General features: G+C 36.0%; 1 long non-coding RNA gene across 1 annotated transcript; it reads right to left on the reverse strand.

Annotated features, from left to right (window-relative positions):
- Positions 1–4,419: 4,419 nt before the first annotated feature.
- LOC135406968 (uncharacterized) lies at positions 4,420–115,060 on the reverse strand. The gene is made up of 4 exons (XR_010426609.1): positions 114,716–115,060; positions 102,439–102,478; positions 56,436–56,487; positions 4,420–4,849 (listed from the first exon to the last, which is right to left on the reverse strand). It is a non-coding gene; the product is annotated as an uncharacterized LOC135406968 (long non-coding RNA).
- Positions 115,061–144,179: the final 29,119 nt, after the last annotated feature.

Genomic DNA, 144,179 nt, shown 5'->3' on the forward strand with positions numbered 1-144,179 from the left:
GGGCATGTTGAGTCACCATTAGAAATTAACTATTTGTTTAAAGCCTTTTACAGACTAATATTAAGCATGCATATGTATATATTTTTATTGGTCAAAGATAACCACTGAGCTCTTATTTTTTTCTGATAAAGTTAGTGAACTCAGATTGTCCTGGGCTTCCTTTTAACCCTATCACATTTTTCTCATCTGGTATAGGAAAAGAATACTAACATTTCTTCATCTAGGCTTATTACAAAAATAATTTACCTTTACCCATGTTTTTTCATTTTCTCTATTAGGTAGCACATTTTTTTTTTGCAAAAGATGTTCTTTTGCTCTTTAAGTCCAATATCTGACAACCTTAAGTCCTTCCCTTTAATGGTAAGCTTAAAATAGAGCCATAATAGAAATTTAAGTGTTCAACCATAAAAGAGACTTTTGTGACTAATTTTTCCTGTCATCTAGTTTGTCACATTATCAGCTCTTTTTCTTTCAGTATTTCTTTGCTAATTTATAACAGGATAAACATATAAATGTGATTTTACCCTTTATTTTTAAGGTACTATTATGAATATTAATAGTAATAAATTATACTTCATTCATAAACTAGGAATAGAAGGAAACAAGAAAAAACACCTTTTATGGTTGAAATTTTTGGATAATGTGATTAAAATTAAAGTGCAGATTTCCAAAGGTCAAAAACTGATGTGATCCTGCACAGTTTTAGAAAAAGGACTCCTTGGCAATTCACTTTGTCTAAGTGCCAGTCAGAGGACTAGAAAGAGCTGATAGTTTTTATTAGTAGTAGTAGTACTAAACTTGTATCTTAAAGCTCAGCTTTTGATTAGGACTCAGCTATGTTTAAATCTAAGTCAGTTCAAATTTTGCTATATGCACATAAACTCTAAAAGTTTTTTAAATTATGAGTTGAAATAGAAAGAAGAAACCATCCAGAGTCATCATCTGATGCATATAACTAGCTCACATAATCACATAATGCTGTTCTAAGTACTCTTCTTTTGCCCTAAATGTGTCCATTACTCTTTAGGGTGTGATAAATGAATCTTTATTTTAATTGGACAGTAAGGTCTTCAAGACAGCAAACATCTTTGCTAATCTGTGCTATTTCAATCAGAACTGTCAGAGTCTTAAAGAATATAAAGAATAAATAATATAAGTGCCATATTTTTTATGACTAATTATTTCTAGCATTTTCAATCAATGTTTTCTTGTTTCTCCAAGGTAACATTATATTTTTTTTAATAAATATTACAGTTTGAATTAGTTTTTACATTGAGAAGTAATATTTACAAATTACTAAACGCTAAACTGTAAACTTCATATTACAAAGTGCTCCTTTATATATAACTTTCATTACAGTACACTCACTACATTCAGATTTATTATTGAAATTCCTTTTGAGGTTTAATAATACTCCATTCGGACAGCTGCTTCAGAATTATAAAATGTTCAGTGATCTCAGTTTCAGTTTAAAAATGTTCATATTCTGGAATCATACTTCTTTATTTTCTCTGGACTGCTGCACCTTTTTATCACTTCTAGACATATAATTTGAATCCTGTATGATTCAACATCTTGGGAATTTTTCAAGGCAATGTATACAGCCAAAGTTCTGGCTTCTCAAAAAAGACATTGAAACTGCTGATTATAACAGTCATGTTACAGTCTAAAGAGAAACAGATTTAAGTGAACAAATTGCAGTACTGCCATTAGCTTTATCGTAATTAGATGTATGTGAAAATGTTAATAAGCAGCAGTTTGGAAAAATACAGGGATACACACGTGTAAATATGTGTATGTAAGTATATGCACATACATGCACATATGCATATAAATATACCTGTGAGAGAGTGTTTATGTGTGTATGTGTATTTACGTATGGTTGCTAAATAACTCAGATTTTCAGGGACCTTGAAAAATCTTGGAACCAGACCTCAAAAGAATAGCACTCTTCACCCTTGGTTTGTTCAAATTTGAGCTGATTACCTGTGATGGGATGGTCCACAAGATTTAGAAGTTATCTGTAGCTATTTTATAGATTTGCTAAACAATCACAATGAGAAGAAAAATGAAACAACTGCTTTCCTTTGCAAAAAGAATATGTTGTTATATTTCCAAAGGCAAAATATGTGAGTTCAAAAGGCTGAAAGCACAAAACAGTCTTTAATACACTCAACATTCTTCAGTTAGCGTATTTATGAACTTAAGCCTCATTGGCACTTAAATCAGAAGCTTCAAAATGCAAAACACAAAAAAATTAGCTAAAAAGATAAGAAAATTAATATTCATAACATTCATACTATTAATATTAATAATTAGTAGTAGTAGCAGCAGCAGCAGCAGTAGTAGTAGTTATGACCATGATGTTTAGGAGCAGAGAAAAGCATAATTATGAGGACAAAACACCATGCTGTAATTGGATATAAATAATATTAATAAAAAAAGAGTCTGCAATAAAATGCAAATATCAGAAGCAAAAACATTTTAATCAAAACATAAAACATCAGACACTAGGGAATTTGGACTGTTGTGGAAGATTCCTTTTACCTTTTGCACATGGGATATACAATATCATATCAGACAAGAATTTTCTCTTGGCTACAAACAGGTCACAATGGTGCATGTTGACCCTTCTAGTCACACCTCATATTGCAGTGAATTCCTACACAGTGTCACTGAAGTGTGGCATAAAACTGTTCTTACTCTCATGAATGGAATGAATTGTGTTCACAGGACATTTCTGACATGAGTTCAAAGGATTTTCTCACAGAAAGGCAGAGGGAATCCTTATTAAAATGGATGAATTTCAATGGCTACCATCTAAAAGTTACTCATCTCTTCTTAGTTATCCAGTCTCCTTTCATAATTAATGGAGACATGAAGATTCCTCCAAAGGGAAAATAATCTTAAGTTTAAAATTGAACAACTATTTTAAGGTAGGTTGAATAATATTATGTATATTCTTCTCTCTTACTGTTGTATTTTGGATTGACTAGAGCTTAATTTATTATATAGTATTACCCCCAACTTCATTTACATGAGGGACAAAAAATTTTTTTTCAAAATTAGATGAGTCTTTGTGGTGGGTTGACCTTGGATGAATGTCAGAAGCCCACCAAAGCTGCTACTCCTCTCCTTTGCTGGACAGATGAAAAAAATATAACAAAAAGCTCATGGGCCATGATAAGTATAGGGAGAGATCACTCACTGATTATCATTATGGACAAAATAGACTTAACTCAGGGAAAATAGTTCCGTTTATTATCAATCAAATCTGAATAGGATAATAGGAAGTAAACCCAAATATTAAAACCACCTTCCCCCTACTCCTCCTTTCTTCCTGGTCTTAACTTTATTCCCGATGACCTCCACAGCGGCGCAGAGGGATGAAGAATGAGGACTGTGGTCACTTCATCACATGTTGTTTCTGCTGCTCCTTCCTCCTCAGAGGGAGTACTCCTCATACTCTTCCCCTGCTCCAACATGCAGTCCCTCCCTCAGGAGACAGTCCTCCAAGAAATTCTCCAATATGACTCCTTCACACAGGTTGCAGTTCCTCACAAACCGCTCCAGTGAGGTCTCTGCCGTGGGGTGAAGTCCATCAGGAATGGACTGCTCCAGTGTGGGTCTCCCAGACAATCTCAAGTTCTACCAGCAAACCTGCTTCAGTGTGGACTCCTCTCTCCATGGGTCCACATGTTCTGCCAGGAGCTTGCCCAGCATAGGCTTCCCACAGGATCAGACTCCTTTGGGCATCCGCCTGCTCTGGAGTGTGGTCCTCCACAGGTCACAGGACTGCTCCCCTGTGGATCTCCATGGGCTGCAGAGGGTCAGCCTGCATCACCATGGTCTTCATCATGGGCTGCAGGGCAATCTCTGCTCTGGCACCTGGAGCACCTTCTCCCTCTCCTTCTTCTCTGATCTCTTTGTCTGTAGAGTTGATTCTCTCACATATTCTCTCTCTTCTCTTGCTGCATTCACTTCTGTGCAATAACTTTTTTCCCCTTCCTAAATATATGATCACAGAGGCATTACTACCATGTCTGAAGGGCTCATCCGTGTCCAGTGGGGGGGTCCATCTTGGAGCTGGCTGTCATTGGCTCTACTGGACAGTGGGAAAGCTTCTAACAGTTGTTCACAACAGCTATCCCTGTAGCTCCCCCAGCACCAAAATCCTGCCATGTAAACAGCCTTTATAGTTGTAGAAATGTGAAGAGATCTCTTCTGTGCTTGAGTTCTGACATTGCTCTGACATTTTCACTAATTGTAATTAATGTTTGATTTAATGATTCAGTTCCTGACCCTCTCTTTTCTTTCATTAGGAGAAAGTATGAGTGGGTGGTTGTTAATATCTTAACATCAAAATATTAACTTTCTGCTGTCAGAGGTGGGACAAATGAGAGTCTGTATGCCTCAGGGTTGATGGTGAGAAGAAAAGCCTTTATTGACTAACTCACTCAAAATGGCTCCTGCCTTCTATAGGGTAAGGTGAGAGCATTCTAGCAAGAGGGTGTAACTGGGGAGGAGTTAGGGAGGAGCATGCAAACTAAGGGGATGTCATAACCATATAGGGAAAGTGCTGCACTGCATCAAATAACAACCAATGGGAAAACAGGACTCATGGCCATGAGGGATAAAGGAAATTACTAGAACTTAAAGTACAGAACATGGGAAATCATACAACAAAATGTGAAACACAACCCAAAATCCAAAATGCATATTCTTAAACAGTTCATTAAGTCCATATCTGCTTAGAGTCAGGAAGAATGCTAAATCCGAGGCTCTCCTTTCAATCTTCATTTTCTCACCTCCAGTATTCTGCCTTTATTCCTTCATTGAATTGTCCCACCTACAGGGGCAGCAATTATTCAAGTCAGCATTGGATTTTAGTGTATTTAAAACAAACTAATCTAAATTCACGATTTTTGAAGGATTTTTAAAATCTTTGACATTGTCAGAATGGTTGCTCATTTTCAGGTATCTCCCATATCACTCCAGTAAACTAATTTTTTGTCAGGATAAAGACATAAAACTTTCAATCAGGTGCACTGTCTGGTTGAACCTTTATATAGGAGAAGGAGGATGGAACACCAACTGGAGAGTCCACTGATAGAAAGTGTAGAAAGAGTTAGAGTATAGACTCCTAGCAGTGATAGCAAGAATACAGTGAATACAGTATGTTTGGACAAGCACGGTGACCTCTTTGTGTAGCCTGAACTCTTTCCTAGGACTTTGTAAAGAACAGTTGCTTAAACCTCAATGTTAAGCATGTTTAATTTTAATAAATTGCTAGCCTTGTGTGTACTCAATATATTTACATACAAATATGTAATTTCATTAATTTAAAATGCACAGCTATGTGGTCCTCTCTGCAATAAAACACCTCACACATTTTATGAATCATTGAGATCTGCCAGTAGGTTTGTAATATAAAATAGAATGGGTTTATGTCAGCAGTCTGCTGGTCCATCACCCAATAAATACATGCCATGGGTAGAGGACATGAGGACATTTCCAGGGATCCTGCCAAACCACTGCTTACTGTAAGATTTTTGAATGCTTGGTACTGCCAAAGACATACTAAAACTAAAGAATGTTGAGTCCAGATAACAACCAGGCTGTGTTCAAGGACAGGAAAACAGACAACCAGACAGAACGAACAGACCATGGACTGGATAGAGAGACAGTGAAGGGCAGAGTGCTTGTTAATAAACGTAATCGATTGGAGTTTTTGCACAGGGTACAAGCTTTCTCAAACTGAGTGATCAGTTGATGGTTGGAGGGTGATAGAAGTCTATGTTGCAATGGTCAATGTAATCTCCAGCTGGAGAGTATGTTCCTGTTCTGTTTGGAGTCTCATATGCCCTGTGAAGTCCCACAGGACACTGAACTTAGTTCAACGAGAGATCTGTGAACTAGAAAAATACCCGTAGATCCTATGTTGTGATGAAAGGTGCACATATCTCAAGTATTCTAGGGTATCTAAAATTGCTCTAAATGTACATTTTTAGGCACTTTATTTGCTTTCCTACATTTATACATCTAAATTTAGTTGTATGTAGTCTGATACTGAGAAATATCATGAGGTATTCATCTAGTATTGACTTCTGGTGGTTTCAATTCATCTGAACTTTTTTTTTTAGCTGTGAAGAATGTCAGGTTGAAATGAACCCAGTCCTAAAATGCTGATTCTCTTTTGCATTTCAGCACTAAAGATGACCACATTTTGACAAACAGAGCATTTAGTCTCAGAGGCTGTAATTACACGAACGCATGTTGGATTGTTTATGGCAGTATACATATCTTTTGCAGACTCTGGAAAACATAAAAATTTCCAGACTGCCCTGAAGGAAATAATGTTCCAACATTGTAGTAGCAATGTAGTTCAGTTCACGACCTCATAGGAAAAAAGATGAACATATTTTAAACCACAACTGATTTCAGTCTCTCACACTCTCATACCCACAAGTCCCAACTCACATTTAAAAAACTTGTGAGTGTTCACGCACTAAGATGCCTATATCCAGGTAGTTTGCACAGGATTGCTTGTATGGAGGATTAAAGGTGTTGAGTGTCAAGCTCTTCCCCACACTTCTTGAGTTCCTCCTGAGGGCATTCTGATTTTAGGTGTGTCTTGTTCTACTCTTTAAGAACTGACAGTGTTTGATGTCTCTATACTGCCCCCCTTCTCTGAGTCATCAGTGGTTAGTCCATGTCTCTCTTTCAGAACCGGTTGTCTTGAGCAATTGCAGGTTTGCTAGGATCTTGCTGATCTGTTCCTGTAAACGTTAGCAACACAGGACATTTTTATAACATTTATCTCACTCTTATTTTACCCCCATGTGTTAATACTCACTCTCTGGAAACACCAATCTAAAATATTTTTACTGCAATTTCCAGAGCTCTAGAAGATTCTCAGACATTGATTTTCTAATGCGCTGTTGCATCCTGGTAACTGATGGCAAAAAATTGAAAGCTACATTTTACGATTCATAGGTTTTTTCCTCAAAAGATTATCAATCTCTTGGTATTTCCCCTCAGCAGTATAGTATGGTAAGCTTTCAACTTTCCTGGCACGGAATTATAAATGAAGATCACAATTCAGTTCCTTCTGTGCAATCGTTTTATCTCTAAATTCTAGGCTGATCAAACCTTCATACTGTCTCTCTCTGTTGATAGGAATCAGCTGAGCTTTATGATAGACCTTTCTACTTTCTCATTCTCCATCGTTCCCTTTACATTATCACTTTTTATCCATGACAAGCTGGATAAAAGTTTGAGAGAAAAGGGAAACAACATTTGCTGTTGATAGGACAGACAAAAATAAATGGGAAAAAGCATTTATTTCACTTGAAGATAGTGTTCTGAATACCCTTTAACTGGCTTCCTGATCATATTTAATAAAGGCTGCTGCATTGGCTAATCAGAACTTGGTTGGTGTAATAACAATGTCACCTAACTGTTACAACCTGCTTCTGAGGCAGGGCAACTGGGGTTCTTCTTCATGGATCCATTGGGGTGGATTAGAGTGAAACTACACTGAATGATCAGTGTATACGTGAGGCAGGTTTATTTTAAAACAATTTGGTTGCAGTGGAAAAAATGTATATATGGATTTTGGTTCTTTTTTATCAAAATATTTTAAAAAAATGAATAAAATACATAAAGAAAAGAAAGAAGAGAAGGACGAGTAGATACTGGGGAGGGACTATATCACCACCTGTGGATCCAGTGACAAAACTTAATTTCTGCAATTTCAATGTCCCTGGTTGGAGTGATGGTTGCAGTCTTGATCCAGTGGGAGCTCATGCAACAAAGAGTTCAATGGATAACATACATTCAGGCCTGCCTGGGAATGTCACGATACCTCCCCTGTGGGTGAGTTTCATACTATCAGCCTTATTAGGAGGAAGAAAATTGGTATAACAAAAAGCATTACCCTACCTACACAAGATCTGCTTCTTGTCAGCCTTTTCCCTTATCTGGGGAAAACTACTTTGTTTAACACATCAGTCCTAGGTCATAAGGGAAACTATAGATCACAGGGCTCAAGCAGCCCATCCAAGCAAACTTTGGTCAATCATAGCTGACATTAGATAAAGATCGTGATCCAATTTCTATATGTAGAAAGAAACTTTTAATTATAAACTGTCAATGCCTGAAGGGCAGACACATCCTGGATCGGCCTTGGCCTGGGATCAGGAGAGGCTCAACTGCAGAGAAGTGACACTGGAGGTAGATGGTGCTTTTGCAGATCTGTATCGGAGACTAGCTGATGTGATGCTGGGCAGTGCCAATAAGCTTGAGGAAGGCAGCAGCCAGAAGCAGTAGGATAAGTCACTAAAGTAGATATCTACTTGCTGACTGTGCGGCTGCAGATGCTCCAGTCATGGTCTGACAGATCTCTGGATTTCTTACCAGAAGGTAAAGGGATACCTCCAGGGTATAAAGGACAGAAGAAGAAAGTCTTTTTCCATAGGGGTTCTGCACAAACAGAGAGGAAGGTGATTCCTTCTAAAAATGACCAAGTGGTCCTTCAAGCAATAACAGGTGTTCCTGGAGCTCTGACCATGCTCCTTATCTCAGAGAGAACTGAGATAGTCCTGGTAGCAAGGACTCTTGGCATTCAATGCCAAGTTGTCTCAAAGACCTCTGTCACACTCCATCTCAGGGCCATTTGCCCTTGGTTAGTTCCTCTGGTGACACTGTCAGCCTCAGCTGCCATATACACTAGTCTGTTTCCTTCTCCAGGCCAAAGCACCTCCTTCGTTGTTCTTCCTGTGATACCAAAGGCAACCAACTGGTGTTCTGCCTTGAGGGACACCACCACCATGTAGTAGAGTGACTACTGTGCACCAGTAAGAGGAGACCTGGGTCCATTCAGAGCCCTTCAGGCTGGAGCCAGTGGCCAGGCAAAGTCTGGTGATGGGTGCTCAGGGTCTCTCTGCCTATGGAAGGGCTGGGGGTACCACTCTGGCCATTCCATGTGAGAGACTGCACTGCTGACCATCTTGCCTCTCTTGGCAGCCCCCAGCAAACAGCCAGAGCTGGCCAGCACCAACACACCCAGTCAGGCTGTCTCCTTCCACACCTCTGCAGCTCCTGAGAGATGCAGCAGGTCAGACCAGACTGGGCCAGACAAAAGGCTAGACCACTCCCAGCTGCAATTCTGGCCAAAAAATCCTTACAGATGGTCCTGAAGGGCCAGTACGTTTTTTATCTCAATTCCTGAGTTTTTTCGCTTTTACCCTTTCGACTCCCACTGGGGAGAGTGAGAAAGTGGCTGTGTATTTTGCTCCAAGCTGTGGTTAAACCATGAGATCTACTTAAACTATGGTGGTTTTTTTTTTTAATGAGAAGATGTACCATTATATTGTTTCTTAAAAGAAGGCACTGTAAGGTTTTTTTTGTAGACTTTCAGATTTTACCAACCTCTTTGTTGAGTAGATTAACTTTCTTAGTCAGCTATCTTGTCAGAATCTTGTGGAGAGAAGATATAGTTTTCTTTGTCTAATTTTGCATTCGCTTGATGTGAATTTTTTGGCACAAATAAACTCTGGAAAAAAAATAAATTTGCCTCTGTGTACACCCCTGTACATATACGAGTATGGGGATGAGTCTTTAGTGCAGGAGTCTTTTGCGCAGAAATCTTTTCAAAAAACCATTATGATATAAGAAGATACAACATCAAAACTGCGTCGGTCACCTAAAATCCCTCTCCTTCAGACCCTTCGATAGGATAGATGCCATGCTTGGCTGATTGCTTACCTTACATCTCCTGTCAAAGAACAAATGGGAATAGATCTTTTCTATAATACAGAGCAAATGTTGCCTCTGGGTACAATGCCATGGCATTTTCTGAAAAGACTTATTTTTTCAAGATGTCAGATTCTCAGTGATTTATTATCTGAAATTTTTATTCCCATGTTCCTTTTCGTTTGGTGGGTTGACCATTATGAGTTGATACATGTTTACTCCCAGTACTGTTTCATTTACTTAAGACAGAGAAACCTGTATTTGATAACAGTAAAAATGAAAACCCTAAGCTACTAATGATGTCAAAAATAATTTATTCATGCCTTGATATTGAAAATATTGGATCTTAACTAATCACAGTTAGCTAAACAGTTTAAAAACTTCAGAAATATAATTTGCAAATATGCAGTGAAGTCTATTGAAAAATAGCTTTGGCACTGTCACATGAATTCTTTATCTGGGGTTCTAGAATGTAACAACTGTGAAAGAATCATAGAATCAAAAGCTACAAAGCAAACCATTTTCCTTGATGTAAGTTCTGGCAATGTGATTTAGTTTACTCCTTTTTTATGAAGCTGATAAGAACTCTTGTGTCTTGGTTGTGTCTGATATGGGCTTGGGAGTAGCAGGTCTGGGAGCAGTGGCAGCTGGAGCCCCAGCAAAGGATGGCACCATGCAAACTGTAGGCACCAGCCCACATAATCTGAAGGAGAGAAAAGGTTTCGTTCCCTCCTTGGCCAGTTTTTTTTCTTCCGCTTCCCACCCAGCGCACCAGGGTGGGGCGATTCATTCTTAAAGACAGTCCCTCCAAAACAATGTTGGAAAATTGGATAAAATACAAAAAAACTTCCTATAGCTGTGACATCTTGACATGCTTGTAAAAATGGAAACAGTAAGTGGGAAATGCAGTGTTATGCAGAACAAAAGGTAGTATCTGTGTTTCTACACAAATATCCAAACAGAAAGCCACAAAAGAAAAAAATTATGAAACTTCACCTGGAAACATCATAGAACTCATTTTGGAGCTATTTAAGCCAGGCATTTCCCTTGTTTCTTCCCAGAACAATGTTGGGACATTTCAGATAAATGTCCAGAAAGTAGTGCGATGGCAGTGAAAAGTAAAAGTATTTATCGAGATAAGGTTTTTGCTTTAAAAATATGAAGAATTATCTATTAGAATAGATGGATATCCCTTTAAATGGATAATTTCCTTTTTCAAATGAGTTTTAGCCAAATTACCTGTTCCCAATAAACTGTGCTTTCTTTGTGAGACTGATCAATAAACCACTACAGTGGAAGAAAGATAGACAAGGACAATATGCTCATGAATCTCAAGGAAACTTGTGGGGAAGGGCTGAGCAGAGCTTTTGAAAATGAGGCTGAAATTATGTCAGCACAAAGGGAACCAGGGTTGGCTTTTAATTGATTTAAGTGGCTACAACCACTGAGTGGATCAACTAGTTATATTAGCTGACCAAATCAAGCAGTTATATCAGCTCAGTGAATCAATCAGCTGTTACTATTTGTCCCCGAGTTAACCAAAAGATTATAAATGTCTTCTTGAGTTAATCAGACCATTATGGTGGGGTTATTATATAAATAACTTAGGCAACTGTGCAGCACAGAAAATGAATAATCAACAAATATTAAAGGAGAACAATGGGCTTGAGCTGATTTAAGCACTTATGTTCTTTTCCACATTTTGGGGATACCCAGCTTTTTCATAGTGAGTATATTATAGAGAATGGTAACGAGAATCTCTTTTATATTGTAAACTAAATTGTATTGCAATTAGTACACTCTGCTATGCACAATTTGTGCCTGTATTGTGATTTATATACAGTGCTTTATTGCTCTGCTAAATCAAAATCTATGTAACATCAAATACCTCAAGCAAGTAAACTTGGTATTAGTCATTAAATTCCCCACATGAGGAATGTCTAAAAGAGTCTGGTGAGAGAGTGTTAGACTCTGACATTTGAGTTGTTGTTATCTTGTCTTTGTGTGTAAAGAGCAACTCTGGATTCTTTTTCGTTTGAAACACATTTATAAAAAGATTATGGACCATGAAATCTCAAATTTTTTCCAGTATTCTGGTAAAGGTCAGATGTAATGCAAAAAAAGAACACAACATTTCTAGGAAATGGAGACAGAGCAAGTGAAAGAAAGTATGGCTATTTAACTTAATAGTTACAACATGCAGCAGAAAAGGAAGGACTCCTGGTTCCAGGATTTCTACTCAGGTATTTGCCTTTTTATTTTAGCTATGGAATGTTTAAAGCATTATCTTTCTGAGGGGACAGGATAGGAAAGATTATGAGAACAACTCTCTGACAAAGAGCTACCAGCATTACCTTTTAAATTCAAAATTTTCATGCTGTTTTCCCAATGAATAACCATAAGGACTTCTGGAGAGAAAAACAGTTCTAGCTCTTTATGTATGAGCCAGGTGCTTCAACTTGGAGAAAGCCTAAGATTTCCAAATAGAATTGTCCTTGAAACCTCTAGTAAGTTTTCAAAGCTTCTTGCTTTCCCTAAATAAGTATAGCAAATTGTCTTTTACTCCTCTGGACTTATAATGCACTTACCAGCATAATGTGGATATCACTTTACAAGGCAGAGAGATACTTAATACAGTGTTCGAGGGCCTACTTAATTTGTTGGATATATATATATTCTGAATCTAGTTTTTTCCGTAATACTAAAGCCCAGCAAGGCCAAAATAATTTAGGAAAATAATACCTTAATCTTCCTTGAAGATTATCTTATAGCCAGGAGAGCTCCTGAGGAACAGTTAAAATACACTGTTTTGAACTGAATATTTTCTTAATACCTCCTCCAATAGTATTGTCTTCATATCTTTTTGATGTAGTATGTAGCATATAGCATATAAACTACTTTTTTTTCAGCTATGTTCTCCTTCATTTTTCTATTCTGAAGCTTATTTTAAATGCAGCACTTGTTCCACATTCGCGGAAGTCCCTGTTGTATAGCCTTCATTGCACTGTAGAAGTCGAGAGGTTCTTTAAATGAGACCCTATGATTTTCTTCCTCTTTTGGGGAATTTCTTTTTGAAACAATATTGTGACAGTCATTTATTCTTGTCATTGTAGGCAGAATAACGAACATGAAAATTATGAGTTCTTAACTGAATAGAGTTGAGAAAACATTATATGAAGGAATTTTAATGTTTTATTAACATTCTAACTTTGAGAAAAGCTGCAAAACCATGCAGTTTTAAAGATTCTGAAAACTGAACATCTACAGGATCTTCCTTTTGAAGATGTAAAGACCACTCTGAATAATAGATGAAAGATGGAGGAGCTTAATAATGCTGGGAGCCTTTCATGTCTGAGTTACTAATTCAAAACTAACTTATAACAATATTGACCTTATAGACCAGTAGGGTATGTAAAGTTCTTGCTTAAAATATGTTATGACCTGAACCTCTTCTTACCTGCTCTTACAAAATCCTAATGCTACTAGCTGTTTCACATTATCAGTCATTAACAATTAATTTCGTGACATTCTTAAAACAGTCAAAAGAATACAATATTAGAAAACATCATATTACATTAATGACCACAGCACATCAATACCAATGACAACAAAAGTAGGGTAAAGTAGGTTAATAATTTTCAGATGTGAATTAAATACTAGACGAAAAGATATTTCTTTGGAAAAAGTTCATTATTACAAAAAGTTGCAAATCCTCTGTAACATGTAACTAACATTGCACTTGAGGAGAGGAAAGTCTTTTAAGTTATTAAATTAAGATCAATAGAACAGAATATTTCAGTTGGAAGGGGCATACAACAGTTATCTAGTTCAACTGCCTGACCTCTTCAAGGCCAATCAAAACTCAAAGCATGTTGTTTAGAACCTTGTCGAAGTGCTTCCTAAACACTGACAGGCTGGGGCATCTACCACCTCTCTAGAAAGCCTGTTCCAGTGTCTGGCCACCCTCCCAGTAAAGAAATGCATCTGTTTTGTCAGTAGTATTTGATGTGAACTTGAGGACCTGCTGTCAGCTAATAAAATGATGATGTTTTATGTGACAGGAAGAAATGTTCCCTTTTTGTCCTTGTCAACTCTGCTAGGTTACTGACAAAGATAATAATGTTTCTATAATGCTAGAAGGGAAGTGACAGACCAGCTGTTGAGCATAAAAACATAGACTTCCGTGCAGCATATGGATAAAACTGTATTATTCCATACCATGATACTTATACCTGAAAATATTCAGATGACACAGTCATTTTGTTACCAGAGTCAATTTAAGTTATTCAACAAAATAAATTAATAAATTTACTTGACTTTAGGTATGAAAAAGTCATGTATTTGTAAAAGTAGATGAAACATAGAAATGTTCTATCTTCTCTAAGCTTTTTCATTAATACGTCATCTTGTTAGATACGTATTGATTATGATTTATTCATCTGATTGTTATTCCAGAGTGAAAGAATATGCTCAAGACATATATGACAAGTTTTACTAATAAAATGCACACTGGAAAATTGTATTGAGTTTCTGTGACCAGGCTCTGGTAGCAGGGGGGCCTACTGGGGTGTCTTCTGTGAAAAGCTGCCAGAAGCTTTCCAGATGTCTGGAAGAGACAATGCCAGCTGGCTCCAGGAAGGACCTGCCGCTGGTCAAGGCCACGTCAATCAGGATGGTTGGTAATGCCTCTGTGATGTTTTTTTTTCCTTCTTAAATATATTATTGCACAGATAAAACTGCTGTCAGAGAAGAGCAGAGTGAGAACATGTGAACAACTCTGCAGACACCAAGGTCAGTGGAAAAGGAGGGGGAGCAGGGGCTCCAGGTGCTGGAACTAAAAGATTCCCCTGCAGCCTGTGGTGAAGACCATAGTGAAGCAGCTGACCCCCTGCAGCCTGTAGAGGTCCACTGGGATGCAGAGATCCACCTGCGGCCTGTGGAGGAGCCCACACTGGAGCAGATGGGTGACCAAAGGAGGCTGTGATTCTGTAGAAGTCCCATGCTGACCTGCAGACTCACAGAGAGAGAAATCCATGCTGGAGAAGGTTTCCTGTGGGGGACCCACACTGGGGCAAACTGTGCCTGAAGGACTGTATGCCATGGAAAAGTGACCCATGTTGCAGTTTGGGAAGAACTGTTGCCTGTGGGATGGATTCATATTGGAGAAGTTCATGAAGGACTGTCTCCCATGGGAGGATTCCTCTCTCAAAGCAGTGTCAGAAACAACCTGTGATGAACTAACTGTAATCCCCATTCCCTGTCTCCCTGTGCCATGGAGGAGCTAGAACCTGCGAATGAGGGAAGGGTGGCTGGCAGGTGTTTGTAAGGTTTGCTTTACTTCCCATTATCCTGCTCTGATTCTGTTAGTAATAAATTTAATTAATATCCCCACTTCAAGTCTTTTTTGCCTGTGACTGTAATCGGTGGGTGATCTCCCAGATCCTTATCTCAATCCATGAACCCTTTGTTATATTTTCTCTCCTCTGTCTGGTTGCAGAGGGGAGTGACAGAGTGGCTTTGGTGGGTACCTGGAGTCCATGCAGGGTCAACCCACTACAACAATACTCAACAAGAGATATTTTTTACTCAGAATTTCTAAAGGTACTTCTGATCAGACTAGCTCACAATGACCACTTCCCAAAGACAAGTTATTGGAAACTGACCTGTGTGTGGGAGATCTATTTTAGGCTGTCACATAACCACAACATTGGCAATTTATCTAACAATATTCCTTGTTTAGGGAGTGTGCTGACTCACATTGAACAGTTGTGAAGAGGAGAAAAACTTTGTTCAGGTTTGGCTCAGGAGAGCACTGACAGGGTATGTAGTAAAAATGTAGCCAGACCACCATTTCTGTGTGTTTTTTTTCTTGAGAGTTAATGGACAGCATGCTTTCTTCCTGTAATAGTATTTCATCCTTAAATGGTAGGTTAAGTTAGGAGGCATAAATTTTCCATTCCCCTTAAAGAAATTGGAGTGCTGCATAGACAAAATAACTCAGAATTAATTCATGTGGAGTTTGACATTCTAACTAGTTGAGAAGCTGATTTTCCTTAAAGGACAGACCTGGGAGTCCTCTTCTCTGAAAACTTAATATTTTGCACTAAAGCAGGTAGGGTGAATCTCTCAGTATGGAAGAAGGGAAACAAGTTCCTCTGTCCCCTAGTTCAGATGTAGACGATGATATTCAATATCACTAACAGAACAGGATGCACAAAGAACTATATATGACAAAGGATCTTCTTAGATAATTCTGAAGAATAGAAAAAACTAAGAAGAAAACATGGAGAAAAAAATGGAAGAGAGGAAGAATCTATTCTAATTGTCTCCAAGGCTATACGAAAGCTTTCTATATAATTACAGGAATAATGTAATTATATAGAAATTATATAGAAATATAATAATATATAATAATGCAAGCAACAGGATAACTAAATTAAATAGCCCTTTATATCACTAATTTGCTCTCAGAAATATTCAATCTTTGCTTCCTACTTTAAAATTTTGGTGTCTAAGCAAAATATTGTCTTGAACAAAACTGCTATTCACATTAATATCTGCTAAATACTTCTATTTCGAGTTTAACTGGAACCTATAGAATTTGCTCATGAATAGGCTTTTGCCTTTCAAAATCATATGAGTGTAGTTGTTTCAGATAAACTTACTTACTTTATAGTAAAGTATGGGTGCATATCTAATAATAATAATTAAGTCCACAGTCTCAGAATGCTTTGAATGTTGTCTTCTCATACATTATTTACTGATTAATTAATTAGATTATATTATTGTGAGAGGACATGGTCCATGAGAATTTTACTCTATACATTAATAATGAAAACAATTAGGCTTATTTTGCTTGAATGAATCTCACATTATTGAATCAAGTAGTTGGTTTTTTTATATAAACTGAAGTTGAATAGAATTTAGGCATCAGCTCTTTAAGCCACTGTTATAGTAAAAATTCAGATTTTTCTTGTGAATACATACCACATAAATACTGACGAATAACAAAGCATACTGCAAATTTTCTATTTAGGTTTCATCTAAATTTTTATATTTGTAGGAGAAAACACAGAAAAGGTACAAGGAAAGAATTTGTAATATAGACAATAGCTACTCATAGTGTTTATTCATGCACAGAGATTTTATTTTTTTCAAGACTGTAGTGTCAGAACATTATGTGGTGTGAAAGTATTTCCCTTTTATTGAAGCTATGGTATTAATTGGTATTAATAAACAAATGAGGCAGAAAATCTTTTGAATGAGCCTGAAGTACAGAAACTGATTAATAAATCCACCGTAAAATCTGACACAGGAATTGGAGTCAAAGCAATAGACATAGTAATTGTAAGGAGTGTTGTAGGGTGAAACACCCTAAAACTTCTCAGAGATCTCACAGCTACCCCTTTCCTGTAGAAGTTCAGTTCCATGTCACTGAAGCATATATCAGTTTTCATTCCCATTTCTTTTAATTTCTTGCTCTTGATCTTAAGTGTTCCTAAAACCTACGATAAAGGGCTAGACATCTTCCTCAGAAGGCCATTCAGTTGATTCTGTGTTCTGTAAAAAGTGAAACCTTGAATAAAATTATAGTATTGTTACTCAAACACAGAGGGCTCTCAATGAGAGAAAAATCCCCATCAATTTACTTAGACCTTTTATGTGTTTGTGCACATTTAAGATAGCAACAGCTAAAGTAAGTTAAGAATTTAGAGAAAATGTGGAGTGAAATGTAATTGAATAGGCTCTAGATTTTTTGGAAGATATTGGACAGTTGTAACATTTAAATAATTTAGTTAAGTTTAGTTACTTTGGCACAAGTATAGCTTTTTAACAAATTTATAAAGGATTTCTGTAGCAAGTGCTCACTAAGTAGGTGAGCCTTTCCAAAGTGACAACTGTGGGAAAAAAATAGCTTCCTGAGGTAATCAGATTGATTAAGTCAAAGTATGTATGGATTCAGTCTTGTGAGAAGCCACAGTACTTTGGAGAAGTCAGTGTACAGTTTGTACTGTATAAAAAGTGTCAGAATTTCATACCAAGTAACCAAAAAAAAGAAGTACAGAAAGGGTAATTGATGCTGGGGGGAAATATATCCAGCATAAAGAAAGTTTCCTGTACATTTAGCTTCATAATTTCATACTTGAGATGCCAGTACATCATGGATAACAAAAGGTAAAATGATGCTGAGTCCAAGTGAAATGGAAAACCATTTGGACATAAACTCTAGCTCCTTTTTTTTCCCTATATAATGAAGAGCAATTGAAATTAGAAATATGTCTAATGGTGCAGAAATAATTTGCATGCCTCCAAAGATAATATGCAATGAACTCTGAGCTTGTCTACTTTATTTCTGACTCAATTTAGGAGACTTCACAAATGGTATCCTATATTTGAAGTTCCCAGCAAATATGAATGTATATTATGATTTAATGTGATAAGGGTGGTTAGGCTGATCTTGATAGTATCTATCAGTAAAATAAGCTGTATAATTTTAACTGGTGGCATTAATATATGGCAGCAGGTTATACATATCTTAAAAAAATACTGTCCTAGTAATTTTCAGTCAATAAATAGAAGTACAGTAAGATCAATATTTTGCCTATTGTTAGAAAGCAAAAGATCAATTACCAGTTAATTATTTACAATTTGTATTTTACTCATTAAACATCTATCTGGATTTGCAGAAACTAGTCAGTGGTGATGCCTAAAGAAAATTCAGGGAGAAAAAAACCTGAGGCAAATTAGTTTTAGAGGTGAGATAAAGAAAGGATTTTAATTTGTGCCTCTGAGGCATGAGATTACAAGACGTGCGCATCCCCCCCTCTGTACAGATGTTACAATTTATAATATTGTCTGTCCAATCCTAGATGTTTCCATCCTGTGGCTTTTGCCCTGATCCACTCCCATCACACTCCCTGGGAATTGGGGCTGGGGGTTTTTCGGGATCACTTCTTCATCATCTTTATCTTCTTCAGGGTACAGGGGGCATATATTCACCCAGTTCTTGACTGTACTTTTGTGATTCAGGCCAAGATACAAGTGTTCTCTAAACAAAATGGGCCTACTCTGACAAGAGACTAAACATTTTTGCTGGAATTCAGGGGATATGGAAATGGGCTAATAAGGATTGAGGAATGTGTAAACTACTGTGCTAAAGGGTGAGGGATACAGCTATTTCTAAAATCTATTTCTACTGTATAACTAACTAAAAAGCTTATAAAAATTAGAAAAATCAAAAAACCAGATGGACCTTAAGGCATCAGTGGGAAAAATGCAGGCTTAAACTATGGCTCTGATGGAACGTGTCAGGGAATATTTAATCTCGTTGAGCTGTTTATGTTGACTTTCAGCTGACATTAACAACAATGGCAGTGATATTAGGTCAATGACTTCCTCTTTTAAAAATGTAATCTGTTAAAATATTGAAAAATATTAATAATAAATATATTGCAAAATAAACTTTGGACTCATGTAGACTCGCATGTTCAATGTAAGAATAAAACAGACTATTTCCACAGAATGGCATAAAAAGATAATTTGCTGTTTTTTGATTCAATATTAAAAAGGACAGTTGGGGATTAAATATCGTGAGAAGACAATGGGGATTAAGTATCTGGAGAAGGAAAAGGCTTTGGAAAGGAAAGACAGAAAAGCTTCACACCTTTTAAGATACTTAGACATTATCATGTAAATAAATGTGGGGGGATGTTTCTTGCTTTTAATTTTGGTATTCTTGAATACTTGACTTGTCTTTTTTTTTTTTTTTTTTTTTTTAATGGACAGTAAGTATTCAGGTAAAACACATCGGACCGAAAACTTCAAAGGTTAAAGTTCCAATGAATAAACAGTAAATCATCTTGACTTCAGAGATGGGAAACCAGGCTGTTAAAATAGGACAAAATTTAGCTATCTTTAAAGGAATTAAAATCAAGGAAAAATACAAATTTCTCAGGTGAAATACAAGACAAAGTCTTGGAAAAATTTGAGATATTTGTTTCTGCGAACTTACAGACCGTATTTATCAATAAATTCAAAAGAATTATATTCAAGAAGAAAATTACCAATGAATTATACAGAGCCTCTGAGTGTATTTGTTTCTTTGTTTTTGTGTTGGCTTTTTCCTGCCTGAAGAACTGATTGTGACATTTTGGAGTGAACATGGTTGCTAATACATTTTTAGACAATTGAATGCAAAAATCTATCCTGCTAACATAATTGGAACCCTTTAAAACACTTTCATTCATGTTTCTCTTTGCTTCATAATTATCACCCTTTCTTGCTTTTTTCTTTTTTTTTCTTTTCCAGTTCAACTAATGATTACATCATGCTATCTCCACTGTTCTTTGGCTTTTTATAATGAATGATCTATTGTAGTTCCTTTCTCTGGGGAAGTCATTATTAAAATCAAGTATGATTAATCTTTGATTTTTCACTTTATTTTCTATAAAATCTCTCAGTTTTTACTTTGTCCATCCTCCAATATTTATTGACAATCTCATACAGTACTGAATGTGCCATGTAGCATCACTGCTGAGAGCAACATTTGCCCCTAAAACTTCGGTTGTCTGCTTAGACACTTCTCCAATACAAAATCTAAATTCCAGCTAAATATCACCGGGTTCCTATACAGTTTGCTGCCTAATGGTATTGCAGACAGCTGCATTGTAGCCGTTTGCGTTTTGATTTGCTTTAGAATGTCTTACAGTATTTGCATGTGTGTGATGACATCAACACCTATTTAATTTCATTTATATGCACATTTTATTGAGTTTCTTCATATTTTCTTTCTAAGGAATCATAGGTAGAGTCACTTACACCTGCAGTTTTGAGAGTACACACCGTTCCTCAACAGTGATTTTCTCTCAGGGTGTGAGAACCGCTGGTGAAGACAGCAGCAGCAACTAAATTTATTTTTCAGCAGTTCTCATTTTGTAATGAAACTTTGGTGCTTTTTTACATCATCATTCATGTAGGTAATTGTAGGTACCTGCCACAGGAGTCAGATGCAAATGACCTCTCACACTTCATACTCTCTCTGTCAACAGGCTACAGTGGATCGATGAGGCCAGGCTGGGTGTACCAAAACTAAAGGACACCACCTTGCCTTTTTAAATCCCACTCTTCCACTCTCCTTGGTTGTGCAAGATTGAGAAAACAAAGATGACATGATTAGTACTGACTTGCCAACATCTAGCCTCTAATTTCTTCAATTCGTGGGCAGCTAAATAAAAGTAATTTAGAATAACACTTTACAAAGATAAAGTGCTGAGTAAAATGCGTGTGGCCCATATAACAAGGTAATACAAGAATATATTCTCTGATTTAGTGTGGGTCTCAGACTACACTCAGATTAGTATCCAGGCATCAGACTTGCTGTCACAATGAAACACTAATAGACTGTATTCTCATAGTTGTAAGAAGATAAAGTAAGTAGATACTTTAAAATATTTAGGGAAATGACTCCTTCCTATTCAGAAAATAATTTTAGATTGTTAGTACACTTGAGCAGCAGAATAGCTTTGTTTCTTAGATATAGATTTGTAACCTCTATTAATGGATTTGCAGCATAGTTGCAACAGTACTTAAAAATTTTCCTAGTAAGACTATTTTTCTGCAAGGACAAATTCTAAATAATTCAATATATCACTATGTATGCTATGTACAACACCTGCCATTCCGTTGCATAATCTTTATTTGCCTAAGTCAAAAGAGAAAGCTAAACTGTGAGTTGAAAAAGAGCAGGATTTGTTACAATGATATTGTATCCAGGAAGCAAAGCAATACCCTTTCAGATATAATGGTTACATTACCCCTATGTCTAGTGTAATAGAAGGCATACAGAGAAAATTCAGACTGATAAAGAAGTGTAGCAACATATATAGGATGCAGTATATTCCCTGATCTAGTTAATTTCACTTTCTAAATGTTGAAAACAAAGATATACAAAAGCAAAACCGCTTACTAGACTAATTCTTAGAAATATATATGGTTTTACTATATGAGCGGTTCTTCATTCAACATAAGTTGAATTTCAGAAATCATTTTAATACTTATAACAAAAAGGCATACAAATGTCTCAGACTGTATAATTTAGTGTCCTGGTGTATAAAAACTTGCAACAGGCTTTCTTGGCAAATTAATGAGAATGAAACAATGAATGCGAAGGAGAAATACTGTCAGCTTTTTGCTATGACTCAAATGTTTGCATATGGGTAAGTAACACTGCTGTTATCCAGCATGTGAAGACTAGAGAATCCTTACTGCAATAAGAGGATCACAGTATGAAACAAGTCAGTTTCAAAATTCCCTGAAAAAGAACTGTTATTTTCTTTACTGCTTAAATATATCCTAGAAGATAACTATCTAGAAATATGGGTGAGGCTCTTTGATAGTAAAAAGATAAACAATTACTCTGAAAAAAGCCAGAGCAAGACAAAATTAATAGTGCCTTTAAATAAAAGTATTAATGTTATGCTAATATTTTGTGCAAGAGTGTATTATTCCTAAAATAATTTTCAAAGTAAAACCAGTTAATATTTTAAAAGAGTGGGAAAATTAGGTTATGTCCTAGTAGGAAGCTTTTATTGTAAAAAAGATTATAAGAATGATTCCGTTACAGTATAAATTACTTGTTTCCTCGGTAAAAATGCAAATATTCATATTTATGTCACATGGCTGGGCTTTCACTTGATCACAAGACAAGTCAGAGCAATTAACCCAGCAAACAGGCAGCATGTAAATACAGCAACTGAGGTTTATATTAACATTTTGTGAAGTCTTAAAAAGACAGTCTTGTTTTCTGCTTTTTAACCATGAAAGAGAATGCAGTAGCTATTCTACATCCTATTTTTGCATAAGAAAATCTTCCTCAGTTTAGCATAGATGGAGATGCTTTTTTTTTTTAAATCTATGGAATTTTTGTTAGTTTAATTTTGGTGGGTGTTTTCCTTTGTTTAAAGAAATGCTCCACAACTATATGAAAAATGAAAGAACTTTTGTAACTGCATATGAAGACTAACATCAAAATCTTTGCAGAAATTTAATAATTCTGTCTATTGCATGTATCTTTCCATATATTTATTTTTCTGTGATTTAGAGTTGGCTAATATTATCCACCAGAAATTAAAGAGGAATTTTAAAAGCACTGGACATTTTAACTAATTCTTTAAAAGTCCTCATTGCAACAGCAAGACTGTGTGAATGTATTTGCATTTGATGTCTCCCTCAGTGCAAAGATATTACTCTTTTTTAGCTGATCACCTAAATTGTCACACCAAAGGTGTACCATGCTGTCATTCCAAGGTTCATAACCACTACATGCCGGTGAAATAACAGATTTGATAATTTGCTATCTTCAACTCGAAAACACATCAAGAATATATTTCATAAATGGTCCATATCAATGTACTAATAAGCTCATTTAAGACAATCTTCTCCCACCAAAACATATATAAATAAATAAACATGTTTTTTCACAGTATTTCATATTTGTCAGACAACAAACATATAATTCTTCCAAGATAAATATTACAAATGTATCGAGTATTACCTGCCAATTTAATCATGGTTACTGCTCTTAAGCTTCAAAACACATAGAAGGAAGATAATTTTGATTACTGTTTTAGGTGAAATATCAAACATCTGGAGAAGATTTAAGAATTTTTTACCATTTTTAAAGTATTCAGAGGTTTTCAGAGATGACTGTGGAATATTTATGAAACAACATACTTAGTGAAATAAGGGTGAAGCAAGCCAAAGTATTTATTTTTCCCTAAGGAGCTGAATGCAAAAGTTTAAACAGATATTAAAAGTAATAAAGCTGCAAAGTGCAAAATAATGCACTTGATGAAAAACTTGACATAAAATATCCAGATATACTCACTGTTCATTAGTAGGCTCATTAGGGGGGACATACATTGCATGGGGCCCTATCTTAAGGATCCTTGCAGCTACTGAGTTGTATCTCCTTTTTGGAAACTATGACATTTATAAAGTATCTAAAAGGAATATTTTGAACTGTAATTCAATATATATCTTCCAAGAAACTAGAAAAACTGTTCCTTGGATTTATTGCTAAGGTCATCTGTTATTCCAGTTTCCCTCTCCACAATCCTAAGAGATTCTCACAAATGAGAACAGTTTTCAAATTATACATTATGACATTCACTCTGGATTAGACTTAAAAAAAAAAAAAACAACAGCAGAAAACTACTGTGAGACTTTTTTCTTAATAGAGGAAGGTTTTACTTCTTATGGCACTGCAGACTGGGTATAAAGTTTTCTGATTTTGTGACCTATTTTCATGTTTTACAACTAAAAAATTATGTGTGTGATTGTGTCTGTGTGCAGGTATGAAGAAGAGAAAAGGAAATCCAGGAAATTACTGAAGGCTCGTGAGGTTTTTCCCACAGATAGAAAAAAAGATAAATATAACTCATCCAGAAAGCAGTTTTAAAAAGAAGACCAGAATTTTATATGAAGGATACTAAGGAGGACAAGGGAATTGTTATTGTCTTGAAGATTTAATGGGGCAAATAGATAAATTGAGGAAGTATATGGCAAACACAAATGAGGCTGATCTCTTAATTTTTAGCCTGAAATATTCATATTTAAAAATGTGACATTTTTTGTATTTTTTTTCCTAGCAGTCTTGCACTGAAATGATCTTCTGTAATTAACTTTAAAAAAAAAAAAAAAGGATCTTTTGATTTCGTAGAGAAGATACTTCAAAATGTTTCAGACAAATGGGTACTGATTAATTCCATGCAACAACTCTAGTGGAGGTCTGTAAGTAGGATTGAGCTCTTTCAACCAGTAGACTGCCCTGTCTACACCATGTAGGTGTTTTACTTTATATAAATTAGGTTTGCCTATATTTGCATAATGACATTGCACATGAAGAACTGCATAAATGATTTTATCCTCTGGTTATTAATGCAGCTTTTGCTTTTGATATTGAAACTAAGACAGAATTATGCTAAAAGGATGATAACCTAAACAAAGCACAACTGAAAGTGGCATCTTTATAGTGGTAAAATTAAAAACTCTCTTCACTGTGTGGCATTATGGTTTATGTTGCAATAAGCCTGTGAGGCATAAAGTTATTTTTTCCATATGAGATGGAAATCACAGTCTCCTATGGCTGAATAAAGACTGAAGACTTTTATCCTACTCCATCTTTTTTGTAAGATAACATATCAAAGTGCCTGCCAAGAAAATGATTCTACAACTGATCTCTAGCAGAAGATGATGGTTTATATGCCATATAATGATGTGGTTATATGCCCTGCAGTACAGATTTGGGGCTTTCAGTGAATGGGTCTGTGATAACCTTAAGAGACAACCAGTTTCCATAAAAAAACTGGTACATCGTATCACTAGAGCCAATCTTTTTTATTACTGAAGTCTATTCCTTCCCTTTCCTTCCCTTCCCTTCCCCTCAGGAAGTGGGAGAGACAGCAGGAGAGAGCCAGAACAGATTAGTGCTCAGGTAGCATTGATAGAAGAAGCTGTCTCTAAAGTTCCAGAAACTGCTAGATATCTTGCCACCTTGTATTTTCAGAAGGAAATGACTGCATATTTGCCACTTAATTTAATTGCAACACTCTTAGAATGAAGAATTATTTCTTCTTTTTCTATGTAATGCTCTTGCTTCCTTACTCTTTTTCCATAGTCTTAATCTATAGGAAGAAGGATTTTTTTAATACTTTTGTTCACTAGTGTTCTGATTCCTTCTGCTTCCTTATATTCAATATTCTGATTTCACCAGTTTCTTTTTTTTTATCTACATGTACATTAACCCACAACAGTAACAGTCACAAGAGAGTAGGGGTAGAGAGGACTGACTCCAACCTGTCGAGGCCAGCCTCGCCCCTGGATAGAGATCCTTGCTCCTGCCGTGGCCATGTTGACACAGAGCATGGGGAAGAGAAGTAAGGGAGGGGAAACTAAGGACCTGATAAATCACTGAGATCCACAATTCACTAGTTAACTAAGAAAAAAAAGACATGTCCAGAGGATGATTCAACCCAATACATATTCCTGCTAAAGATTGCCCTGGCTGATCAGTAGACACGATGTTTAAGCTGCAAAAAATTAAAATGTTTGATGATCCTGGCATAAATGGCTTCAGCAAGTAACACTTTATTGTGAGTTGACCCTGACTGAATGCCAGGCACCCACCAAAGCTGCTCTATCATTCCTCTGCACAACTGGACAGGGGAGAGAAAATTCTGTCATGGGTAAAACAGACTTAAATTAGGGATATTAATTGAATTTATTACTTAAAAAATCAGAACAGGATAATGATAAGTAAAATAAATTTTAAAAACATCTTCCCCCCACCCCTCCCTCATTCCCAAGCTCTACCTCCTCCCCTCCAGTGGCACAAGGAGATGGGCAGTGGGGGTTACGGTCAGTTCATCACAGGTTGTTTCTGCCACTGCTCAGGGAGACCCCTCCAGTGTGGGGTCCCTCCAGTCAGAGACAGTTCTCCATGAACTTCTCCAACGTAAGTCCATCCCTTGGGCAACAGTTCTCTACAACCTGCTGCAACGTGGGTCACTATTCCACAGGGTGCAGTCCTTCAGGCACAGTCAGCTCAAACATGAGTCCCCCACAGGGTCACAAGTCCTACCAGGAAACCTGCTCCAGTGTGGGCTCCTCTCTGAAGGTCTACAGGTCCTTGCCTGAAGCCTGCTCCAGCATGGGCCTCCCACAGGTTCACAGCCCTCTCTTGGGCATCCACCTGTTCCGGTGTGGGTCTCCTCCACAGGCTGCAGCTGGATCTCTGCATCCACATGGCCCTCCATGGGCTACAGGGGCACAGCTGCTTCACCACAGTCTGCACTACGGGCTGCAGGGGAACCTCAGCTCCTGTGCCTGGAGCTCAAAATATACCTTCCAAGGAGAACTGTCACAGTAACACTTGAATCACATCTGTCTTTTTACTAGGTAGTTGGTTTGTGGTTTTGGTAGAAGGAAGCTGGCTGGAGAGGAAGTTGGTTAAAGTCTTGAGAGGACATAGAAGACGTATTTGTGGACATATCTTCTTTGGTCCTACAAATTAGGAAGGCTCCAACATCCATACTTCACAGCCTGGAGAAACTCAGTCAATAAGCAACGGCACTGAGATTGGATAAAATATGAGCAACACAGGTATTGGAGGAGGAGGGAAATGATAGGGAGTCCGGGTTCTTAACAAAAGTGCTTGTCCAGTACTGCTTAAGCTCTCCTTTTAGCCATCCCAGCAGGCTAGGCAAGGTGATAAAAAAATAATAATTGAACTAAAGAAACAACTGCAACATCAAACAAAACATCTAAGTCATTTTGTCAGCTCTCATTTGACCTTTTTTCATAGTTGGATTTTTAATAGACTAAGAGACAGAACTAAAGTAATGTGCTGTCCTTTCAGCCACATAGCATAGATTTCATGACCCTAAAGAGCTCAGATATGTATCTAACACTCAGATGTAAATCATAGAATCACAGAATCATAGAATCAACTGAGTTGGAAAAGACCTCTGAGATCATCAATTCCAACCCTTGATCCAAGACTGCCGTGGTTACTAGACCATGGCACAAAGTGCCACATCCAGTCTCATCTTAAAAACCTCCAGGGGCTGTGAATCCACCACCTCCCTGGGCAGCCCATTCCAATGTCTGATTACTCTCTCTGTAAAATATTTCTTCCCAATATCCAGCCTCCTAAACCTAAACGTCCCCTGGTAAAGCTTGAGACCGTGTCCTCTTGTCCTACTGCTGGTTGCCTGGGAGAAGAGATCCACCCCCACCTGGCTACAACCTCCTTTCAGGGAGTTGTAGAGAGTGATGAGGTCTCCCCTGAGCCTCCTCTTCTCCAGGCTAAATGATCCTAGTTCCCTCAGCCTTTCCTCATACGACTTGTGCTCAAGTCCCTTCTCCAACCTCGTTGCTCTTCTCTGGACCTGCTTCAGCACCTGAATATTGTTCTTGAACTGAGGGGCCCAGAACTGGACACAGTACTCCAGGTGTGGCCTCACCAGCACTGAGCACACAGGAAGAATCACTTCCCTGGTCCTGCTGATACAGGCCAGGATATATCCTGCCGTTACTGTTCCTGAGAGAGGCTAGGATGCCATTGGCCTTCTTGGCCACCTGGGCACGCTGCTGGCTCATGTTCGGCTTCCTGTCAATCCAAACTCCCAGGTCCCTTTCTGCCTGGCTGCTCTCCAGCCACTCTGTGCCCAGCCTGTAGTGCTGCCTGGGGTTGTTGTGGTCAAAGTGCAGGACCCGGCACTTGGCCTTGTTGAACCTCATCCCGTTGGAATCAGACCATCTCTCCAGCCTATCCAGGTACCTCTGCAGAGCCCTCCTGCCTTCCAGCAGATCAACACTCCCCCCCAGCTTGGTGTTATCTGCAAATTTGCTAATGGTACACTCAATCCCCTCATCTAGATCACCAGTAACAATATTAAACAGGACTGGGCCCAACACTGATCCCTGGGGGACAAGATTAGTGACTCTCTCTTCTTTCCTTGTCCTTTTAACTTGATTTTTTTTTTAATAATTGCCATACAGCTTTATCTATTTTTTTTTTTTAGCAGTTAAAACATCTTGTTTAAAACCAAAAGGAAACTTAAGCTAATTTCATTTTTATGAGGGTCTACTAACTCACAAACAGATATGTAGAATATTTATTCTGAGGAATTTATTTTTAATTCTGCAATTTTTTGCATGTATACATGCATGAATAGGTCTATTAGCATGAATGGGATTGTTAACATTACTAAATTTAAATATTTTTTTGAAAAGTAGGATCTTTCTTGCACTGATAACACAGTTGTAATGGGTTGACTTTTTGATGTTTTAGGCCTTCCTTAGCAAAAGGATCAGAAATCTAAGAAATTATTCCACATCATCCTTTAGCATAATATTGCATATAAATAAGGCACAGATAAGAGAGCTTGCTCTCTTCTCTCTTCTGGTGGCTGAAGGCAACAGGTCTTTCTGCAGATGGTCTTCGCCTGTATAGGCCAGGACCTGCCTGCTCCAACCTGCCGTTGTCTCCAGTTCCCTTTGGGAGACATGGAGGAGTTGGTTGGTGCTTCACAGGGTTCTGCTGTCTCGTTCAGGGAAGCATTTAATTAATTTTTTGTATTTATTTGCTAGCTCTCTTATTAATGGGAATATTTGAAGGATATTTGTTTTTAGGTTTTTTTTATCCCTATTTCCCCCTCCCTTTTCCCCTTTTTTCCCCTCAAGAGCTCCCTACTGTGTGTACAATATATTCAAATTGTATATATAATTGTAAATATATGTTAATATATATTTTTGATATAATTCCGTTTCATTCGGACTTCTTTCAGTTTTTCTGTGGTTTGTTTTTTTTTCCCTTGCTTGAGAGAGTGGGAGGGGGGAGGAGACAGCTTGGACTCGGCAAGAGAGCCAGGCCAAACTGACACACACACAGCAGTAAAGACCACAGTGCACATGCAGGAACACTGGAGTTAAAAACTGTGATACAGTGGCATAATACCCCAGGAATACTTATCTCTTCTATGAAGATTATACTGTGTACATAGCTATATGACCTGGCTGTCTCTCTTTGGGGATCATATTCAGATGATTTGTACAAATACTTTAAAAAGCCTTAGAAATTTGATGTCTGGTAGAGAAATGCAACCTGGTAAGCCCTAGAGTCATCACAGAACAAGACAGAAAGATATTCTGAATAACTATTTCTGAATAATAAAACAGCCCAAACGAAGGCAAGGATAATGCATGTTTTACTCTTTTCGGACAAGCAGAATACAATTATAACCAGAAAAAAATTACTGATGTTTTCCTTCCTCAGCTCCATATCTGAATTGCAAAATTTTTATGTGAAAAATTTTATTATTTGGGGGTGGGGTTTTGTGTTTTGTTTTGGTTTTTTTCTTTTTTCTGGGTGTTTAAAATGCCTCCTCTCCCCCCACCCCTCCCCACCCTTAAACATTTGCATCTGTTTCTCTTTAGGAGAAAACCTAATGGAAATTTATTTGATTGTATGTGCTTGCAGACATCTGCTTATCTCCATAACTATTCAATTGACAGGAGAGCAGTACTAGTTTAAGTTGATCTCAATATTTTTCTTAAAAACATGTTGGGTTTTTGGGCTTTTAGTTTGGGTTGGGTGTTTTAGTTACTGCAAGACCTTCAAAATGTAACTCAGTGTACTTGTCAGAGCTCACTGAGGTTTTCAGTGGACTGGTTGCAGTACTTGAGACTTATCCAACTTACATACTTTTATACACAGCCTCCTTTTCAATAGAAATCAGGGTGCAGATTTGTTAAGATGCAATTACTGAGAGATGCCTCTACCTGAATTAAAGTGCAAATGAGACCATACACCAAAGTCAATAGTAGGGATTTTATTTAACAGTAAACATGAGATAGAGAGAGAGAGAAAATAGGGAAGCAGGATGGGGCTGGGGGGACAGAAAGAGAGTGAGAGACAGACAGATTAAGTAGAAAGATATCACCACCCATGGATCTGAATAGCATCTCAGTAGTCCTCTTTACCCTGGTTTCTCAGTTTTAGGGGACCTGAGGTCACTCAAAACTTCTCACCATTTATACAATTTAGCAAACAAAGGAATGAACGCTCATTGGCTACACAATTCTCTTATTCTATTGGTTAAATGATTCCTTCACTCCTAGTGCCAATTAGTCCCATGCTCAGTCCTTCTCTTTGTTGGAGTCAGAGGGTTTCTTGTCTTGAGTTGGTGGGTTGTGGTTTCCCTCTGCCAGATCCAGTCGTAGCTGATTTTCAGTACAGCTGCTGAGTTGGCTTTCCTTGTGAATACATTCTTCTTCCTCAGCCTTGTTTACCTTCTCTTAGGCTCTGAGGTAACACTTGGACAATAGCACCACGTTTCTCTTATCTCAAGTGGCTTGTCCGGTGGCTTAACTCACAGTGCAAGTTTCAGGAATCCATGCAGTCATACTCAGGGAGGGAGCGGGAGGGGGGGCTTCTGTGGTCACAGACAAGCAGTTGCTTCTTTATGCAGTTTGCCACAGTGGGCAAAGTCCTTTGGTGGTGTAGCGGTTTGGTTTTTTTAGGCCTTCCTGGTAACCAGGTTGGAACTAGGGAAGTGACCATTCCCAGTATTCTATCCTGGTTTTATAAATAAGAAGGAAAGAGGAGGGTCTTTTTTCTTCTCTTCTGGTGTTCTTGGAGAAAAGCAGCTCCCTTTGGCTCCTCCAGCCGTGGGGCTGTGAGGCTTGTGGTTTGTTGAAAGGCCGCTGCCTTCTTTCCAAGTTCAGAGAGAGATGAGGTGATTGTGGAGTGGACTGGGACATTTCTGTTCTCACAAGGAAAGTATTGAGATTTTGTTTGTTAGTTCTTTATTAATTGAGTATATCTGGGGTTTTTTTCCTGTTTTTGAGTGTTGGGGGTTTCTTCTTTTGTGTATATAGTCTTTGTAATTGTATATAAAGGTTATATAAGTGTAAATATATTTATATATTACTTTAGCTCTTATTTCGGTTCTCTTGGTTTTGATTCTTTTTTCCCCTCTTTCCTTGGTTTTCGGGGGGGAGACTTTTGTGTGGTGCTGGGGACTTGGCAGGGAGCCAGCTCCAAACCGCAACAGGTGGTCATAACAGTGTTTGAGGCAACAGTGATCTTTAAGTCCCTTACAAGATTTTGGCCCATTTGTGTCTCACTTCAAATCTGAAGCCAGTATGAAGTTAGTGTGGGGAGATGAGAAGCAATTTTGGCTCTCTGAGTTAGGTCATAGCTTTATTCAAACGGGAAGCCCTTGCGACACTGAGTAAACTCAGATAGTGTTTCTAATGAGAACAGAAAAACAGTTGAAAATGTGCAATTGACAATTGATACTTGTAATAGTGTTCCTCCTCTTTTGTCAAGGAATGAATATGCTTGTCTATATAGACCACAAGCACAACTCTAGTTTGAACAGCCCAGACAAAACCACAGAGAGTTAAACCTTGAACTAAAATATTATTATCTGTAAAATAATGAAGGACAAATGTTAGGAAAATGAAAATCAATACCAGTGTCAGACCCAGAAATACTATTCCTTTTAGGACACATTCATAAGAGAAACTAGGGGGCATCTTTCATCTTTAATTGCGTCTCAGAATAGATACTAGGCTCTTGCAGCATTGCCTCTGGATGATAGTATAGCAATCTTGATTGTTGTTTATCATTTTTTTTTATTATCACTAGGAAATATTTTCTGTTAGATCTTTTTTGGAGCAAGAGATTTCATATATTGCTGAATTCCCTTGCTCCAAATCTGTGTACACTACCATCTAAATTAAGTTTTACTATAAACTTTATAATTAACGAATTAAAGTACAAGTAGAAGACTCTTGGCTTACTGAACTGGAAATAGCACTATGGCTGCTTTAATCAACCAGCTGGACCCATGCAAACGTCAGTCCTACAGGGATGTGCAACATGGACACTGTGTTCCACATATTCCCTCTTATACAAGAAGTTGACAGGAAAGGAAAAGTTGAAACCTCTTCTACTTTGTTTCTGAGTCAGAAACTGAGAAATAGACTGAATTATTTCCTTCACTGTGTTTTTTGTGTCCCTGTCCTTTCTAACCCTAAATTATGGAGGAAGAAAGAAAATCCCGACTGAACAAGAATTCCTTACAGTTCATATGCTATCTTGTGTTCAATTAAAATGTTGTAGTAAATTCATAGTAATCTGAGGTGTATTTAAACATTCCTTGAATTTTGACCCCTTGCTTATGTAGCACCTTGCCTGAATAACAACTGGGATTATTTATGGAGCACCATATCAGTACAGAAGGGTTTCTCTCAAAGTCTACAGAATAGCAGCATGATTTTCCCCATTATAGAATGTATTTTCTCTCTAATTGGGGAATAATGGACAGTCTTTCATAAACAGTAATTATTTCCCCTTGAGCAATCAGAGCAAATGCACACAGATTACTACATGCAAGACATAGACTATTCAAAGCAGTTAAGTACACATTGCTGTGACTTCCAGCTGGCCATGAATTTGTTGTAATTATCAAAACACCCAAGGTTCTTTTTTGTAGGCTCTGTTTTGGCTTCCAGTTTCCATAAATGCTTTGCAAAAATTAGAAATGGCAACAGAATAAAATCTTGCTTGTGTAAAATTTTTGGGCCGACAGAAATACAATTGTTTTACAGTTTACACAGTTTAAAATTTCCATAACAATTCAACTCAACTTTTTTTCTACATGCTTCTTCAAGCCATTTTTTTTATGAATGGAACACACCACATATGCTCCAATAATGATGTTATCTACTAAAACCACTATACTATCACACAGCTGTTAATCACAGATACACAAGTTTTGTAGTGGGGCTGCAATTCACGTAGACCTTTCCTCTGGATTGCCTACTTCTCTGTCTTAAGTAATCACGTAAGGTAAAAAGGCTTCTAATTTCATGATTTATAAAATGAAACAAAACAAATCCCCCCTCCCTCACAGAGACAGAAACATCCTAAGGACTTCTGAAGGATTTTTTAACGTGACAATTTAGATATAGTCAAGATAGACTGTCGTATGAAGGGCATGCTGAAAATTCCAAAGGACCCTTACAAAATGACACCTCTCCTCCTTCTCTTAAACTGGCAACTTTTAGGATCTCTAGAGGAGATGGCCAACAGTCTTTAATAGGCCTCCATGTGCACCTCATTTAAAACACTTCTTCTGTGCCTCCAGAAAACTGAATGTCTGTTTTCCAGCTGGGTTATTCAGTTGTTCCCAGAGTTTGCTATTTCTCACTCTAGAGGTTTCTACATGATTTTGACCAAACAGCAGAAGGCAGCCTTCCTCTCTATGGCCTGATGAATTCTTTTAATAGAACATGCCAAAGAAACAGTGGACAAATGAACAAAAAAGATGTACCAGTCTTCACAAATCAAAAAGTGAAATTTGTAGAACATGATATTCTTAAAAAGGTCTCTTGAAAAGCTATCTATTCATCAAACACATTTATTATTTCCACTAAATAACTTTATAAATCAAAAAATTCAATCAGAAATCATTATTGCCTCTATTTTTGTTACATAGCATATTCTAAAAATAAATATAAACCTAATAAGAGCATAGAATACTTTCTTCTTTTATGAATTCTGGACTTCAGCTGACATATTTGCTGAGTTTAGCAAACATTCCACAATTAAGTTAATATATTTCCCCTAGCACACTTCTGTTCCTATATTATGGCCAAGCTTGTGTCTTATTACTTTGAAAAATTTAACTCAATTTGTTAACCATTTTGTATGAATGTGGACTGAAGACCTCAAACCTTATGCATTATCATTTTAAATATCCATTAAATGTTTTAAAAATCTCTGAAACTAAATAACCTCTACACAGGAAGGAAAATCCAGCTAGATTTTTTTACTAGAAGGGCAATGAAACTCTTTGGGTTTTTTAACGGTAGATCATTAAAGAGCATACATGCATAAGATTTTTTTCTTTTTTCCTCCTTTTTATTTTTTTTTTCTTTTTTTAAAATTCTGCCAGGATATGCTGTATTTTAATAATGCATAAATTATTCTTTCTATACACTACAGAAAAGGCAACTTTTTGACACTCGTTTCGCTCTAAATTAACAGGACTGAAGATACTAGAATGTCTAATAAAAATTCAGCATCTACATTCAATGTCATATTCCTTACATGCTAATGTGGAGGTCAAGGTGGGTGGATAAAACATTTAATACTTTTAGCTGAAGAAAGTTCTATTATGCATTAAGTAGTCAGCAGAGCCTTATTAGGAACAGTGCTTGAAAAATTTCAAAGAGGCTTTGGACTTGCATAAAGTTAAGATAGTAGGGAAGAGATTATTTTAAAGACACAGATATATTTCTTGTGTAATTCTATCCTCATCTCCCCTGACTTTGAAAATAAACTAACCCTTAGGATTAGTGAAGGTTCAAATCCAGGACTGGAATTTAGCTTTTTATAAGAAAGTTTTGTGCACTGCATTGTATTTTATGCTACTGATTTTTTCTCTTTCTTCACTACCCCAATCATTAGCATCATCATCATGGCTAGGCTTTGCGAACGAAGATTTGGGAAAGGCTCTATCCACATTTGTTACAAGCATACTGGTGGCTAATAAGGCCTATACGAGATAGACATGTCCAATTGCAAAAGGCACAGCAGAAAGACTCCTTAGGTGGTATATTCTGCGAGACACGATTCTTTCTGCATTGTCTTTTCTTCTCAAGAGTGATCCCGCATGCTTTCTCAAAAGCATCAGCAGCATTATAGATGGTGTGTCTCCAGGGCTCCCGATTGGAGGCCAGAGTAGACAAGTTATGGTGATCAATATGGCCAAGGTTGAGATGTTGTTTCAGGGAGTCCTTGTATCTTTTCTTTGGGGCTCCTCTCTTGCGGCAGCCAGTGGCAAGTTCACCATAGAGCAAGATCTTAGGGAGGTGGTGGTCCTTCATCCTTGAGACGTGCCCTGCCCATCGCAGCTGTGTTCTCATTAACATGGCCTCAGTACTTGTGACTGCTGCTTGTTCTAGAACAGATGTATTGGTCACATAATCTGACCAGTGGATGTTTAGGATTGTGTGGAGGCAGCGTTGATGGAAGCGTTCTAGGAGATGAGATGCAGGTGGTAGCGGTAGATAACACATGATTCAGATCCATATAAGAGAGTAGACAGCACAATGGCTCTGTAAACACTGATCTTTGTACTTTTCTTCAGGTGTTTATTTTGCCAAACTCTTTTATGAAGCTTTCCGAAGGAACTATATGCCTTTGCTAACCTGTTGTCTATCTCTCTGTCGATCTTACCATCCAAGGAAATGTTTGAAACACTGATCTAAGTTTTTATGGATATATCGATAACAACTGCAATTGATACAGAAATGAGTATTTGACCAAAGTAATAACAAAAAGGAAATTAGAATGCACACAAAAGTCAAAGAATTTTTGTCATTTTGGTTGTGTCCTTCTCAATAGTCAATGCACCGCTGCTTCACGAACACTTCATGAAAGTGTTGCCTGACCCATGAAATTGCTTTTCTACTTAAGCATATGTTAACAAACATTGATTTATTGTGTCCTCCCTACGCTAAATGGGTCAGTGATAATGCATTATGGATTAAATCCTGGGGTCTGGAGGTGGGGGAGTGGTGGTGGTGTCTGCTTTTTTTCTTTTCTTTCTTTTTTTTTAACGTAATGATTATATTAATTCAAGGTTTTGCTGTTTATATTAAGGTGTGATATAATTTTGGTATAAATAACATGATCATTTTTCATATTACCTAAAAAGCATGATGGATTTTTAATAGTGTATGTGGAGATAAAAAAATCCTATATATCTAGTAAAAATGACATGAATTAAGGAATTAATTGTAGAGATAGGGTTACTAGGTTCATAAACTGTAGGTCAGCTTTGCTTACAAAGTTATTTCCTTGATATCATATGAAAAAATTTTGAATTCTATAATAAGTTGTACATTATTCATAGTCTAAATAAATGAACTGGGATTGTTAGCAACTGTAGTGAATTTCTGTGGCTTACTTTTGGCTGTAGGGGTGGCTTCTGTTAAAAGCTGCTAGAAGCTTCCCCTATCTGGTGGAGCCAGTGCCAGCTGGCTCCAGGACTTGCTTCCTGCCGTTGGCCAAGGCCGAGCCAATTAGGAATGATAGTAACACACCTGTGGAAACATATTTAAGAATGGAAAGTTATTGCACAGATGAAATTTCCAGCCAGGGAAGAGCGAAGTGAGAACATGTGAACAACAATGCAGACACCAAGGTCAGTGCAGAAGAAGGGGCAGGAGGTGTTCCGGATGCCAGAGCTGAGGCCCCTGCAGTCAGTGGTGAAGACCATGGTGGAGCAGCTTTGCCCCTGCAGCCCATGGAGGATGATAGGGGCACAGAGACCCACCTGTATCCTGTGGTGGAGCCCACGATAGAGTGGGTGGATACTCAGAGGAGACTGTGATTCTGTGGGAGGCCCATGCTGGAGTAGGGTCCTGCCAGGGACCTGCAGCCCACGGAGACAGGAGCCCACACTGGAGCAGGTTTTCCTTGGTAGGACTTGTGGCCCCTGTGGGGGACCCATGCTGGTACTGCTCATTTGTGAAGCACTGAACCATGTGGAGAAGTGACCCACGGGACAGCAGTTTTGAGGAGAACTGTTGCCTGTGGGATGGACTTATGCCAAAGAGGTCCGTGGAGGACTGTCTCCCATGGGAGGGATCCCACAGGAGCAGGGTAAAGACTTCTCTCTGAGCAGCAGCAGAAACAAAAACTGACCATAACCCCTTTTCTCTGCCTCCCTGCAGGGGGGAAGGTGTTTTTAACATTATTTTCTTCTCACTCTTTTACTCTGATCCTCTTAGTAATAAATTTAATTAATATCCCCAGTGTGAGTCTGTTTTGCCTGTGATGGTGATCAGTAAGTGACTTCTCCCAGCTCTTAACTCATGAATCCTTCGGTGGTTTTTTTTTCTCTGCTCTATCCAGTTGCGGAGGAGAGGGAGAGAACGGCTTTAGTGGGTACCTGGAGTCCAACCAGGATCAACCCACTACAGCAACTCAAGGACTTAAGAAAGAAAGCAACGTATAATAGTCTTTTATTATAACTGATCCCAGATTTCCACTGACTGTAACAAGAACTTGGACATCTAATCACCAATATTGTCATCTAAATGCAAGTATATTAAAATTTAGCTAGATTCCGTTTCAAAGTTTGATGTTGAATTCCATTACAACTATATTTTTTGATGGTCACTGGCGAAGAAATTACAACCTGGTTTCCAATCCCATACCCTGTTGTACTGGATTTGGACTGGATAGAATTAATTTTCTTCATAGTAGATTGTATGGTGAAATGTTTTGGATTGTGATGAAAACAGTGAAAATAACACACCTATGTTGTAGTTTTTGCTGAGCAGTGCTTACACAGAATCAAAGACTTTTCTGTTTCTCACTGTAACCTCTCAGCAAGGAGGCTGGTGGTGCATATATACCTGGGCGATGACACAGTCAGGACAGCTGACTTCAGTTAGCCAAGAGGATATTCCATACAATCTGGCATCATGCTTAGCACATAACGCTAAGTAGGATATTCAGAGAGATGTCATATATCTTTCCAGGTCACTATGACCTATGATGGAACTCTGCTTCCCTGGAGATGTCTGAACATCTGCCTGCCAATGGGAAGTAATGAATGAATTCCTTGTTTTACTTGTCTCTACTGCTTTGCTTTTCCTCTTGAATTGTCTTTATCTCAATCCATGAGTTTTCTCAGTTTAACTCTTCCAGTTCTCTCCTGCATCCCACCTGGGGACAGCAAGTGAGCAGCTGTGTGGTGCTTAGTTGCCGCCTGGGGTTACTCTGTCACTGGTCACCACAGAGAGGAGATCAGCGTCTGCCTCTCCTCTTCCCCTCATGAGGAAGTTGTAGACTACAATGAGGTCTCTCCTCAGTCTCCTCCAGGCTGAACAGACCGAGTGACCTCAACAGCAACTCACACGGCTTCCCCTCAAGGCCCTTCACCATCTTCATCACCCTCCTTTGGACACTCTCTTACAGCTTAATCTCTTTCTTATATTGAAGTGCCCAAAACTGCATACAATATTCAAGGTGAGGCTGCACCAGTGCAGAGCAGAGAGGGACAATCACCTCCCTCGACTGACTGGTGATGGTTTGCTCTTCCAAAGGATGTGTTCTTTGATCTTATCAGGTACAGAGGTGAGACTGAATCGTCATTATTTCCCAGGGTGGTCCCTATTACCATTTTAAAAATTGTGTACAATATTTCCTTTTTCCAGTCGCTAGGGAATTCCACTGACTGCTACAACTTTTCAGATACAATGGTGAGAGATATAATGTCACAGCCAATTCCTTCAGGACCCAGAAATGCATCTCACTGTGTTATGTTGAGGTTCCTCATGTGGTCTTAAGGTCTTGCCCCAGTCCCTGCCTTGAATTTCAGGGCCTTGAAAGATGTGGTAAGAGAGATTACCTCTGAAAATTCATGTAAAGTAATTGTTGTGGACCACTGCTTTCTCCATGTTGGTGGTCACTAGTTCTCCTGTCTTATTTATCGAGGGGATAAATATTTTTTTACCTTCCTTTTCTGACCAATGTGTCTGTAGAAGCCCTTCTTAATATTATTCACACCCCTTGCCAAATTCATCTCCAGTTGTGCCTCAACTTTCCTCACTCTATGCCTACATAGCATTTCTATATTCTTCTCAGGATATATTGCCTGTGCAATATGTCCTGATTCCATTGCCTGTGCACTTCCTTCCTACACTTTATTTTGACCAGGAGGTTGGGTAATCTGTTTATTTTATGAAGGGGTGTCAGTTTCACCATATCTAAAACAAAGGGTAGACTCTGCCTACAAAAATTTTAAACCCAGTGTAACCCTAACTGAAAACACATGTTCCTTGCTTTTGCTCAAAATATAAGCTTCATTAGGTAGAGTTAGCCTGTGTTGAGATAAGGATATCCTGTCAGACCTTTGAGTTAACTTCACCTGGCAACCAAGCACCACACAGCCACTCACTCTCTCTCCTCAGGTGGAATGGGAGAAAAAGTTGGAAGAGTAAAAGTGAAAAAAATCATGGGCTGAGATAAAGGCAGTTTAATAGGTAAAGCAAAAACAGCAGAGACAAACAAATCAAAACAATTAATTCATTCACAGCTTCCCATTGGCAGGCAGGTGTTCAGCTACCTCCAGGAAAGCAGGGCTCTGCCACGGTTACCAGTTACTTGGGTAGACAAAGAGCATCACTCTGAATTTTGCCATTTTTTGTTTCCCCCAGCTTTATATGCTGAGCATGATGCAATATGGTATAGAATATCTCTTCAGTCAATTGGGTCATCTGTCCTGGCTGGATCCCTTCTCAAATTCTTGTACACCCTCAGCCTACTCGCTCCTGGGGTGAGGTGAAGGATAGAAATGGCCTTCACTCTGTGTAAGCGCTGCTCAGCAAGATCCCTGTATTATCAACCCTGTTTTCAGTGCAAATCCCAAACACGGCACACACAGTCATGCTCTTCTCTGGTTTCCCTTGCCTGATTTCTTATGAGGGTCTAGAGCTCTGGCACTCTCAGAAAAAAAGGTCTTAAAAGAGCTGTCATCATTCTATTGATTCTAAGTTGTTAGACTCTTTACTAAAAATATATTAGCACTTTCCTTTAATCCTACATATATTTATACAGTTATAGTACTTTTCAAGAGCTATATTATATTCTGACTACTGGCTGCAGGCTATAAGCAACAGCATGTGATCTTTGTTTCTTTTCAGGCAAAATCATAGATGAGTTGTTTATTGTGCAGTTACAAGGCTGTGACATTTGTTTTTTAAAAGTTTTGAAGTTACTTGTAATGTCTATGTGTATTAACAGCATTGTGCAAGGAGAAAAAATAGCTGAGAACTCTAAAAAAAACATTGAGGCATTCTTAAGCAACTTTTGTAGTAAGAAGGTTTTCAGAGAGGACTTCCACAATCATCAAAACCTTCAGAAAATACATCCAAATTTAACTATGCTTGTATTAAGTGCTACTAAAAATGAGTCTTTCATATTCTCTCTCTTTAGGCGTGCAGGAGGTAGAATTGGAAAGACGGTAGTAATTCTACCAGTTGTCTACTTTTATAAGTACATTCACTGCTAAAAGACACTGACCACTGCTGAGGTCAGCCACTGCTCAAGTTGCGATTATGTTTTGAAAATCCTCCTGAACTGAGGTTGGTTGTGGTGACAGCATGAAAAGGATTCCTCTCAAAAATAAGACAGCTATGTGCAGGTGGCTCTAGCAGATAGTCCAAACCTTTCAAGCATGCATAAGCCTTTTGAACTCATGGCCTGAGTGGAAACTGCCTCAAGTGTTATGTTACTCTTGTGTAAATCTCCTTTGAGTCAAAGACAGAGGATTCAGCCTAGCTCTTTTAATTTTTCTGTATTGCAATAGCACCCACAACTATAAAAAGGGACTCTTTACCAAATTCATTAATTAACAGGCAGCTTACAAGTCCAAGAAGAATAGAGGTTAATGATTTTAATGCTTTTCTTTTTCTTCTTCTTTTTTTTTTTTAATGAATATTTTTATATAGCAAATCCCTTTAAAATTTTACAAGAGTTACTTACCCACCTGAGGGGTAATAATGGACTTAAGATGCCCATTTGTACTTATCTAAATTAAAAAGAAAAAGCAAACAAAACATATTTCAGAAGCAAAAGCAAATAAAAACTGTTTTTAACCAAATTTAGCATCTATTTTACATAATGGAAAGTGGAGTCAGCTGCTATGCATGGAATTAAGCATCTCAAAGTTGGGTATGTAATACAAACTTATTATGTAGGCTTTCTTAATAGCCAGTGAAATACCACAGGCATTTCTAGGATATGTTTGATTCTGAATTGCAAAATATGCTGAAGGGAAATATGGTGAATCCTCTCTGGAAATAATTGTCCCTTTACACTTGGGAGATCTCAAATGATTAGTTTAGATCAAATGTTAGGTAGTTAACATTAGGTCAGATGAATTTTGTCCTAAGTTTTTAATCCAAACCCACAAAAATTACCAGTTAAAATAAGCTTTAAATGTTAGAATCTCCAGAGCCTCTTTGAGCCTTTGATGCTGATATACCAGGACCTTCTTTAGCAACATTTTAATATCTTGCATCTAAATATAACAGTATTTACTGTTGTCTCCTGAAATACCATTTTCAAACTGCTTTTGCAAAATGGTTTGGAGTTTCCAGGAACTGCCTATGCCTAACAATCAAATTGGTTCCATGCCTTACCACTTCAGCAACAGTGGCCACCTTTGACTTGCTGCCAAGAGGTGTGTGCTTTTCATAAACATTACTGGGTGTTATGCTAATGGCTAGCTGTGAACAGACACTGAACTACCTTTCAGGGTGCCTTGAAATAACTCTGAAAGATATGCTAAAGTGTATTCATATTATACAAACTTTAATAGTTTGATGTTTAAGACAGGACAGAATTATTGGTAAAAGTCATAGAGGTCACCTTGCAAGCTGTTTTTCAAGTAAATGTTTAGGAAAAAAAATGTTGAACTTTAGAGCCTCCTCAGACTATTACCACTGTAAATATAAAGAATCAAAGTAATGGATCAATGATACCTAATTAAGCATATAAGGCCAAGTCTACTATTAAAAATCGGTAAAAAAATGGAATATAAAGTTATTTTTTTCTCCACATAACATAACTGCTGCACAAATGTTATCACACAGGAAAGAAAAAAAACCCAGTAACAATAAAAAATGTATTATTTACGAGGAAAAGTAATTCCTTCATTTAAATTAATTTAAATTGCAAAAAAATTGTTAACAAGAAAAAACATCAATCTATAAAATAAAGTTTTATGTAAAAAAATATAAATAACTACTATAAATAAAGGGCAGAAGTATTCCTGGTTCATTAAATGTGGAGATTTTCTCCTGTACAAAGTTTCTTACCTTATTAATTGTAGATTTAATTTTTGCTACTGCAGAGATCCTACAAGAGTGTTAACATACCCTGTAAGTCATGCTTAAATTTTTAGTCTGAAATTTCCTAGCATTAACATATCTGAATAAGACTATATCTGTGATTTAAGACTAAGATACCTTCATTAGGCTCAACTATAAAATACACTAGGCACGTAAATTAGGAACTTAGCCTAAGACTTCCTCCTGTTTGCCTTATAAACCAGTTTGCACACAAATTTCAGTTCACCACACCTGGCCTATTGAAATGTGCAGTATTTCGCCAACAAGAATTATCCAGTTGAACACCTTACCAAAAATATACTGAAGAATGTATTCAAATCAAGATTAAATATTTCTCCATAATTTCCATTGAGAATTATATGAATGATGAAGGAAAACTGAAACTCTGTGGGAAGATTTGGTGGAAGTTATATGTTACATCGACTCTTCCTAAATTTAATATCAAGAAATCAGTAGGTTTCAGAGAGCAATTCTAAATCCACCTAATCTGTACATTATCTCCAAGAAAATTCCACTTTTGCCATGCTGAAAACTTTCGCAGATTGGTTGTGGAAAATTGCTTAGTGGAACTTTGTGGTTGCAAGAAAGAGACCCTCCCTCCTAGTCACAATTTTTTATACAGTAATGATTTCTGCCAGCAGAAGATAAATGTTCAGACCTGTGATGGAGTCCGTAATAGTAAGAGAACTGACAATTAGTGGATAAAACTTTAGATGTTGAGCTAATCACCCAATCAATTATGTTTTTTAAAATTTTTGTTAGTTCTACTAATTTTATTTTGAAGGAGCCATATTCTTATTGAATATACTTCAGGTCTTCTTTAGAATATTGAGTGGCAGTTCAGTATAATGCACAAGAATAATGTTTGGGGTATTTTTCTATTGCAGTGCTTGAAATGAATTTCAACATGATTCTTTAAGAATTATATATAAATATTAAAATAAAACAATCTGAGAACCTTGCAGACAAATAATGGTTAATGATCTGTGAATGTCCTTTGTAAAGAAGTTAAGGTTTATGGTTTGTAACATAAAAAAGTGCATCCATTAGAAAATTAAAATGCAAGAGTCTAGATTTATGAAATCGAGAATATGACCTGTCAGGGAAAGAATTACATACACTTGAATGAGTGAGTGGGGTATCTGTTACCACATAGGTACTGGATGGATATATAGTGATATTACTGGTTACTGAAGTTTTGTCACAGATTTTCCATGAAGGTAGCTTTGATACTTCTTCAGTTTGTTTACAGAATACACTCTAACCTTATTTCTATATGTATTGTATATTGCTTAAATGTTAATCAGAATGATATATCCCATGAAATAAGAGCTTCAAATCGTCCAGCATAAGTAGGTGAAAGAACTGTTACACTACTGTAATTTTAATTGTCTCTATGATTTCCTTCTCACCATGATAATATTTAAAGGACTTTTCAGACTTACTAATGTCCAGACAACAAAATTTACTGACATTTTTGACATGAAATTCTAAAGCACTTTCCACAGTGGAAATTCAATTAAAATATACAAAATCAAGATAAGTTGTTCTAAGTATCTTCAGCTTTTTTCTTCAGTTATAAGCTCATATCTATACATGATACCTGAGCATATAGATATCTTGATATTTAAAAAAAAAAAAAACAAACCACCTTACTATGCAATTTATTTACTAATCAACCTTTTCTACTCTAAGATGGAAACTTCAAAAGAAGATGAAGTATTATCTTTGTGTGCTAATGATTGGTTCAGGGAAAAAGAGGTTTTTTGTTTTTCTGAATCTTTCAGAATAGAGGATTGAGTAACACCAGAACAGTTCTCAGAGTATCTGTTTCTGTTGTGTGGTCCAGCTCGGGGGGGTGAGAGGAGAGGAAGTCCTTCAGCTCAGTCAGATTCTTTCCTTTGTCTACTTTGTATTATAAAAGATAGATTTATTTTTTTCTCTTTTTTAAAAAAGAGCCTTAATTCCACCAAATTTTAGACTCTTAGTGTGACCATTAGTGAATTAAGTAAAATGGTTTTTATTCTTCCCACTCTATTTGGTTTGGGGTGTCATTCATAGTAACATAAGGGTTTTATTTTTTGTCTTTCTCTCCACTGGAAATTAGAATACAAATCCAAATCAACAACAATCATATCATCATACTAAAGTACTGATATTATGGAAATAATATGTGAGGCAAAAACCTAATTGAATGAAAGTTGACTATACTTCATGCAACTTCATCGAGGGAAACATCTCTGTTAGTATGCATGTCACAAAAACTTGAAGGAAAATAATAATTAGAACCATTAATATAGAAAATAATAATTAGAATCATTAATATAGAAAATATGTATTTTCAAAGATAACATGAGCCTTCTTATATCATGTGATACACAATAAACACTTTTTAAGACTGTTGGCAGCTTTAAGCTCCGGACTTTTAATGGAAACATGAAAAAATTTATTGTGCTCTCAAATAGAAGCAAGGTTCCATTATGCTAATGAAAAAAGAGAAAAAAATGTTACTTCAATTTCCACTTTCTGTTGGTTGTTGGTTGTTTTTGTTTTCCGTAAACCAGATAGTGTACAGATTCCTCAAAGAGGTATTCCTTTTCTATTTCCCTGACACTTTGTCTTATAGCTATTCTTTTACATGGACTGTTCTCTTTTCAGATAGTAATCTTTTCCTTGCTCAACTTGAGAGAGATAAACCCTAGGCAATGTTAAAAGGCATTGCTTCATCTTTCCACATTTCATTCTGGATCTAGAAATGAAACTCCTTCATTAAGCTAATGGTGAATCCTTAGTGTGGAATACATATCAATTTCTTACAACAGCAACAACAACAAAAAATTTTAATCCTTATAAAAGCAGTAATAAATAAAATTTTCACAAAATTTGATTATTTGTTCCTAGCATAGATTGTGATCCTTGGAAGCCTATTCAACCTAAGGCGACTGAAGGCCCATACTAAGATCTTAAATCATCATGTCCAGGAGCTACTTTATTGTCACCCACACAGCAGTAGCTCTGCAGCGTTTAACATCCTGCTTTGCAGAGGCTACTGAGCTTTTTGGGCTGGAAGTCAGCTTAAAGAAGACAGAAGTCCTCTATCAACCTGCACCTCAGAAAGTCTTCCATCATCCCCGTATCACCATTGGCCATTCAGAGCTCAAATCAGTCCAGCAGTTTAATTACCTAGGTAGCCTCATCTCCTCGGATGGTAAGATTGATGGAGAGATAGACAACACGTTAGCAAAGGCATATAGTGCTTTTGGAAAACTCCATAAAAGAGTTTGGCGAAATAAACACCTGAAGAAAAGTACAAAAATCAGTGTTTACAGAGCCATAGTGCTGTCTACTCTCTTATATGGATCTGAATCATGGGTCATCTACTGCCACCACCTGCGTCTCCTAGAACGCTTCCATCAACGCTGTCTCCGTTCAATCCTAAACACCCACTGGTCAGATTATGTGCCTAATACATCTGTTCTAGAATAGGGAGCAGTTTCGAGTATTGAGGCCATGTTGCTCAGAACACAGCTGAGTTGGGCAGGACACGTCTCAAGGATGAGGGACCACCGCCTCCCTATGGTGAACTCGCCACCGGCTGCCATATGAGAGGAGCCCCGAAGAAAAGATCCAAGGACTCCCTGAAACAACATCTCAGCCTTGGCCGTATTGATCAACATCACTGGTCTACTCTGGCCTCCAATCGGGAGGCCTGGAGACACACCATCTATAACGCTGCTGATGCTTTTGAGAACGCACGCAGAATCACTCTCCAGGAGAAAAGACAACACAGAAAGAATCGTGTCTTGCAGATACCATCTAAGGAGTCCTTCTGCTGTGCCTTTTGCAACCAGACTTATCTATCTTGTATTGGCCCTTTTAGCCACGAGTACGCTTGTAACAAATGTGGGTAGAGCCCTTCATTTGCGAAGCTTAGCCATGATGAGGAGATTATGATCCTGCACACACTTACCCTAAGATGCTATAAATGTATCTCTATGTTTAGATAGCACTAATTATAGGCAAAAATACTTAGTTTTGTATGAAAAAAGTTTATTGAATTCAATTAAACACTTACTGCCACCCCTTTTTCTAGGGATTCAGTCATAGAACTTGTTCTGATTGCCACTGCTGAAAGCGGAGTTTCAGTGTATTGAAATAGAGAGTCCTGCTGGGAACACAGAAGTAATATAAAAATAAGTGCTTCCACCTCAATCTTCTTACCAGAGGCAATGAACTCTGCAAGCCTCTATCCAGAAACCATTTTCCCTATTTCTTTCTTGATGCTACATCAGCCTTCTCCACTTTTCCCAGTACAACCCTCCTTCTGTGTGCAGTGTTTGAAGTTGTGTTTATCCTGCCTGCAGAATGTCTTTGTGGATGGTAGAAGTTGCCCAAAGTACAAAGGAATTTCTTATGGGCTTATACACATAGGGATAACTGAGAACAACGATAGTCTATGCTAAGCATTAGTATATTCCCCAATCCCAATAATTAATCCAATGAATCTTTGCCAGTTTGGCAGTCATTGCTCAGGTAGTAGAAATACAGTATCTTCTTGAAATGTTGAAATGGAGATAATCTCTGATGATGCTGCTCTGAAATAATTCCCTCCTTCATTAGAATTCTATGCATTTTCACTTGTCTTTTTTTTTTAAATCTTGAATTTTTACTTCAACAATCCTACCTTCACTAGATTTTTTTTTGTCTTGCATTGTCTATGCATTTTCTCAGAATTTAGCAACTTCCTCAGAATTTATAGGAATCTAGTATCCTTCAGGAGGTCCTTTCTGAGTATTTCCCATAAGCACGGATTTATAGGACAAAGTAGTACTTAAAAATACACATAATTTTGATACATTGGGGCAAAAAATAAATAATTTCCTTCTTTCATTTCCTCCCTTTGCAAAAAAATAGCGATGAAGCCATACCTTTTCAACATAGCAGGAGTATGTTAATTATATTTTCATTCTTTTAGCAAGCTAAGCATAACTTGTTTGCTTGGAGTGCATTTTAATAAACTGCTTAGTAAAATTACTGAAGGAAATGAAGACGGGAAGCAATATTAGAAAAAATGTGATGTCAGCAATATAATAGCATCTGATATTTATCTACTCTTGCAAAGATGTGCTGGTATTGAAATAGCAAAATTGTTCTCCGGTGTATCTTTAAAAAGAGTGGGGTGTACCAAAACCCAAACTACAAAAGCATGAGGCAGGGTGATTCTCCACCAGCTGCAGTATATCTGGAAGACTAGTTGACCTTTATTTCATGAACCAACGGCCAATGAAATTACTGAGAACATTGCTACTCCTAGCAAACAGGAACCTATGATAACATCAGTTCTTGTATAGGGGCCAAATGCATGATTCTTTTAAGCAGTATGCTTTAAAACAAAAGCATTGAAAAACCTAAGTTTAAAAAAAAAAAGTAAACAGTAGGAGTATATCTCTTGAGAAAAAATAATTTCAATTAAAATATTTTTAACACTTCAAATCATCAGAACACGTGAGTTAATCACTTTAAACTTATTCATGAGCTTTAACTTGTTCTGTAAAATTTGTAGGTTTGGATCTAAGCTTCATAGGGACAGAGCTGCTTTCTGTGCCTTCAACACACAGCTGTGAACAAAACCCACAAACTGCTATTTACTTCTTTGATAAGATCCCTATGATCTTATGAAATTTGTCAATATTAACTGAAAGTATACATTCTACTTGCTCTTCACAAAATATTGAAAGTAAGTTTGCTACTGCTATTTCTATTTTGCAATTAGCCCATGGTACCTGTAAGGCCGAAGTTATAAATATGTTGTTGCTCTATGTTGAAAACTGACATCGTCAAGTTTCAGGTTGGGTGTGGGGGGGTAAATCCTAGACCTACAGAAATCAGTGAAACTCTGCTATGTCTTATCATGGAATGAGGCCTGATTTCTCCCACAAGTTCTGTTGAGAGTTTGCAAGTTCTTTCTTTTATTTTTTTTTTCTTCCTTTTTAAAATACAACTTTATGAGTGTTATCATGAGGAGAAAACAAGCCAGAGAGAAAGGCTGTAATCCCTCTTAAATGAAACATTCTAAGTCTAAATATTACAAACTCAAATGAAACTGACTAAGTAAAAAATAAGTAACCAATATAGAAATAAACTCACAAACACAGAAAACTTTACATTTTTTTATTAAAAAAAATAATCTGTAAGATGTCCAGATTTTAGATAGCAATTGAGAGATCATTATCTTGACTAAAGGTGTAACAGCAGTTGTCCAGTAAAGTTCAAAATTAACAAGAGTTAAAAAAATCAGTTCAGTACAAACATAATTTATATAAATGTTAACTTTTGGTAAGAGATTACAAAACTACAACTAACTACTAACTTGCAGCTAAGATATCTTCTAAGCCATTGTTGTTGTCTTCCAACTAATCACGAAAACTATCAAACAAAAACAGATTACTTTGCAATAATTTGATTTAAGAAAACCCAAACAAAACCCAATACATTTCACATTTCCTGCTTCAGACCATAGCAGCAATTTGCAGTACTACAGAGTACTGTAATGCAATTTATTAGATATTTGGTTTTATTTTATTCTCTATTTATGGAGATCAGACTCTTCAAAGAATCTACTGCATGTCAAACTCCCTGTACTAGTTTTTGCTTTTCTTTTATTCATCTGCATTGCATTTATTGTTTAAAAGACTTTGTGTATAAATATCTGTAATACCATGCTTTAGTTTAAATTACATGTTTAAATTACATAACTTCGCTTACTAATTTGTTTTTATATATTTTGCATTTCTTTGTATTTGTAATAGGGCTCTTTTAACAAATCAAATTAAGTGAGCAGTATTCACTTTTCCCATTTCTTGTACAGCAAATATTTTACAAGCAGTTCATAAACAGTTCATTTAGTTATCTTTGAAGATAATAATATGTTCCATAATTAGCACAGTAGATCTTCAATTAAATGGTTTTCAATTATTATAAATTATGGGTTTGTTCTTAAATATTCAATTAAATTGCATTCACTATGATTAGTGTGTCTTATCTTTTTCTAAATAAAAAAAATTCTGGAGAGAGGTTTAATTAGTAAGAATTCAGAAAACAATTAGATGTCAAATTTAGTTGGCAGAAAAACTTCGAAATGGGGAAATAAATTCAAAGAAATTACAAAGAATAAATTCAAAGAAATTACAAATTGCAAAACCTCCAAGGTTGTTCTGAAATTTGGAAATTTAGACATACTTTTAGAAAGGGATTTTTCTTTTCTGTCAAAACGCTGTCTTAACTTTCCCTTTGGGGCAACATCATCAACAAATCAGGACAGCAGAGGACAAAGTTTCAACATAGGAAGATTAATGAATGGCTGTGGGCAAACATGCTAGTTGGAACTGGAGCTTTATACCCTATGAACATTTCAAGGAGACAGAAAATGTATTAGAAAATTTGTTTTAACAATTCTGTTTCCAGATTGTATGAAAATTTGGAAAATACCTCTTCTCCTAATGCAATTAGGTGATAAAATAAAAAAAAAGTACTGGCTACTATAACTAGAATGTTACACAAGTAAGTAATAACCTGGAGTCTTCCTCCTTCAGTCTGTCTGTCTGCTCACACTTCTATCCACTCTGTGTTGCACCAACATATTCTCAGTCCTGACTGTCATATTGTCTATTTTTTGTGCAATTATTACTGAGTTCTCCTCAGTATGTAATATCATACAGTGCTGCAAAGAGAGGGGATTTTCAAGATGAGTCTGACAAAGAGCAGTATAAGAACTTTTCATTTCAGCAAAGTATATTTGATCAAAAGGAAATTTTGGTATTCCCTGTCCCTTACAGCACGTTTGGAAACAAAACAAAACAACTGTAAAACTTAAAAAATATTTTTGTAACCTCAGTTAAGCTGGCAGGCAGACTTTTTTGCATGTAAATATTTCAATTCCTACTGATATCAAAGCAAAAAAAAGTTAAAGATTGAGCTTTCATATCAAATTTGAGCTTGAAACCCCAATAGTTTCAGACTTTTATGGCAAAAGAGACTATTTTTATACTTTAGTGTTTTGTGCGTCATGGGGCAATGCAATTCCTTCAACCACACTGTAAATTTAATTTAGGCTAATACCATATGTGTTCATTGGTTCTAAATACATTCATTTAGGTCACTCCAAAAAGCTTCATTTTATTGCAAGAAGCTAGAAAAAAAGGGGTGCCTGCTACCTTAAATTTAGAAAATCTAATAGGAGCTCACAAAGCTGATGTCTTCCTTTAAGTGCTTTTGGCACTTGCTGTTGTTATGGGAATGGCTCAGGAGTCTCTCTGGCAAGAATAGATGCAGCAGATAAAATTGCTTTCAATCCCCTGATTTGTTTAAACCTTTAGGTCCATTGCATAATCATGTTTTAAACCTATTAAAACAAATGGGTAACAAATGTCTTTTAATGTTTTGCAGAAGGGGAAAGATTGACACACTGGGAATGTACATACTTCTTTTTCTTTGCACAGTATTTTTTTTTAAATGTAGACTAAAATCTCAGCCCTTCAGAATACAAGAATAACAAATTAGATATAGTAAACTTTAACTGTTCTTATTTTATGATAATTCCCTTTTTGAAAACCGTATTGCAAAAACATTCCAGATTTAATATAAATAAAAAGAACGTTAATGAAGCAAGTCATATGATTAACAGAACTGGCTCTGTCTTCCTTGGCTTAATGTGAGCGGTGGCAATGAAATAAATCCATTCCCATCTGTTAATGAGAATTTCAGTATGCTTAACAAAGCCTCAAAATTCAGCAGTAAGATAAACCAAACATGAAAATAGTTCTGTTTACCTAAACTTTGCTTTTAGATAAGATAATGGAAAAACAGGAGAACTGCAGCCAAACCAACAATATAATACTCCCTCTCTGAACAATTTCTAGCACTGGTATGCACTCTGTGTTCCTCCCCAAATGACGAAAGCTGGATGCAGAAGGAGTAGAGGAAGTTGTTAACTCTTTTCCTATAGATGTAGATCACAAACACTGAATTTATGAAGGTATGAAGGAAATGGGTAGTTCTGTTTAGTGATTTTAGTTTATTCCTTCAACAGCTAAACTGAAAGTTTCACCTATATTTCCTCTGATTCTTATGAGACGTGATTGTCCTCAGCTTCTGATTTTATTCTCAGAAATCAGAAAGATTTACCATGTCATAGGAGAATATTCCTGCTTTCATTTTGGAGTGCGATAACATGCTTTTAACTCTCTTCTCTTTAAAACTGAGAAACATTGTTTTAAGATGGAAATTACTGGAAGATTATTCAACATCCATAGGGTGCCGTAGATGTAAAAAAAGGTTGAGCCTTCATGATAAGTTACTCCACTACAGTCATTTCTTTTGCTTATGTAAATGCAGTATTCTGGTAGAATTTTTCTATTATGAGCACTAACTAAAAGTATTGAATCATCATGGAGGTACACAGGGGTTGAGGAAAATCATTGTTTCAATATTCCCATGTTAAGCTCCTGGGAATAAGTGTTTACTGAAGAAAATCTGAAATGCAGGTATGGAGGTACATGTTTCACTATCTATTTAGATTGTATCAAAATGCTTGAAAATCTGTATGTTCAGAATGTTGAATATTCAAACCATTAAAAGTATTTCAAATTAATGAAGAAAGGAAAAAGAAAAGAAATTGAAAGTTTTGAGAAACTCTTCAACTTTTTTAGCAAGGTCTAATAAAATGTTGTATACTTTTCTTCTTACATATGTATACTTGCAGAGGAGAAAAAATAAACAAAACAAATCTTAGAAGATGAATGAGAATGGCCTTTTGGGTTCTGGTACAGCCCTTCTGGAAACCATACATTGACTCCAGTCCAAATGTCATCAGCATCTGTTGCCATCTGTGAATCAGGGATAGATCCCAGAACTTTTTCAAGTTGATGTAATAATTCTGGTTTGAAGTGAAACTACTGGCAAACTCAGGAAAGACAGCAAACCCGATGTGGAGGCTAGCACATATCACCCTTACCATCAGGACAGAGTTGAGTTCCTTGCACTATGATAATATGCTATTTAATGATAATAAAACAAGTGTAACTGCACTGGGCCTGCTGTTGATGGGTTCTCAATAGACCTGCTCAGAGGAAGCATTTGGACACAGGGTTTATCAGTAGTCCTAGGTTATATCCAGTTTAAGGAGTCTAGGAGTTTTCATGCTTGGCAACTGTGTCAAGATATTTTTTTTAAATATTTTTTTCTTAGAAATGATAGTTCTTTATCAAATTTACTTAGAGTCCTAGTTAATTTAATAAGCAACATTAAATTGTGTATTTTTAAAACCATAACATGCATAATATCTGTCACAGGGAGCTTTCTAATCTATTAAAAACATAAAAAAGCAAGTTTTTCTGTAAAAACAGAGTATAACATAACACTGAAGGAAGATTAACCTGGACAAAACAGAAAACAGTGGGAAAATACATTGTATTCCTTTGTATTAGTGAATGACAGAACTAACATATTTGTGTTAGTTAAAATTTATTTATTTTTGTGTCAAATAATTTGGATCTCTTTTCCAATTATGAAAATGAGGGGTTTGTTTGTTTGTTTTTGGTTTGCTATGGGTTTTTTTTGGTTTGGTTTGTTTTTTTTGTTTTGGTTTGGAGGTTTTTTTGGTGGATTTAAACTTCATAATACATGTTTTAGGGTTCCACAGTTCAGAGATATTTAGATACTGTGAGTTTTTAGAAAACTCCACCAGCTTAAGCACTTCATTAAAGTTGTTTTCAGCCAAGGTTTTACAAAGTGATTTGTGTTTATGAAGTCTTCTGTTTCGGTGCTCAACTTTGCACAGCTTTTGACCAGGCCCATTAAGACATGTTCAATAATCAGACACCTGGGCTTTCTTCAACAGCTTAAATACAAGCATCAATTAACTTCTGAGATGATCACATGCAAACAGTAGTATTTAGAAAAACTGGACCTTATTTTTTTTTATTTTTCAAGACTAAAAGCACAAGTTATTTGGGTTAACATTAGTTTATAGATGAGTAAATATGTTATTGACATCAAAATCAAAATATGATAGGTGGATCATGAAGTGTTAAGATGGACTGATTACCATCATACTACATTTAAAGAATACAAATTCTAAAATTTCCTAGAACTTCCAGGGTTAATGTATCACTTCCTGGATGAAGGGAAAATGGGATAGTCAGGATGACCTCATTGTGTTTGAGACTCCAGCATGCACAGGTGGCAAGTTCAGCAGTATGGAGAACATATATTCACATAATTAAACTTTAAAACAGAAGATCAGATCTGGGTTTTTTCCCTTATTTGTTACATACTACTGAATTTTGGGTAAACTTATTAAACTACATTTTTTTCTATCTATTACTTTTATTTGGATGGTTTTGGTGAGTAAAACCATGATAAGTGGTCTTTTTATTCAAATAAATGTATGTTTTAATAGATGTAAATACCAGTATAGGAAACCTGAATATTAAGCTGAGGTTTTATTGCTTTCGTCTGAACACTGACATCACAAGTTGTTTTCTTATCCTGCAGTTGCATCTGAATGGTCCTTGTAACTTTAAAAGAAACAAATTAAAAAGACATAGTAATAAGTGTTCCATAATAAAAGACAAGATAGTAAAAAGTGATTCGAAAGGGACAATACATTCATGTATGTATGTATTTTATGTACATACATACATAAAAGTAATGGAATCATTTAGATTGGAAAAGACCTATACGATCACTGAGTTTACGTACACACATTCACACATGGATCTATTACTATGACTCAGATTTCTCTGAGCTCTGAGAAGTAACAATATACATGACAACAAATGTGTTAATAGTCTTTTAAACCATAAGCAGAAACGCATCCTCCAGTTTTAAGACAGTGCATCCTAATGCTATTTTAAACCATGCGGTTCAGGTTAAATGACAAAATGTACTTTGATAGATGATCCACAGAAGGCATGTATTAACAAGGTGAAGAAAAAAAACCAAAAAATCCCAAACTACAATGGGAAAATCAATTAACCACTGTATAAGGATTACAAAATTTAACCATGGGGAGAATACATCTAGTGGGTTGCCTGTAAATTATGTGCAGAAAACTAACTCTCACAACCAAGCTGCTCAAGCACTTTTCTTCAGAATCTGGTATGTAAGATCAACCACTCTGGTTTTCTGTATCGATACAAAGCTTAGTATTTATTATCATTAAAGAAAAATTACATATTTTACTCTTTGTATTTAGTCTGATGGGCTGCCCTTAAGGCTTGATTTCACTTTGGATACACTAGAACTTTAACCATGCCATTCCCATGGCTCCAAGCTCTTTCCCTGCTTCCTTTGTCATGTACTGATCACAGCACGCTGCAGCTCTCATCTGATCCATGTGTCTGGACTCACTGGGTGCTGTCCCCTTGGCCCAGCCCAGCAACCCTGGGACTGTTTGACCCTGCCTCCCCTCACTGGGCCTGTTCCTGACCTCAGCACATGCCCATCCTCAAGGAGATGCCCAATGCCTGGGTTGGGTGTCCTGGTGCCCCTGGTGGCCCTGCTTCTGGATGAGGCAGTGGGATGGGCCCTGCCTGCCCCTTCTGTCCTGATGGGCCCAATGCAAGACCCTATGGTTTCCAGCAGCGTGGTCACATGAAGCCACAGCCCCACATTCTGCCCAGGCATTGTCTTCCTTTGTAATCTGGTCAAGTTTTTTATGATTTGAAAGCAACCACCAACTCTGGAGGACACAGTCACAGCCTGTCACTGAGCTGGACCAAATAACAAATAAAGACATAATAACAGTGCCTAAACCACAGCTGCTATTCCTGATGTAATTTTTTCCTATTTTCTTCAGTAAGTATAGGTGATCACAAAACCAGAAGTAGGTAAAGCAAAAGATTCAAAGAAAAATAAAAATTAGAACAGGCATACGGCTTCAGGTTGACTATAGTGACAGAATAATGTACTCTGGGATGAATCAGGTCCTTAGAAAGAGAAATTATTTATCAATATTTAAGTTAAAATTAATATTTAAATGGGAATTTATAAATAAAATTCAATAAATAGTAAAAATTTTTAACAAAGTCAGCACTTTGGTCATAGTAATTCACCACTTATATGGTATAGTTTACAATATACACGTAATAATAAACCAATATTTAACAATAAAGTCTGTGCAGTAATCATTTTAAAAAAACAAAACTAATGGAAGTGTTTCATGTGTGACACAAACCTTTGCTGGTTATTCTACATTGCTTTTTTCATTTATCTTCAAAAAAAAACCCCAAACCAAAACAAAACTGACAACATTTTAATTAAAAAACAAACAAACAATAAACCTAACCAACTTTCTATAGCATCTCTCTGGTTTAGTTCACCTGAGATCTATTTTTTTTTTAATTTGCGATCAAGTAAAATACCATTTCATTGCAAAACTCGATGTCTTATAAAAAAGTAGAACTGTATTCCAGTAAATGCTCCAGATTAAACAAAATAAGAGACTCATGCTCGTAGTTGCATGTGTCCTTTATGTTTAGCTCCATCCATTTTTTTCCAGCACAACAATATTATTGTGTTGCATTTTAAAGCCTTGTAAATTATGCACAATCAACAAAGCTATTATGTGACACTGCAGAATGTACAACTAATGAAAATGTAATCATCAGACCTTATCATTTTAGCTGAAGTTTTAATTTAATAATAGTTTCATATTCCCAAGACCTTTTTTATCATGCCAATTTCCATTATCTAATCCAAAATAATTGTGTTGATTCTCCTAAATTATACTAATAGCATTCTGACCTACAGTTTCATAAGGTTTTTAAGGTTATGTACATTAACATGTACATGCTGTAGTTTTCCTCATTAACAAAGGTTTTGAGAATTTATAATTTACCCTTGCAGATGTTCACTTCTGTGACCAGCCCACAGATTCAATTGCTTTCTTAGCTCCATAACATAAAGACTGCATCAAGAACACTGGATTTTCTTCTACTTTTTTCACTTCAGATAGTTGCTCATTTACAATATGATTTTCATTCTCTTTATGCCCCAGTTCTAAAGCTCAATTCAGTTTCAAACTCAAGGCTTTTTTTTACAATCATTAAATCAATGGCAAGGATCTATAATTATTAGGAAAATATTTCATAAATATTGAAAGACTTTACCTTAACTTCAGAAGTGACTTGCTGACAGAATCTCCTCTTCATTCAACTCCCACTACCTGCTGGAGCAGGAAGAGAGATGGAAGGGAGTGGTCAGTAAGAAAGGTTGAATGAAGTTTGGTCTGAAGACAGAGAGCACTCTGGTTTGAGACCCTTCACCCTCCATATATGTCTTGAATATTCAGAAATGTGAACATCTCAGCTCTCTTGATACTACTTTCCATTCTAACTTGAAAACTCCCTAAGCAGACAGCAACCAAGCCCCACACAGCTGCTCACTCACTCCCTCACCAGCAGGATCAGGGAGAGAATTGGAAGGGTAAAAGGCAAAAAACTTGTGGGTTGAGATAGAAACAGTTTGATAGCTAAAGCCAAAACTATGCACAAAAGCAAAGAAAAACAAGAAATGAATTCTCTGCTTCCCATGGGCAGGCAGGTATTCAGCCATCTCCAGGAGACCAGGGCCCCATGAGGCTTAACAGTTATTTAGGAAGAAAAATGCCATCACTCCAAACATTCCCCACTTCTTCCTTCTTCCTTCCAGCTTTATATACTGAGCATGATGTCATATGGTACGGAATATCCCCTTGATCTCTTTGGGTCCCTCTCATGCTGTGTCTCCTCCCAACTTTCCATGCACACCCAACTTCCTTGCCATCATGGCAGTAGGAGGAGCAGAAAAGGCTTTGACTCTGTGTAAGCACTGCTCAGCAATTAAAAAAAAAAATCTCTATTCTTGATCATTACCATGATCGACACAAAGGTAAAACATAGCCCCATACCAGCCACTAGGAATAAAATTAACTCCAGCCAAAACCTGCACAAAAGGAAATGCACAGCCAGTGGTAGCAGGGACAGGAGACCTAGAAGGGATACAGGGATACTGAAAACTAAGGCACAGATGGAACGGGACTTGGCAAGGGATGTGAAAAATAGCAAGACAGGATTCTATGAGTACATAGGTCAAAAAAGAAAGGCCAAGGAGAGTGTACACTCTTTAATCAATAAGAAGGGATAACTTGTGACAACAGATACAGAGAAGGCTGAGGTGCTCAATGAGTTCTTCACCTCGGTCTTCACCAGCAGTCAAACTTTCCACGTATGTCAAGTCCTTGAACTTCCAGGTGGAGGTTGGGGGAGCAGAGTCCCTCCCATCATAAGCAAAGAGCAAGCTTGAGACCACTTGATGAAATTGAATATCCACAAGTCTATGGGGCCTGATGACATGCATTCCAGGGTCCTGCAGGAACTGGCTAATGTTGAGAAGTCATTCTATCTGAAAAGTCATGGCCATGAGAAGTCCACAGTGAATGGAAAAAGAGAAACATCACTCCCATTTTTAAAAAGGGGAGAAAGGAAGATCTGGGGAATTACTTCTGGGATGAAGTTGTTGGCAAGGGAAGTCCAAATGATATCATCTACCTAGATTTCTGTAAGGCCTTTGACACGGTCCCTCATGACAACCTTATCTTTAAATCAGAGAAACACGGATTTGAAGGGTGGACTTCTCAGTGGATAAGGAGTTGGTTAGATGCATACAACCAGTGTTGTGGTCAATGGTTCTATGGCCAGGTGGAGGTCAGTGATGAGTGGTGTCTCTCAGGACTTTGTCTTGGGATCTATGTCCTTTAGTATCTCTATCAATGACATAGGGAGATTGAGCACACCTTCGTCAAGTTTGCAGATGACACCAAGCTGAGTGGTGCAGTTGGCACAACAGAAGCACAGGATGCCATCCAGGGGGACCTGGACAAGCTCAACAAGTGGGCCCATGAGAACTTCAGGAAGTTCAACAAGTCCAAGTGCAGGGTGCTGCACCTGTGTCAGGGCGATCCCAGACATGAGTACATTGAGAGCAATCCTGTGGGGAAGGACTTGGGTGTTCTCATGGATGAAAAGCTGGACATGAGCCAACAGTGTGCTCTCGTAGCTCAGAAGGCCAAGTGGATCCTGGGCTGCATCAAAAGAGGGGAGGCCAGCAGGTTGAGGAAAGTGATTCTCCCCCTCTATTCTGCCTTTGTGAGACCACACCTGGACACCACACTGTTTGCAGGTGTGGAGTCCTAAGCACAATAAAAATGTGGACCTATTAGAGCAGTTCCAGAGGAGGGCCACAAAGATGATATGTAGGCTGGAGCACATCTCCTGCAGAGACAGAATTAGAGAGCTAGGATTGTTCAGTCTGGAGAAAAAACTCCATTGCAGCCTTCCAGTACTTAAAGGGGACTTATAAAAAAGAGGGAGAGCAACTTTTTACATGGGCATATAGTGATGGGACAAAAGGGAAGGGTTTTAAACTTATATTTAGATTAGATGTTAGGAAGAAGTTCTTTATTCAAAGGGTAGTGAGGCCCTGCCCAGAGAAGTTGTGGATGCCCCATCCCTGGAATTGTTCAAGGTCAGGTTGCACGGGGCCCTGGGCAACCTGATCTAGTGGGTGGCATCCCTGTTTGAAGGATGTCTGTAGGAATATTCCTTGCTAGTGACCCATTTTTTCTGTTCACCAAGCAAGTTGCCAAAAAGTATTATGATGTGTTTCAGCTTACATCTATAAAATGAGATTCTTTTCAGTGTAGTCAACTACATCTCCAGACCAGTTTATTCACAAAAATGCATTAATTCAGTGACAGCATGGACATGAATTTTAAGAACAGATAAAAATGCCTTGCAGAAATGGGCAACAGTGAATGCACTTTTCAGTACTGGGGTCATAAAAAGAGTTCAGATAGCACCGGTGCACAACTCTTTCAAAAAAAAAAAATTATTTTCCATGACCAAGAGCTAAATAAGTTTATTTCTTTAATATTATATCAATAATTGCATTAATATTATATATTTTGTAATCATTGTTCTGCCTTTCACATGATACATTCATAAAATGGGGTAAGTTACACAAAACGAAGGGAACAATAAGATAAAAATAAAAAAAAAACCTGCCTCAGTTGCCTGTTTGCTTGCATTTCAAATTATTCAGAGGCATAAAAGGCTAGAAATCATATAATAGAAAGCATTTCTATGTTTGTTCTATTTACATTATTTTGCTCATCTAGTACTGCATTGTTTTGCTGAATAATTCAGCTGTTCATATCTTTTCTTCTTGACAGTTCTAGCTGACCTCAAGTTCAAGAGAAGGAGAAATTAAGTATATGATGTTCAGACACAGTTTCACTTAGTTTTTTTGTTTCCTCTTGTCCAGAATTCTAGAGAGCAATCTACATATATTTATATATACTAGAACAGGTCTAGACTGTAAACCAGGGAATGACAGCAAATTTTACTACTCTGGGCATAATCCTTTCTCACATTAAAAGGTGCAATTCAGCAGACACATCTAGGGTGAATTTCGCCAGTAGATTTTGCAGACTTCTCTTTAAATTTCTTTAGAAACAAGTCATCGTGCCATAGCTATGTGATCAAATAAACTGTTTCTAAAGGAATTGATTGTGCATAGTTTTTTCTCAAATTCTCTTTCTACAAGTGCTTTTGCTGCCCACACAGACATTGGTAGTGATCTATACAAAATGCTTTTGTCAATGGCAAGCATGATAGACATTATCAGACTTAGGCACTATTTTTATGAACACAAATTTATGTAGAGCAGAATACATAATTGTATATTCCTTCCTACCAAACAGAATAAACACTCAGTTCTATAGAATGATCTAAGAAAATAATAGCCGAATTTTTAAAATTATAAAACCTAAAGAAATAGATAAATAGGGAAGAATAAACCAAAAAAAAACAAAACTCAACAACCAGAAAAAAAAAGAACTAGGTGAAAGTTTTGATTATGACGTGCAAAGATTCCCAGAACTTATCTGAGCTCAGCAGGTAAGTCCTACAGGATGTAAGGTAAGTTCTTAAGGTAACACAAGAAAATACAAACAAAGTGTATTATATCTGGCACAGATACTAAATGCCTCTGCTCCTGTTATGCACCTCCACCACTGCTTGCCTATGTGTGATTCCCCTGCAGCCTGTGGAGAAGACTACACTAGAGCAGACAACCACATTGCAGCCTGTATACTTCCCCATGATGGAGTAGGTAGATATTTCCTGAAGGGACTCTTTCCTGCAGAGTCCATGATGGAGCAGATTGCCCTGACAAGCACTGCAGCACATGTGGAGGAAGGAGCTGCAGGGATGGACTGTTATGGCTTGACCACCCTCCACCCCCCCATTTCTTTCTGCTGCTTGGAATGGGGAAAGATAGAGGACTTAGGAATGAAGGAATAAAGTTGAGCCTGAGAAAAAGGAAGGATGGAGAGGCAGTATTTCAGTTTATTCATTTTCCCTGATTCCAGTCTGTTTTTATTGTGATAGTAATTGGTTAGTGATCTCCTTTATCTTTATCTCTTTGTCTTTATCTAGACCCATGAGCTTTTACCTCTTATTTTCTCACCTGTTTCCTGTCAGGGAGGGGGAATAAGAGAGTAAGTAAGTGAAGGTCTGGCACCTGGCCAACCCACCACAGCAGCGTATCAAATTTTGTGCCAGTAGAAGTCATAGCAATAACCAAGTGTCTGTAGAACTCTTAATTAAAGAGTAACTCTACCTCTATTATTTTGGAAATGGTTAATTTCCTAAAATGACTTTCTCATATTCTGATTCCCTGTTATTTTCCTGAGCTTTCTCTATATTTTGCTACTTCAGTTAAAGAAGTTGTCCATGTAAAGGCTAGTGTTCTCTTTGCAATATAAACTAGGTTTTGGAAGAGACTGTAACTCTTTCAGTGGATCAAAGCAGACCACAGAATTATTTAACAGATAGGGCAGTGAGGCCACACAGAGATACACAAAGTACAGTCAGCACACAGAGTCCCCCTGGCAAGCAAAGAGTCAGACAATATTCAAAATATTTAAGAATTTTATAAAAATACTGAAGTCTTCTACAGCTAAATTAACTGGAACAAAAACTAACTGATGGATAGAAGAAAAGTGATATGCAGAGGGAAACTTTTTTGTTTTGACAGGCTATTCCATAATTTTCTAGTACACGAGTCCCTGAACACCTTATGTTGCTGTTACATGGTTATGATGAGAAATAAAATACTCATAAACATAGGGAACAAATATATTAAAAACACATTGCTGTTATAAAACTGATTTATTTAGAACTCATTAATAAAGCGAGATATTAAACATTAGAAGAAAAAGCTCACAAGGAGGAAAATAGATCTGTAGGTACATTCATACAAATAAACTTTAACCACAAACAGGGCTTTTTTTGTCTGAGGACTGCTAACATTGGATGACTCATGTCTTTACAGCAAAACTCTCCTTTCTCCCTTTAACTACAGTGGGTAAATACATGTTGTGTACCAGGATCTGTCCTCTGCTAGTTCCTGAACAAGTTTTGAGGTTCGTTTAGGAGAAACTATCTGATGCAGGCTAAAACCATAAGGTTCATGCCAATAAGTGAACAGAAGGGGCAGTTGTGAGCCAGTGCTCAAGCTTGTATCTTGAAGAAGATTTATTTACTAACACAGGCACAGCATGCAATTCTTTCTGTAAAATCAAATTCTCTTCTCCAGCCAAATACACCCTGATCCCTCAGTCACTCTTCACAGATAAGTTCTGCAGCCCTTTAATTGATTCAGTACTGAGAGTACTTCTGCAGCTTTTGTTTGTATAAAGAAAACAAACAACAACCAAAAAACCAGCTAAAGAGCAACCTGATATTTGCAAACATTCATAAAAGTCTATCCTAGCTAGTATTACACTCCCTTAACCATGTTAGCAACTTTTCAGGAAATAAAATTAAACTATACTTATCCCATTATAGAACTATAGTGTACTATGAGATAAAAAAATATGATTTTTTCTGTCTCTTACTAATGTTCCTCGGGAGAAACTTGGTTTTGTTTGGTTTGCAGTTTGTTTTTGGTTGTGGTCCTTCTTTGTGTGTGTGTGTGTTTGTGTGCGATTTACTAAAAGATATCCATGGAATAAGGTGAGTAGTTGCAGGTGCAAAAATGTGAAAACTGGCAGAAGATATGCTGTCTAAGAGAGGATTTTTTAGTCCTCCTTTACTAACCTAGATAAGATGTTGAGACTGTTGCCTGAAAAAAAAAATCAGGGGGAAAAAAAACTCTGAGACAATTTAGTTTTGAAGGTGAGATAAGGAAAGGGTTTTAATTTGTGCCTCTGAGGCACAAGGTTACAAGACACAAGCATCTCTCTGTTACAGATGTTTACAATTTTTAATACTGCTTCTCCAATCCCAGGTTTTGTCCACCCACTGGCTTTTGCCCTGCACCACCCTTGATCTGCCTCTTGGGAATTGGGGCTGGGGTCTTTTGAGACCACCTCTTCATCAATCTTCATCTCCTTCAGAGCACAAAGGGTACACAGTCACCCAGTTTCTGACCGCGTTCTGCGGTTTAGGCTAAGATACAAGCATTCTCCAAACAGAACAGGCCTATCTTAGAGTGAGATTAAACATATTCTAATGGAATCCAGGGTTAGAATTAATATGGGGAGCATAGAATGGGGTTAGAGGGCTGGTAATCTATGTAGCTTCTGTGTTAAGGGTAAAGGAATGAAATGCTGCTACTTCTAAATCTATTTCTGCTAAATAACCACTTATAGAACTTATAAAAATTAGAAAAATCAAAAAAACAGATGGACCTTAAAGCATCACTGTCAATCAGTAATTTCTTATCCCATAAAACAGCTCCTGTGCTGTTCTTCATTTAACAAAATAACCTTGTCACACGCAAGTAGTCTGAGCAACAGAAAGTCATATTTTTAAGAGCATTGTTAGTAGCTGAAATGTAAATTGTCTGTATCTCTATACCACAACATTACATCTAGATAAAGTTATCGTGAACTAGAGAAATTAGATTGAGTTTAAATAAATAAAAGCAAATCTGCATCACTTGTAATTCTTCCCCTCCCACCCCTCCAACTTGACCTGGCAGCCTGTCAGTCAGGTACATTCCTCTTGATGTATCTTAGATTTCCCATACTCCTTGCACTCCAGTTCTTTAGAATCTGAAGCTGTTTCTGAACTGAAAGCTGTAAAGGAATTAATTACTATACAAACCACAAAAGCCTATGTTATATCATGATTTTGCTATGGTATGTTTGATTTGGCAAACTGGCTGAGGAGGAGGAGAAAACTCTCCACTTCATAAAATACTGCTCAGGTTTGGGGTTTTTTAGTGTAAGGTGGTTTATTTGAGGGGAAGGGGTTTGTTTGTTTTTTTGGTTTGTTGGTTGGTTGCTTTTTTTCATGTGTTCACATCCCCATTCTTTCCTTAATTTTGGATAGATTTTCCAATTTGCTTTCTTGCAACTCAGTATTTCAGTATTTCAAATCTGCTTACCTATCCTATTTGTTCTTTAGTTGACTAACAGATCTAGGTTGCACTATTGACTGCAGATGATGGTGTAAATTAACTTATCTATCTTAAAAGCAATGAATATTAAATTTATTGAATTGCTTTTAGTTATCACTGTTCTATAATGATCATAAATTACCATTATCTTGCTACTTCTGTAAAAGACAATTAAAAATGTTTTATAAATACATAAGCAACAAAAGAAGGGCTAAGGAGAATCTCCATTCATTATGAGGGGGGAAATACTGACAAAGGATGAGGAAAAGGTTAAGGTACTAAATGCTATCTTTGATAGTAAGATCAATTATTCTCTGAGTTACCAGCCCCTGAGCTGGAAGACAGAGACAGGGTGCAGAATGAAGGCCTTGTAATTCAAGAGGAAATGGTCGATGACCTGCCACACAACTTAGACACATACGAGTCTAAGGGGCTGGATGGGATCCACCCAAGAGTGCTGAGGGAGTTGGTAGAAGTGCTCACGAAGCCAGTTTCACAGAATCACGGAATGGTTCAGGCTGGAAGATAGCACAGTGGGTCATCTGGTCCAACCTTCCTGCTCAAGCAGGGTCATCCTAGAGCACATGGCACAGGATTGTGTCCAGACAGTTCTGGAGTAGCTCTAGCGAGGAAGACTCCACAACCTCTGGGCAACCTGTTCCACTGTGCAGTCACTCGCACAGTAAAGAAGTTCTTCCTCATGTTTAGGTGGAACTTCCTGAGCATCAGTTTCTACCCATTGCCTCTTGTCCTATTGCTTGGCACCACTAGGAAGAGCTTCCATCCTCTTGACACCCTCCCTTCGGATAATTACAGATGTAGATGCTCTGTCATCTCTTCTCAAGGTTGAACAAGCCCAGCTCCCTCAACTTTTTCTCATAAGAGAGATGCTCCAGTCCCTTAATCACCTTTGTTGCCCTCTGTTGGACTTGCTCCAGGAGCTCTTCCCTACTGAGGAGCTCAGAACTGGACACAGTACTCCAGATATACTCTTACTAGGACTGAGTAGAGGAGCAGGATCACTTCCCAAAACCTTCTGGCAATGCTTTTCCCAAGGTACAACAGGATGCCATTGATCTTCTTGGCCACAGGGGCACAACTGCTGGCTCATGGACAGCTTGTTGTCCACCAGGACACTCGGGTCCTTCTCCACAGAGCTGCTTTCCAGCAGATCAGCCCCCAACCTGTACTGGTGCGTGGGGTTATTCTTCCCCAGGTGTGAGACCCTGCATTTGTCTTTGTTGACCTTCAGGTTGTTCTTCTCTTCCCATCTCTCCAACCCGTTGAGGTCCTTCTGAAGGGCTGCACAGAACTCTGGAATATTGGCCATTCCTTCCAGCTTTGTGTCATCAGCAAACTTAACTGAGGAGGAATCTACTCCTTCATCCAAGTTATTGATGAATAAGTTAAACAATGGGACTCTGGGGGATCTCGCTGGGGACAGGCCTTCAACTAGACCCTGTGATATTGGTTGTGAACCTCTGGGGTCTGCCATTCAGCCAGTTCATAATCACTGTCCATTCAGCCAGTCCAGGCTTCCTAAGTGAATGATTTCAATAATTTAATAGCAATCATGGCTAAATGGGGAGGTCCAGTTGACTAGAAGCTGGCAAATGTGATGCCCATCAATGAGAAAGGCCATAAGAAGGATCTAGGGAACAACTGATCTGTCAGCCTGACCTTGGTGCTAGAAAGGTCATGAAGCCTATTATCTTGAGTTCCATCATGCAGCACTTGCAGGACAAACAGGGGATTGAACCCAACCACTCTGGGTTTATGAAAGGCAGGTTTTGCTTGATCAACTGGATCTCCTTCAATGACAAGGTTACCTGCTTTTTGAATGAGGGAAAGGCTGTGGATGTTGTCTACCTGGACTTTAGTAAAGCCTTTGACACCATTTCCCACAGCATTCTCCTGGAGAAACTGGATGCTCATTGCTTGGACGGATGCACCCTTCTATGGGTGAAAAACTGTCTGGATGGCCAAACTGAAATAGTGATGATGCATGGAGTTGCATCCAGCTGGTAGCCAGTCACAAGTGTTCCCCAGGGCTCAGTAATGCGGCTAATCCTGTTTAATATCTTTATCAATGATTTGAACAAGGGGATTGAGTGCATACATATTTAGTCAGTTTGCAGATGACACCAAGGTGGGTGGGAGGGTTGATCTGCTCAAGGGTAGAAAGGCTCTGTCCAGAAGGACCTGGAAAGAAATCAGTTGTATGGTATTCAACAAGTTGAAGTGCTGAAGTGCTGCGGTGGATAACTGTGGCTAGCCCAAGTTCTGTTACTTGTATATGGGATAGTAGTAGAGAGAAAGACATAGTAATATAAATTTGAAAAAGCTTTGATTTGATAAATAACCAGGAGACCTATTTTGCCCTCAGAACCAAAACAAACTCTTGGTGATTTTATATTTCTGTAATCTGTATTTTGAAAACTCATACCTTTAGAATCATATCTTCCCAAAGCTGAAAACTGCTGTTGCAACAAACTAAAATTACATATTATGAAGTGACAGCCAAAAAGTTACGTTTGAAAGATCTTGAAAGTTCAGCAGCTATGGTTAGAAACATTTCAAGAAAAAAAAAAATAAAGAAAAAGGAAAAAAAACAATCTGCAGATTCAGAGGGGGCAATAATGTTGCTGCAGTTATTCTAATACAAACTTGAAAGTGGTTGAAGTATTATATTTTAAGAGTGGATATTAAATCTTAATTAACAACTAGAACAATAAAGGATTTATAACAACATTCTGATTGAAGAACATGTTGCACCACTCATCCACCTTTGGATTTTAAATTATCACTCTGTGGTAAATTAAAAATAACTCTATTTCTGCTTTCAGTACATTATCTCACGTCATTCATCATACCTAATGTATTCTAATTAAAGTTGTCTTTATTCAAAAAAACCACTGACTGCATAGAATACTTCAGTTTGAAAGGGACTTAAAATGTTTCTACTACAACATTTTGCTCAAAGCAGCACCAACTATTAATTAAGTCCATATTACCCAAAGCTCCGTGCTTTTGGGACTTGAAAATTCCCCAGGATGGTAAATGATAACCCCTCAATGTAACCTGTCCCACTGCTTAACTGTTTTATTTGCGAATTTATTTTCACTAGTATCAGGTCAGATCCTCTCTTGTTTCACCTTATACCATTGTTTCTCCTCCCCATTAACTTTCTTAACAGCCTGCCTCTGTACTTTCAACAATTTCCTCTAATATATTGGAGGCTGCTATAAGTTCTACCACATCTGCCAGAAACTGTCCATGCTGAGCAAGTGCAGTTTCCTCAACCTCTTCTTGTGTGGGATGTGCTCCATGCTCCTGGCCATGTGGCTTGCTTCAAGACTATCAACACCTTCCTTTTGCTTGGGATCCCCAAGCTGGATTTATTCCAGATGCTGACTAACGAATGTTAAGTGAGGAGGAAGAAGCAATTAGTAGATTAATTCTTTCTTAATTTAGTGGGTATGTTCCTGCTGACACAGGTAAATATGTTTTATCTTTCTTTGCTCCTCAGGTACATTGCTAACTCAAATCTAGCTTGCTGTCTAGTAGGTCACCTCAGTTCTTATCTAAAGAATTGTTCATTATCCAATTAGTGCCCAGCTTCTACCCCTGCAAAAGGTAAACCAGCAGAAAACAATTTCCACAGATTTGCTTTTGTACAAAATAGTAAGAATAAATAGTTCTAAGTATACAAAGTTTATTTCTGGATAAATTTTAATTTCAGATAAAATAATGTTAGCAATTATAAACTCAGATAGAGGCTAGACAGTATGTTTGGTCAAAGAATCACAGAATAGTTGAGATTGGAAGGGACAAGTTTTTTAAATCTCCAAGGCTTATGACTCCCCAGCCTCCCTGGGCAATCCGTGCCAGTGCTGAGTCACTTGCATGGCAAAAGAAGCTTTTCTTTATGTTCAGATGTAACCTCCTGTGTTTCTGTTTTGCCCTGTTAATGGGCATCACTGAAAAGAGCCTGGCTCAATTTACTTTGTACCTTCCCTTCAGATACTTATATTATTGATAAGATTACGCCTAAGATTTCTTTAGGCTGAACAGTCCCATCTTTCTCAGACTTTCTTCATATGAGAGATGCTTCAGAATCTTAATCATTTTCATGATCCTTTGTTGGACTTACAGAAACTTATTGCGCTTATTGCACATACTGTTTTTTATACTACAGAAACACGAACGGTGGCAATACTGTATAACTGTAATAATTAATTCACCAACATATCTGTTCAGGAACTTGTCACGATAGTTTTGCTGTTCTAAGAATCTTCCAAACATGAGTTTTTTTTGTTTTAATTTTTAAACTGATATTCTATTCAACTGTAATACATAGAAAATTGTAGTGATGGAAGTTAAAGGGAGTCACAAATGCCTGTGGTAGCTGAGAAAGGACTTTCATACCTACAGTATGGAAACTAATATCAGAGATGAACTAATGAACCTAATGATCTAAAGGTAACGCATCCCCTGCACTCTTTTAACACTAAAACTTTGCAAATAAGTCATGAAGTAGTTTAATTGTGTAAGTATAAAATCATATTACATCTGTAGTATATATTAAGCAGATCATACATTATTACTCAGTTGAGTTTATTAAAATGTCAGTAAAATAAATCATCAGGCTAATGTTAATTAATGATTAAGCAAAAAAATTAGCCCGGCAGGTGACTAGTTTATCTGCTTGAGGTGAAAATCAGTTTAATTCCTGCCTTGAGTCTTTCATGCTATTAGATTATAAATAGAATTTTACTCAAGTATAACAAAATTGTTAAACTTCATTATTGCATCTTAATAGCTGTAGTCTATAGTTCATCTCCATACAAAATAAAAGGAAATCTATGCATAGAGTTGTAATGACCTGGGCTGACTGTAAATATAATAAAGTGCAAGTTGAGATTTCATGTTTAGGAGAGAAGAACAAAATTAAATGAAACAAAATGTTTCTACAAAACCTTCTGGCTAATATAAAATAACTATAAATATAATTTAAATATTAATTTTAATGAAGGAAGAGAAGTGAACAAATAAAACTTTCCTCAAATTGCTGCGCTTGTAGCAAATAGCTTCCCCCACCCCTTCCTAACAAGAACATTAAACACCTGTGGAATACCATCAAGAACTGTGCGAATAGCTCACATGCTTTGTATTAGGATTATCAATTTTCTTGCTAATCCTGAAAACAGAGAATAAGAGTATGGAAAATTTGCAAATACAGCAATCAAAGTTGTCTCTATTCATGCTTGCTACTGTTATTAGTATCTGTTGCAGTTTTCAGATGCTGATGGTGCTGTTCCAGGAAAAGCTCTTAAGAGCTATGTTTTATTGCAGGGTATAGATTACTGAAGAGTGTTTATTCACCTAGAGAGACAGGTGGCTAGAGGGTAATTGCCATTTCTCACATATATAGAGTTCATAGTAAATTGTTACCCTAAAACAAGCCTTTCAGAGAGGCAGAGGTGGTGTTTTCTTGCATCCTTGTGTAACTCAACTGTCCGTGTAAAGAAAAGATAGTTCCTTATTAAGGGAGAATACTGAAGAAATAGAGAACAATTGTCTACTTCAGTTTCAACTGCCAAACAATTTTTTAACTATTGATTGAGATGCTTCTTAGATGTAGAGACTGATTTTTTTTGATTTAGAGTTCTGTCGTATTTAAAAGTCTCTAAATAGACTACAAAGTGAAATACGTTTGTAGATATGTGTTAAAGTATATATGTTTCTCTATGATTCATGGATGCAGCTATAATGTGATATATAGCCACTCCTCAAGAGGAGCATCTGAGGTCACTTCTCTAGGTCACAGCCTGAAGGAGACACCTCACTCTGGTCTTCAACATCCTCAGGAGGGCAGGCTGAGGGGCAGGTACTAATCTCTTCAGTCTCATGACCAGTGACAGGAATCAAGGAAATGGCATAAAGCTGAATCAGGGGAGGTTTAGGCTGGATATCAGGAAAGGTTTTTCACCCAGGGAGTGACTGAGCACTGGAACAGGCTCCTCAAGGAAGTGGTCACAGCACCAAGCCTGAGTTCAAGAAGTGTTTGGACAATGCTTTTAGTCACATGGTGTGATTCTTGGATGTCCTGTGCAGGGCCACAAGTTGGACTTGATAATCCTGATGTGTCCCTTCCAACTCAGTATGTTCTATGATTCTATGGTTCTATGATTTTTTCCAAACGTGTGATCTCTGAAAGTCACCCATGTTGTTCAAGATATCATAAGGCATGAGCGATAAAAAAAATAACAAATTAGAAAAAAAAAAAGACAACAGTCACTTGCTTATTTAACAAGCTAGATTTTTACCAAGTGGAAGCCACAGTTGATCCAAATTTTTGCCTGTGAAAGAAACAGGAGTAAATTAGAATGTACTTGGAAGATTTACAGTCATAGCATGCAGAGATATCTGTAAGACGGAGGCAACAGTGGTATCTTCTCTACACACAGATAAAACTATAGGACTGTACATCTTCCTTTCATGGTGTTCTGTGAGCTCCTTTTAGGCTTCAGTAGCATGTTAAAATTGTTATGAAAGAAAAATAAGAAGTGATAGTATTAAGGAAAAGTCAAGGCTGAGCCTTGGAACAAGGACTCTTTAAACAGCTGTTCTTTGTTGACTGGAATTTTTGGAATTCAAAACCTAAGATACAAATTAGGTTTTGACTGAGGATGACTGTATGACTGAGGATACAGCCATGACAGAAGAAATCTCCATGAGTTCATTGTCCATGACACTTTCATGTAATAGTCAGGAGAAGGTTCATATTTATTTTTAAATCTAGAGAGATCATTGTTACTCTCTCATCTCATCTTGTATAGAGCAAAAGCCTAGAACTTCCAGAACCTGTAATCTAATTGCAAATATAATTTTATAGTAAGGTAACTTGTTTATAAACAGCCTATTTCTGACAGCTCTACTTGGATATAACATGAGAATAGCCACTGATCTACAGCTATAACTAATATCACTCATTTGAGTTGTTTGTAATAGGCTTTTTTTTGTGTTTCAGCAGCATGGGAACTGCTAGTTAATTTGGTTTAGTTTCCTGGAGAACTTTTGTTCACTGTTATCTTAGCAAGAGCTACAGGTCTTAAATCATCAAGTTCTGAGCCAGTAGCACCAAGACCATTGTGATTGATTGCACTACTTTTCTTCTTTTCCCTCTTTCCCTCTTTCCAAAAAGCATGAGAGAATTCATCAATCATTTTTTAATGCTTGCTAGTAGAGTAAAAGCTGCAGTCAGAGCTGTTCTTTAATCTTTAATAAACATTTTTACTTATCATGCTTTGTTAAAAATTATCTAAATGTCACTCATATGTATTTGTACCTTTAAAGGGTAGGAACAAAAATATATTGTTTAAAATGTGTACAGGGTTTGTGAATACCAGGAGAAGGGGTTTTCAGGTCACAAAGTGACCTGAAAGGAGTTCACAATTCCTTGAATTTAAGAAAATGCATTTAATTCTCACCTTAAAATATCTAGAAAGAGATCATATTTCTCCCCAGGGTAATATTTTTCTTCTCTAACTAGAGATTATTCTGTGTTGTGAGTGTACTTTGGTGCACCCATGCAAAAGTCAAAGTATTGCAAATTCTTCTGTGTTTAATTATTTTGTGAGCCTCAGTTATTTTTAGCAGGCAGTTCTTGTTATGCAGAATTTTCACTGCCAGTAGAGGGAGCACAAACCATTGGATTTTACCAGACAAAATAAATTAAAACAGCAATTGTTTTTTTTTAATATTCTAAACACATTTTTATTTAATTAATTAACAAAGTGTAGTTAATTTACATCAAATAAGATTTTAAAAGTGTTTAGTTATTATGGTCATTCTGAAAATAGTAGTGTGTCACTTTTACAAAATTTTAAGGGAAGGTATCTTCAAGTAATTCTTTTTCAAGGAAAAAATTATTGCCTGACATTAGTTATCTGACAGAGTTCTTATAAGCAGTCCTTTAAAATGAATTTTTATATAATTCAGAATCAGTCTTTACCTACTTGACCTTTAAAATATGCAATAATTTTACTCAAAGAGGATAATCAGAAAAAAAGATAACTTTTGTACTGTAATTAAGATTTCATACAGTGGTTTTCTTATTAGAGTTTTTTTCAGTGAAAATGTATTTTTATTTTGAACATGTTGAATTTATGTTTCTTTGGGAGCAACAGAAACAACAGTTTTTGAGTAGTTTAGAACTTAGTTCTTAAAACATGCCTGATAATGACATGGATTATCCTTTTTCTTTCCATATTTTCATAGCTTGTATTGAAATGAGCTTTTATCACTCATTTGCATTACAAGCTGTCAAACTGCAGAGTGTCTTATTTCATAGATTCTTCTAGAGCTGTATTTTATGTTTTGATTTTTTGGTACGTTCTTGCTTTATCAAGCTTCAATCTTTAAATCAGCCAAACACTCCAAACACAATAATTTCTGCAGGAATTACAGGTACTTGGGAACTCTCAAGACATATAACTTCTGTAATATTTAATATTTTCTAGCATTATAGCAATAGACCAATTCAGATTATTTTATTGCAGATGGATCTTTTTTTGACTAGTCATTAATCACTGAATAGTCAATAAAAGCTATGTTAGGTGTAGTTCCAACTCCCAAGTCAAGCTCTCCCTGTTAAAAGTTAATGGCAATCAATCAATCATTAAATATGGTTTATTATTACATAAAGGATCTGTTTGATTGTTGTTGGTGGGTTTTTTATGTTTGTTTGTTGTATTTGTGGATATGGGGTATATAGCATATATATATATATTAATTTCAAGGTAATTGGCAATTGGTAATTGGCATTTAATAAGCAATAATTCTATTATTTTGAAATTAAATAATTTGAAAATTGGTCTTCTGGGAGATTCTGAGCATACCCTAATACCGTTTGCTCCTAGTCTATTTCTTTTAAAGAAATCCTGATTTTGCTGTTTGTTGTACAAAAAAACCCCACCCAAACCAATGCAAACACCACAGGCAGATTTTCTCTTATTATCTATTGACACAAATATGTACTTTTATACATGCCTCTATGTTTTCATTTCTCTGTAGCACACAAGAAAGTAGTACACTGTGACTTCTGGGTCAAACTTTAAGCTAGGAAAAACAAAACTAAACCTCTTGCATGTACTTATTTAAAACCAGAGAAAATTGTTGTCATAGCTGAACCTTTTAATTCTCAACATTGTTATTGCTCCTGTTGCCTGAAAACTCACCTGTTTTTTTTATGTCTAGCTGCTACTCTTGGATTTGTGTCTTGTGGCTTTTGCTATAAGATGAGGAAACATTGAAGTAGACTGCAACACTCAACTTCTCCTGTTTCTGTCCCAGCTTATGTTTCCAGAAAAGTGCAACGAAAGCCCCTAAAGCATTTTAAAAGCATTGGCATTCATTTCTAAGAATTTTTTTTTACTGGTATTTTTAGAGGTCTGTGGATTTCTTTTCTGCCCTGTGGATACCTTCTGTATTGTGAGCCTGAGCACTCACAGAGGGTACATTGTAATTAAAATCCTACCTTTGAAATTTTTCTCAGTGTGGGAAAATGACCCTTTTGCCTTCTAGAGCCAATTTTTCTCATACTGGCTGATTATGGTTTCAGTATTTTCCACTGCTTTTAAGCTGTATTTTGAAACCTCATTGAGGGTTAAGACTGAATATTCATGGATCTATGAAGATGTGTGTACATTTATAAGTTTTGAAAACTAGGCACTAAAAGTGTAAGTTATTTTAAATGTTCTATTTTCTTTAAGAGTATTCTGATGTATGTTCAAGTAATAGCCATAGGGACTTACGGTTTCTGGATAACTTCCATCAAAGATACTTAAACAACAGAAGTCATTAATGATTAAAAACTATGTATTATAGAGTCTGAATGGATTTACTCAAAAATTGTTTCATCTAAAACAGCCATGGAAAATTGCTGTCTTGTTTATATATACCCAAGAAAATGGTTTGACAGTTTTCACTTTGATTCAATTTATTATTTTTTTGTTACTTTAGAAGATAAAAGATGTTTGAGTGAAAGTCTTTTTTTTCTTTCTAAAGTAAAATATTTTTTTCTACTGTAGACACTTATTAGAAAAGCCAAAACTCCTTAGTTCACATATCTGTAATGATAAGGCATAATCCTTTTCCCACAAAGCTGAAGATTAGGGAAAAAAAACAAAACAAGAAAAAAACCAAAACAGAACAATTTGAGTGGGAAAACATTGTCCTCATTTTTCAGATGAAGAACTGAATTTCAACTGGTTTTCAGTTGGTTTGTCTACTGAGAGGTCTAGAGGGTGAAATGAGCTTGACATTTGAGAAACTGAGGGAAATTTCTTTATGTACTCTTGTAGAGTGGAAATAATACTCTGAGGATACATTCAAATGCTTGTAAAAATGCAGCAGTGGATTTCTCACTCTGTTTTCCTGTAACAAAAACATAAGAAAAAAAATTCAGATATCCCTTTTAAAATGAACTTATTCAATAATTTAGAATTTCTTAATAAATGTAAGTAAAAAATCCAGAGAAAATCATCATTCTTTTTAGTAGAAACAATAATTTATAGTGCATAACATATTTTATAGGGTTTTGTTTAATATTTTTTTTTATTTTTTTCTGCAATATTCGCTTTTCTTTTTCTGTACTGACGTGTTTCATGCGCTGATTCACAAACTATGATTTTGTAATCCTAAGATTTCCTTAAATATTCGTATTCTAGTTCTATATTTCTGTTGTTTTTATCTACTGTTGCTTCATTTTTTTCTTATTTTTCTGTTATTTTAAGTGCTATTACCTAGCAATTTTTGCTATTCCAACTTAAAAGTTTCTTCCCCACCTGCCAGCCTAATATCTCCATATAAATAAGAAACAGGCAATCAGTCCTAAACAAAATTTTTGTTTGAGTGCTTTTTGTTAATAGAAGATGTTCCTTTTTCTGCAAAAAGTATTAAAATGAACTTCAATAGAAGAGCCTTTATTGTCAGAGACAAAGTACAAGACTCAGAAACACCTCAGTATCAGTTTGAGGAATTTTGTGTGTCTCAGGATGGCTGATAAGAACATAACTCATTAATTCATATTTCTTCTAGCTTTTACCACATTTGCTTTTCTGGAATGGCAAATATAAATCTTGGAAGTCATAATGAACCTGAGACCTGTGGAAATCTAACTGTTTTGAAGTTATTTCTGTTAAATTTCCTAACAGAAAGACAATCAATAGAGTTCTAAAAGTAGTTTAATATAAAAGAAATTGGTAACTCCAGCTCTTACATTAATCTTCATTATTAATGAGCTTTAAAATGCTTATCCTGTTCTTGCCACTGACCGAGAATCTGACTATTCAGCTTAGTAAACACAGAATCATAGGATGGTTTGCCTTGGAAGGGACTTTCAAGATAATTTAATTCCACATACCGCACCCCTGACATGGAGAGGGACATATGACTGGACTTTTTCTCTGTTTGTTCTTCACCTGTCAGAGAATAACTAGAGAGTTGATGGGTTTCTGCAGAGTTTTCCTTTGTGTTTTGAGAGTCAGAGTAAAACTGAATAAGAACCACTCTGGGCTCAGCAATCTCTCTCCCTTTCCATCTTTTCTAAAATATAACAGTATTTTTGCAAGGTAGGCTTGATAGCAAGCTTACTGAAATCAAAACAAGCTTTATCCCACCACCTCATTAACTTCAGCATACTTTACTTTTGACTCTAAATTTCAGTTTCTTTTTAATTGAGATTTAAATTGTACAGGCAGAGAAACCTCTATTTCCTCTAGGATACTGAACTACATTCTAATTACAGATCTCACTGCTATTGCACTTTTACTAAAATCCTTTGATATTTTCTTGAAGGTTCATAAAGCCTGATATATAATTGCAAGTGGTTCAGCAAGGTCATTACCTAACTCCTTTAACATAATGGGTTTCATAACATACTGACCTGCTGACTTATATATTTTAAAAACTTAAAAATTTTCCAAATATTTTTTATCTACTTTTATCAACAGCAATATTAACCTGGTGTTCATTAATTGCTAATTATTCCAATTCTTTTCATCTTTTCTTAAGAGAACTTTAAAAAAAAATAGTGTAGAAGTTAGTTATTTTAGAATTATCATTGATTCGCTTGTGGTCATAAATGCTATAAGTTATCTGTGTTGCCTTCCTATCTCCCTAAACATATCTTCTGACCTGTTGGTGAGCACTACCTTGTTTTTTGGTTTTCTAAATTTCCTTGGAAAGCGTTAGTTTAGGGAATTGTGTTATCACAGAACATGATCTCCAGAAATAAGAGCGTGGACTTAGTAAAAACTATCAAAAAATCCTTGATAATACATTTATTTTGTAAACATGGGCTTTGCAGATACATAAAAGAAAGGAAAAAAACCATCAACATCCAGCAGTGTCTATAAATTAATTGGTTTGTATAAAGCACTCTGTTAACATTTTCTGGGTCATATTTGGCCAACCTTAATGAATGTAACTCTTCAATATGAATAAGGTTTGAAAAGTACATCTCAGGTGGGTTATAGCTCTACCTATAAACATACCTCCTCTGTTTCTTTGCAGAAATCTAGGCAGGTGAATACAAGTCTACTGCACATCCACTGCATAAAGCAGTAGTATCACAGAAGCAAACTGAAAATCTGGTACTTTATTTACTGCTTTTTAGTTTCTTCAGTTGCTCTGCATTTCAAGTTTTGGGAAGAATGATTCATATACCAGATCCATGCTCTCCTTTTCTGATGTACTCAGTTCTACTGGTATTTTTCAGAACAAGATTTTATATTTGGTTCTCATCTACCCTTTTACCCTTGGAGTGACAAGATACAGTGGGTTTATTTTGATTGCTTCCTGTGCAATGATCTGTGGCTGTAGATAATATCATTTTTTTTCGGACTTCTCTATGGGCTACAGTCTGATCTACAGGGATGAAAAAGGTGATTGCTCAAAGAGTTTTTCTGTCAGAAAACACTGAAGCAGTTGTCTCTTTCATATATCTTACTATGTAATCATAATTCATTTTCACCTTCCTAACTCTTTAGAGTCTGTTCCAAAATGGAAATCCTTATCATTCAAAGGAAATCAGACTTCTTTTCTAAGATAATTCTTACAATCAGCAAATGGAGAGTTGAAGCTTTCAGGAACATATATGTGTATTTATACATTCCTGCTCTACTGAGTGAATATTGTTGACAGATGTGACAGGACTTTCTGAGAGATGTAGAAGTAAACAAGATGACTGGGACTTGTATATCATAGATCAGTTATTTATTGTGGATTTGAGCTATAACAATCATAACAAACTATGTTTCCTAATTTTTTTATAATTTGAACTATTCATGTGAAACAATGAGTTATTCTAAGTAAATGCCCATACTATTTAGACACTATGTAGTCCACTGCCCATGTAATGAGTAGGGACGTCTTCAACTAGATAACCAGATGCTCAAAGATCCATCCAACCTGGCCTTGAACAGTTCCAGTGATGGGGCATGCATAACTTCTCAAGGCAATATTGTCAAGGGTCCCACTGCCGTCATAGTGAAGAATTGCTTTCTGGTATCTAAACTAAACCTACCCTCTTTTAGTATAAAACTGTGTTGTCACTACAGATCTTGGTAAAAAGTCTTTCATCTATCTTATGAGCCCCCATTAAGTATTGAAAAGCAACAAGAAGGTCTTCTAAGAGCCTTCTCTTCTCCAGACTGAACAATCCCAAGTCTCTCAGCCTTTCTGCACGGATCCTTCAGCCCTCTGCTCCTTTTTGTGGCCCTCCTCTCTGCCCACTTTCACAACTTCATGTCTTTCTCGTGCTGAGGGCTCCAGAGCTGGATGTAGTACTTTAGGTGAGGTCTTATGACAGTGCAGTAAAAGGGCGGAATCCCCTCCCTCAACCTGCTGTCCACGCTTCTTGTTATGCATCCCAGGATACAGTAGGTTTTCTGGGCTGCAAGTGCACATTATTGGCCCATGTCCAACTTCTAATCCACCAGTATCCCCAGGTCCTTCTGCACACCGTTACTCTCAATCAGTTCATCCTCCAATCTGCCCTGATATCAGGGATTGCTGCCAACCAGGTGCACGATCTCGCATTTGGCCATGTTGAACTTCATGAGGTTTGCTTGCGCCCGCTTCTCAAGCCTGCTGAGGTCCCTCTGGATGGCACCTTTTCCCTTCCAGCAAATCAACTGCGCCACTCAGCTTGGTGTCATCTTCAAAGTTCCTAAGTGTACACTCAATCCCACTGTCCATGTTGCTGATGAAGATATTAAACAGTATTGGTTCTGGTACAGACGTTTGAGGGACATAATAATAACAATAAAATAATGTATAAAAGATTTTAGAAAGCTACTTCATAGGTAACACAATATAAGTAAGATATTAGCTCACACACCAAAAAAAAATTAAATACTGGACCGTGTGATATAGTCCAGCATATTAGCGGTTCACTCAAAACTGAATTACAGATTAAAAAAAATCTGAAAATACTAGGGGAAAAGTAAGAAAAATGATGACAGCTACTGTGTGCTCGTTTCCTGACCAAAGAAAGTAAAAACCCCAAAAAACCCACCAACCCACCCCCCAAAACAAACCAAAAAAAACCCCAAGCTAACAAAAAAACCCCCTACAACACAGAAATATAAGGAGCTCTGTTGCAAGTTTTACTAAAGTGACCTACAGTACAAGAGTGAAAGAAAAAATTACATTAATTTGAGGTAGTGTTACTTTTCAGTGTCACAGGGTAGAAAACCTGCCAAGAGGAAATGATCGCAAATGAAGAAGAAAATCTCAAATGATGTAATGTTCCTTTCATATCCATGGGATACTTCCTATTTTCATTTGACCTAAGAGCTGTGAAAAATTTGTAATAATAATTGGTTTTAGATATAAATAAATTAGCCATATTTCTAAAATTAATTACATATACCTTTTTCCCCCTCCTTACATCAGCCTCAGAAGAAATCTTATCGTTTTCTTATCCAATATGTTGGAAAACTTTATTCCAGAGATTTATAGACTGAGCTATTAAGTCCTAACTTGTAATCTCTCTCTCTCAAACAAACAAACAAGGAAATAAATTAACAGAAAAATTTCTTCTGTCTAACCTAACAACTTCAGGACTTCTACACAGACCCTGATGATATTGTTTGTTTTGAAGTCTTAATGCAAGCATAACACAGGCCTCTTAAATATTCTTTATATGCTATCTCTAATATTTGATAATTTTATCAAGTCAAAGTGGAATTTGAATTCAGAATGGAGTTGCTTAAACCTATCAGTGTGGTCCACAAGAAGGAAAGAATGAGATCAGTTTGATTTTTTTAATTTTTGAACTCTTTCCTTATTTCCTTTTCTTTAGAATAGTAGTGGTATAGATGCCATACCATTTTATTTTGAACAACAGAAGAAAAAAAAATAAAATGGCAAAATGGAAAACTTCTCTTGAAAGAAGTCCTAGGAGATTAATACCTTTGTAGCACTTTGGTTGAGCTAGACTATACTGGCATATGTCTATTATACATTGCATAGGAAATTATTATGATACCATGTAAATATAGTTCCAACTAACAGACACTGCAATAGAATTATTCAAAATATTAGTTTGTTTAAGTCAAGTCTACTTCATGTAAATAAAATGGAATTTTATAGTAAGAAAACCAATGAGCAAGGGTGAGGTAATGAAATCACTGTATTTTTCACTTCAGACAATATATTATGGAGACCTATCAAATTTAGTCACTTATTAAATTGAATAACATAGTTAATGTCAAGTCCTGCAATTTGGTGGCAATAACATTTGGTGATTTATAGTTATGTAATTATGTAAATACACATGGAAACACACATTGACTCTCACATGCAAAACTGTATTAAAAAAAAAAAACAGAACAAAACAACAAAACATTTAGTGATAAGTTGTCTCCAACAGCAGCTAATTTCCCATCCAGGGGGATGGGCGACAGAATCAGGACAAAAGAGATAAATAGGCATGATTCCTTTTGTTCAATTCAGTTTATCCTAATGTTGTAACCTGAAAAGGTGACATGTATAATCTGATACTATGCAGACTACTGGTTTATCCACTAAAGATCACATTATTCTCCACCTGAGTTAGACATTGCCAAAAGAGGTTTCAAACTTTCTGTGGCTTTCACAGAAATTTGCCAAGAAACTGTAGTGCTTTGAAGTCATAGAACTGTAGAATAATTTAGGTGGTAAGGAAACTCAGAAACTTTTCTAATTCTGCTTTAAACTGGGGCAGAGGTGTGGTCAGACCAGATTGTTCAGCATTTTGTCCAGTCAGGTCATGTAAACCTCCGAGGACAAAGACAGCACAACCTCTCCAGACAACTTCTTCTGCCACTAGATACTCCTCAGGGAGGAAAAAGCTTTTCATTAAATTCAATCCAAGTCTGTCTTGTGACTATTTGGGCCAATTATCTCTCATCCTCCAACTACACACTGCTGTGAAGGACCTACCTCCACCTTCTTGATAAGCTCCCCATAGGCACTGGGGAGCTGCTGTTAGGTCCCCTCAAATTTGACTCTTCTCCAGTCTAATCAAGTCTTGTTCCCTCAGGCTTTCCTAACATAGCAAGTGCTGTAGTGCCAAGCACACCAGCATCCTTCCACTGAACTTTCCGACTGTATATCAATGTCCTTCTTGTCCTGGGGGTACATTAAGATCCAACACAACTCTAAGGTCAGTCTTTATCTACTTTTACATAACTATTACACAACATGGAAATGCTTTGTGACTTCTAAATTTTAAAAAGTTTTACCTATTCAAAAATTTGTGCATTCAAGCTCATTGGTCTTGAATTAATTTTATTTTGAGATTTCTGTTCACGTCTGAATCTCAAAGTAAAATTTAGGACATGTAAGCCCCAGCATTACAAACCCCTCTGCATAACAAATCTGATTTTTTCAACTGTTATAGGCATCAATGGAGAAATTTTTCATTCCTTCATTAAAGTCTATCAGCTGCATTTTCAATATTTGACTTTTAAGTTTCCAAAACCTGTCATTTTCTTCCCCAAATTTCCTTTGTTAATAAAGACACGGGATTTTTTTTATTATACCTAATATCTCATATTGGAATATTTATCAACGCAGACAGCTTCTTCTAGTATGTGGTTCTTTTATTTGGTGTTAGCACATTGAAAATGTATCAATTACCCATGGTCAGTAGTCAGTTGAATCTCTCAGACTTCATTTATTCAGTCACATTTTATTCACACATTTTTAAGACTGTTTTTTAAAGAGAAAACCTGAGTAATTTTTCTTTTTTTTTCTCCCTCCCCCTCCTTGCATAAAGATTGCAGTGTGTGTGTGAGTATCATGCTATTACAAGACAGAGTATTACAAATGTAGAGAAAATATTTGTCTATATGTACACCCTTAGGAACGAGCAGCGCTGGAAAAGGTCTTTGATAGGACCCCACAGTGCTTTAAATGGACATTTCACAGAACTTCTCCCTCTCAAAGAGAATCCTGATAAATCAGATTTATTGCCTCCAGAACATTTCAGTCATGGTTAAATAAAAGAGACAAGTTAGGAAAAAAAAATACGGTTAAGCACATGTATGTATTTGCTGCATCTCCTTACAACAGCATTAAAGTCTTTTTAGTAATGCAATAGGCATGTAGTGGTTGATGAATACAGACCTATGCCTTTCACTAAAGCACAGCACTGAAGGCAGGGGCAACTGGCCTTCTTCATGGTCTCTGTTTTCATCGTTTAAATAAATGTATCATGGCTGTAAAACTTTATTAGATGTGGGCATGAGAAAATTATTTTTTTGGAAGAATTTATTTTTTTCTGGGTGTTTTCATCTATTCGTAACAGAAGCAAAGTTATATACTTTGAGGTTAATATAAAGCTTCCATTCAAATTAAGACTTGTCCTTCTAAAATTAATGCTATACATATCCTACAATATTTTATATTTTATATTTTATATTTTATATTTTTCATCAAAGGGAATTCTAGAGCAGGATTATAACTCTTGCTGTTTTCAGTTACTGGCTTATAGGTCAAGGACTTTGAGAACCTGTGGAGCAGATCGCATAAACAGCTTTACTGAAAATATTTTTCAGTGAATTATTGTTAACAGTTGTGGAGTAAAATTATATAACCCTCTAGGGCTATGCAATACAGCAAGAAGCTTTACTGTTAGTCCAACTTGGCTTGATTTCTTCAGGGAAATGAGTCTTACAGTTGTCTTTGATCTCTGGACACTCCCCACAGATCATGGTTTTCATTGTCTGTTCTTAGCTTTCAGATGCATACAGAGCTCAGCTTAATATAATTGCAGTGAAAGTGTTTCACAAATCAATCATTTATTTTCAAACATAAGTTGCACATATGCAAATATTACCAACCTTTAAATTTGTTACTTAATATTATGCAATCTGCTTATTTTCATAGCTTATTGTTCAAGGTTTTCTGTTTACAGAGATTGATCAGTTACATTAAAATAAAAACTTGCTGTGTATTGAACAGTTTTGATCACTGACACTAAGCAAATTTTTGCACTGACAGTATTTTAGTTTAGAAAACAAAAAGGTGACTAATTCTGATTTTTGTCAAGACTTGCATGTAATTTTCTCTGGAAATCTTAAAGCTAAATAGGACTTTTCCATAGGGCTTTTGCTGAAGACCAAGTGAGATTTCCTCAGTATCCTGAGATTTTTTTTCCCCATCAAACTGGTGTTAAGAGGTCTTGGTCTTCTAATACTGAACTTGTTTCCAAAACATGCTTTGCCAGTGTTCCCTCTACCCTCCAGAAAATATTGCTACCAAAATTTGCATTTTCAAACTCAGCTCACTAATCATAAATAGTTCATGAATACATGCAGGGACTTGACAGATATAAAATTGAGCTGCACAGCATGCACGAATGCTGATGTTTTATTAAATGTTAAGTGAGCATCCAGAGTATAAAATCCAGAATTACAGGATATTGCTGTTCTAACCTTCCTTTTCTGTTTCAGATTCTTCTTAGAATCTATTCCAGTCTGGAGTTTATCCTGAAAACAGTTACTAGTTATTGTTTTTGGCTTTTGATCTATGTTGATATTATTGTGCATGTGGTTTCATGTACTCCATTTGATAGGGGACAAAAAATTAGACTGAATTGTTTTCACTTTCTCTGTTTTCCTTGGATCAGCCATGTAGAACCACAAACAGTTACATGAACTTGTTTCTGGCTTTCTTTGCTTAAAAGTATTTCCTTTTCCTTTTACCATTTATAAAATATGAGACACAAGAAATGAGGGCAGGCAAATCTTACAGATTTTTAAGCGTTATTGCTCATGCTGAATGGGGACAAAACAAACTTATAACTAGTTTTACAGTTTTTTTCATTCTTGGAATGAGAGGACAATTAGAGATACGAAAATTTGCTAAGAATGCAACTGTGCTGCCAACACTTAAACAAACAAAGGAAGAGATATAGAGAAGACTGATTTACTTTTGAAACTGGTTCCTTCAGCTGGTCTTTCCTGTTGCCGTATGGCATTTAAAAAGTTGAGAAGCCTTTCAAATTACTCTATGCCAAATGTAAACAACAATACTGCAGAATGATTTGAGGTTTACAGTAAAGATGGAGAGAGGTGTTTTCAAAAAATTACCTATGTGATTATAGAAATGGAAAACCAATGAGGTTTGTTTGGATTTTTTTAATACCTTAATATTCAAGATCAGTTTGTTCTTAAACTCTGTGGAGTAAAATATATAGATTTTTTTTTTGACTTGAAAGAATCTGATTTGACATTGATGACTAAATAAATAAGTGGAAATTGCTAAAATAACAAGTACTGGTCTACACCAAATCTGATATGATAGCTAGGAAGGAAATGTAAGAACACGGGAAAAAAATTGTTGTCAATTAGATCTGAGTAAATATCTCAGAATTTTTTCACCATTTTTTCATTTTGATTTCTGGTGTCTTCAAAAATGTTCAATACCTATTTTGATTGGTGATCGTTTGTTAACATCCTCGAAAACAGTAAAACACTTGAAATCAGAACAAGCAATAATGTTTATTGGTAGAAACAAAGACAATGATTCTTTACATGTACTATTTTGAGAGAAATGGTGGAAAATCTAAGCATGAAAAAGCCTCTTCTGTTTATATTGAATTGTGGAACAAATTTTTATGCCTATTTTCATGTATATGAAATGAGACATGACTCCTCACATAGTTTGTGCAACAGAAATTACCTGAGAACATCCTAGTTCTTAACTTTGGCTTGTCTAAAATGTACTCCAGTCTCTTACAGATCTTTTTAAACCTGAAGACAAATAAACAATAAAGATTAAGTATGGTTGTATGGGTTATGAGCATGTATTTCAAAGCAAAAATGCAGGAGCAAGGAGTACTGTTTAGCTTTCCTACTCCAGCATGTATATATGCTAGTGGAAATCACTTCTCCAAAGTCTCTGAGACATTTTCTTGTCCATTCGTTTTCACATATATTTGTGTTAATTTGGATGCTTATTCAGAGCTGTACAGCAGCTTTGTCAATAAAGTTACAGTCTGGTGCTAATGTATTTGCTTAACGTTATAGCCAATCCATCCTAAACCCAGAAATAATACCTAGAAGTTGTGTGTCATCATCCTCTTTACACATCAGTTTTCCATGTCCTTCAGCTACCTACTGTCCTGGTGACACTATCGATTTTACTCTGCATCATTGCTGCTAACAAAAAAAAAAAAAAAAAAAAAGGGAGCAACACCCCAACAAATGAAAGACACAGCAATCATGCTGTTTCTTGTACAAAATGAGTTAAAACATATTAAGATTACATTCAAACTTAAGGATAACAGGTAAGTGTGGACTTTGTTTGAGTAAAAGTAGATATCAACTAGTCACTTATGCTGCCTTTATAGGCAGAAACAGCGACTTCTAGAACACTTGATCTTATCCTAATATAAATATTTAACATGTGGCAGTCAATCACTTATAACCTAAGTTCTCCTTCCTGGGAACTTAGTATTAATTACATTTTAGATGTCTGAAGTTAGGTAACAAAAATCACATGCTAATTTGTCTGTGCAAACAGTAGTTTCAAAGAACCTTCAAAGTCACATAACATCTTTGAAGTGGAAAATGGCAAACAAAAGTTTGCTGTTAAGAATACTGCTATGACATAGACTCAGTTATGAGAATAAAAAAATAAATAAGAACCAGAATAGTACAATGGTAAATGACAATTATAAATTAATTTTGCGCTGAAGGAATGAAATTGAAAATTCAAATGAAATTCAAAGCTCCTGGTAACTGTGAGTCTAATGAGTAATGGGTGACAACATAAGGATTTATCAACCAAAAAAATGTTCAAATTACTTAAGCATAGATGCTTAGTAAAATGTAAGACACATAACCATATTCCACCTGTGGTGCAACACCAGATACTCAAAGAAGAGGAAATTCCATAAATCCTTTGTTATATCTGTCAGCTGTTACACTCAAAATCTTGCTGTGGGCCATAAGAACTGCAGTTTATTTACCAAATCAGGAATTTATTGCTGATCTAATTAAAATCTTAGTTGGAATTAAATTTAACTGCCTAAGCAGACATATTATTGGTTTCGCTATAGCAATTTTTAAAGTAATACACAGGTTAAGCTGATACAAGTTTTCTACTATCTATCCATTTCTTTGATGTTATCCTCTCCTATGTTTTTCGCGTCTGCATGTCTTTGGATTCAGTCTGAGAGGGGATTTAGAGTGTGTTAGTGGTGTCCCAAGTTCTTTGCTGAGAGAAGTGCAATACTTACGATAGGGTCTCTTATTCTTTGCAAAGAAATGAGTATGTCATTTACTTTATGTTTTCTTTCTCCTTAATCTAGAATTTCTCTGAATAACTACTTGCATGTAACTACTAACTATTATCTGTGTGAAACTGTGGTTGTACCACACAATTATACCCAGCTAAATTATGATAATAGTAGAATGCATTTAATTAATTAGTAGCTAAATACTTTATTTGATGATATAATTATGAAAAAAAGGGAGGTAACATGGAATCATGGAACACTTCTTATTTTCTGCATCAAACCACCTTTCACATGATCTGGACTGGAGGCTGGAGGCAAACATGATCCATATGTGTGGGCATGGCAGGTCTTGGAGTGGCATGGTATTTTTATTGTTTCATGACAAAGACTTAGTATTTCTCATTGTCTAGTTCTAACAATGGGAGAGGATAACAAGTGCCTATAAATCCACCTTGATCAGTAACATGTAAAAGGGGTCATTGCAGCAAGACGTGAAATCTGGCACATAGAATTTTTAGTTATGGATTCTTGGATTTGTACCTTGCTTAATTTACCTTACTGTGAAAAAAATCTTCTTTTTACAAGTTACTGGGGTTTTTTAACTGGCTATCAGGGAAGGCTGAAAATTTTGTTTCTTACAACTAAATATTTATGAACAGTGCCATGTTCTTGGATTAGTCTTATAATTTCCCAGATGGCGTTTTTTTATGATTCAGATCTCAAAAAACCTCTGATCTTTACTTCATTGGTAAAAAACATGCCTGCAGACCACATTCTTGATTAATTAATATCTCTTATCTCTAATATTGTATTTTTCAAACTGATTTTTATAGTTATCAAAAAGTATCCTTATTACATTGTGATATCAGATTACTTCTTCATAGTACTACTTTGTGGATTTTTTATCTATTTGTCATATTGGGTTGTTTGTTTTTTCAAGAGATAATTATTTCCATTATTAAATATTTTCTCCTTTTAGCTGTAGTTTTATTTCCCACAGGTGTTCTTACAAACAGTATGTATTTTTAATATAGTTGTTGATTAAAACAGTGACTCAAATATTCTGTGAAGGAATAAAATATAGACTGAGTGGATTTTGAGGGGGTTTGCTTGGGGTTTTTTAATCTGTTAAAACTCTTCTAGAAACTAAAACTGAAGCTAAGTGTGAACTACTTCTTTTTTTTCTTCTTTTTTTTTTAACATAAAATGTAAGGTTTATTTTCAACTCAGAACAGAATTGTGAGGAAAAAAAATCCTTATGTTTATTTTGTAAACTATTCTTCAAAAAAACCCTGATTTCTTTACTCATCCTATCACTCCTCCCTGCAATCAGGACCAACACACTTTTAACTGCAAATAATTTGTGGAGGAGCACTTCATCAGTTTTCTTATTCTATTTCCCTATTCCTCTTTAGCCAAAAAAATCAAAAAAGAGAAAGAAAAAAAATGAAAAAAACCCTCAGTTACTTATGCTGTGGAGGACAAAACTGGGAGAGGCTTACAGGTGCAGAGATTCCTTTATGGGAATGGATGCATCAATTTCAGCCACACAAGTCTAAGCAAAAAGAAAAAAACAATCAAACATGGAAACAAAAAAAAAAAAAAAAAAAGAAGAGAAAGAAAATGGAAACATCCTCCCCAGTGGCCTGCCATGAATAGCAATAAGCACCCCAGAAAAGTCTCCTCCTCTTGGCGTCTTGTCCATCACCACATTGTAATGATGCTTTCTCACTAGTAGAACTACACTTTTCATTGAGATCCCCTCAGGCTCACCACTGGTAGTTTCTGGCTATGATTCTGTTGGTATTGGTTGTGGCATTTGTAATTAGGGTTGGGTACTGCCCCCTAACTAGTCGTTAAAGTCTGTGTAGGTATATTACTGGGAAATAACAAATACTAAAAAGACTATTAATTTATTGTTATCTCTAGACTTGTAATATGATTTTATAGGTGCAGTGGGTTAACTTCAACAGCAGCCAAATGCCATCCATTTGCTCACTCTCTCCTTCTCCTCATGAAAATCTTGTGGGTCAAGATAAAGACAGGGAGACTCTTACCAGGTACCATCACGGCCAAAACAGATTCAACTTGTGTCACCTCTGCAGCTCTTCCACTCCTAAATCTTTGAATGTACCTGTGATACAATAGGCTAAAAGCTACAAGGAGTACATTGAAGGGATGTTAGTGCAGAGTTATAGACTAAAGCTGCAAGCAAAAATCTGAGGAGACAGGGAAACAACAGCGTGATCAATGGCAATTATTTTCTGTAAGAAATCCAGCAGGATAACGATTCACACTCTGCCAGTGCTGGGCCATGACAGTAAGAGTGCTTGGGACACCAGGGTAATGGCACTGTATGGCAGCCTTAGGATGTGGAGATGAGAGATTAAAGGTAACAAATCAATGAATGGGAGGCTGTGGAGCTGCAGGTGGAGGGCCCTTAACACTGCAAGTTTAGAGCACCTTAAGTGTGGTGCGACAGGTATAGGAACCTTTCTTTTTCCACCATGGGGTTATACTTGGTTGCTCTTCCTTGCAGATCCAGAGACTTGTTGAGTAGTATAATGTTTTTTAAATAAATATTACTGATTTATTATTTAATCACTTTAATTATTGAAGTAGAAATTGCACACTAATTATTTGAAAAATTAATTATAAAATTACTTTTTCATCTATTTTACCCCATCTTCTTTATCCTTTTTTTTTTCCTAACTCAGATTAAAATAATATGTTTTCCTTTCATATTCCAGGTAAGTAGATTTACAATTGAAGTTGAAAGACAGAGGCAAAGTCAGAAAAATTTGGAAAATATTTTGCCCTCAAGATAAAGGTAGCTCCTTTCTGTAGACACAGATACTTTAGGAGCTTTTAATGAGACTGCAGTTGTGTGTATGTATTTGCTCTCAATTTATTTTGGGAGTAGTTATGTTTTGATGCCATTTTTTAATGCATGCTGTGAGGAAGATGAAAGGCTTATACTACCTTTTATACAAAGTTACCTGTTCTCTGTTCAAAATAATTTGTGCATTTTGGTCTAGAATCTTTGAAAGTATAGAGTTAGCAGAACACTCTAAGGCATGCAGTAAATATAAACAAGAAAATATTTAATGTAAACTCTGTGGAGAGATGCTTTGTGAGCTTTAGACCATTTCATATGCCAATTCTCATGTTTTTCACTTTTTGTTTCTTCATTTTATTGAAATAATGTGATCAGTGGTTGGCAGATGGATTAGTATTCTTCTGAATCCTTTTTCCTTCACTTCCGATACTAATATTACACAGATTAATGCATTTCAAGTTTCAAAACTCTTGGAGAGTGGGTGTGGGAGAGGGTTAAAAAGGTTCCAAGGCTCTGAATGGATTCTGACAACCTTTACCAGACTTTGATGCCAACACATGCTGCTCTGACTGTTACTACCTGTAACACTGATTTGTATCATTCCTAATGGCACACCTTCACTTCCCACCACAAACCAGAAACCAGGTGCTCTGATCTTTGATACTATTTTATTTCACTGCGTCTTCCTTCAGAGACCTGAAGCTTGTATCCCCTGATGCCAATTCCTCTGACTAGAAGTTGCCTGCAGCCATTGAATGTTACTTGATTCAAATAAAGTTTCTATGCTAGTTGACATGATTTGTTTTAATGAACTTTCTGAAAATAATTTGCATACTATTATTTTTTGGTTTGAAATGGTTATATTACCTATTGAATCTGTGGCTGGACAGTTTTACTTCTGCATTTCTCATTCATTCATAGGAAACTTCCAGTGCAGATTTATTCATCACTGTATTTCAAAGTTTTTTTCTTCGGGTTTCCCTTTTCCTTCTACACTGGATAAATTCACACAAAAGGCTAAAGAATATTCCAAGATTGATTTAATTCATCAATATATCTTATAGGCTTCTGGTTTTGAATACAATATTTTTTGCCTTTACAAGATAAAATGCTTCAATGATAGTTAGTTCTGTTCAGGAAGACTGACAGCTTAGGACAAAATGATGCTTCAAAGCACACACAATAAATAAGGTTAGGCTTCTCTTTGTGCAATACCTATTTATAGGGGAATAGATTCCTGAAGCAAAATTACACCCGGACTGTGTGGAAAAACAAGGGTTAAGCAGTTAAGTAATAGATAGAAAATTACAAGCTGAAAGTCAGTTAAAGGTAAGTTCAGGACTGGAGTGCACCTGAAAAAATAGAATGTGAATGTGGAGTGTGTTAAGATAACGAGTTAGACCAGTAAGACTGAGTAGCTACTTGGAAGCTGTGTGAGGTCATAAGGCCAGAATGCAGCTCCTTGAGGACAGACACATTGATTTTCACATCCTAATTTGTGTGCAGCAGAAAGTGCAGAGAGTTTTTGCAATCATGTTCCTGGAAGAACCATTATTCGAAGAAGAGGCTGAAGTAGGGAAAGCAGGTTAAGTACTTGGGTGTCAGTGTTAGAAGAGCTTATGTCTTTTGGGGTCAGTCTAGAGATTTTATCAGTTTAGGATGTGTGTATTGTAGCTTGAGCCATATAATATTTGTGTAAGTGTTAAGAGGTGAATACTGGCACCTTTTTTCTTTTTTTTTTTCCTTATCTGCCTAATCTGAAACCTAATTCAATAGAAAACAAAACATAACTCTCTGATTTGCTTTTACATGTAAGGTGTAAACACCAGACATAAACTTTATGTCTCAGGTCTAAACTAAAAAAAATTAAAAATGGAAAATATTGCTTAAAACAAAAATTCACTGGCATAAAATAGTTACTTAAAATTGCAAATATGATACATCTTATTGCCTTTCTTCCTATTAATCAAATAAGGCACAGTATTAACATCTAGGTATTAAGCACTTCCAAATAAAGATAAGAATGCTTAAAACTTCCATTTTTATTACTAGAACGGGGAGTGGAAATGATGTATGTATTAGATCAAATCAAATCAGTTTCATTTAGAAGAAGCATTGACTCCCTAGAAGGCGGGGACACCCTGCAGTGAGACCTCAGCAAATTAGAGGCCTGGGCAATCACCAACCATATGAAGTTCAACAAGGGAAAGTTCCGGATTCTGCACCTGGAATGGGGCAGCCCTGGATGCTCATACAGACTGGGGAATGAGATGCTGAAGAACAGCACTTTGGAAAGGGATCTGGGGATCCTCGTCGATAGTGAGTTGAATATGAATCAGCAGTGCCCTGGCAGCCAGGAGGGTCAACCGTGTCCTAGGGGGGCAGCATCGCCAGCCAGTTGAGGGAGGGGATTGTCCCTCTCTGCTCTGTGCTGGTGTGGCTTCATCTTGAATATTGTGTGCAGTTATGGGCACTGCAATATAAGAAAGATATTAAGTTCTTAGGGAGTGTCTAAGGGAGGGCGATGAAGATGGTGAAGGGCTTGTGGGGAAGGTCACTTGGTCTGTTCAGCCTGGAGGATGCTGAGGGGAGACCTCATTGTAGTCTATAACTTCCTTGTGAGGGGAAAAAGAGGGGCAGGCACTGATCTCTTCTCTGTGGTGACCAGTGACAGGACCCGAGGGAATGGCCTGAAGTTGTGTCAAGGGAGGTATAGGTTGGATATCAGGAAAAGACTTTTCACCCAGAGGATGGCTGGGCATTGGAATTTTGCCAGATTAACTGGAAATTCAAAACATACACTATTTGACAAAAAAATATTAAAAAAAGGTAAATATGATTTAAGTTATGCTATGCATTTCATAGTTTAAATTTTCATATGGTTGTCTTCTGAAACATTATATTATGCAAACACAAGACAGCAGGAAAAACACATATGAGAAAATATGTAAATTAAAATCTCAGAAATTATTTGTAATATCGCCTTTATATTTTAAAATGAGGGTGAATATTTATGTGAAATATGGGTAGGATAAATAAATAAAAGGGGATTATCAAGACTAGTTACAACATAGATGACTGCTAAGTTTTTCAAAGCACAGTTTCTACTTTATCATCGTCATCATCATCCTTATTACTGTGATTTCTTGAAACAGTGATGAGGATGCTCAAGTAGTAGCAAACATGAAAAGAAAGTGTTTATATGGAAGTCTGCTATGATAATAAGATTATGTTTAACTTCATAAAGGTAAGATATTGAGTTCACTTTTACAATGATGCGAAGTAGTGCCCTGAAACTTCCAGCTTAGCAGAGTGGAGAATTATTTTTTACAGCACAGAGAATTCAGCTCAGTCTTTAAAAGTGTCCCAGTGCTATAAAGCAAAAGAAAACAGCAAAAGGAAGATATAGTCTATGAGGTCACTTTCCTGCATTTGCTACCCCTTTACGATCAAAGTACTCTTTTTCTCTGATTCTATGAATTTTGAAAAACTGAGCGAATTGTGGTACCTACTTGTTGCTTAAAACAGCCTTAAACATTGTGAAGCTTACGTTGTGTCTTGTGTTTGACATGTACCCATAAGCATTTCTAAAAGTCTGTAGCAATTTTTAATGGGCTTTCCTTTGAAGTGTTATGAGAAACAAGAAGCTCCTCTACAGATCGTAACCTACCACAGCTTTTTCCATATCAAGTCTATGCGAGCTTGTCATGTTCAGTTTACAAATACATCAATTCTATGTTGTGCCAACGAAGATTTGTTAAATGTCTGCGTATTTCTATTCTTCAGTATTCCAGACCCAGTCACTCCAGGTTGCCCTAGGGCAGCACCGAGAACTTCTCTAATACCTAGCATTTTTATTGGTGCTTGTATGCAATTCTGTAAATTATTATTACATGCTTTTTCACTTAAAAAAAACAATGCAGACAGCTTTAGTCTTGAAATTCGGGTACAGTCAGTAGAGCAACCTCACCACTCTTTCTTCACCGCAGACCTAGATGAAATGCTCTTTTGGTCTCATTTAGGAAAATATTCTGCAAACACAAATAAACTAATACAAATTATGCCTGCTTTAAGCACACTACCAAAACAAAGGAGATAGAAACATGCTTAACTTTCATTGAACTAAAAAGGGACAGGATTAAATAGGACAAGTTATGATTAATAATTGTTCAAAATGTATGTAGGTAAAACAAGTAAAATTTTTGGTTCAAAGAGCTTTTTTAGCCTAAATGTTATCACTAAATTTCCCATTCTTTTATCTCACCATTTAAAGGTCAGACCAAATAATAACAGTTTAAATAAGACAATAAATCAAGGAAAAAATCCAGTTACATTATGTCCCTTTAAACTGATGTAGTCAGAGAAAAAAATATGTTTTGATATTTTTCTATATTTATTCCAGTTATATGTTACAAACCACACTGGAACAGAACACAAACAGTGTAGAGGCGTTCTTAAGAGCATTCTTAAGGCTATCCTTAATGAATATATGTGTAGGTATATATCTTAAATTTAAAGTTCTATTTTAATAGATCTTAAATATGTTACTGCATACATCTTGTCAGTGCAGATCCATAGATAAGGTGCATAAAAATAGAATTTCCCTTTCTGAAATACAGTCAAAATAAGACATCATATATGACAAAACTATTTTTTATCCCATATTGCCAGAGTATGAGTGGCAGCAGAAGTTATCTGAATTTCATAATTTCCATTGTGAATCAAGGAAAGAGTTATTAATCTGATCAGAACATTAATTTATTTAATCACATACAGGTCTTCATTTCCTTACACTTATCAGTCTATGGTTTATTTTACTTAATTGTGTACCAGGCTGTAACCATGGGCTGGGTTACAAATGAGCATTCTGCAGTTGTATAGTCCATATTCTATTTGCATATATATTTGATTATACCATTATAAATTATATATTTTGTAATTTTTTTTTTGTTTTAATATGGACTGTGGATATGTAGTTTCTATGGTAATAATTGGAAAATTAGGTTAAATTAGATAGTTTATTTTTAAGACCTTCAGAATACTTCAGTCATATTCACTGAAGCAGCACTATGATGTAATACTTCTGCATTTATAGCTCAGATCACTTTAGCTCCTTTTCCACAGTTATATCATGTCTTCAGGTAATTTTTCAGTTCTATCAAGCTTGTAAAAATTTCAGGTAAAACAAAATGACTGATTTTGTTATAATGTTGAATATTGCATCATACCTCTGTTTCACAGTATCACCCACCCTTATCTGTCCTTGTTTTACTATTCTTCGATATTACAATTATAGTAAAAGAAGTATAAGCTATGGATATTTTCTAGGAAGGATGAGAATTAGAATGGTGAGAACTGTCAGCATTAAAACAAAATCAACCCAGGCTTAGTTGAGAGGCATGAGCTTCAGAGATTGCTGGAGCAGGACTGAAGACCTGTTTGACAAAACAGATAGAAGTCAACTTTCCCAGATAAAAACAGATAAATAATCTGTATGCCAAGGAAGTACAAGAATTAAGATGAAGTTGAAAAGCCCTAATTTTATCAGGGTAGTTTCTTACTGCATCATGAGGAGACTATAACAGTCTTTGTTGTACTGTGTGGACAGTTCCAACTGAAAAGAAAGTTTTGGAGATGACACAGACGACGGATGTCTGGATCTTGATATTTACTTTGGGTGCTGCTTCCAATGACATGAACTGGGTAGGAGGAACAACCTATTAAGGAACTGAATCATGCACCATACCTGGGGTGGAAAAACTATTTGGAGGGGGACATACACAACCACTGGGGAAACTGACTCCGCATTAGGTTTCTGCAAGAGCTAATGAATTGAGACAAGAATTTTTTTAAAAAGGGACAAGGATAAAAAAAAAAAGAGAAATGCTGTAAATGCTGTCATTTTTTTCTTGTGGAAATTTCTCTAGGCAAGAGAAAAATTCTTGGCAACAGCAAAAAATGAAGAAATTTCTCACATGGGTTTTGGATATTTGTAAAGTTGTGGTTAGATACTGATAGTGAACATGATACTGACAGATCATGCTGAAGGCAGTTGTTCAGGACTTTAGGAAAAACTTAAGACTGGCCCTATTTTTGAAAGAGTATGTATTATTTGAGAAATAATTCAAGAAAGACTGATCCCATTTATGTCCACTATTATAATGACTGTTGGCTCTAAAGCTATTTTTGTAATGATAGTAATTATTTTTGGAAAATATTTTAAACTTTGAAGACTAAAGAAACAAAATTTGAGAGTAAAAGACCTAATTTTATGAAGTTCTAAGAAATAGAATTATAAAATTTATCTCAAGATTTGTGTTCAAAATCAAACTCTCAAATGCATCAAGAGGTTTTTTATTTAAAATTTCAATCTGATTAACAGCTTTGGGATTTAGGTATTAGATCAATATTAACAGGTAGCAGAAATAAAATTAATAGACTTACAGACAAGGCAGTATATCAACAAATTTAAAACATAAATCAGCTTCTGAATACTATTTCCAAATCTGTAAGTCATATCATAAACTATTAATCATCCCTAGACTCTTAAGAAATTATGGATATTTGAATTTATAAAATGTTATCTTTGTGTTTATTTTTTCAAATGTTTAAGTGCAGATCCGAAAATCACAAAGGAGTTTCAAACTGTTCTTCCAACTGAACATGATTAATTCATAGCAAGCCACAGTTTTTCTAGTTCTCTTTTTGTTGCTGATATAGCAGAAAGAAACTCTTCTTGCTTCCGTGGTTATTTTCAATTCTACTTGAGCTTTGTTTTTCCTAGTTCCATCCCTCATACTCAGGTGATGTTTTGGTATTCCTTCTGGATATCCTGTCCTCATTTATACCTCCTGTATACTTTTTTTTTTTTTTGAACTGAGTAAGGTGTTCACTATTCAACCAACCTGGAGTCATGTTGCACCAGTTTGACCTTCTGCACAGTAATATGGACTGTTCTTGTGCCTGAAGAAGGTTGTCCAAGATCTCTCCTTGACATCTTTGCTCTTCAGGAAGCTTCCCATGAGAAATGCAACCAGACTCATCCATTCATTCATTTATTCATTCATTAATGAAAATGAAACCTGTATTCTTCAAGTTCAAGTTCGCAATTCTTTTTTTCATGTAACTTACTCCTCTGAGTACCTAAAACACCACCATTTTTTGATTTCTGCAGTCAAGTCTGTCATTAACCTTAATATTGCCAACATTTTTTTTCTCATTCATTTAGTCAACTTCTTAACCAGCAGCGTCAAACCACTGTTTTTGTCATTGTCTAGAAATCTCCAGGATTGCTTATATTTCTCTCTAGGAAATACTGTGGTGATCAAAGCCTTCCATGACAACCAGGGCTTGTGACCATCTTTGTTCCATCACTCTCAACTCCTGTCCTCCTCACTGCTTTCTTAGCTACTCAAGTTACACTCAGTCCCTTTGGAAAGGCAACTTGTGATGCAGTGTCTGTGTGTTTGAGGGAGGGTATGGTTAATACATAGCATCTTTTTTAGCTATTTCTTTCATTCTCATCCTCTATTCCAACACAGGATCTCTGCAGCTGCAGTCCATTCAGGAATAACCATCTGTTCAGGTGTGGAATCCTCCACAGGGCTCAGTGTGGACATTTGCTCCACTGTGGAGCACCTTCTCCTTTTCTGACCTTGATGCTTTCTCTGCTGTTTTCACTTGTGTTTTTTTTTTTTCCCCTCCTCTACTGCCTATCTGACTTTTTTTTTCTATTTCCTAAACACATTTTACCTGAGGCACCACCATCTTGGCTGCTGTGCTCAACCTTGCCCAATTTTGTGTTGGTTGGAGCCAGCTGGAACCATCCATGTGAGGCACAGAGTAACCCTGGCCCCTCCTCGCAGAGGCCTCTGCAGCCCCATTGTTAATGCCTGGGCACCTGCACCCAGTACATCAGCAAAGATTGCCTGTCTGGGTAAATGTAAAAATAATGACTACAAGTATCTCTTGGAGCTCAGGGAAAATGTAATGCATGGGCTACAGGGCTCAACTGATAAGCAAGCAAATGGAAAGGGAAAAGGGAAAATACGTTGCTGGCCCTTCAGTCTTATTCCTAAAGCTGTCTTTTGAGAAAAGCTAGCACTTGTCATGCAGACAAAGGAATTAAAAAGAAACTAAACAAACAACTAAAATTAATAAAAATTAAATAGTTGTGGTTTTGCTAACTACATTATTTTCACAGTTTTCTAACACAAATTGAAAATAATTGTGTAAATACACATAAAAGGAAATCATTATTTTGGGAGCAAGTAGTACAGTCCAGGGGAAAATTTTTAAAATTCTATACTAGACTACACTCTCAGCAACTTTGAAATTCATCCTATGAACATCTATGCCCTCTTCTCAGCATTGTGGTTATTTTTATGTTTACTTGAGAAGAAAGAAACCTTGAGGAAAAATGTGCAAACAGATTGCCTGATTGGCTGTGGAAATATACAGTGAGGGAAAACCATGTGCTGGTCTAGTGGTGAGGAATACAGATATAATGAAATCACTATTCTCCAGACTCCAAATGCATTCCTTAGTCTTTTGTCATTGCTTCTCTCGGGCTTTTGTGACCTATGTGTATAACATTTTATCTCACATAGTGAAGAGAGAATTCCTAAGTCAATGGGTTATAATGGTAAGAAGGAAGCAAAACAGAAAAAAAATAAATAAAAATTTTACAAGGATTCTTTTGTTTCTTTTAGTCATATTTCGTTTTTGTTTAGTACAAAAAGACTAAAAAGACATGGATATCCTCTTGAAAACTCAGCAGCCATAAATTTCACAAGTAAGTGGAGAGCAAGAAAAATTATGGAAATTAAAGATGTCTGTTCTTCTTTAAAATAATTCTTTGAAAAAACCAACCTTGTAGAATACAAATTTGTCTCATTTGAAAAGACTTGCCTTATGTTTGAACTCTAGTGGAGAAGACAGCCTCAGGGTGAAAATGAAATGAGCTTAGCATGCCATATGATGCGTACAAATTAACAAAAACAATATAGTAATTCAGGACTTACCAGCCAAATCACAATCCTGCATTTCTTCTCATTTGTTATCCAAAAATCAAAAATCATTTTTTTCTAGAACCAGCTATATTCTATGTGATTTTGGTAAAGCAGAAAACTTGGTGATTACATATATGAAGGAAATAAAATGAATACTAGAGAAACAAAAAGTTAAGTTATATTCAGCTCTGGGAATACAAATTCTGTGGAATAAAAAATTGCAAGAGCTCGAGTTTGAAACTAATCTCTCAAATCACACTTTCCCTTTTACATTAGATCATTCAAAACTCCAAGAAAAGCACAGTTACAGGATCTGGTTCCATCTATTTAAGTAACTAATTTTCCATTGTTCTTACAGGACTTTGACGACTGTGTCCAAAATAGATTTTGCTAAAGGCTCTTCATAGGCAGAAAAGAGCTGGTTTATAATAGAGTAGTATTTCCTGTATAAAGAAAATTTAGAGATGCTTCTATTGTCAGCTTCAGAACTTTATCAATTTTACCTTATACTGGTTGTCATCTTTTTTTTCCCTTTTGTTTACAGCTTAAATCCTAGAGGCACTGTGTTTTATACCATTTTGCCCAGGAAATCACTTGAAGCATTGTATTCTTCTTTACACCTTCATGACATGTGGCACAGTGTTCTAGCTGGTGGTGTCTGTCCTGCTGCCCTTAGAGCATCAAGTGTGTCTTTAAGACTTTCTATGCGTATATCCATCACATTTACTCTATTATTCCACCACACATGTACACTAGCCAGGGACCAACCGATGACATTCCTGCGTTAACCAAACACAAAATTTGGAGCCGTGCACTTCTCTGTTTCTGTCATCTCACTTCTCCAATTCTGATGCCTTTGTCCTGACTGTAGGCTTTCAGGTTGTTCGCCTTCTTGCCCTTAGTTCCAGGGCTGCCCCAGCCTAACCATCTGATAATCATCATGGCACATAAACCTCTCCCCCATTGCTTTTCAGAGGATACAAGATACTCACAAGCACAATGGTTTCAAAGTGAGAGGATTGTATGGCACCAATCTGCCTCTTCAGCAACAGGATCAGCATTGATATAAGCCAGCCTAAGAACCATTATAAAGAAGTATTCTCTCTGTTCAACAAGATTTATGAAAAAAGCATGAGGTTTATGCCTACACAGGTAGGATTAAATCAAGAATAATTAGATGCTTCAGAGGAAAAGATAAAAGGAATAAAGTGAGCAACATACAGGCAGGCACAAAAGGAAAGTCTCTAAGGAAGATGTGTAAGCAAACTTTAATTATCTGGTGTTTCCTGCGGGCAAAGACCTAATACCTGTGCTGTTATATGAACTTAGTTTTACATCTGTGGATATCCAAGTTCATAGGAAAATGTCAGACCTGCACTGCAGGGATAGTTATGCTTCGTTAATACTAGCTATGTTAAACAATGTGTTAGGAAAAGGGCATTATTCGTTATGACTCCCATAGAAAGCCACTTAGACTTTTTAAGTTATCATTTAAAATGCTATTTATTAGAGCTAACACTCTGCAGTAGTCTGCACTCTGCCTCAAGCAGTGCAGAATCAAACAGGATTCCTTGTGCAGTACACCTTGCCAACCCTGTCCATAGCAGAGCTTCTCCTTTTTTAACATTCAAACTATGATAAGATTTTTTTATGAGGAAACAACTCTTTTTTCCCCTCTACAATTAAAATAGAAATTATGTCCTCATGAAAACTTCTTTCTGTATACTTAGATAAAGGTAAGGCCACGCACGTCATATAATCGTCAGTAACAAGTGGGAGCTGCCTGTTAGCTGGTTGAGGTTACCATGCAGAAATGGGATTTATACTGCACAGCACAGACTTTAAAGCCAGGCTGTACATGCAGCACAGTACAACACAGGCCTGGGCCTGCTCAGGTTAACCTTTTTGGAAATCACTACCTCCTAAAGTACAGTGTTCTTCCACCCATAACCTCTACAGGGTCAAGTTAAAACAGTTCTGATAACATCTTGAGGGTAGGTCTTGATTTGTTCATATTCTTAATAAAGGCAGAGAATGAATGCAGAAGACAGAGGGGAACTGCTGTTGGTTCATCCTTTTCCTCCAACAACAGTTTGATTTCTAAACAGCCAAAACCAAGGGACCTAAGAAGGCTGGACGTACTTTAAGAAGAAATCTTGAAGGCGCAGGAGCAGGCTGTCTCAGGATGTTGGGGAAGAAGACTGGCCTGGCTGAGCAGGAAGCATGCACAGGAACTCAGGGTAAAAAAAGAGGGTGTATCAGCTTTGGAAAAAGGGGAAGGCAACTCAGGAAACATTTAAGGATGCCGTTAGGTCCCATCTACAAGCATTACTCCAAAGCTCCTTATCTAGCTCCTTTTAGACTCCCAGAAAAATTATCTGTGGTTAGTATTTTGAAAGAGTTAATGTTAGTATATGATTCTCACTCTCTACTTTGTAGAAAATTATAATTTACAGTTTAATCCATACAGTGTTGTGGGATGACTGCAGAATTTTGTAGAAAGGACATATTTTTTTACATGCTGCACTTATTTTGCTTGTGTTTTCCTCATTGTTTTTACATAATCATCAAAAATACTTCATGTTCTTAAAAAATTGAGTATTATGTCATTGAACAACTGTCCATGTTATAGTTTTAAATGTTTTCAGTCAGTAATACTAATAATCATTCCAGAAAGTTTCATTGCTCATTTTTCCTATTTCTAGAATACAAAACATATGTTGAAATTCCAGTGTCTTGTGGAAGGGAAGATTTATTTAGAACTAGCTTCATATAATTTTCAGAATATTTTCTCACTTCTGGTATACTTTCAAATTTATGTTTTCATTCCAAAACAATAGGAAAAGCAAGTTTTTAGTAAAGCCTTTGAAAACAGCTAAAACCAGAATTCTATCACAACTACGGGAAGTCTGTTGAGGCCTGAAAAATGCTGCTGTCTATGTCATAGTCTGTAGGTTGCAAAAAATGAATATAGTGTATATTGTTGTGCAAATACAAGATTAGTCTAATCAAAAGTGTGTGTATATATTTTTTTTATATATTTATATCAAAGCAAGGACAAAAATGCACCTCTAGACATATAGACATAATATACCAAAAGATGTTGAGGAAGTGAGAAAGCTCACTACCAGTGCAACAATTTCTGAAAAAGTCTGATTTAATTGCTTTTTAAAATTTTATATTTGTTTAGTATCTTTTAACATCTGCTAGAGCTTAAGCTTTACCTTGGCACACTGGGGCATGGAGGTATTAAGAGAGTCTGATCTGAGATCTTAACTAAACAATCTCATAGGTTCACAGAATATATTATAACTGCTCTACTGTAATAAAAAAAAAATAACCAGTCTTGAGTGGAAAACTTACTGACATTATATATATATACATGTGTATATGTATATATATATATATAAATTCCTCTTATATTGAATATTTGGTTCTTATCATCCCTTTCAGTTTTATCAATACCTTTTTGTTCATGGTTCTCGAGATGTATGCAGGAGGGGCTATGGTTCAAGTTCAAGGACTTGACTCTTCCTTAATGGTTGCTTAAAACTCTCTCTTCCAAGCATATTTTAAGTCAATATACTTCAAAAATATAGTTAATCTTTGGAGAGAAAAAATCCAATTAAAAAAAAACAAAACAAAACAAACACTTTGCCTCAATAACACTAACAATACTAATAAATTAGCATCATGATGTAGAAAAAAAAATTACCAGTTTTCAATTTTTTCATTACTAAGCTTTATGTTAAAATAGCTATTATGTTTTAATAGCCGTATTTTTGAAAGCTTATCAAGTACTTGTAATTTGAAAAACAGTCTACATACAGAGTCAGCATTCCCTAGTAATGGTGACTGCTACAGACTGCTATTCTGCAGGGAAGTATTTTCCAAAAGGAAGATTTCCAAGTGTCTTGCTTTTAAAGAAGATGAAAGGGACACTTTATTCTATTAGAGGAAAAAGAACCCTACTATATTTAGGGTAACAACGAATATAGTAAAACAGAGGTTTTCCTTATTGACAAGGAAAATACTGTCATATCTTCATGGTGTTATTATGATACACTGAAATACTTTCTGCAGGATATGAAATTTTTTATAGAAGGAATAAAATTTAAGTTTTACATGTATGAATGATAAATGAAAAATGCAGAGAACTTTGCCCATAGTATTCATGTTAATCTTCATGGAGAAAACAAGATGCCACATAGTTAATCTTTCTTTTAAGGAACTAGAAAAAAAACACAAATGAAATATTGTATATTTTCAGAATATCATCCAGGAAATTTGTTCTTAAATATTTATTTATTTTTTTTTCCTACAAAGATGGAAACCAAACCAAAGCAAACAAGAAAATAATCAAGTAACTTCATTATTTTAATTACCAGGCCATTCTCTATATTTATTTCAGTGAAAGAAGGAGTATAAATTTTTTTCCAAATTTATGTAAGGCTCTCACTCTCATGTCTTACACTACCCTTGTTGCTACACTTGTAAGTATCTCAAAGACCTCTGGGACCTTTCTTCTCAGATTTTTAGTAAGATAACATCTTAGTAACTAAATGAACTTCCTTCTATATAGCTGTGGTTCTGCAGTTAGCAAAATATCCTTTTTGGTTTAAACACCACTTTAATTGTGTGTATCAGTCCAAGTGACTTTTCCTTTATACTTTTTTTTGAAAGTATGATTTTTTTGTATTTTTACATTAATGATGATTTTCAAGGGGATGCTGTAGGCATATCCTTCCATCCTCATGCTTTCTGAAAGACAGTCAGGGAACAATAATTCTTTATTAGCAGAGGACGTTTCAGTTTTATAGAATTCCTATTGGTACTCCACGATGATGGAAATTACATCTTTCAGTCCCTGAAAACTGCGACTACATAAAAATTTCACTGAATTTGTTAACTCTTTTATGAGTGTAGGTCACTACTGAACACATTCTACAGATGAATGAGTTAGCATACAATTAGATTAAGAGTTTGTTGAATACAACAAAAAAAGTAAAAACCAACCTGAGTCTGGACTTCTTCTATGTCTTAGTTCAGCATCTGAAAATAAAGGAGAACAAATTATGAATTATGGACAGAGAAGAAACCAAAATAGGCACATTCCTGTCCTTCTTGTTGAAGACTCCATGAATACGAATGCTTATATTTAATTACGATGAAATCATGTATGTCTTGTTTTATGATGAATAGTGCCTTAACAAATGCATCTCCAAGCATATGATATAAAAGCATTTTGTTCACAGTCTGAATGGCTCCACAATAGGTTTCACTGGATTCCTCATTTATTAGCATATTCATTTTGGATAGCAGTATACTCTAGACACAAGGATTACAATGTATTGAATATTATAGTTTTTAAAGCTATAAATGGATTTTTTTAGATTAATTTCTTACGTTTCCTTTTTTTTTGTCCCTTTGCAGATGAAAATCTCATTGTAAAAGATATTAGAGGATAGTAAGAGACAGCAATATACAATATCTTTTACATAATTAAGAATAACATTATTTTCTGGAGTAATATGCACTATTGCCTAGAAAAGTCAATATCATGACAGTAAATGAAAAGCTGAAAAACTGCTATGAAAATGGTTAAGTATCCTCCAAGAAAAGTGTTCAAATTTCATGTCAGTAACTTTGGCGCTTATGCCCTCTTGATGGATGTTCTAAGCTCAGAACTGAAGAACATACATAATTGGTTTTAGAAAAAGTACTTGAATTTCTAAAGAAAGCCTAAAATAGTCTTCAGGTCAGAAGGTGCAATGTCTTTTATGTTAAAAGTAGACACTATAATCTTGCGAAGTTTACACATACATCTTAAAGTAACACATTTTCTCTGTAGAAACTGAGGTTGCCAAGGTTCTGTGGACTCAAAAGTTTACAGCAATGTAAAAAACTATCAGAGAATATAACCTATTGTATGCAGAATTGCTATTTCTCACATATTGATTCATTGATAATATCATACTAATTGTGTCATTAGTCTATTTCTCTCTTTAAAACTTTCCGGTAAGTGTTCCAATCTGCTAAGAGCTGGAGCCTCAGGTTTGTGACAACTGAATTTTCAATTTCTTTATAATTCAGGACTCATTTAGTACATTTGTCCCCCACCTTGAACTTCAGAATATACCTTTAAATACTTGTGATATCTGTTATCATTTAGATAGGTGTAAACAACAACAGAGCTCCAAGGAAGCAGTGAGTCAAGTTCTGTATCTTTCTGTTATCAATGTCAAGTTTTTCTGCCAAAATGTATTTAAAGACCTACTTTATTCATTATCATTATCCTTTGATCCTAAAGAAGTATATTTGACATCAGGTGACCTTATTTAAGGACTTGGATATTCTGTCCGCAGGTTCTGAAATTTACTCAAATAGACGTGGCAGGTTATGTCATTTTAAGCCAACGTTCTTGCCTAGTTTACCTTCTTTTTAAATAAATAAGGTCTCCATTTTATTCCCTTTTCCAAACACTCTGGTCAGACTTGTATGTCTTATTTTGATCCTTAGGTTTCATTCTTCTCACAAACTGGATTGTATGAACTGTTAAAGGTGCTCAATAATGCTGTTTGAAATAAATCAGAAGACAACTTCAGAAAGAAAACTTATCTCCCTTAGTGAACATCCACTTCATGCTGTGCAGATCCGATTCATGGATCACCTTCCTTGCCCTCTGCAGTACTCTAGCCCTTTATAGCTACTATATCAAACAAAATTATCATTTTGGTTTGTTTGGTTTGTTTTTTTGTTTTTGTTGTTGTTGAGTAGGGGAGCCATCTCCTTCCTAATGCCCACCAGAGCAGATCTAACTACATGTATCTAAGAAATGTAGCCAGAAATTACATATATTCAGGGCATTCCAGCAAGTTTGCAAGCTTCCCTTTATTGATATATACCTGGGGCTTTATAGTGGTCACTCATGTTAGCCTATGGCTAGCTCAGGCCCTAGCACTTGGCCCAAAATGACTGTCAGGTCTTGCTCAAGATTATTAACTCTTCAAACACAATGTCTTCCTTAAGATACCAAAGACAGCAGAAATACTCCAAGAAGATATCGAGGTTCCTTTTTTTCCCTTTTTGTTTTGTATGATTTATTTTGCTTTCCTGTGACTTTTTAGATTAAAATTTACAGGGTTGTCTGTACTGGTAGAAAAACATTTGTTTGGAGAGAGCTCAGTCATTAGAAGTCTGACTTTTCTTATCTCTCATTATCAGCTTCCTGACTCATTCTACATGGACTGGTCCAAATAGTTTTCCCCATGATCTTGCATGCATAGTCCAGGGAATGTCTTACTTCATTAACTACTACCAAAGTGTGGAGTGAATGAAACCGAGTTATGTTTTAATTGATTATTCCCACAAAACCTTTGAAACCTCAAAACAACCAGTATGCTGTTACACTTCAGGATCTGGAATATATACTCAGCATTATAATAAAAAAATGACACTTTGGTGCTTTAAAAAACAATCTTCATATGTTTTCATTTGGTTTTACCTAGTGAATTACATACTGAAAAATAGTATTTTTGTTTTAGTAACACGGGAAATATATAATATATATGTAATATATAATCCTAAAGGAGGACACAAGATCAAGTACTGCATGTGCTAGCACTGGCTAGGAGTGTGGACACAAGAAAGCCCATGACCTCATGCTCTTGAGGTTAATGATGTCCTCCCTGTAGTAAATGCGTTTGGAATTTTAATGTAGATATATATCTCCTTTGCACAGAGGATGTACAAGATCATCGCTACTCATTTTTCCATAGTCTTTGGTATCTCAGCACAGTAAAAATTGTCGTCCCACTTGCTTACTTCAAAAATTCAAAGTTCACTCAAAAGTTCAAAAATATTACAGACTTGTGAGAAAGACCATTAGTTCAATCTTTTTAGTCAAATGGCAATAGATCTATGAGATGATTTAATTTCAGACAATAAGAAATTTGCCTGAGTAGTACAACTGCAAAGTAGGATAGTTAAAATGCTGAAAATGGTGTAAAAAAAATATTTGTATCATTCAACAGAAAATGCTGTGCAGGATTTTCAGGCAGCTTAAAACACTGAAGATTTTACAAGACCTTGTATGGAACTCCTCATCTTCAACAGTTTTAGTCAGAGACTGAATACTTTGATGTATTTGAAACAAGAATTAATTCCTAGAACCTAAGTTATGCAGATCAAAACTTGATGACTTAAAAATCTTATTCAGTCTTACTGAATGTGTTACTTCACACTTAAAATGATTAGCTCCTGATGCGATGTCTTTGCTCAGAATAAAAATATTTTAAGGGAATGTGTGGGAGGCAAAGCAGGGTATGAATTTTTATTGCCTGATATGCTTGACCCATGCAAGTATGTTCTAATTTTTTGAAGAAATTTACATAAGTAAAGTTCTGTCTAAGAAAAAAAAATGAAGTAATGGTGTTTCACTGTTTGGCCTTTATGATATCATGAGATTCCTGGATTTTGCATAGTCATTATATGCATCCAGTGTACTCAAACTGAAGAGGAACTTGGAATACAGTTTGAAGAAAATTCTTTTTAAAAAGTACAAGGAAAGCTGGGGCTGGATGTAAGGGAGGGGAGAAAAATCACCATGAGGATAATTAGATCCAGGTAATTTTTCCCAAGGCTTGACTGAAAAAATACCCTGACAAAGATAGCCTGAATTCAGTGTGCATGCTCTGACTAGGACTTTGGAGTGGGTTATTTCCCAAAGTCCCTTGAAATTTGAATGAATCTTTAATTCTTTAATAATAGTACTGATTTCTTTTTCTTTTGTGAAGATCATTTTATATCCACATAATTTCTTTTTTCTTTGTTGTGTTTTTTCAATAATTGTATTTCCCTCTTTTTTTTAAAATCAGATGTGGAAAGCTGAAATTGAAGTAATTTTTGAGTTTTCTTTACAAAGGTTAGTACATTTCTATTTGTTCTTGGACGTATTGCATGATACTTTAACTGAATAAAAATGTAGAAAATACTATATGCAAAGAGATTGTTCTTTAATCTTCTCTATATCTAGCTTTTTTATAGCTAGCCTTCTATGTAGCCCTTCTATATAGCTAGGTCAATATAATACTATTCAGTTTACTCAATTAGAAATCTTTAAATAAAGTTTAATGCATGAGCACAAACTAAAGAGTATTAGATATGACATTTTTTAACAATCCGTTAAATTTTAGAATTATTATTCCCAAAGTAATGTTTCCCGCCCCAAAGAGAAGCATAGTTCATATTCAAAATACATCTTATCATTCCTCTTTTTTTTTTTTGCATAGATAGAGGCCTAACAGCAGCAGTTTTTATAGTACATGGTACATCTCCACCACAGAGCAGATACCATTTTTTTCGGCTACACTTCCTGGATTCTTGGGATAGATATCCAGTGCAAACTTATCGTCAGTAAATACAAGTTGAACTGATTTCTGGTCTCATACGAGAGTTTTAATTCATAGAATATAATAATAGTGATAAAGACCACTTAAAATCCCATGCCTTGCCTCTTTGACAACAGGAACACCAAGTCAATATGTCTGCCCCCAGTTCAGTTCAAGTATTCATTACAGTTCTCACATGACTAAAGAAAATTCTCTGAGGAATAGTTTGCCTTTTCTGGCTACATGGACAGGCAGAGGAGGAACTAAAAATAGAAAGGAAAAAATCTAACACAAAAGAGGGAGAAACAGGACAAGGAACACCAAGGTTAGAAGGAAAGGAGGTACTCCATAACAGCAAAGATATCCCCTGCAGTCCATGGAGGACCATGCTGGGGCAATATCCACACTGTAGCCCATGGAAAACCTCAGGCCACAGCAGGTGGCTGTTCCTGAAGAAACTGTGACCTGCAGAGTGCCCATGTTGGGGCACGGCAAAAGAGGGAGAAGTAAAGAACAGCAGAGGGAAATCATTGTGTACTGACCATAACCCACACTCCCCATCCTCCTTGTGACACAAAAGGCAGGTGTAAATGGGTCTGAAGTGAAGGAGTGAATTTGTCAGAGAAACAGGAGGAGGAAAGACATTGTTTAAATATTTGAATATTTTGGTTTTGTTTCCAATGGGCATCCATTCTTACTTTCTTTCCCTATCTCAGTGAGGGAGGAGGTGTGGAGAGGGGAAGAGGAATGCAGCAAGCAGATGGGTGCGTGTTTGTTTGTTAACCAAAGCTTACCCCTCACAATTACTAATTCCAGAGCAGTATTAGATACTTCAAGTAATGTATCTCCCCATCAGAACATTTTTGGAGGCAGATGGAAAACTTGATATGAACAGAAACAAAGGAAAGCTTTTGCATGTGGTACATGTAGAAGAATACATCTAAATTAGCCTTCTGCACTGTAAAAGTGGTGTTAAAAACCCTGTATCCTCTGTACTGGGCTTGCATGAGACCTTTGACAGTTTCAGAACTGAATGAAATAGTATAAAGAACCTGATATTCTAAGTGCATAAATTTTCATATACATGTGTGTAGATGGATGGCTGACTGATTCTCTTTAATTTCTGTACATCTTTTTCTAAATTGTTTTTCATTGTTCTTTTACTTGGTCTCTGCAGAAAAATTTTTCCCTATTTTTATTCTAAAATAGATTGACTTCAAGTGTAATTTTCAGAGTGACAAGTCCTCAAACAAGTGCCTTGACAAGTACTTTAGTATTCTGTTTTCAGAAATTAAGAAATTTTTAAGATATGTGTTCTACACCACCATTTTAAAGGCATTAAAAAGTAGTGTTATAACTAAGTTTTCAAGAGTATGCATGTGAATATGAACTAACACTCCTCTGTAATCTGTAGCAAGGACCGGAAACTTTTTCGCTTGCAGCAGGACAGGAAATTGTGCAAAATTTCATTCCTAAGGTGCTTAATCTCAAAGATCTGTATTTTTATACCATTAGAATGATTGATTCATATTTTGGCCCAGGTCAAATAGCAGCTCCCACACAATCTTTACATACAATTTAGGAGCTAGCATAAGACAATGGCCATTTTCAATGAGGTTTTTGATGGAGACCACTGTTTTGGAAAGGTGGGAGATTTGAATAGTATGGATACAGGCCATTTTAGGTCAGATGGTCTCTGTACTACGAAACAGTTCACTGTAGCCCTTTAGGTCCTGACTGTGTTTGTAACAGAGGCCAGTAGTCAGGATCTAGCAAATTAGCTAAAAGTACATAATTACTGGTATCAATTCAGTTTTACCCTTAGTCATCTGTCAATTTTGTCTCCTGATAAGCTTGAAATCAAGTAGTAAACTGATCAAGGCTTGTTTATAACCCTCACAAATCCAGAGAAACGATAGATTAAGGGCTCTGGCTTCTATGACCAGAACGTTTAGTGTTTACTTTTTCTATTATCCTAGTAGAATGTATGACAATGACTAGACATCATAGTTGATTTCTTCTCAATCACTGTTGAAGTTTTGTGATGAAGAGTGAAGACAGTGCAAATAGAGCTAAAGGAAGGTTTATATGGGACAAATTTGGTAGATGGAAGCATGCAACGATGTCATGATCTTTCACTGTAAAAACTGTTTTGAAGATTAAGGTCTTGAAAAACATCTGGATTCTCTTGAACTTGAGCTATAAATCAAAGGTTTGTAGCTTATTAAAAAAAATATACAGCATGTTAGATATTTCTAAAACTGAGCTAGAATACAGCCAGCATCAAACTGTTGAGAATTACACATATTGTAAAGACATTATCCTGCCTACATTTGTCAGTATTCTGATCAGTTGCAGTATCTTCTTATCTTGATAATGACACTTTTCATCTGGGTAACAGTGTTCAAGTGTGTGTATACTGCTTGTCATCTCATTATTCACTAAATGCTTTCAACTTCAGTACTCTTTTCTGCTTCTAATTGAAGATATTTTATCTTTCAGGTTAAATTTGACTTTTCTGCCATTTGTTCTGTTTTCCTTTTAAGCTGTTGTTCATACTTGTCAGTTGTTCCTATCCATCTAAAACTGTCTTCATTTGGAAAGATCACTGTCTGAAATCCTAGCACTATTTTAACTTGAAGAATGATTAATGATTTCAATTGTTCCACAAATAAAGTTTATTTATCCTTGTCTTTACAGCAAATATATCGTTATATAGACCTGGCTTTTCAGTCTATTTAAAATTTGCATTTCTAATCTACATGATCATGTTTCTATGTGTATTATTTCTTGGCTTGATTGTGGCGCTGAGATGAAAGTAGCGTGCTGTAAATCATGACAAACCTTAAAAATTATTTACTCGGATAACCTTTGTTGAAATTAAGTTCAAATAAGTTCAAAGAGGCAACTCTAAATTGCAGACCCCAACCACAAAATAAAAACACATTAATTTATTTTTTTTTTTAGAAAATATCTGATTCAATGAATGGTATGAAGGCACTAGGGTGACCAGGATAGCTTGTCAGCTTTGCATAGTGTCTTTGCTACAGGTCCAGGATGGGTAAACCACTTTCCATGTGGGAAAGGAAACCTTTTCCTTTATACTAAAGAAGGTGTGTCAGGCACACCTTGAATGTCTTACTGTGTTTGCTGCTCTTTAAGGCATTCTTTTGGCACCTTTTATGTCACCTCTGCTACTAATCTAGGAGATATTGCCCTCCAGCATAGGTTTTAATGATTCCACCCAGCACACAGAATAAGCTGAGAGTCAAGTTATATCAGAATATCTCCAGTTAATTAATTTAGTGTCCTTTTAATACAATATGCTATCATTTCTGTAGGAAATTGAAAACTTGAATTAACAAAAAATAACCCCCTCTGGAAATGAAAAATGAATCTACATCATTTTATTATCCATGTGTTGGAGGTGAATCTTCTCTGTGTCATGTTACAAAAGAGATTATATATTGTCAGGAAGATAGAGAAATGAAGGTAATCAATCCTTGCTAAGATTAGCATATCAGTATAAAACTGACTATTTTCTCAGAAGACATCCTACTGCCTGGAAAAGAATGCTGTTTGCTGGCAAGGCAGACAACCTAATCTCTCTGTTGTACATCCAAGCAGTTAAATTCTGGTAGAAAGCTCCCTTGAGAAGTTATGTACAGATCTTTGTGTGTTGTGGTTTTCATTAATGATTGATGAACATGGCTGCCGTTTGAATCCTTATTGGGCATTGGGCTTCATCAGTTCTTTACATAAATGCATAAAGAGGACTTCCTTAATGACAGGGTTTTTTGGTTAGAATTGTGTGTCACAGTTACTATGCTTTGACAAATTCTGCTGCTATTTGACTTCACATATCTGAAAAGATTATGACCGCCCCTGTACATTTGGAATTCTAAAAGAGATTGTAAAAGGAGGATACAGTAGTGTGTGTTATATGCCACAATATTGACAGGATAATGCTAGCTAGAGTGAAAATAATTTTAGCCTGGTCGGAATTTTTTTGGCTGCATTAGCAGAGTGTTGATAGATTAACGATCAGATGTGCTAAAAGAAGTGATTTTGATTACTGCCTAATATAGGTTAATCGTCAAAAAGTAACAAATGACACCCAAGCTAACAATTCCGAACATACAATGTATTTAGTGTATTTTGTCTGCTTTAGTAGTGACAGAATTGCTTAAGCACAGGTAAATTTATGAATATCATATATAGTAGCATTGATCAGGAATGTAAATGAAGCCTATGAGTAAGTGTTTTACTAGATCAGGACTTGTCAGAAGGCCAAAAGAAGAATAGAGGTTCTTGAGAGCAATTTAATCATGTAAATATATTTTACGATCTCTTAATTTTTTAAAAAATCATCCAAAAGTAAAAAAAAAAAGTTCACGGTGAGCATTTAATTTTTTTTTTTTTATGTAGGGCTTATGATTTGTATCTATCAGTTGCAGTCACATAAATCGTAAGATACTATTTCTGTTCCTAATTTGGTTTTTCATAAATCTTTTAAACAGAAGGAAAGACGAAAAAGCTAGGCTGTTATAGGGACCAGTAGTGCTAGGTCTCGCTGGAGATGTTCAGAAAGTACATATAGATTATTTTTTCTTTCTAAGACACACATTATTCTCTTTTGTGATGGACTGAAATGTTGTTAATGTCTTAAACATTGTTAAAATCATAGAAAGCCTTTTTGTCAAACTGCAAGGAAGCAACTGCCTCTCTGTGACCACCAAAGTATGCCCCACACCCTGCCCAATATGCTTCCTGACTGGAATCTGGACTGTGAAGGGGAACTTGAGATAAGACTACTGTCTAATTATCTTGAGTTTGAGAAGTAAACAAGACTAGTGGAAGAAGAATGTATCTGTCTTAAGAATTCACCCTAGCTGAGCTCAGCGGGTGGTTGAGCAGGGTGGGGAGAAGGGTTTTGGATGTGATGGCGAAATCTCTCCACACCAAACAGACTAAACTTCCCGGGCTCTGGGAAAACCACATACACACGGGATGTCAAAGACCACCAAAGTGCTCCCTGACTCATTCCTGAAGCCTTCCACCACCACAAGACTGCATATGATCCAAGCGAGGCAACAAAACCAGAGCCTGTTGCAAGAGTGCAAAGCTTCCCTGCCCACCCCAAGGGAGGTGCTTGGACATCTCTTGAATGTGTGGGAGGGGGACCCTAACAACCAAGAAGACCAGAAGACCCACGGGATGCTGACAGGTCTATGGAGAGATGATACATTTTCTACTTAATCTCTCTCTGTCACTCTTTTTCTCCCCCCCCCCCTCATTTTTTCTACTTCTCTCTCTCTCTCTCTTTCTCACTTGCCATTAAATAAAATCCATACTATTGACTTTGGCATATGATTTTGTTTGCTCCTTAATTGGGGCAGAGGCATTTCTAACAATTTTAATAACTGGATCATAACATCTTTCAAGTCAGGAACCCAAACAAGCTAATAACTAAATAAATAATGAATTAACCTGTGAAAATGAGTTATTGCACAGAAAATGCCTTCAGTTTAAGGACAAAGATCACATCAGTATGCATGTTTGAAGTGATAGTCTGAAAAAGTTTGCGAGTTACATTTTTTGAAGAGTTATATAATCTTTGAGATGAATGATCTTTGGTTTACAAGTAAGGGTAAATCAAACATTTTTAAGCAGATTAAGATTTAAATTAAGCTCTTATTTTCTTGAAAAGAAATACTAATGTTCTATAGATATTGTACTAGTTGTACTTCTAGATCATATCATCTAGAGTGAAGTGCAAGAGCATACATGTCATAAGGAGGGAAGAATTTTATCAACAGTTGAACAAAGATGTCTATATCACTTACTCATGACTACTAACTAATGGACATTTAGGTCAATTATTTTTAACAAAAATTCATTTCCAAGAGGAATAAAGACGTTGTTGGCCAAACATCTTGGGTTTAATTTTTTCTGTGGGTATCCCTTAGTTCCATTTGATCTATGTTATTTCATCTTGAAAGTTGCATAATGATGGTACACATGAGCTTTCAGTATATTGGTTGTATTTATAAGTACTGCCTTATAGGATCTTGAGATTTACTCTCTGTTTTGATTGACATTATGATGAAAATGCAGGGGTTTAGTCTTCAGACAAGTGGGGGTTTTTGAGTACATTTTTTTTAAGTACATTTAAATATTCTCTGTTCACTTTTATGCATGCTTAGTCATAATACTGATATGCAATATCTATACGCATCTTCAGAAGTATTTTGTCTACTGTTCCATAGACAAAATCAAGAATAGTGGCAGCATTATACACCCTGGATAAGTGTTAATCACAACACCCACATTCCATTTTGTGTCTTTAAAACAAATAAATGTGCTTGCATTGCGATTTTATGAGAGCACAGAATATGGGTCTGTCAGGAATTTAACTATGTAAAACAAAGAGCCTTGGTATCAAAGCAAGGTGAGTACTTTCCTTTGTAGGAATGTGGGTTCTTTTTCTGTTTTGTTTTGGTGGTTTTTTTGTTTTGGTTTTGTTTTTTAAATCAGCCCTAATGAGACTGTTCTCTTTTGTATAGAAAAGGAAACATGAACTTGGATAAATATTGAATTTTAAAGGATTTTCCAGAGAGAAATGTATTTATATGAATGGATTTTCATTGTTCATTAAGAAAATACATGGTGATAACTAGTTACGTTGGCCGGTAAAAGTTTAAAACTTAAAAAAAAAATAATGTGCAGTTATATTTTCTCTTTTTTCTATGCTTCCTCCTTCACTCTGTAGCTTTTGTATTCCAGCCTGGGGATTAGAGCCTTCCCTCAGAAGATGTCAAATTCAAACTTTTCTGTCCAAGGTTAGAATTGATCCTCAGTTTCCATTCCACTTGAGGCATTAAATTGTTATCCAATGTGAACCACCTCTCTCTCTGGCTGTCATTTTGCATGAGAATGGCCTTGGGGTTGGTGTGTTTTTCTTGTATGGATGATATGTGCATGTCAGATGTCTTTGAAAAATCAGATCAGCTTGGGCTTGTCAGTACAGTGTCTGCCTGATTTGAAAATGTCCAAACAGCCTGAGGTTTGTGAAAAGGCTTGGAAAGTTAGGTCTGTCTGCTTTGCGGCATAACTAGTCCCTAAAAGCTAAAAAATCTAGAGTATAAAGTTTAATAAAATTATCTGCAATCGACACATACATTCCTGTCATGGTTTGAGAAGCCCAAAAAATCCAATTCCCTAGTCCAAGCCCCCTCCCACATCTCAACCCGGTGTGAGATGGTTTTTCCAGACAATACATGAGACTCAAAATGGATGAAAGGGAATATATATTACAATGACTGTACAAAATAAATACATTATATAAATACATTATATGCAATCTTAGCTATCTCTACCATTACATAGAAGTATTTACAATGAATCAAATCTCTTCTCTCCTCCAAATAAAAGTCCAGGAGGGAAGAAGGAAAGATCCTTTCCACTTTCAGAGCAGCATTCTCTTCAGAGTAGCAGTCTATCTCTCTCTCTTCCATGCAGCAACTGTAGCTGGATCTCTGCCAGTACACAAGAGGGGGTATCCAAGCCCTCTCGGCCACTTGTCTTCAAGCGAGGGTCTTATCTTCCGTGAGCTGCATTCACCCAGGCACGGTTGCCTCACCACGGTAATATCAACGAAGCTCAGGGATCTTCGTGACGGTCTGTATCTTCAGGGGAATCAAATTCCCTTTGCAGAGCTCTCTGCTCTGTCTCAAGCAGCGGAGGGGCCAAGGTCACCCCCTCTGCATTCCTTCTCGGAGCTTTTCAGCTCCTTTCTGCAGTGCTGTAGCACTTCAAGACTCTTTCTCAAGTAAGAGCCTATCATCCTCCTCCTAGGAGGGGTCTCAAAGGAGTTTGGGGTTTTTGATTCAGTTCTTACCCCAGAACTCTGTCTCTGTCTGTAGAGCTTAGTCTTGCTCTCTCTGCTGCTGGCTCTCTTTCTCTTTCTCTCTCTCCTTCCAGGAGTTCTCTCTGTGTTGCTGCATGCCTGTTGTTGCTGCTCGGTCTTATCTCTTCTGGCTCTCTGCCACTTTCTCCATCCACTGCTGCTCTGCCGCCGCTTTTCAGTATCTTTTGCTGCGGCTCACAGTGGAGAAACATCCCCCGGCTCAGCTACAGACACTTAGCACGGTCTTATACTGTTCCAAGTCCCTGGAGCCCTCCAGCCGGGGGTTGGGGGGCCAGAGCCCCCCAGGGGGGCTCCTGCCCTTTCTCCTCGTGCCCTTACAACATGGCCAGTCTTCCAACAACAACTACAACTACTTCTTCTTTTCCGGTCTCCTTGTGATATGTTTATATTTTGCAAAAGTGCTCATTGGGTAAAACCTCAAGGGTCACCACCCCCTGGGGTTTTACCATTTTATAACTTCAGGGGGAAAACTCTTTCCCCCCACCACAGTTCCTTAGCAGTCGTTTTCTGGAATCACATCCTTGGATTTAGCTTCTGAAATTCTATTTAAGTTGCACTTTACACAGTAAGGATTTTTAGGGTTTTGTGGGGGGGAGGATACTGCTTAAGAAGGTCACACATGTTTATTTATTTGATATGATACTTATATTTCTACTTACTGGGACTGGTGTTACTAACTATTCTTACTTTTATTATACTAATGATAATATAACAAATTAAGATGAGAACAATTAGAAACTTTATACTGAATTATTGAATAATCACTTATTTATAATGTTCAATACGTATTAATATCCTAGAGAGTAGATATAAACATTTTTAATGAGTTTTTTACAATATTCATTATTTTAAAGTCAGTTACATTTATTACAGTAGCTAATCATTTTCTGTAAATACACAAACACACATATATATTAAGCCCTTCCCAGCTAATTGAAATTTTAATTTGAAAACTTTGGTGATTAAGGTATTCAATTATTAGTTTCATCTTTGAAAGTCAGCCCTTTTACTGCCTATTTGGCTATTCATTTTGTTTTATTTCCAGATAAATTACAAAGTAGAGTTATCTGCTTTGATGACAAATTTTGAAGTGCCTTTGACATTCACTGCCACTAATTCTAAAAGCGAAAATGTGTACTTTATATTTATATGTTCATTTAATGTGATTGTAAAGACTGTAGTCTATAAAGACTGTCCACTTCAGCACCATTTCTACAGACCTGTTTTGGTTTTAATCCCTTTTAAGCTACAGAAAACTTTCCCCACTCTATGCACCTCCACTTGTGATCAAATTTAATTAATCTCTAGAATAAACAGTAATACTTTCCACTAAATGTCTATGGAGCTGTATGTATTAAATATAAATAACATCTTTAATAATGTAGTCTGTCAAAGTCAGGCAAATTGTATTGATGACAAGGGACTTGGCTGGTTTCTCAAACCTTAGTGACCAGAAGTTTTTAAAAAGTCCTGCAAATTGGGATTCACAACCAAAAGAACACTTGTTAAGTATGCCTCCAAGACAATGGAAATAGCACTTCAGAGTACTTTCAATTTTATTGACCAGCTTATTTTGCTTGAAGGAAAATTTAAATGAGATTAGTGGAGGAAAATTTCTCATAGTATTATATTCACAACTAAAAGGAAAACAAAACCCAAAAACCAACCAGCCAGCCAACCATCAAATAAAACCCCCAAACAAAAATGATGGGAGAAAAAGGAAAATATAAACAATTTACTTTACAGGAGCCTTTGACAAAAATTAGTTAGAATAAAACACAAACAAGACCATTTAGAAGTGCTTTCTATGATATTTTTTCTTTATGGGAGAAATAATTCTTATGTATGCCTATAATACTGCTGTGTTTGCAGTTCAGTAAACATGTGGCTTAAGCAAAGATAACTGTGTCAGCAGTTGATTGCAGATCGATATTTTCACAGTACTGCTGAGTGCTGAATTAAGAAAGTTGCCTATTTCAGAGATAAATAATGCTGATGACTGAAGTAAAACTGAATTTATCTAGGAGAAGGATCAGTCTTGGAGACAGCTAAAATCTATGTATGTAAAAATCATGTTTTGCCTCCTCAATAGCCAAGCAATAACACAAATGAAAGATTTGCAGCATGCAGAGTTTCTATGCTACCATTTTCAGTATGTCTCACTTAACTGCAGAGCACAATGAACTGTACTCAGCTAAATTTCAGATTACTAAAACAATACATGCCCTCCTCAAATTACAATTTTAAATGAAAATTCAGTTTTCCTAGCAAATGGAACAAAGCAAGCAATAGATTTTTTCCTTCATTTTATATAGAAACCCTGGAAACATCAATCAAAACTCCTTTATCATAAAATAGAAAAAATGTTCAAAGTAGTTCTGTAACTGCATACAAAAATAGGGGTGGCTGTGAGAAATACTAGAAACATAATATTTTATTGTGTGTCTGAAACAGTGCGTTTCTTAGTTGTGTTTTCTTATTATATTTAAAATATGTTTTGAATATTGAAACAATCAAAACAAATATCTGCCTTTGTCCTCAATTGGCTTATAAAATTTCTATCAAAGGTAAATTATGCATCCAGTGTTCAAGTGGAAGGTGAAGTCTTCATGTAATCCTGACAAAATTCTGGAAGTCAAGAAAACAACCTTTTTTCCTTTTTCTTATTATTGTTTTTAATTAGAGACAGAATTAACATTAAAAACTAATAAAAAATCCCTATAATAAACTGAATACTTCCCTGAGGAATAATTCTTAACACCACTCGGGGGACTTTCTAAGTTGGCAGGGAGACTTACCTTCAGAGCAAACTTTCAGTTTCTGATCTGGTGCATTGTCTCCATTATAATGCTGTCCTAGATAAAATGACACTGACCAGTTTATAGACAGGTTTTTTTTGTTCATTGATGTTGTTAGCAAATTAAGTGAGTGAAAATACTTCAGTGTACAGTGAGTAATGAGAAATAGCTGGGGATCCTTTTCTGTACATGATATGGGGGGCATGAGGCAAATAGACCATGGATGAAAATGCATATACAAAGGAAACTTTCAACTTTGAATATATGGCAAGAAATAAGTATATATAACTTTATAGTTTGAAGATATATCCAGGTATTTCATACGCACATCCCTAGGAAACCTGTATTTATAAAACAATCTCCAAAACAGGTCTTCCCCAATGATAGACTGGTATTTTAAATGCTGGTACAGCAGGCAAAACTACTGACAGCTGATCACTCTTAGGAATGTCTGTCCCATATAGTAAGTCCAAGTTCAACACTGATGTCTGGAATATTGTCACATGCTCATTAATTTTCATAAGTAACGTGAATGTGGGTTTTAGAGGTGCTCTAGACAAATAACAGTGAAGTAAAAATGTTTGGTGGTAAAGTAAGGTTTTTCTCTCTTCTGCCTTCCCTGACAGTGCCTTCATCTCTCCACAGTTTTTGCACAAAAGCAGGAAAAGGTGGGGTGTTTTTTTCTAAAAAAGAATTAATTGAAGTCCATAGGTTTGTGAAAAACAGTTGCCAAAGGCAAGAGATATTTAAAAGCATGGTAAATAAAGCTTGCTGGAGATGTAAACTTACACAGTGCTATGAATCAATATGAGCTTATGCATGGAGCTTATGTAATGCTGGGAAGTGCGTGTGGGGGTGATAAAGAGGTAATTCCCATACGGCAATGTGCAGCGTAAAAGAAGCACTTGGGCTTAACACCTGGAAACTTCTCCAAAACATTAGTATTGGTGGCCTGAGGGCAGACATCATAAAATTCTCTTCTGTATGAGTTTCAGTTAAGAACTGATTCTACAGATGCCAATAGATATGGATGAAAAAATAACTATGAGAAAATAGTAGGCTAAAGAGCAGAAAAATAGATGCTGAGAGGTTGCATGCAAATGTCTCTAATACCTGTTGAGCTTTGGAGAGTAACAGTCCTCCTGAGTCCACAAGTGTGGGTGAATTCAGAACATCAATAGTTTGCTGCCTCTACCCAAGGCCAACAGTAAACATCAGCATCAATAATGGGGCTATGTAATTCAGAGCACACTCAAGAAGGTGATGGCTGCTGTATGCAGACAAATACTTCAGGATTACATATACACCTGATGAAAGAAGGACCTTCTTGAAGGGCTTTCAGAAAAAAACAACTTAGCAGCCATACGGTGACCCTCTGGTTCTGTGTAAACAACTGTGACTGGCCATCCAGCTATTGCTCCAAACAAGGGACAAATTAATTCCGAGTATGCATCTATGCATGCCTGAGTGTACTTTTGGGAAGGAGTATTTGAATGCATTGTACAGACAATTATCTGCTCTTAATAACAACAGCTTAATTAAAAGGTGTCCTAGTAAATATTGGTTGTAATTGGTGTCTCTCCTGATTTGATCCCCTTTGCAGGGAAAAGGGAATTTACAAGAAGAAATGAGGCTCTCATGCTTTTTGGAGAAAGAAAGATCAGGAGGTTGGCTTGGAGATTTTAAGGGTGGAACTGTGATTAGTACCTGTGAGAAAAATAGGGGAAAAGATGAAATGGAAGAGGAGGTAATAAAAAGGTTATGAAAGATAAAAATTATTGAACTGATTCAGTTGTCCAAGAAAAATATCTCATCCTGTCATCCACCCAGTCCACAGACCCTTATCAGAAGTAGAATGCTGAACATAACCTTGTTTCTATGAGATTGAAATCTACAGGAATAATAAGGAGAGAACTGAAGGAGACTGAGCTACTTGTCAAGTGTCCTGTACATACTCTTATCAGAAAGCTGCTACTTTATTTATTTATTTAAACAGAAAGATATGTAATCCCAGTTGAACTTTTAAACTAAGCATACCATATTTCTGGGTTCCATTTTATGGAGGCTAATACGTAAAATACTACAATTTAAAATAGATCAAAATGTAGCCCTAAAATGCATCATCTTGTCTATATTTTGAAAAGAATAAAACCTCTTCATGATTTTTTTCCTGCATTTAAAAAGCATAAAAATAATGAGTTTTGCTTTCAAGTACTTGTCCTCCCAATGTCATACAATGATGGAATGGAATTTGTATCAATCTTTTAGAAACAGAAATTTCACAGACTAGGTGGTGTAATACCTGGTAAAGGCCCATCATCTGGACTAGAGCAGAAATAACTGTGCTGTCACAAAGCACAGACTGTGATGATAATCACTTAGAGACAGAGTGTAAGAAACCTATAAAAGCTCAGAGAACATATTTTGAATTTTACTCTGTTCCAAAACAATGATAGATGGAAGGTTTTTATGTGCTTAGCAATTTCAAAGTAAAGCTCTCCAGCAGGCTTTAGACATTGCTGAACAAGAAAAGTGGCCAATACTTCATCTCTATACTGACTGAGGGATGGTGGCAAATGCCCTGTGGGGGGTAGTTGCAGCAATGGAATCAGATCGACTGGCAATGCAGATAAAAATCCATCTGGGCTACCACATTATGACAAGACATTGCTGCCTGGGTGGAGAACCTGGCTGTGAAGTTATGTCGTATAGATGCTCATGTACCTGAACCGGGCTACTGAAGACCACCAGAACAACAAACTGGTGGATCAGGATGCTAAGATTGAAGTGCCTCAGGTGGATCTGGACTGGCAACATAATGGTGAATTATTTCTAGCTCAGAAAGTCCAAAACACCTCAGGCCATCAAGGAAGACATACAACATACAGACATGCTTGTGATTCAAGGATGGAGTTGACCATGGACAAAATCACAAAGGCTATGCATGAATGTGAAATGTGCTGCAACTAAGCAAGTCAAGTGGTTAAGGTTTCTCAGACATTGAGGACGATGGCTGAAATACAAATATGGGGAGGTCTGTCAGATTGACTATACTGCACTCCCACAAACGTGCAAGAACCATGCGCTTACGACGGTGAAAGCAACCACTGGAAGCCTGCAAACATAAGCTGTGCTCCTTGCCACCACCTGTAATACTATCCTGGGCCTTGAAAAGCAAGTCTTACACTGACGTGGTAACCCAGAAAGAACTGAATCAGAAAAGGAAACTCATTTCTAAAGCAATCTCAGACATTTGGGACAAAGAACTTGGCACTCAGTGGGTATACCACATTCTTTATCATGTACCAACCTTCAGAAAAGTGGAATGACACAAGGTACTGCTAAAGACTACACTGAGAGCAATGGGTAGTGGGATCTTCAGACATTGGGATACACATTTAGCAAAAGTCATGTGGTTAGTCAACAAGAGAGAGCCTGCCAATCAGGCTATCCCTGTCCAATAAAAGCTTTACATACTGTAGAATAGGATAACACTCACGTAGTGCATGTTAAAAGAATGCTCGGGAGAATAGTCTTGTTTATTACTACCTCAGGCAAAGACAATGTAGGAGGATGGGGGAAGTCTGGTGTGTGCCTCAAGGGGATTTGATGTTGGGTGAGAATATCCAACGAATTGAATGTTCAGTTATGTTTATTGCTATCTAACTCTGTATAACTCCTATATGCCCATTACTGCACTGGCCACCTTGTGACACCTGTCTCTGCCACTCTGTATCTGGGGGTCTGAAACTGACTCCCTTTCGTGAAAAGATTCCAAATTAATGAAGAATGAACTTTGATGTAACCAGACAAGTGCGGCAGTGATGGAATTAGAACTGGTTTCAACATGCAGCAATCCAATACCTCACACCACCTTTCCTGTCCTGAAAGACTGTTATGACAGATGGAGCCCAAAGTCATGGACAAAATTAACTCAATATACACTGTATAGGTATATATAGGTATTTCCCATAAAATAAGGAAATGATGCCTGTGTGTATATATCAAAATATGGGAAATGTGATGGTGTATTAGAAAGCATGGGACCTCAACATAATGTAAATGGTATAGAATAAGATGTGAACACCATCCTGGCTTCAGCTGGGATAGAGTTAATTTTCATCCTAATATCTGATACAGTCCTGTGGTTTGGTTGAGGATGAGAATAATGTTGATAACATACTGATGTTTTAGTTGTTGCTAAATAGTGTTTACTCTAAGACATGGACTTCGCAGTTTCCCATGTTCTGTTGTTGAGGAGATGCGCAAGAAGCTGGGAGGAAGCACAGCTAGAACAACTGACTTGAATTGGCTAAAGGGGTATTCCATACCAGAGAATATCCTGTTCTTTCTATAAACTGGGGGAAGCTGGCTGAGATATGACCATCACTGCTCAGGGACAGGCTGGGCTGGGCATCAGTCAGCAGGTGGTGAGAAATTGTATTGTGCATCACTTACCTTTCCTGGATTTTATTCCCCTCTCCCTTTTTCCTTTTTATTACAATTGCTACTATTATTTTTATTATTTTTATTATTATTATATTTTGCTTTCAATTATTAAACTGTTCTTATATCATCGTATGGGGTCAATTTTTTCCTATTCTCCTCTCCATGCCATGGAATGGATGGGGGAGTAAGCAAGTATCTATATAGTACTTAGTTGCCAGCTGGGGTTAAACCATGACAGAAATACATGCTGTAAAATATTTGTTAGGGAACCTTTGTTTATAGACTTGCAATATGTATTAATGTAACTAATTTTCTCTCAGAATGCTAACATACTGTTTTATATAATTTCAAATATATTTTTATTTTTATTTTGTAAATTAATATGGTAGTTACATTGCAATTTGGAACTTGGGGAAATTATCCGTTAGTGTGTTTTGACCTGGATTTCTTTTTTTTGTCCAGTTTTTCAAGGTTCATGAGTATACTTAACCTGAGAAGCATAGTTTCTTTAGCAAATATTTGAAGTTAGAATTTTTTGTCTAATTCCACTTTAATAACTAGCAATTAAAGGATATATTTCAACATCTTTGCATCATTCCTAATTGAAGAAATGAGATTACAAAATGTGTAAGAAAACATTGCTGATGCAAATAGGCTTTCATTGTAGATAAAAACACTCTAGGAAAAGGTTTATAAATAACTGAACATCTGTCAAAGTATTTTAGTATTTATTGCATATGCTTTATTTCTTCAAGATTTTTAATACAGCCATGTTCTTTTCAAACAAACACCAACATTGTTAACATCATAGAAAACAGCATCTCATACACTATGACAGATTTTTCTGAAGGATTATGAGAGATAGAAAGGTATATATTTTATCCTTTTTATTTTTTCTTTTTTTTCCAGAATAATTGTAGAATGCTAACTGTTAATTGGCTTTGGCTAGCTGTTCTGAACTTTTTTTTCCTTCAGAATTTCCAATGTAGATTTTACTCCTGCTGACAGACATCTGCTCTGGGAAGGTTGCCATAACACTATTTAAAATAACAAAGACTAATTTATTGGTACAAATCAGAAGAAAATGCATCATATTAACTGGAATAACTTTACATTTTTAAAATTTACTTTATGGGGGAGAGACACCTGAAGGTCTCTGTTAATTACTTATCTGTAACAATGAAGAAACTGTTAATGCAAAGCTCTGAAAAGATCATTGTTGAGAAATCTGTCTAAAAAGTAGAAAATTTGCTTGCCAAAATATTTTGTTTCACCACTGTCCTCAGACTGAAGAGTAACAAAGTAGAATACTAACTCTTTTTGGCCAAATAAGCTAGGCTTTTACCATACAGCTCCCAGTACTGATAGGAGTAAAAAACCTTGTGTTTTCTCCATAGCTAAGAATAATAGCTATGGTTTACATCCTTAAAAACACTCTAAGTCATATATTATGTTCATAGGATGGTGATCTATTTAATTTCACTAAAGAAACACATTTCTTTGCTATATAACTAGTTTGAGAAGCAGTTTAGAAATTTATGGTAATTAGAGGTAGATTAAAACTAGGAAATCATTTAATTTTTAATAGTATAAGAAACATGAAAGCATTTCTAATAGATTAAAAGGTGGAAAATTCACCTCGGAATTTCATTGTATGGTTAAAATTTTTGAAAGTTTAATTTAAATTAATCAGGAAATATTTTGATTTCTCTCTGAAGATTTCAAGCATATATAATCAATTTTTCTTTCTATATTTTTTCTTTCCCTCTCCATTTATTGAACTTCAGATTTTGATATATGATATGTATCTTTATGCATATTAATTTTCTTTGTTGGTTGCGTAGAAGAGGAAAACCAACCAACCAACCTACCAAACCTCATCAACCAACTGAATGCAAAAAAAATACAATCTGTCAGAGTTATTGAACATAGAGAATAATCCTGACTAAGGCTCACATCAGTAGCAGAAGCTAAACACACATGTCATCAATTAAATGATGAGTCAATTAAACCCTGTATATTAAAGCTTATAGTGTCTTTAGCTTTGTGTTGGGAATGTTTAGTTTTCTAAGTCTAACACTAGTACTGTGTATATATGCATCTGTGTGTTAGATTTAGTACTACTATATCTGTTTATATTTATACACTATTTGGAATTGCTAATTTTCCTCTTTTATCTCACAGAATGAAACAGAATCTTTCCTTTGAACTAGAAGTGAATTAAATGTTCTTCCAAATTCCTGTTCTACCATATCATAGAGTTGAAACCTCTGGCAAATTCTCCATATAAATATAGTCATAAATAGCATACATTTTAAGTTAGATAATAATCATGTATCTAAGTATTTGCAAGTCAGATGTCTGAGAACAGGGACAGAAGAAAAAGCATGCTGAGTGAAGAAAACCCTAGAGGTCAAGAAATATAGTTGCTTTAAGGAAACCTAGGTGACCTCCTTGGGGCTTCATTTTCATTTTCTTCAAATTAAGCACTTCATGTCATGCTTTGAAAGAGAAACTAGGATTCATTTTTTTCTTTAAAACACTGCCAGTGGGAGATTGTTCATAGAATTTAATATTATATATATATATATATATTCCATGGTATTTAGCTGATGACTAGTGTATTTCTCATCTTAAATTATAACTCTTCATATATACTCTTTATGTCAGATGCTACTTTTGAAACATGAAAATGACTTAGTCATTATTTTGGAATCATTCACAAATTTGATATTTTTTCCTGATAACTTAAATATAGGATGCTCAGAAGTATTAGGTAAATATTTCAAATGCAGACACTGTGGTAGTAAGCTACATTTAGAGAAATAATTATATCCACTGGTCTCTCTTTGTTAATTTGATTAAATAATTTTATTTTAGTAATATGTTAATTTAAAGAAAAAGGAAAAGAAATCCTCCCTGTTGCCCAGATATACATCCTTTAAACAAACCTCCTTTTTTTTTTTTTTAAGGTTATGTTCAATCAGATAAAAACTGGAGTAAATTTGAGTAGCTTAAAAATTTCTAGTGTTACTGCTAAAGCAGATAACAAAAAATTCTGGCAGGTTTTTGCCCAATCCTTAATTTTAAACTTCTGAAAGTTTTCTGCTAAAAAAGCATATGATTTTTAAAATGGAAATGAGAAACTGTACTTTTCCATCCATACGAGTATGTCTGCACGATTTGGTACGAAAATCAGTATATGCATCTACTAAAAAATTCATAGTTAAATCCAGCAAAATGAGATGTATTCTTTGAAATTGTCTAATTTTCGAGCATACATATATTTATTTTGTTATACATTTTGCAGTGAATTTTTGACGAATAAGTGTCTCAGCTAACAAATCCCAGTCAGCTTCAGTACAGTTTATTACTAGGAATGTTCAATCCTCTTTAGGTTTTATACACTGATTTGGTCATTTGACAGTAATTACAAAACTACTTTCTTGCATATGAATTGTAGTCTAATTAAACTAGTCTGCAGGCAGCTACAGAAATGATGCTGGTTAAGCAGCATTTTCTACATTCCCAACTGCTACTATGTACTTTTTGCTTTTGCTGATCTCATGCATTTTTTGCCAAGTTAAGCTACCGAGGCAATGCTGTAGGGGAACTTTTCATTGAAAATACATCGTTCCTAGGTCTCTTTTGGAAATTAACAAAGGAGCTGGTTGTCCAAATGAGATAATATGTCAGTTAATTTGTTTTATTGGTTACAGATGTTATTGATTACAGAACAAATGTGAATTTTCAATTAAAAGGTAATACATTTTGGAGATCTTTAATGCTTTGCTTTGCATTTTGATCCTGTAAACCATTAAGCATAAAATCCCCTCAACATATTCAGCTGTTTGTCTCTCTAGAGGTCTTTGTTTGGAGACAGGTTACTTGCTGTGGAACATATGTTCTGAAGTCAGTAACTAAAGATTAATATAATACTAGGAAATTACATCATTCTTTAACACACTTTTGGAATATATAGTAGTGAAATGTAAGTTAAAATGACATCCTCAATATATCATTAGTAGGCATAATTATTGTGTGGCATACCTCTGAAGATTTTTCAACCATTTTTAAGGAAATTTACAAAAGCATAATTGGTAGATAGGTTCAGTTTGTAAAGCTGGGCTGTATCGTCAAGATCTTAGTCAGAAGGCTGAAGGTAGTAATTCCTCCTCTGTATCCAACATGTCTTCACATCTTCTAAATGAGCTGAACATGATCATGTTTAGATGGATCTGATCATTAGGACCTCTTCTGAAATGGTTGCTTCCCTTTGTCTGTAGACACATTTTACTGTTTACAATAATCTTGATGTTGATTAACAGTGCACTGGTAATTCAGAATGATATGTGCATATATGAAGAACAATTTATTTTCTGAAGTTTCTGCTCACACAGATTCACTCACTCATGGAGCAACATGCTCCATGCAAACAGATTTTTTTTCTTTCATCTGCAAATGTACATTATTTATGATATGAAAAAAAGTATTTTTAGTTTATTTTTATTACAAGTCTTTATACTTGTTTTATTTAGTCATACTGAAAGTAAATATAAAGGTTCTTTGAGATGAAAGCATAGATTTCTTTCTGCTTTGTTGCTGTCTTTTCCAGTTGCTGGCTTCTCCCTTGAATCCTATTAAGGCCATATTTTCAAATGGCATTAATGTATTTGGACCAATCAGTATCAGCTGACTTTACAAGCCTCACAAAAATTATAGTTACAGTTTGTCTCTCTGGTACAAGAGGACAGTAAATGCTGTAGGTGTCAGATTGGCACTTCCTGAACACAGTTTTCATTCTTCTTGTTATAGGTTCACTGGCAATAATCATCTGTCTTCAATGAATACTGGAAAAGATCTTTGAAGCCTGTCCTGTGTGCTGTGCGGAATGGAGCACAGGAGACATATTTCAGTTCTGCTGAAATTTGGTCCTGCAGAAATAATTTCTAGTTTCCATTTGGGGAACATGACAGATAATTCTTAGTCTTCAAAAGAACTTTTTTTTTGTGATATTTGTTCGTTTGTTTCCCTTACATTGTTTTATTTTTGGTTTGGTTTGGTCTTACTGTGTTTGGGTTTTTTGGAGAGAATGATGGTTGCCTCTGGCAGTAAATCCAGAGGGATCCAGAGTTGCCCATACTCTCTCTTCTTTGGCCTTTTGAGGATGTTCCCCTGCTTGCTTAATTTTACTCCATAGCCTAATGCTGCATCTTGAATGTGGTTGACTAAGGTTTCCTCTGACTCACTGTTCTTTTCCCTCTTATAAACAGCTTGCTTTTGACACAGCAAAAAAAAAATAAAAAAAAAAACCAAACCAAAACAACAAAAAAAACCCCCTTCCAGATTCAGAAAGTATAAACGTACTAAAAAAAAGGGGGGGGTTGCACCTATCTTCAGCACAATAATAAAGACATCTACCTAGAAAGATATGTCCCTTTTCTTTCATATTGCTCTTTGCTGCACTTATTTTCCCTGATTTTGATCTTTCTTGTCAAGCTTTTTCTTTCAGTATTTTTCCACATAATGTTATAAGTGTAACAAGTCTTGTCAGTGTGAATATTCAAGGTGTAGCTGTATAATTTGTTAAATTAAATTTGGTGTGCTTTATCGGCTGAGCTACATCACCAGATCAACATTTCTAATGCTTCCTTCAATAGTCATGAAGTGTGAATAGTCATATACAGTGTGAATTCAGTTGCTCATATTGACAACTTAACTGCATATCTTACTGAAACAGTTGCTTCCTTTGATCTGGTTCAGTACTGCGGTATTCAGGTTTTTAAATACACTACCTGTCAATCATGCTGCATGATTAGGTTAATACCTGAATTTGTTAGTGTTTTAAATCATTTTAGCTGCTGCACAGCATGCATAGCAGCCCGTTGGACATGCGTCACATCAGTGATACCCCTGGGATTAGGGTGAATACTATAACAATTGGTTTCCCTAACTGAAGAGGAATATTTGTATTTCCTCACAGATTTCTTAAATTGCTTTTCCTCACATGTCCCTTTTTTTGCTTATTTTTGGGGAGGAGGTGTTTGACCTAACTTCCTCTTTGCTTTTTACCACATATAAATATAGGTGATGCAAATCTAGCAGTACAAATTTTGTTACACTTAAAACATTTAATTTCTATATTAGCTAAAAAATCTGGTGAAACTTCATCTGGATTAATTTCTTTTCCCTTTTGAAGCATCCTCTTGTGTCAGTTTTGTCCGCTACTGTCCTTGTCTGAACCACACAGCCATAATATTGCATTACATGCTTGGTTCTGTCAAATTATGCTTGATTTGTAAGCAAAATTATCTTATAGAGTATTAAAAGTATTTAAGTAGTTTTTCTGGTGAAATACGCTCTACAAATATGATATTATATGTACATAAAAATCACAATATTTTGAGATGCTGTCAACCAGTACCCCCAAGCCCCTCTCTGCAGGGCTGCTTTCCAGCCACTCCTCTCCTAATTTGTACTTATCCTGGTATTACTCTGTCCTAGGTGCAGACTCCAGCATTCGGACTTTTAAAATTTCATCCCAATAATCATAGCCCAATTCTTGAACCTATCTAGATTCCTCTGCAATGTCTCAACCCTCAAGAAAGTCAACAATACTTTTCCAGTTTAGTATCAGCAGCAAACTTGCTAATGGTGCATTTGACCCCTGGATCCAGATCACTGATAACATTATTGAACAGAACTGGCCCTAGAATTGAACCTTGAGGAAGAGAAATGCAACACTGCAAATATACTGCTAATAAGTGCATATTAAAATTGCATACATAGTTTCAAGGTAACAACAGTGATAGAATGAGAAAAAAAAACCCCACAACAGAATGCAGGGACATTAAGATATTAGTACTAGAAAGGGAAAATGCAAGTGGAACAAGATGCTAAATAGCTCACTGGAATATGAAATATACCATACTGTTTGCTTTATAATATCTATATAATACATGCATTTTTCATTCCTTTAAAATTCATAATCTTCAGCAAACTTCCCAGTGCGTGTGTAAATCCCTTAGTAAAAGGTAGACTCTTTTAACCCTTAGGAAATTCTGAATACCTATTGCCACATGCCTCATATGTCAAGTAATCCAACTGCTCCAGGAATTTGCTTCAAGAAACAAAATTTGGAAAACAGAAAAAATTAGAATTATATTTCTACGAATTATGCACCTTCTTTAGGAATGTATTGCACCTAAGTATTCTTCTAATTGTTTAGCATTTCTATCAAGATTTTATCTTTTATATTTAAAGTAACATGATGTTCTTAATTCTTGGTTTCCTTAAGATTTTGTGTTAAAATTTTCTTTTTACTAGTACTCTTTTTTTTTTTTTTTTTTTTTAGTTTCCCAAATAAAATTGCAAATGTAAACTTATTTTGAGGACAAGTCCATCACATTTTAATTTCAGGTTCCATTCATAGTATGCAGGACTGGGAACAGTCACTGTTAGATAATGCTTAAGGGCTGAAATGTGATTTTTTTCACAAAATTTTCTCAGTGAAAATAATGACTATAACTCAAAACTTAATTGATTTTCTTTTTTGTAATCCATATGGATCTGATTAGAAATTAAAATTAGTTCTCAAATATTTCCTAATACTCAAATATTTCCTAATACGAGTGTATATGTGCAAACTAATCAGTACTTCAAATATATAATTAAGTAAAAGGCTGCAAATGGATTACTGTAGATCAAGGCAACAGTTTGATAAATTTTTCTTTGTGTGTAACAATATTGACACACAATGTGTTTCTCTTTTATCTTTTGATGTCTCTCTCTTTCATTTTTGTGATTTATCATAATAAATGTGATGAATGTACACGGAAATTTTGAAATTAATGAGAAACTTCCTTGATATTGAGAACGGTAAATTATGTGTATAAACAAAGTATATTACTCCTTTATTAATACTAGAACATACAATGACAACTAATATTTTAAAAGTGTAATTCACAAAAGACTAGCAAAAATAAGTTTATTATTCTAAAAAAAAACTGGTACAAAGGTAATGGATACCCTCTTTTCATACAGAAAAAAAAACCAGAGCACATATAAGAAAAGAAAACAAGATAAAGGAAGCACATTACCAAATGGGCAGAAAGAATGTTTGTACTCTTTTACTTGCCAATGATTGTACTCTTTTACTCTTTCTTCGCTCCTAGGAATGCTATTTTCATTACCTGAGGGCACAGACATCTCCATAAAATGGAGAATTAAATTATGGCTCTATTGTCAGAAATGCAGTGCTCCTAAAGTTCCTCTAAAAGAAGCAACATATATAGGGGTTTTTTCATCTTTGGCAAGCATACAGAGTAAAAAACCTCCAGATGAAACAGTCAGAATCTATTAAAGTTGCCAAAAAAAACCCCACAAAAACCCACCCAAACCAAACCAACCAACCAACCAAACAAAAAATGCCCACAAAACCAGAAAGCAGGACCTTTGAACAGAAACGTAAGAAAGTCAAAGGCCAAGGGGGAAATAAAGGGAAATAAAGGAAAAGAAAGGAAAATATATACTCTTTAGATATTCATAATATAATGCTTCCTAACCCTTTCAGCAATGGAAGAGTTTGCTCTCTACTGCAGAGTAATTTGGAGTGAGAAGGAGAAATATAAAAATGTAAAACTATACTAGGACAGTAAAACTATACTGGTTTTGTCTGGGATAAAGTTAGTCTTCTTCATAGTAGCTTGTATTGTTCTATGTTTCATATCTGTAACAAAATCAGTGCTAAAAAAAGGATATTTCAGTTGTTGCTGAGCAGTGTCTGCACAGTGTTAAGGCCTTTTCTGCTCCTCACCCCATCCCACCAGTGAGTAGGTTGGGAGTGAGCAAGAAATTGGGAAGGGGCACAGATGGGACAACTGACCCCAACTGACCAAAGGGATGTCTCATACCATATGGCATCATGCTTTTGTCTTCCCAAGTAACAAGTGATGGAGCCCTGTTTCCCCAGTAGATGACAGGAGTATGAATGGATAATGGAGAAACACTAGGAGTTATATCAGCATTAATTCCTACAGCCTCCATTACCCTACACATTTACTTATTACTAGTGGAACAAGTTTCTTTCTTATTATATGACAGTAAAAACATGAAAAGGAATAAAAAATTGAAAGCCAAAACTATCTGCCATTTTTAAGTACGGAACTGCAACGACAACCCTTTATGTTATTGATTCTGAACTTTCTCTGTTTCAGCTGTTCCACTTAATGTGAATAAGTGAATAAGCACAAGTTAAAAAACACATCGATTCCATATGAAATTACATGATCCAGATAATACAAATGGTCTTTTAATGAGAAAAGTTATCAGCACACCATGTCATACTGCTCTGACAACAACCATAGTTCTTCATGCTCTTTATGATCCAGTTCAAACAGACCACTTCAGTTACCAACGATCGTGTTACAAAACACAAATATTACTGTTGCCTCCTATATTTTGTCCCAGGCAAGGTTAGGGACCCATGTAACTGATCATCACAATTAATTACTCAAATTATTGCAATTTCAGAAAATTTCGTGTTATTCATATTTAGGAGTATCAAGACTGATAAAAATATATATTGTAGCTATATTACAGAATTTATATGCTAGCATATTCCAAATGGTGTATGGAAGAAAAATTTGTTGTATCCCTAATTACTTCTGATTTTTAGGCACAGGTTTTAGGCACAGGTTTTAGGCACAGGTAGGTTCTACAGTAATAATTTTGCAGGGTCAAACCAAAAGGGGATAGCGAAGATCTTGTGAACCATTTTGCAATGTAGTTGTTGAAAATGAGAATCTCAGACTTCCATATAATTTTTTATTAAAGACAAATGCAGATGGTGTTTTTACTTTTGAATCTCCTTTCCATCTGTGGCCTGAATGCATGCAAATAACTGAGCTAATTTCAGATATGAGGATTCTGTTCAAGTGTAAAATCTCAACTAGCCTCCTTTCAGTGAAAATGGAACTTTTTATGACTGAATTTGCCCAGACAATTGCTCTTTCATTAAAACAGTTTGAATCCAAAGACTATGAATTCCATTTACCAGATGGAAGAAGTATTGCTTTAAAATTACTTCATGAAGAGAGAACTTTGTCCTAGAAAGAATTTCACCGTAACACATTTAATGTTTGTTCATGACAATCATCCTGTCTGAAAATGTTTTATTTACCCTTATCAAATTCAATTATTGACAATAATCTTAGGAAAAATGGTGCCTGTGTGAAGGAGAGGATACCTGAAGTAATAACTTGCAGTGGATTATTAAACTACAGGCAATGTTAGGTTTGACTTTCATCATAATATTCAGTGGAAAAGCAAAATATATCTGTCTTCACACATCATTGGAACATCATATGTTTTTAATTCCAAAAAATACCCCAAAGATCAGAAGACTCTACAGGAGAAGAGACATTTTTGTGCTTCCCTAAGAAATATCTAATTACTGAACTAGTAGATAATGTATTCAATTAATTTTTTTACTCTACTACTGGATAATTTCCCATTTATCTATTTACTTTCATGTAGCAAATGCTTATAGACTAGACTAGTAAAAGTATGTAAGAGACTAAATCTTCTATCATGCTAAAATATAGCAGTGTTTGCAATAAGCAGAGTAGAGATGGAAAATATTTTTACTCCATTATGGGGAAACCAGAAGGCAGTGTAGTCACAACCTAGTGGCTAACACACTTACCAATTTAAGTCACACTAATTCTTAACACAGAGGTATGCATAGAAATTCTGCATAACTTAATAAAAGCTAATAAATAGTATTATTTTAATATATATTTAAATATGTTGTAAATGTATTTATTGTGTATTATATGCACAATACATAAAAACATACATTTATATTTACATAAATTGTTCATTTAGTATAGAAGCAATTATTTTTTCCCTGAAGGAAAAAAAATCTGTATTTGCAAAAGTGTCTTCTAAGTAATTGTCCATTATATTCTGAAAGTGCATAAGTTACCAGCACACTTTATTTAGGTTTTTATTTTGGGCATAGTTTCTGAACAAACTAGAATGTACTAGTTGCAATTTGAAAAATTGCATTTTGATAAGCCTTTAGCTTCTTCTGCTTATTCCTTATCTTTCCATTCTCTTTCCATTCAATTGATAGTATGTTTTTGACACTTTCAGTTTGAGCTCTCCCTTATGTTATAGCACCACTGCTATACTATCCATTTTAGAGATAGTTTAACTGATGATGTAAAAATCTTCTAAACAGGCATCTTTGCCCATCGTTTGGATATTGCAAGAATAATTATTTTTTCATCTTTACATTGTAAGAATTTTTAATTGAATGAACTATAAAGTCTATTTTCAGTTCAAAATTGCCTTAACTTTTAGATAGAATATGAGTTACAAACCAGGAAATTCTGTGGATACTGGAGTCTGATGTGGGACCTCAGCATATGAAATGTATAAGTCACTGATAATGCTTTCATAGATCTCCATTATCTATAGGATGGAGTCACTGATAATGCTCTCATAGATCTCCATTATCTATAGGATAGCTTCACATATGGGTAGAGGGGAAAATAAAAAGTAATTCCCCAAAAAGCTCACCACCAGTAAAACAATGGTTTCAGTAAGGTTTTGTCAATCAATGCAATTATACACACAAATGGCAAAAGAAATGTAAACGACAGTGTTACTGTTTTGGATGACAACATCGTACAGTAATAGGCTAAAACCAGCAAAAGAATCTTGTGGACACATGTAACTGTGGCCCTTAATCAAATCTTCCAGATGGATAAAGCTGTATGTCATAAACTGCACGAAGAACAGAATTTTCTCATCTTTTTCAAGGTCTATTATTTGACCCAATTAACTTAAAAGTTTAACATTTTATAGCAGTGCTATAGTTCCATATTCAATTCATATTCAATAGACTAAAAATACGGAATATTTTTAATTCAGCTGTTCAGCTGTTTTCAACAATGCATTATGTTTTCTTACATTGCATTGACTTGTACTGCTTACTTAACTAAAAAAATTTGCAAAACCACACATAAGGTTCTCAGTTTCCTCAGTACAAACTTGTTTTGATTTCAGTAATCTGTTAAATACAGCCTGTAAAAGTTAAAGTGCACAAAATGTTTACAGACATGCCTGACAACGTGAAACAGTCAAGAGTTACAGATTTAAGTTTCTCAGATGGTATTGTTGTGGTAACACAGTGTTTATGGCAATACAGTGCTTATTACATCACATACAAAATTAAAAGTCTTTAATAAGTACACTTTATGAATTGTTAAATTAGAAGACAATCTTTTATCTTCCATTTATCTGCAAACTAACAGTGTCTTTATAAATCTTCCTTTTTATTTTTTCTGAGTTAAAGTTTATATCAATATAATGCTATTTGATTTATTGTGACAAAGAGCCTTTTGTCTACCATTTTACAGAATGACATCTTTGTTCCACCCACAAAAATTCAGTGAAGCACAAAACAAAAGAAAAGCCCAAACCCAAAGAAAACAAAAGCAGCCAAACCAAAACCCTTAATCAGACAATACAGACAACATGTAAAAATCAGACAAGATGTGCCATCATGGAAATTATTGAAATAAATAATAAATTATCTTTCTTTAGCATTTATGTTTTCTGTCTCTCACCTCTTCCTCCAGTCCCTCATCATTGTTTGCATGAAAACTAAGCTTGGAGGAGGTTACCCATGGAGATTGTTCCATCTCTGCCCTTGAGGGTTTTCAAGATCAGGCTCAATGTAGATCTGAGCAACTGTTTCTGGCCTCAGAGCTCCTCCTGCTTTGTGCAGGATCTTGGACTATAGACCTCCTGAATACATTCTTACTCAAGTGAATCTCTTGTTTCAGAGTTCCGTAATTCTACAAGTTCATGAATGCCTCAATCTCATCTCAGTCTGTGGTGAGAATTTGAAGGAGCATATGTCTTGAAACTCTCCTCCCTTTCTCTGAACCCCTTTCACTTACCATTTTGCCAGTAAGGGAGGACTTGAACGGTTGCTTATAGAATAGTGCCAAGATGGAGAACTTAATATCAGGGATTTGCCCAGGCCCATCTTTAAAAGGGCCAAACTGAATCGTACTTCTTAGTTCCAAATACAGTATCTTTCCAGGTAAGCTCTTCTGCATGTGTGGAAACCAGTGCACACAAGGTTGTTATACAGTCAGACTATTAGAAATTCTGCTTCTGTGCCAGTTTATGGAGGTTTTTTTCTGTGAATTATTCTAGCAGTTTGTACTTAGAAAAGAAAAGGAAAATGGAAAAGATTATCCCAATTGCCAAAGAATATTGTGAAAATCAAGTATTATCAGGTATTTTATTATGTCAGCACCCAACAGAAATCAAACTGTGGAGGGGTCATTGGCTTAGCACCTCTAATTTGCTCATATACCATAGAAGATTGAACACTTCTTTTGCCAAAATTTCAGTAATTCCAGATTGCTGGACAGCTGTCAATACACAAGGTACCGTCAGATAACACTGTGGGTAGACCAGTGGGAGATTATTTACTTGATGTAAATGCCTTGCCAAAGTTCAATTATAACCTTTAGCTACTTGGGGAGCATCTTCTGGCTCTCAGTTTGCTAAGCTAATGCAATAGGCACTGTGAGTTTATTAGCTGAACACCTTAAACTTTCTGTTCATGTCAAGAGGAGCCTTTTGTCAGGATTCTGAATAAGTATCAATGATTTGTGATCTTAATAGTTCAGTCTATCTAGTATTCCCAGTTAACTGTCAAGGGAGAGTCCTGTGTTATGACACAGACAGAGCTTAGGGTACTTTCTGACTTCCTTGTTTTTTTGAGGCAGGTGCACTTCATTAGCTTTTGAGTAAATAAGCATTTTTCCTTCCAGGAAAGTTGATTGTGCACAATGTATTGGTCTTGATTTTAAAGGGATAACGCTGGCTTTGATTTTGCCAGCTGTTCCTTCCCTCTCAGATGGAGATAGGAGGGATTTCCATGGAGACAAAGAGTGTATGCCTTTGCATAACTATTATAACCCTACAATTTTTATGGTTTCGTATACAAACTTTTTCAGATATCTAGAACTCTATTTTTTTTCCAGCAAACACTTCTTTTCATATTCAAGCCATTAAGTGAGCAGACTAACTTCTTCTTTAATGCATCCATTTGGTGTTGGTAAGGAATTAAGTTCAATGAAATAAAAGCATTAATTATTAATACCCTCATTAATGATTTTTCATTCATATACCTGTTAGATTTGAGAGAAATAAGATGTAACGCATGACAAAATAAAACATGAAGCTCTGTCCAGCAATCTCCCAAGATGCTACCCTGAAGGGTTGTTTGTGAGGACCCAATCTTTTAAAAGTCACTGAACCTGGCTGCTGAAATGGCAAGAACAATATCACTTCTGCTGATCCTCATTTAAAGCTTATCAGACTGATGCCATGACACAGACACGTGTGTGAAAGTGATAGTTCAGTACCTCAGTTTTTTCAGGCTGATGCTCAGCTAAAACTGGTTGTCTTTATGTTAATTTGTCTGACATAGGATAATGAACTTCATGCTGAGAGAGAAGGAAATGTGCCAGGAATCATAAAAACTATGGATATTTCAAGCTTAAAACAAACAAGGGAAAAGCCATGCAGCATGAAGTAATCTGCTAAGTCATTTTGAACCCCTTGGTTAAAGAATGCAGCCAGGATTAAAACAAAGAAAGAATAAAATGTTAGTGAAAAAATGCTTCTATATATTTCTTTGATGCCAAGGTGAAGATTAAGAACATTACATCTCTGAATAGGTATGTCTAACCAGACATTGAGGAAAGAAGAAAAACATTTGTCTCTTAGTCTAGTTCTAAGTCTTTGCATATATAAACATATATGCACATATTTAAGTAGGAAAATAATTATTTCCTACTTTTTCACTGACATCCTTGGGTGTAGCTATAAGCAAGTGTGAACAATGCACTTATACAGAACCCTAGTCTTAGAGTTTATCTGAATTCTGTTACACGGCCTCAAGTTTGCTTAATGTGATCATACTTCACTTTTGCTTGAAGCTGGATTTTCCTCTGGTGCTCTGTCCAAAAATGGAGTTGAAGTCCATGATCCTTGGTTATGAGAACATATAAACTAGTGCTGTGCTCATCCCAAATCTCTTAGATGTGCAAGTTTCCTTTCTGCATAATTTTAAATATACATGTCTTTCAAGAGCTTTCCAGAGCTCTCCAGAAACTGAACTGCATCTTGAATTGTTTATGCTTTCTCTCACTACTTCTATAATACTAAAGCATTATTTCTCCTTAACAATTCACTTCAATAAATTGGAATACACTATAAGTTTTTAACTTCTAGGCACTGCCTAGATAATTACATTAGTCAAAAAGAGACTGTCAAAAGTGCTGTTTTAATGTATTTCCAGTCTCTTGCCTTCTGAAAGAGAAAAGAAGCAGGTATTGATTATTACTCTGTAAAATGTCAGCACAAAATATACGTACCCAAAGACATTGTGTTTTTCTTAACATTTAAGAGATGTACTTTTTCCTTAAATGAAAACTGGTTTACATCTGAATACACTGATTCGCAACTGACTATAATTTAAATGCTATCTTCTATCAGTTTTAAGATACATAAATGTAAAAGAAGAGCTTTTCTGCATGAAACGAAATTGCTTTTTTTGTAGTTTGATAATTGACAATTTTTTTCCATAGAAGAAGCCCACAGGACACAAAAAATACCATTTCATCATGTAATAAAATATTTTACAATATTTTGATTAATACTTTATTCTCACCACCTTAACAAATAAAAAACCAAACTCGTTTTATTTTGGAGTTTGTTCTTTTTTTCTCGGGTCAACTAATCATTCAGAAAGGTTCATCTGCAACTGTTTGAAATAAACCACTTTTTACTGGTCTTGCTGCTTTAACTTTCTCTTCTAATGTGAACAGTAAAAAATGAATGAATCAGTGTAGGGGTGAAAAAAGTATAACACAATACACTTGAATGTTACTTACAGAAGTGCCTTCCACTTAAAAAAAAAGAGAAATTTTACTAGCTGACTGTGGTTTTACCTTTTTCTGATTCTTCTCCCCATCACACCACAAGGGGGTGGTGCATAGTACTTAGTTGTTGTCTGGGATTAAACCACAACACTGCAAAAATTTCACCAGAGATTTTAAGAATGAATTGGAAATTTTGAATTCATTCAGATTTTTAAATTTTATTTTACAGCATGAATTTTACTTGCTTAGATATTAATTTGCTGATTTAGTATAATTTTATGTAAAAATAAAAACCAGAAAAAATATAATTGATAAAAGTATGGTCACATATTCTTAATACACTATTTCATAATAAATTTTCCTACATAAAAATTTAAAGTAATTTGTCAATGGTAGTAATCAAAAAATACTAAATTATTGCACTAGAATTGGTATATCACATTTACTCAATTACACTCACAGGAAGAAAATGGAAGATGGTCTTCCATTTAATTTTTATATGAATTCAATTCTGACCACTAAAAGATAATCAAACTAAGTAAGATGCAAACTTGATCAAATCCCTCACTTTTTCCCTTCCTTTATTGCAAATTTCTTCAGCTATAATATCATGGAAGATCAACATTTCCCTTGTGATTTAGCCAGAATTTCCAGGTTTTTGTTAAGGCCCGTGTTCAAGGTGCACACTGCCCAGGAGTTTTACTTATATTTAAACTCCAAGGGTTCACTCACTGAACTTTTGCAGAGCCTTTAGTTCTTTAATACCTTGAATTCACATAAACAGAACACGCTTCATGTGTTTCCCGAAAGACTTATTTTCAGTTAGGGGGAAAAGAAGCATTTTGGCAAAAGGTTTACAGGAGTAACGTACAACCAAGGAGCAGATGCCACAAAAGTACACAGCACACAATAAACGCAACTTAAAACCAATGGGTTGTGTTCACTTAAGTTATCCACAAGAGATTAAGAAAAAAGAAAAGGAAGAAAAGATATTGAAAGAAGAAAGAAAGTGTAAAGAAAGAGAGGAGAGAATAAGAAAATTGCAAAGTTACTACTGAAAGGCATCCGTATTGATGGACAGATTCTTGCCACATGGCTCCCGCCACTGCCATGTGGATTCCAGGTAGCCACCAGGCTGCAGGGCATGTGGCTCTCAATACTGGAGGCCTGGCCCCTCCAAGTTGGTTGATTCAACCCAATTAAACAATCCAGGGAGATACAAATCTGGTCTCTCACAGTTTTTATAGAAACAACAATTTATAATAATCAATCGAGAATTTTATGGGAACTATAAAGTATCGGTCAGCTTTCTATTCTCACTGATACTAGTACTATTCTTTGAATAGCTTATGCAGCACTGGAAGTGAAAAGTGGCATTTGGCCAACTGAGAATTGTCATTTTATTAGTATTTCAGAGACTGTAAAGCTGAGATGCATTCTGTATTTTTCTCCAACCTCCCCGTTGGGACTTCAGTAGCCAAAGAAATCGAAAAATATGAAATGTAGCAGAATCTGTTCTAGGAAGGGAGGATATAATTTAATGTTCAACAGCATTATATCCCTGACAACTAAAAATCTCTTCGTTTAGTATCTTTTTTTATAAAGATTAAGTATTCTATAGCCTACATTTCTGTCTGATTAACTGTGTGTCTAGTCTTCTAGGACAATCCATGAGTCATTTAGAAAACCTGTTAACAGAATATTTCAGGTTTCTGCCATTTTAATAGTGGCTATTGGGTACAAATAGATTTTTAACATTGTTCTCCAGCTCTCATAGTTTACAATGTTATTAGAAATCCTCTGAAATATCTTAGTGAGAATAGAATAAGATATAAAAATAGATGTTTGAGCTTTAGAACAAGGTAATAAAACGTATTCAGACCCAACAAAGAACAGATCACTCATTCACATGCTTAAAAATTAAGTGTCCTATCCAGATGACTCTGATGATATATGTACATGAATATTTTTTTACATTTTTATGTATCTTAAGTTCTGAAATAATTTTATAACCTACCTAAAACCCAGGCATGAGGTTTATTGTTTTGATTTTTTCTTTATTTTCCTTTTTTCATGGCTATCTGAGGTTCATATACTTTTGCCTCGTAGAACTCATTTGATTTCACTCAGCTTTTTCAGCTCCTACTACTATCCAGAAACAGAAAAGGGAAGAAAAGTACTCAGAAGAGAGTAGTCATCACCTCAGAAAATTACCTCACACAGATGTTAGGTTCCATGAACCTGAGGCATGTTGAAACAAAATCAGAACTGGAGGGACAATCTTTCCATCACAGAAAGAGTTCTTTGATTAGTATTATGTAAAATATCCACAGCAAACAGTGTTTAATAGCATAAAACCTGTAAAATAAACCTTATAAAAATACCTGTAAGACTGTAAATATATACATATAAATAAACCTGTAAATATAGTTTTTATATTAAAAATTTAAATTCCTCTAAAATACCTTTAAAAAACCCTGCAAAAATAACCCGCAAATTAAACCCTGTGTTAGTATCATAAAGAATGATCTTGGTAGGTGAGTTGGATAATTAATGTTTTTTATAGCATATGGTGGTTGTAAAGTGTTGAAATTTTGAGAAAGTGTATATAACTTGGTGTTTCTTATGGATGCTGCAACTGTAAGCCTTTTGAATAAATTATAAAGCCTTTAGGCTAGGACAATTAATATAATTGTGATGCAAATGAAATTGTAAAATTACCACTGGTACCATTGGTTCTCTGAACGCTAGCCCTACCCCCAACAGGGTTAGGGGCTGAGGCTGAGGTCCCAAGCACTATGGGTTGCCAAGATTAGAAATGCGTGGAGGCAGCATTGTTGGGGACAGACAGAATCTGCAAAGTGATAACATTTTGCTAGTCTGGAGATAGCTATATTACAAATCAGAGTAATAAATCAGATAGCAAAAAACACAATTAGCTTTAGACATTGCTGCATCTTGCAACGCACTCACTCTATAAAGCCTTCCATTAGCTCCCTCCCATCCCCAGGGGTTTATCTCCCTGTCCTCCAAGGCCGTAGCACTGGTATGGAACAGTGTGGTCACCTTGAGTCAGACTTCTGGAAAGACTGTGAAATTGTGAAAATGACTGTTGAAAAGGTTTAGAGGGCTGAACTGCGCAAAATTAGAAAGGCTGAACTGTAGATAAAAGTAGGAGTGTCCAGGAAGGATTGTTAGTTTCTTCAGGGTTCAAGGAGAATGCCAGCACAGAAAAGTATAAGACTGCATGGGACAAAACCAGTCTGGAAGAGGGGCTGGCCTCCTCCTTCACAATCTGACTAAAGGCTAGCCAGAAAAGACTCTGTGATAGGGGAGGTCATATGAGCATCCTTTGTGTATTACACAATTAATAACGAATTTGTACACTTAAGCTGTCTGCATATTGTTTGCAATGTCTCTCTGTGCTCAGTAGAAGTCACTGAACAAAACATCCGTGGTAATCCAAATCTAGAGCTTCTGAAAATGGCCTTTTATAGTGTGATATGAGGCCAGTGAATCATAGCATGTAATGATGCACTGCCCTGGTTCAGTACTCTCTGACCAGGTTCTTTTAGATATCCTGCACATGGAAGGTGAATTTTTTAATATCAAGGTTACTTATTTGAAAATAATTAATGTTACACAGGATTTTTGATTTAAAAGACTGATAGAAAATAAATTGGAAAAACAGTACAAATGTGACATTTAGCAAAATACATCAATTGCAGTACACAGTTCAATCACAATACCGATGTGATTCCTAGTACCAGACTTACTCACCCTCAAGACACCTGAATATTCCCTATCACCAGAAGGGAATACATGAGCTTAAGCCAGGTCAACCTGGCACGTAGGTTTGTGATGTCAATTCTAACCTTCCTTATTTTCAACTCTGGAACATAATCCAAGTCAAAGTCTGATTCATGAAAGAAAACTCAAAGAAAAAGTAGATTTCATGAGTTAAATAAAGTTCTTCACAAAGAAGAAATCCTTTTTTTTTGTAACTTCCTGATAAAGCAGGAAACTGTAATGAAAAATCAAAAAATAAAATCAGTTTTTGGTTTTCTGTAAACAGTTTGAGACAGTCTATTAATTCTCTATTGAATTGGGATGTGATTCAGTTTGGTTGAATGCCTACATATACGGGATTTGTAGCATGTTTGGATACCTTGCCTGTTCTATCTGCCGCTCCTAAAGGATGTGGAGCTCGCCTACCTGTAGTCCCATTTGTATCTCTCCTGCACACTGTACAGAATCTAAAATGGTACTAGAACCTGCCAACAAAATTCACCATGGGTTTCAGCAAGAGTGAGACTCCAAAATATAGTTGTTTGGCTCGATTCCATCTGGACTTCTGCATCCACGCTTGGGAACGTCAATATAAGGTGGATGTGGACATGTTGGGGTGAGTTCAGAGGAGGGCCGTGAACATGATTAGAGTGCTAGAGAACTTCTCCGATGAAGACAGGTTGAGAGAGCCATGGTTGTTCATCCTGGAGAAAGCAAGGGTTCAGGAAGACCTTCTAGTAGCCTTCCAGTACCTAGAGGTACTACAAGAGAGCTGAGAGGGACTTTTAACAAGGACATGCAGTGACAGGACTGGGGAGGGATGGCTTTAAACTGAAAGACAATAGGTCTAAATTGAATCCTAGGAAGAAACCCTTTGCTGAGAGGGAGATAGGGCACTGGAACAGGTTGCCCAGAGAAGTTATGGTTGCTCTATACGTGGCATAGTCCAAGTTCAGGTTGGATGGTGCAAACTAGTGTAGTGGAAGGTGTGCCGGCCAGTGGCAAGGCAGGGTGGACCTAGATGATCTTTAAGATCCCTTCCAGCCTGAACCATTCTACGGTTCCATGATTCTATGCTACTAAGTAAAGATGTGGAGAAGCTGGTGAGGATCCAGAGAAGAGTAGTAGAGATGATTTAAAGATTTGGAAGCCTGCCATATGAGGAAAGGTTGAGAGAACTGGTGTTTTCTGGTTTGAGAAAAGAAGGCTTACAATCTTGTTACAATCTTACGGTGTTTAAAGGATTGCTACAAAGAAGATACAGACTCCCTTTTTTACAAGTAGTCACATGGAAAAGATGAGGAATAATGGGTACAAATTGCTCTTGTGGAGGTTCTGATTAGACACAAGAGGATAATTTTTCACAATGAGAGCAATTAGCCATTGGAATAATCTCCCCTGGGAAGCGATCATTCCCCAGTGTTTGACATTTTACAGATTCAACTGGATAGGGTGTTAGGCCATCTTTTCTAGAGCTTTTGGCATGAAAGGTTGGACTAGATAATTTTTGACATCCTCTTCCAACATAAACTGTTCTGAGATTCTGTGATTAAGTGCCAATGACTTGGATACATTTGCTGGGAAACTTAAGGAATAAGGTCACATATGGATTACCAGGTACATCAAAGTGAATGTATCTATAAATTTTAAGTGTGGGAAATAATATGCATATCCTATTCCAAATTACTAAAAACTGGTATTCCAATTTCTAAAGCAAGTTAACAAAATAAACAAACAAACTAAAACCACTTGAGCTCTTTTTTGTATTTCTGTGAGGCTCACAATAGTTCTTAAGGCATTTCTGTAAATCCTTTGTGGTGGTTCTATATGGAAACTTTCAGGAAAGTTAAGACTACTTGGCTCAAGTAGAGAGGATAAATACATGTATGGATATCGTCATTCAGAAATAAAGTGATCTTAGTTTCCTATAACTCAATGCTTTCTCTAAGGAGATCAACCTGTGTTGAACCATGACCACATTATTTGAATGACAGCATCCACAGAATGGCATAATGTGCTTCAACTTTACAATTATAATGATTCATTTCTATTTTCTAAATATTCCTGTACTATCAAGGTCTTAGTGCCTAATGACAAATAAAATTATGTTTTATGTAGTTGTCTAAGTTTTACTTAGCTCCCCGCCAAGTCCCAGTCCCAACACCAAAAAACATCCAGCACAGTGCTAAGGAAAAAAAAACCACGAAAGAACCAAAACAGCCAAACTTATATGAAAATAAATGTATTTAAGTATATTACCGGTGAAATACTATATATAATTCCGAAAGTAGAAGGGAAAGGGAAGGGGAAGGGGAAAGGAACAAAAACAAAATAAAATATACATGATCAATAACCCAAGATCTAGCAACTTAAGAATTAGCAAAAGAATATCTTACTACTCTCCTTGGGACAACAGAA

The sequence above is a fragment of the Pseudopipra pipra genome, chromosome 2, assembly GCF_036250125.1.
Source record: "Pseudopipra pipra isolate bDixPip1 chromosome 2, bDixPip1.hap1, whole genome shotgun sequence".
NCBI classification, from domain to species: domain Eukaryota; kingdom Metazoa; phylum Chordata; class Aves; order Passeriformes; family Pipridae; genus Pseudopipra; species Pseudopipra pipra.